General features: G+C 38.3%; 6 protein-coding genes, 1 long non-coding RNA gene and 1 other non-coding gene across 12 annotated transcripts; 5 read left to right on the forward strand and 3 right to left on the reverse strand.

Annotated features, from left to right (window-relative positions):
• The first annotated feature begins 3,742 nt into the window (after positions 1 to 3,742).
• LOC124628223 (small Cajal body-specific RNA 2) lies at positions 3,743 to 4,145 on the forward strand. Its single transcript, XR_006982606.1, has one exon. It is a non-coding gene; the product is annotated as a small Cajal body-specific RNA 2 (non-coding RNA).
• A 128-nt stretch (positions 4,146 to 4,273) lies between these two features.
• Positions 4,274 to 6,519, reverse strand: cfap276 (cilia and flagella associated protein 276). Its single transcript, XM_017467062.3, has 5 exons — positions 6,406 to 6,519; positions 6,197 to 6,310; positions 5,984 to 6,099; positions 5,788 to 5,891; positions 4,274 to 4,481 (listed from the first exon to the last, which is right to left on the reverse strand). The coding sequence occupies exons 1-5, from the start codon at positions 6,481 to 6,483 to the stop codon at positions 4,411 to 4,413; spliced, it is 483 nt and encodes a 160-aa protein (XP_017322551.1). The 5' UTR covers positions 6,484 to 6,519; the 3' UTR covers positions 4,274 to 4,410.
• A 14,768-nt stretch (positions 6,520 to 21,287) lies between these two features.
• On the forward strand, positions 21,288 to 39,576 carry elapor1 (endosome-lysosome associated apoptosis and autophagy regulator 1). Its single transcript, XM_017468359.3, has 22 exons — positions 21,288 to 21,540; positions 25,427 to 25,547; positions 27,116 to 27,296; positions 28,407 to 28,554; positions 29,451 to 29,531; positions 29,662 to 29,770; positions 30,087 to 30,236; positions 30,559 to 30,647; positions 31,459 to 31,636; positions 31,769 to 31,897; positions 32,274 to 32,364; positions 32,533 to 32,638; positions 32,873 to 33,010; positions 34,507 to 34,770; positions 34,984 to 35,157; positions 35,797 to 35,947; positions 36,048 to 36,141; positions 36,245 to 36,346; positions 36,589 to 36,715; positions 37,435 to 37,613; positions 38,574 to 38,736; positions 38,941 to 39,576. The coding sequence occupies exons 1-22, from the start codon at positions 21,418 to 21,420 to the stop codon at positions 39,007 to 39,009; spliced, it is 2,967 nt and encodes a 988-aa protein (XP_017323848.2). The 5' UTR covers positions 21,288 to 21,417; the 3' UTR covers positions 39,010 to 39,576.
• Positions 39,577 to 40,777: 1,201 nt separating this feature from the next.
• mapk14a (mitogen-activated protein kinase 14a) lies at positions 40,778 to 62,464 on the forward strand. Of its 2 annotated transcripts, none has more exons than XM_017468362.3 (12): positions 40,778 to 41,202; positions 43,851 to 43,980; positions 46,591 to 46,649; positions 51,385 to 51,496; positions 51,645 to 51,674; positions 52,340 to 52,387; positions 52,633 to 52,747; positions 55,542 to 55,613; positions 57,571 to 57,650; positions 58,575 to 58,653; positions 59,024 to 59,197; positions 61,078 to 62,464. In XM_017468362.3, exons 1-12 carry the CDS (start codon positions 41,084 to 41,086, stop codon positions 61,143 to 61,145), a joined length of 1,086 nt encoding a protein of 361 aa, XP_017323851.1. In that variant the 5' UTR covers positions 40,778 to 41,083; the 3' UTR covers positions 61,146 to 62,464. The 2 variants fall into 2 exon arrangements, with proteins under 2 accessions (XP_017323851.1, XP_017323850.1); XM_017468361.3 differs by lacking the exon at positions 57,571 to 57,650 and adding an exon at positions 56,800 to 56,879 and having other exon boundaries at positions 40,779 to 41,202.
• Positions 62,465 to 65,042: 2,578 nt separating this feature from the next.
• On the forward strand, positions 65,043 to 87,400 carry srpk1a (SRSF protein kinase 1a). Of its 4 annotated transcripts, none has more exons than XM_053680324.1 (16): positions 65,043 to 65,160; positions 65,992 to 66,046; positions 70,434 to 70,567; positions 70,739 to 70,847; positions 71,025 to 71,112; positions 71,203 to 71,290; positions 71,653 to 71,759; positions 72,017 to 72,182; positions 73,237 to 73,262; positions 73,475 to 73,691; positions 74,524 to 74,847; positions 75,007 to 75,107; positions 79,603 to 79,710; positions 80,022 to 80,091; positions 83,561 to 83,654; positions 84,608 to 86,347. In XM_053680324.1, exons 1-16 carry the CDS (start codon positions 65,148 to 65,150, stop codon positions 84,732 to 84,734), a joined length of 1,827 nt encoding a protein of 608 aa, XP_053536299.1. In that variant the 5' UTR covers positions 65,043 to 65,147; the 3' UTR covers positions 84,735 to 86,347. The 4 variants fall into 4 exon arrangements, with proteins under 4 accessions (XP_053536299.1, XP_053536300.1, XP_053536298.1 ...); XM_053680323.1 differs by lacking the exon at positions 84,608 to 86,347 and adding an exon at positions 86,358 to 87,400 and having other exon boundaries at positions 65,044 to 65,160; positions 83,561 to 83,653; XM_053680325.1 differs by lacking the exons at positions 83,561 to 83,654; positions 84,608 to 86,347 and adding an exon at positions 80,882 to 83,381.
• Positions 87,401 to 87,443: 43 nt separating this feature from the next.
• lhfpl5b (LHFPL tetraspan subfamily member 5b) lies at positions 87,444 to 91,619 on the reverse strand. The gene is made up of 3 exons (XM_017468426.3): positions 90,956 to 91,619; positions 87,965 to 88,201; positions 87,444 to 87,669 (listed from the first exon to the last, which is right to left on the reverse strand). The coding sequence occupies exons 1-3, from the start codon at positions 91,365 to 91,367 to the stop codon at positions 87,659 to 87,661; spliced, it is 660 nt and encodes a 219-aa protein (XP_017323915.1). The 5' UTR covers positions 91,368 to 91,619; the 3' UTR covers positions 87,444 to 87,658.
• Positions 91,620 to 93,217: 1,598 nt separating this feature from the next.
• Positions 93,218 to 96,071, forward strand: LOC108265761 (colipase). Its single transcript, XM_017468427.2, has 3 exons — positions 93,218 to 93,404; positions 93,621 to 93,743; positions 95,504 to 96,071. Exons 1-3 carry the CDS (start codon positions 93,240 to 93,242, stop codon positions 95,624 to 95,626), a joined length of 411 nt encoding a protein of 136 aa, XP_017323916.1. The 5' UTR covers positions 93,218 to 93,239; the 3' UTR covers positions 95,627 to 96,071.
• A 13,068-nt stretch (positions 96,072 to 109,139) lies between these two features.
• On the reverse strand, positions 109,140 to 110,469 carry LOC128632855 (uncharacterized). The gene is made up of 3 exons (XR_008396465.1): positions 110,366 to 110,469; positions 109,504 to 110,244; positions 109,140 to 109,214 (listed from the first exon to the last, which is right to left on the reverse strand). It is a non-coding gene; the product is annotated as an uncharacterized LOC128632855 (long non-coding RNA).
• Between the last annotated feature and the right edge of the window lie 33,710 nt (positions 110,470 to 144,179).

Here is a 144,179-nt window from a genome sequence, read left to right on the forward strand (position 1 = left end):
TGGTTTCAGTTTAATATGTTGCAGGCTCATTTATTGAGTCTGTTTACATTGAGGCTGTAACAGGCTATAACAAAATTGAGCTTGTTTTGAAGCTGTTGCTTATTTGTCTTGTGAGAGTTGGCAACACTGCCAAAGACGTGTTGTAGGCTGATTGGCAATTCCAAATTGTCTGTAGTGTGTGACTGTGTCTATGATTATACCCTGCGATGGTTGGCACCCGATCCATGGTGTCCCCCACCTCGTGACCCGAGCACCCAGGGTTAGGCTCCACACACCCCTGCGACCCTGTGTAGGATAAGTGGTATGGAAAATGGATGAATGGATGGATAAATACAACTTTATATATTTCTCCCAGAGGACAACCAAAGAACCTTTAAGGTTTCAAGATTTAACAATTTTTTAAAAGTGTAATTGATCAATGTTTTGTGCTCTGTTAGATGAAGAAACCACTACAATATGCAACACAGAAGAAAGATTGGCTAAATGATTATGTACTTATATATAACCTCATATAACCTCTATTTATATTATCTTATCTGTCTAATGCTGTAATATAATACAATAACTATAATACAAATGAACATAAAACCATAATTAAACAAACAGAAAATGTAACTGCAATTCTTAGTGCTGGGATTCGTATTAATAAGTTTGCTGAAATTGAAAATGTAATGGGGAAAGTTACACAGAGATCATCTGAAGTTTGAATATGTTTTTCATGGTAAAGTAAAAAAAAAAAAAAAAAAAAAAAAACCTAAAACATTGAGGTACTTTCTATAATTTTACAATTCTACAATTACATTCAATGAACAAAAAATACTTTAACTTTATTTAGTATTACAGCCACATGGATTGGTGTGTCACATGTCTGTAATTACATTCAAGGCACATATGTTATATGGCCAAAAGTATGTGGACACCTGACCACAAGGTTACCACAAAGTTGGAAACACACAACTGGTCTACATGTTTTTGTGTGCTATAACATTAAGATTTCCTTTCACTGGAACTAAGGAGTCTAAACATGTTCCAGCAGGACAATGCCCCATCCACAAAGTGAGGTCTATGAAGGCATGATTTACCAAAGCTGGAGTGGAAGAATTCGAGTGACCTACACAAAGCCCTTACCTCAACCACACTGAACACTTTTAGGATGAACTGGAACACTGACAGCACACCAGGCCTTCTTGCTGGACATTAGTGCCCAACGTCTTGTGTTCTTGTAGTTGATTGAGCACAAATTCCCACAGCCACGGTCCAAAATCAATAGTGGAAAGCCTTCCCAGAAGAGTGGGGGCCGTTACAGCGGCAAAGTAGTTTACCAATGTTCAGTGGTCAGGTGTCCACATACTTTTGACCATATTGTTTTGTCTGTGTAAATATGTGAGCTACACAATATATATACATATGTTGTTTTTTGTTTTGTTTTGTTTTATAGAAATTTTGCAAACCAAGCAGCTTTATTCTTTAAGTTTAACACAGTAGTTCTTACATTTCTAGTGGAAATGGAAGCCATACATTGTCCTATTATTTTGTCCTGATACTTGTATACATATATCCAAGTCTTTCCTTGACCAGCACAAACTAACAGATATTCCTTACATGTTCTACTGCTGCTCAGGTCTAACAAGTGTGTACATTATCATTGCTACTGTGCAATGGAGTTTTTGGTTTCCTCTACTGTAGTGTCTAATGGTTACCATATTGTCTACTGTATAGTGTAGTCTATTGTCTTTATCCAATTTTGCACTGTCTGGCATTGTGTTAACGTCTGATGTCTTATTATGTTGCCCTGTGTTTATTGTAGCACTGTGATTCTGAGAACTATATTTCATTCCAAACGTTACATCTGTATGTGATGAGAGAAACGACGATAAATGCCTACATGACCTGACATCTGACCCTCTCGCTGTTTCATCTCTAACATGTCATACTGTCATAATAAGATTGGTGGGGAATTGTGGAATGGGGAGGGGGAAAATTATTAAGTAGACATATAACTTTTATATTATAATATTTATTTAATTTGATATATTTATAATATTTATAAGTATTTATTATGATACTTGTATTTTTTTTAATGTTAAAACCCTGAAACCAACTTAAGCTTGTACAAATGTTAAAAATGACCATAACCACTTCTTTTGAACAAGTGTAGTCTATGTAAAATTTATACAAGTAAAATCAAATTTGTGAAAGTTTTATTTATTTCAGGGTTTTAACATCTGAAAATATTCAACCACTTATAATTGAATATCAAACTGTGTAATTTTATGGAAGGTTTCTAACTATTATACAGAAATTCCATATCTAAGTACTGCTCCGAAATTCTCAAAGTTTAATGCAAGAGCAACAGTGAAAAGTAAAAAAATAAATAGAAATCCAAAAAACCTGCATGTACAATATATGAAATATATCGTGTCTCATGACAAGCCACATTGTCCCATATATGTTTTCAAAATATCACTGACTAAAATATCACTGCCATGACCGTCTCTGTTCCTACAGCACACACATCATCAAGCAGATTGTAGTTCCCATTTCAGCACATTTTCCAACAGAAACCTACTAAATACCACTCACTCAACACATGCCATTGTTTGTTTCATTGTACCTGATGGTGAAGCCACAGGGTTTCACAGATGATGTTTCTTCAATGTGGCTATTAACATGGGTTGCAGTCATTGCTTGCAATCCCAATACACCACCCAAGATTAACCTGGAATGAAATCCCAGATTAACTGCTCCCTGTCAACAGTTAGGTGTAGTCATACAACAAACAAAATAGATTCCTGAACTCCTGATTCTGCTTGGAAAATATAGAGATGTAAAAATAGCAAAGACAACTGTATAGGATACAGTCTATCGCTAAAAATCTTGTAGGGCCTTGACATTTGTCAAAATTCATGGCAGGAGGGCTGTGTTGAGAAGCATACAGTATCTGCTCATTTAAGTGGAGTCATGATGAATATTGAACTACAATTGGGGCACTTCTATGGTTTTATCAAATTATTAAATATGGCACTTTAGTTATTTTGTCAGGTATTATGTATTTTGTTGTAATGATTTCCAATGATTTCCTTTCCCTGTTACCATTTCCATCCTAGTTCTGAATTAACATTATGAAGATAATGAAATTAAAAAATAAAGATGTTTATTGTTATTATTTAATTATTTTTTTCATTTATTTATGAAATTTCATCTATCACATATGCTCACTGAAATTTTGGTCATGCCATATGATTTTTATTTATTTATATTTTGGCCGGATAGTTTGTGTAAAGGTTTTGTGAATAGGGCAAAATGGTGGATTGCATTTTCATTTTCATTTATTGTCTTAACTACAATATAAAAGTTTGGCTGGGTTTCCACGCTCATAGAATGAGGAGCATGAATGTGAATTTCTCTTCCTTGTAGGACCTTGGACACTAACATTTTAGGCTGCAGTGAAAAGTTAAATTCAAAAGGTTTATATGTCGACAAAAACAACAACCCTGAACTTATCATTAAAGATCAACCGATTCAATTTTTTTGTGAAAGACATTTATTTCCTATCAAAGATCAAAGCTAGTCAGCATTTAAAGCAACAAGATTTCAGAATAGAATAGTTTGTTTTAAACAACCAATTGGAATCAGTATTAGTCTAGATATTGTTCTGTTGTTATAATTTCGTCCTTTAGACCCCACACTGATCACAAGGGGGCACTGTTGATTTTTTTTTTTGCTAGTTCAACCGAGTGCTATAAAATGCCGCTGACCCGGAAACGAACTCCTATTGCGTGAGTGTTGATGGGTGAGTGTGTCGTGTTTGAGTGATGAGTGTTTGTTATGTTTGAATGTGTTTGTGTATGTGTGTGAATGCTTAAGTAGTTGTATCTTTAAAAATCTACACCATGATCTTATTTGATCTGGTCCGTGTTGCTGCTTTGCTCGGATTCAGAAATGATGAGAAGATACTCGTTAGCCCGCTGTGGCGATGAGCGTTTGGAATTTTTTTTAGCCGGATAGCAGCTTCAGGGCACCACAATGGAGATTGTGGTTAGAAATGATGAATTGATCAGATATACTAGTGCCGGGGAGATTCTGGAGGTTTTCCTCCAGCATTTCGTCTCCGGTCTATGAGTATAGAGGCGATTCTGATCTTCACCATAACTCTTTCCAGCAGCTGTGTGTCCGGAGCTAGCTTGGGCTAAATTGTCTTGCACTAGCTAGCTAGAATATATTATACACCTATTACTTTAGGTTCAAAATAAATAAAAAAATAACTAGTGGAAATTTTATTTTTCGTTTATTTCTTTGGATTACGGCAGTGTGTGCATGTATATGTATTTATTTATTTCTTCATTTTATATCCCAGAAGTTGCTAGTTTACTGCAAACGAGTCCGAATGGAAATGATGTAGCTTGGGCGTTAAATTGAATAAAAGCCGCCGTCCTGCTTCCTGGAGTAGCCTCGGTTTGTAGAAGCGTCATGGTGAGACACTAAAAAGAAAACAAACGGAAACCGATCAATTCACTACTAAAAATCAGCGACACGTGCACTACGAGGCAATGAAACGACCGTGTAAGCGTTTCATACAGCTGTAGAAATGTTTGGCTGCTCCTGTCGGATTTCTACTTAAATAAATCCAACCAAAGATGTAGGAAAGAGTAGATGTAACTGGTACATAGTCAGTTCTAAGTGACAAAGTCTGTTGTAAAATTTTATTCTATGTTCTAAACGAAACCGGTTCAGACTGGGACCTTAACTCTAAGATGGCGGTCTCAGCTATTACTTGTTCAATAAGCTACATTTTCACACCCGTGATTCTATGGAAGTCCGTCTCCCCACGGAGGAAGAGGTCCAATAAAGCGTAACTACAGCCCCCCCCCCCCCAACATTCAGCCTTTTTTTTTTTTTTTTTTTTTTTTTTTCTCCCCCCCTTCTCACAATTTAGACATCCGCTTGATGCAGTACCTTAAATGTGACTAAGAATCTGGTACATTTTTATTTTTACACGTACACTAGCGTGTGCGCACAGTCGTACGCATAGCCTTTCAAACTGTACTCCATTTGACCTATATGCGTAAGCAGGCGGTCGACGCATGCGCATTACGACAACTTGCACTACCCCTCCTGGCCTACAAGTCAGTACAGAGCAGTAAAGCAGGGCTTCTGGCGTGAAGGACGAAGAAGAATCACGACACCACGAAGAGCAATGCTTGGACAATCTCTCGCCACGATCAGCACCTATATACAAATCCTTGTACTCTTTAAGGCTAGAATTATAGAGATGCGGGTAATTTCTAACCTGCACTCGTTTCCGTCTCTTCCGTTTAGTCTTAAACTACGTTGAGAATCAACGGTCCTGGGTTGCCACCTTGTGGAACAACTAAATGGTGCAAAAAAAAATTAAATGCGCCTGCGCGACCTGCGTATACAAAGTAGAAAAATCTGGCGACGCATGTACTCTGCTGATGACGAAATTTGCGTCACGCGCACTTTACGCAGTTCCTAGCGCGTAAAAAGTGAAGCATAATTTCTGCGCGCGCTAGGGTTCGGCTTGTCTTGATTAACTGATGACTTCAGACTGTTTATAGATTATTTATAGAGATGATTTAAGACTTTGTCAGTTCATAATTTTTGGGGGGCAACTCGCTAAATGTTAAGTGGATGATAAATTGCGAGGAGGGAAAAGTCAGAATTACGAGATTTTAATTTAAAATTGCAGGAGTTAGTTTTTTTTCTTCTTCCTTGGACGAAACGGACTTCCACATAGTCCCATAATGAATTGGAGATGTTTCTTACCGATCGCTCCTTCAGTGTTATAAATGGAAGCTTTCTGGGGGTTTACCCACACTCTTATGTTCATATTGTTATCATCATATTTTGGAGCATCATCATTGGTACCCCTGGAATTAAATTAAAGAAAATTTCATGCTAAAACAATGCCTGGTATTTCTTTTATTATTAATAATAAGTTTGTAATGCTTGGGATCCTCACCCCCAGTCTTTCATCAGAGTCTCTCTCTGTAACACGGTTTCATTCTTATTCAGGAGGAAATCCAGGTGGTTATCATAGGCAGCACTGAGATGGAAGTCCAGGCTGTCTTTTGGGGCCTTAAATGCAAAATACACGTCATGCCCGTGTAAATCACGTGAGTGATCTTTGTATAAAAATCAGAATAGTGTTCAACATGGATTAAGATCAGCTCACCTCTTTATGATACAGAGCACTTCTCCTCATGCTGGATACAGTGGGGTTGTCGTTTAAGCGGCTCCAAGGCTCCTCATTCTGAGCGATATGTGTGGGCTTTGTAAAGGCCTGTTTCTGTACATTATCAACAAAAAGCTTCAGTTGCATTTATTACGGAAGAAAATAAAACGCAGTTTAGTTTTTATTAAAGGAGGGCGTAAAAAGTTTACCTGGCATGGTTTACGTCTGGTAAAAGTGTGGTCATTTTCGTTTTTGGGAAAAGGGAAAGGGTCTCGAGCTCGCGGCATTACTGCAGTTGTTCTGAAAAACTTAACAGTTTTGCGTTGTCATGCCAACCGTTGCTGTGAGAAACAACAAACCTCAACAGTGCCGCTCTGCGGTTGAGTGCTTCACTATCCACTTTATTATTATTATTATTATTATTATTATTATTATTATTTTTAAAGGATAAATCCTCTATCCTGCTGGTACTAAAGGTTACAAAACCAGACATAAAAAAAGTTATAGACTTTAAGACAGTAGTCTAGATGCCCCTACTGGAAAAAAAATAGAAACCGTCACAGAAATTCTAAGTGATTCCACTACTACCATTACAAACCATCAGCTAACCATTAAAACCATCACTAAATGGTTTACATTATGCAGTAGGGGATATTAAGGTCCGTAACAGTATCCATTAGACGTAACATGCCACCAACAGAAGGCAAGAAGTTACCAGTAGAGACCCACAAGGACCATTACAGTTTCCATTAAAACTGATAGAATTTCCATTATAATCATTAACATTCGGCAGTTAATTTTTGTTCACAGGCCTTGCACATGTATAGAAATACTAAGGATATTGCACATATACATATAAAAACAGAACTTGAGCATATGTACATACACACAGATCTGTTTTATTGTTTCTTTTGTATTTATGGAAATGATTTTCTTTATTTCTTTGATGTTACTCATCCTACTTGTGCTGTTGTGTGAATTGGAATTTCCCCTATGGGAATTATGTTTTATTGTTACTGTATATGTTTAATCTGTACTTGGGTAATACAGTCCAAAATTGCAATAATCTGCTTAGTGTCACACTAAAATTCTTCCTACTTGTTAAATTTGGCTAACATGACTGGGATGAAACGACCTAGTTATATATAGTCAAGTTGAATTTGGTTTAAAAATACACTTGCATCACTTTTAGTTGGTTCCAAGAGTGACAGTCCTGAAACATTTATTTATAGCGGCTGAAAAATGAACATCAGGCTGCTTAGCATGGTGAAGAGTTATAAGTCAGGAAAATAATTTCTTTACTGGTTGTGATCATTTGAGTTGCTATAGATCTGAAAATAACAATGTTTTGACCACCAAAATGGTGATTATCTTTAAAGTCAGAAGACTACTGTTGTAGCTAGTAATAATCAGCTAGCAACTTAACGTTGGTTTGCCTAATGCTCTTAGTCTACCTAAGGGGTGTCTGATCTTGTCCACAAAGGTCCAGTGTGGGTGTACGTTTTCATTCCAATCAAGCAGAAGCCAAAAAGATTGGATACCCCTGGTCTAGATACTAGCCATATTTTGCAGACAATATTCAAAAGCAATTGCACTTCCTATTTGTGGACGCCTAAATTGACTCGTCGGTGCGTCGGTGCGTGACGTATTTGTGGTGAAATCTCAGTATGTTCGATTACTTCTGCCGATCATAGAGTGCTATGCTACTACAGGAACGCTAGTCACCAAAATCAGCCAAAACAACTACAGCTAACTTTAATGATGCTGCCAGCCGGACGCAGACGTCAGAAGAACGGAGCTGTTCCGCTGCTTTTTCATTGGAACAACTTCACTCTTCCAGCACCATGGACCGGAGTTTGAGGAGATAACCCTCAACAGCAGTTCTGTTTGGAGAGGTTTGCTGCCTCATATTAGGACATTACGTTTTACACAGGGTAAACTGACAACATCAACAGTGTTTGTCAGATTAATATAAAATTACTAGGGCTGCCAACAACTAGCAGCGCACCGTGCTTTCAAGAATAGATGGAAATGAAAGTAAATAAACTTCAAAATGTTTGACTGTCTAGATGATGGAGTTGTGAGTTGATGTGTGGTCCAGTTTCTGTTCTTGTTAAATTACTTATTCTGTAAAAGCTGACATTAGACTTTTTATTCTGTTTCTAATAATTTTTTTAATTTACTTGTGTATTTTTATTCGGAAACTTGTTTGCATATCGTTGATTGCAACTTTGGGCAAATCCAGCAAAGAACGAATAAACTTCGATGACTTTGCCATGATCCCGTTTTCCTCCGCTTTAAATCTCCCATACTGGAAACTGAAGAACGGCCTTGTGTCAAACGCTGAAGTTATGCCTATTCAAATGAAACTGCAAATGGTGTATTAGTGTTTGCATTTGCATTTTCATTTACACGAACATACAGTGTCTGTCAAATTTCCAGTGGAAATGCAAAGTCCATTTGCAACTGCGTTTCTCACATGGGGGGCAGTAGTGACTTGGTGGTTAAGGCTCTGGGTTACTGATCGGAAAGTCGGGGGTTCAAGTCCCAGCACTGCCAAGCTGCCACTGTTGGGCCCTAGAGCAAGGCCCTTAACCCCCTCTGCTCCAGGGGTGCTGTATCATGGCTGACCCTGTGCTCTGACCCCCGCTCTAACATGCTGGGGTATGTGAAGAAAAGAATTTCACTGTGCATATGTATATGTGATCGATAAAGACTCGTTGTCATTATGTGTTATGTGTTATGAGCCTGTCATATTGAAATAACAATAGCAATACTCCATTTGCTATTTCATTTCCTCAGTGTGGCATAACGGAGCCTGACAATATTCAAACAGAGTCGCAAATCCCTTTGCATGTGCATTTCCCACGCCTTGCACAGAAACCCACCAATCAGTGTTGGGGGTGGGAGTATACTACAGGGCATGTTTGTATTTAGAAGTGATGTCACTCACAGTCAGCTGCATTTTAGACTGGCTCACTGTCACCGGAGATTCACTGCACATTCGAGATTCTCTCTTCTATTTCTCAAACAATAAACACACAAAGTGTGGAACAAGAACTAAGTACAACAGAATACATTTGTAACTTTTCTCCCGTTAAATCCCCCTGAAGTTAATCTCTCAGAACCGCAGCTCAACAGCGCTTTATAGTAATGGAGTCAGTAATGGACCATCTAAAAATTGCATGACCTGGGCAACTGTGTAAGGACATTAAACTTTTAAAAAATCTATCACTAGGTATTATTTAAATAATAAAAGTATGCAATTTTATTGGTTTAAACCAAAAACCATGCAATGTCCATAACAGTGGGTTAAAACAAAAATCTTCACTTTGTCCACAGGCTTTACTCACCCCAAAATGGCCTCCCCGAATGTGCTTGCTTGAACGTGGTGTCCCTGAGGCTCTTAAAAATGATGTTAGGTTACAAAATTCCAGATTAATGTTGAATTCACTCAAAATTATTTATTGACTCTGAGTACAGTTAAAACTCAATATTATATCTATTATAAATATAGCTTCGAATTAAGTCAACTTTTTCAGCAAAATGTTTACTTTAATGAGCCATTAAATGTATTTATTTATTTATTTTTAATCAAAGAAATCATTGCTAGCTAGCTAACTAGCATCAGGTATTAAAGCGCTCTCTTTTTTATCCTCCACACAAACATCCTTATCTTCCCTTCACAAATCCTGTTCCTACAGAAGACATTCTGTGCCTGCGTAAACATTCAAATGTATGTAAAGGATTATTGTTATTATTCTGAGGTGTAAATCACAGTTTAATCATGTTTAGCTGGTTAGCATTCCCACAAGGAAGCTGACGTTAAAAAAAAAAAAATCTGGTGAAAATCTAGTTTAGAGAATAATGTTTTAGTCATTTAGTTGTCCTCTTTTCTGCTAGTTTTCAAGTCTTGAGTTTAGTTACGAGTCTTGGCTTAGGATAGAGTAAAACTGGCTCATAGTTAGTTTTCTTGTGTGTGTGTGTGTGTGTGTGTGTGTGTGTGTGTGATTGCACTGCTTTTGCTTACCTGGAAGCATGAAAATGGTTTAGCAAACTAGTACTGTTGCCTAAATTCAGCACTCACATGGGCTCAGCATCATTAGATGCGTTTTGTCCAGCAATAATAATTCTCTTGCATCATCACTGAGATTTCCCATTTTCAAATTACATGTAAGTTTCTTCCAAGTATTGAAGCTATTCAAGTTAATATTAGTCTCTTGCTAGGGCTGGTTCTGTTTCATCATTTTTGGGATTATCACCATATCCACAGTATTTCAAAATCCATGTTGTGGCACTGCATCATACCGGTATTCACTATACCTTTCAGTCCTATTATAAACCTTGAAAGATTTGTGGAGCCATCATCATCATCATCATCATCACCATGAACTTCATTAGCAAGGTTAGTGTTAGTGCAATCACTAAAGCTCCCACTCCGCACCAACGTTGCATCAAACATGAATAAACAGAATGAAATGTCTCTGTTAGTGAGGCATGTGTACTGTACTCACCTTGAGTGTCTGTCCATCTTATAATTAAAAAACAGAGGATAGTAACACAAATGTCACTTAAGGCAACAAAACACTTGAAACACAAGCATAGTATCAAAGGAGTGAGTCACAAAAAGTTCATTTAGGTGATCAGAACACTTAATGCAAGCATATGTCAATTATGGAAAAGTTTTATAAAAGTCCATCACCTATAATCGGTAAGAAAGAACAGAGGCAGTGTGATTGTCACCTTCTTTCTGTTTATTTTTTATTTATGTTTTATTGTAGCTTATGATGTACAGTGGGGGAAATAAGTATTGGATTAGCAACACTTTTTTTCAGTAAATATATTTCCAATGAGGCTATTCACATGAAATGTTCACCAGACATCAGTATTAACTCAAGAACTCTGTAAATTTAAAGAATTCACAACATTAAAGTCCATAAATAAAGTGGAATGACACAGATGTTCCTTCTTGATGGCCTTTTTATAGACCATCAACTAACCCAGCTAATATTAATTTGCACAGATGGGGGTATAATTACTTATGGATTTCAGCTGGTTCCTAGCCTTACCTTGCCTTGGAGAACTGCTTCTCCTTAGCGTGTTGAATAAATTTTTCTTTATTACAAATAACTTTATTTATGGACTTTAATGTTGTGAATTCTTTATATTTCCAGAATTCCTGAGTTAATGTGAATAGCCTCATTGGAAATATATTTACTGAAAAAATGTTGACACATCCAATACTTATCCCCTTATACTTATGGACTTATCCCCACTGTATCAGGGTCTTCATTTGATTACTCAGGTTGTAGTTCTCTGCCTCCACCTCTGAAACCGAATCCACAGCCCTCTGGTGTTGCTCCTCAGTTTCTGCCAGGGAGTCTTAAAGTACAACAGTTAAGCCTTGTATATTTCTGTAAAAGGACAAAATGTCCCCAAAAAATTAGTAAGCACACACACACACACACACACACACACACACACACACACACACACACACACACACACACACACACACACACAGTTCACAATAGCAGTCATGGTTTCATGAAAAGGAAGTTTACCTTCAATAATTCCTCTTTTTCCATCAGAGTCTGCTTCATCTCATTGTTCTTCATCTCAAGCTCCTAAATACAGACAATAAAATTAAAAAATGTCCCTAAAATGTGAGTAAACAAGCACACACCCACATACACACAGAGTTCATAATAGAAGTCATGGCTTCATGAAAAGGAAGTCTACCTTCAGAGTCTTCATCATCTCATCGTTCACCACCTCAAGGATGCTGTTAGCCTCCTGCACTCGCTCATACTCCTAAAACACACACATCAGGCAAAATACGATTAAATGCGAGTGCTTAATGCTTAAACATAAATAAAATCCTCATGTTAGTACTATAGGAGCTGCTTAATGCAAGGACTTTTCTCACGTTCGTTAGTGTTTCACACTCCCTGTGAGTCTCAGTGAGTATGTTCCCTATGTTCTGCACTGTTCTGTGCAGTGTTTCCACCTGGTCTTTCAGGTCAGACTTCTCCACCTCCAGCTGAGCAATGATCTCCACAGCCTTCTGGTGTTTCTTCTCAGCTTTCTCTATGGAGCTCTGAAAGTACAACAATTAAGGCTTATTGGATTTATTTACTTCTACACACACATTCAGACACTTTTAGAAACAGTGGGAAAAATGACAAAACGTCACCAAAATATGAGTAAACAAGCACACACACACACACACACACACACACACACACACACACACACACACACACACACACACACACACACACACACACAGTTCACAATAGCAGTCGCAGTTTCATGAGAAGGAAAGTTTACCTTCAGTAACTTTGTTATGTGCATCAGACTGTTCTTCATCTTATCGTTTTTCATCTGATACTCCTAAAACACACACATGGGGCAAAAGATTTTCACACCTGCAATGGGCCACTTCTATTAATTGTTCAAATCTAGCAAACATGAAAATTCTATTTAAATTTTAATTCAATGAAACTCATCATGCAGCAGAAACATGAAAAGTCCTCATATTATTTCTAAAGGACACTTTTTTTTTACGTTTTCTCACGTACATTCATTAGATCAGTAGACACCCTGCGAGTCTCAGTGAGCAGGTTCCCATTGTCCTGCACTGTCTCTTGCAGTGTCTTGACCTGCTTGGTCAGGTTCGCCTTATTCACCTCCAGCTGAGCAATGGATGCCTCAGCCTTCTGGTGTTTCTCTTCAGCTTCAGCCAATGAGACCTAAAAATGTACAACGATTAAGGCTTATTTCCTTTATTTACTTCTTACAAAGTTTACAATAGCAGTCATGCTTTCATGAAAAGGAAAGTTTACCTTTAGTAACGCCTTGTGCATCAGAGTCTCCTTCATCTTATTGTTCTCCTTCTGGAGGATGATGTGACCTCCCGCAGTTACCCATACTCCTAAAACACACACATGGGGCAAAAGACGGTTAAATTTGAGTGCTTAATGCTTAAACATAAATAAAATCCTCATGTTATTACTATAGGAGCTGATTAATGCAAGATTTTACTTGCTTACATCTGTTAGCTCATCACACTCCCTGTGAATCTCAGTGAGCATGTTCCCCATGTTCTGCACTTTTTCTTGCAGTTTGGTCCTGGTTGGTCAGGTTCGCCTTCTCCACCTCCATCTGAGCAATGGACTCCTCAGCCTTCTGGTGTTTCTCCTCAAGTTTCGACATGTAACTCTAAAAGTACAACAATCAAGGCTTATTTACTTCTACACACATTCAGACACTTTTATGGTTTGTAAAAATAAAAAATTATCCGGACAGTAAATACTAAAGTTGTGTCCTAAATGACGTACTATACACTTACACTATGCATATGTACTACCATCTAGTTCAGTGTTTCCGTGGACCCCCTAGTGGTCACTTTGGCTGAGCTGACAATCGTTCATTGACAAATTTTTTTTAAATTTGTGCAGCCCTAGATTACACACACACACACACACACACACACACACACACACACACACACACACACACACACACACACACACACACACACACACACCGTCCCTCAATGGTCGGAGGATGCTATTGCATGCCTTCAAGGCTGCTTTGCGTGTACAGACTGGGAAGTCTTTGAGGGAGAGCTTGATGAGCAGACTACAGTTATCACTGATTACATTAAATTCTGTATTGATTCTTTCATACCAGTAAAGACTTCCAGAAAATACCCAAATTCAAAACCATGGACTCAACTCATCAATAAAATCTCTTTTCAACAAAAGAAAACTTGTCTTTAAGCAGAAGGACTTTGCTGGTTTCAAAATCCAACACCAGGACATCAAATCTGAAATATTTAAGGCTAAAAAGAAGTATAAAAACAAATTGGAGCAGGACTTTGCAAATATGAACACCAAACAGGCTTTTCAGCAAGTCAGGGCTCTTACTGGACAAGCCGTTAAACAGACTGTTTCTGTAACAGATCCCACCACCTTTGCTGCTGATCTTAATAATTTCTATGCCCGTTTTGATACTTCTGATTTTTCAGCAGAGTGTGATAGCCTTTTGGATTCTTTGCCTTTTCAAGAGTTGGATTATGAGTCCCTTCTAACTAAGCAGGATGACTACTTCCAGCTTATTAGGTGCAAACTGAATAAGGCTCCCGGGCCAGATGGAATTCCAGGTCGGGCCTTGAAAAACTGTGCTCTGGAATTAACCTCCATTCTTCATACTTTTTTTCTTTGATCACTTTGTACTTCAACAATACCAGTCACATGGAAAACATCAGTTGTTATTCCTGTTCCCAAACAATCTCATCCAACAGAGTTAAATCACTACGGGCCAGTATCATTAACTTCGATCATAATGAAATTCTTTGAGAAAATGGTTCAAAACATTATGCTTCCATATGTTTCACCCTCTTGCACTGTATTCCTGGAAATTATGCCAGACTTCTTTTCATTGACTTTAGTTCCGCTTTTAACTCAATTCAGTGTCATCAGGTAATCAGTAAACTACAGTGTCTGCATGTTCCATCACCACTAGTACACTGGATTTATAAATTCCTTTCTAAAAGACCACAAGTGGTAAAGGTGGACAATACATTATCGCCCATTATTGTTCTCAACACTGGCACCCCCTCAGGGTGTGCAGTTAGTCCATTTCTTTATATTCTCTATACAAATGACTATCAGAATCCAGTTACCACCACTCATTACTTTAGATATGCAGACGATACTGCCATTCTTGCATTGCTTAATAAGGACAATGATTCTTATTTGGACTATTAACGCTCCATAGTACATATTTGATAATTTTCTCCAGCTTAATATCGCAAAGACTAAGGAACTGATTTTTAGCTCTTCCACAACACTGACGCATCCTTCCAGAATTATCATTAACGGAGAGATGGTTGAAAGGGTGGAGCATTTCAAATATCTGGGCATTACATTGGTTAAACATCTCAACTTCAATCAGCACACTCTAGGTATTTACAAGTGCTATCAACAGAGACTTACAGTTATTCATAAACTTAAATATCTGTCTGTTCAGCCTAGTCTGCTTCTTCTTCTGTATCGAAGTATTATTGAGCAGGTTTTTATGTATGCTGCCATTTGTTTTTTCCATATGCTAACAGCTACCAATAGAACAAACTCTAGAAGATAACTGATTTAGTGAGAAAAATTATTGGTATTCCCACGCCTAATTTATCAGACTGTGTTATTTCATATATGCTCCAGAAGGTACATAAAATTTTAAATGATCCAGACCACCGACTTTATCAATATTTCAACTGCCTTCTGTCTGGCCGCAGGTATAGACTACCCATGTGCAGAAAGACCAGCTATGGTAGGAGTTTTATTCCTATGGCTATACGAGCGTTAAACACATAGGTAATCAGCCATTGTGATGACATCTTATGCTCTGGCATTTGTTGTATGATCCTGATGTTTTTCTTTTTTCTTTCCTCTATGCTTGTGATTGTTTATGATGGTTTATATGTATGGTGTTGTTGTGTTTATGTTTTTCTACGCACCCACGGTGGAAACTAATTTCCTCTTTGAGGACAAATAAATCATCCATCCATCCATCCATCCTCCCTCACAGGCCTAAAACACAGCCATGGGGCAAAAGAGGTTAAAAATCGAGAACTTAATGTTCACTGCAAGTTGGTCCAACATCATTCTTATTATGCCATGATGATAACAATAATAATATACATTACATAACTATTATCCCTAAGAGGTTCATGGTATGGAATGGTAACTGTTTAAGTCTGTTATCGTGTTTGCGTGACAGTTGATTCATTTAATATTATTTTCTCTGTTTTTAAAAAAAAAAAATGTATTTAAATTCTCGTATTTTGTCTAATTTTACAATAAGTTTCACCATTTGTTTGATGTGATCTTGATTAAATAAATGTATTAATTAATATATATAAGGTATCATTTATTTATTTATTGATTTGCACTGTTCTTAAGGCAAGACACAACAAGTGAATAGTTGTTTTTTTTTTTTAAACAATCTTAATTAATCTTGTACAGTTGACTACTGATATAGGGAATGATGTAGTGTGTAGCTAAACAGGGGACACCACGTGGGTTGAAGGTGGGTTATTGTGGAACAGCAGCAGGGTGTTATGGAGGCTCCTGCACGGGCTGGACACGGGCAGTTACAATGTGTTAAAACTATTTTAGGACACACTTTATCCACAGATTCAAAACTCTTAATAAACAAACAAACATATGGTACAGTCACACATTATAGTAAAGTTGAGGCTTATTGTTAATTGTTACACAGTAATTTTAACTGAAGCTTTTTTCTCCTTATGCGTTGATGTTTTTCTCACCACCAATAACAGTGTCTTTGTAGATCTTATGATGAAAGGATAATAATAAAAATATATTTTTTTTCCATTTAATTTTAACAGGGTACCTGCAGGTATCAGCACCTCAAATTCAAAACTTTTTAATACAATATTCAAGACATTTTCAGAAAATGTAAGATCTGCATGTCACTTCAGTCATGTTACACAATACATCAGCTATAATGGATTGTGTTCATGCATATACATCCATTTCTGGATGTAAGTAAACTATAGCAGGGTAAACTTCTCTAGAGGTAGATGGGAAACCATCGCAAATATAATTTTTGCATTACCATTTACTCCAACAGTGAAAGAAAAAAAAATCCAGTATTTCCTTCGCATGACTTTCCAGGAGAGGAATAAAAACCTTTGCTATTTTGTAATATTACTGTTGCATTGAATAACACTCAATAATAATGATAATAAATTTTTAATTGATGTACAAATAGTAATGCAACAATAGTAATATATTTCTGACTTAATTCACTTTTATGCGTTAGACCTTGTGGCTTTTATTTTGGTGGAAAACTGCAGGAAGTCCTCCTTTTAGTTGGCAACAGTTTGTTAAAATTCCCTTCTCATTACCGATCAGGTGAAATGCTATAAAACTCTGCTCACAAAAATGTCTGAGATTACGCTAACATAAAACCAAAGTGAATCTGGCGCTTGTCGTGTCTAAATGCACGTTAGAAGTGACTCAAACTCCCAGCACAGACAGAGAGGACATTGGTGTGGAGCGGGGTTCACTGTAGATCGAGCCGCTCTAAAACACTGAGGAGCCGCATACACACTCAGAGTGTAACACAATCACACAGGTTTACCATCTCATACAGCAACGGGCCAAAATAACATCCAGATCTGCTTTATGGTGTCGGTTCAGTCGCATTTATAAAACCTTTGAAATGTGAATTTAGGACATTTTAATGCTAATTAAGGCCTTTGTTTTAAATTAAGGAATTTAAGACATTTTAAGGGCCCGTGGAAACCCTGATTTAATGTAAAGTTAATTAGAAGCAATGGAACAGTACCTAGATTTTGAAATTGTTAGCACTTAAAAGTATTGATCTAAATGAGCTTAAAATGCATAGTGGGGCACAAAAAAAACCACACAGTATTTCAAGTAAAAACTTTGCTGAGGAAAATAATAAATCTGGATATTTACAACTATTGTATTTTAGATCATATTGCTTAAACTTGCACTATATTTGTAAGTAAATCCAGCACATAATTTTTTACATTATTATGCTGTAAGTTTTTGTTCTGTAATATGTTCTTTGTCATGATGTTATAATTTAATATTATAAAAGGGACGGCTGTGGATCAGGTGGTAGAGCGGGTTGTCCACTAATCGTAGGGTTGGCCGTTCGATTCCCGGCTAGCATGACTCCACATGCCGAAGTGTCCTTGGGCAAGACACTGAACCCCAAGTTGCTCCGGATGGCAAGTTAGCGCCTTGCATGGCAGCTCTGCTACCATTGGTGTGTGAATGGGTGAATGAGACACAGTGTAAAGCGCTTTGGATAAAAGCGCTATATAAGTGCGCCATTTACCATTTACCATTTAATATAAAATTTACATTTGCTTTCTACCTAACAATTCATTTGTAATCTTATTTCATGATTAATACGTTTTCAATTTTAAAAAAAACATACCATCTCATTTTAGAATAAAATCAAGTGCTGCTGAGTATAAAAAGAGATAATAAACATAAGGAAATATTTCAGTTAAAACTATATTTGGGTCCAGAGATTGATGGATACAACCAGTGAGCATGTTTCTTATGATTTTCCTGTGTTTTTGTTTTATTTTTGTGAGGATTACAAATGCACTTTTCACAAAGGCAGGGAACCCATGACTAATTTAAACATCTAATGAATGATTTGGTTTTATCTTTTGCAATCTACGCGTACAGTACTACTTTGTTCTTATCTTTCTAAACGTTTTGAGTCTTCAGCAGAGTAACAGTTTAAATAGTTCTAAACCTCAACAGCAAGGAACACTTTCTTTTGTTGATAGGGTCTGACGGTGTTTCTGTATTCAGTCTGTGGTCAGCAAGGATTCCTTGAATAAACAAAGTCAAGAAGAACTCTTTGCCCTGCTCCAATCTTATTTAGTCCCACATTTCTTTGTTGATTACAACAGGTCTTAAACGATATGTTTAAAATGGGAATTGCAGTCTATGGAAGTTAGTTAGCCACCATCTTTTTCCAGTTCAATTACATCAATAAGTGGAAGAAAGTGGACAAATGGACTAAATGAATTTAATTAGCATTAGTTTCTTACCTGTATTTTTGGTCCATATCTCCTATTCTGCTTTTTTCTTTTTATGTTTTTCTACTCCAGATAGATATGAATCCTTCATGATTGCTGTATTGTCATGGTCTTCTGATGTTAGTTATGCTACACTGTAAAAATTTTTTTTTGCTCACTCAACTTAACTTAATTGAGTTTTCTTTTTGTTTGACTCAGTTGTATTTATGTAAAATAAGTAATTTCAACTTAAAAATTTTTGTTGACATAATTAAATAATCGACCCAACTACTCGTTTCAAGTAATGCAGACTTCCCAAGTTCAATTGAAATACTGTTATAAAAGTAAGGTGAACTTAACTTTTTCAAGTTGTTTGTACTAAAATTCGAGTTCATTTAACTTAATGTGGCTTATTTTCTTAACTTACATTAGCAAGTTCAACCAAATAAATAACCCATTTTCCATATGAAAGACTATCAATTGTTTCCCTTATAATTTTAAAATGTAAACATAACAAGTCAAACAGGTTCAAATATCCAGAGCCAGTATTTCTTTTAACAATTCAAGCAAAAAGTTAAAAATGTAATATTGTGGAAATATCAATTTGAGTAAACAAAAATCTATCACAATTCTCAAAATAAACAGAAAAAGCAAGAAGAAATCTGTTTTTGCATAACAAAACTTAACATGATAAGTTGACTGAAAAACAAACAAAAAAACCAAACAAAAAAACAATTTGTTGTGTCAACTTAAAAATTTACTTGGGAAGAACTAAAACCAAAATTTTTTTTTTTTTACAGTGAACTAATTTTGTCACATACATTGCAGTTTCTATTCTTTCCACACCACAACTGGGACCAGTACAACTACCTCATGTATGAACACCAAATGGCAGTAAGGTGTGCTTTTTTGGCCTAAGTAACTGTATTGCTTATAGCAAGCAACAGCCTTACAGAAGGGCTACAACACTATCAGGTTCCACACCTGTCAGCCAAGAAGTGGAATCTGAGGCTACAGTAGACACAGGTTCATCAAAACGGGACAGTTGAAAACTAGAAAAGTAGAAGTGGCTAGTGCCCATAGATTTTGGCACAGCAGGATGACATTAATAAAAATGTAGCCTTAAGCAAAATTAAGTTGAGAGACTATCACACTTAACAGGACATTAGTGAATTTTTAGTGTGACCCCATAATAGGTAGTTGAAAGTTGACATCAGTCATCTGGCAGAGACCTAGCAGTTCATTTTGAACAGTTTAAGACATACATGTGCTTATACAGTCCATGTGTTTCTTGTGTGCAAGCCAAACACAGTAGAGCTAATATTAGGCAGGTTTCTTCAAAATGCCCAGCCCAACTAATCGCGACAGCCACACGAAAGACTTGGGGGAAAAAACTAGCCCAAACAATTCAGTATTGGCAAAGGGTGATATGTTTCTTCTTTTTTCACAATCTTTGCGTGGAAAACATGGCCACAGTGGCGCGCACGTGTTTCTGATGAAAATACATTATCCACTTATCCTATATATATATATATATATATATATATATATATATATATATATATATATATATATATATATATATATAAATGGTTCTGTACATCATAAACATACAGTCTGCATTTCATTAGATTACTTATGTGTATTTGCTATAAAACAGGATCTGAGTGGCTACAGAGCATTTGTAAACTTGCCCAGTCTGGCAACTCATTTACCTGTTCTGTCTGATGCTCCTCCCCCTAGCATGGGGCAGCATGCTTTTTACCCCAGTGGGCCTCTATTAGCACTTGTTGACCATTAGGTGTAATAATAACTCTATGGAGCTAAATGGGGCACTGAGCACTCTGTCCTATGATTACACATCTGGAACGATGAGCAAATCGGTGCAACATCGGCTTATAACTGACAAATAGCACCATTTTGCAAATCATTGGTCACTCAAAGGATAATTAGCATTTCAGCAGAATTTAAAACAGAAGGCGCTGTGAATGAGGACTTTATGAAGATTAATATTTTAATCTTTTGATGTCAGATGTGAACCTGTATCTGTATGATCTTATGCTCTGAGGTGCTGCATGATTGGCTGATTGGATAATTGCATGAATGAGCAGGGGTCCATGGGTTCCTATTAAAGTGTTCAGTGAGTGTATATCCATATAATGATGTTTTGTAGCCCGTTGTATTCCTCATGAAAAAGACTTTTTTCACGACTTCCCAGAGAGTGTATGTTCAGTTTAAACAGTTCATTAACTGCATGAAAACAGGAATGAGAGATGTATTTGGCAAGAAAATATAAAAAACAAAAACTGTGAAAATCTATGTCTATGTTTTGAAAGGATTCCCGTAAAATCCTATACCTTTCCAGTCTTTTCAGGTCTGCACATGAAGTCTCTCTCTCTCTCTCTCTCTCTCTCTCTCTGTAGTGTGTGTGTGTGTGTGTGTGTGTGTGTGTGTTTTGGGGGTTTAGGCTGTGAAGCAGTATGTCACAGCGGGCGAGGCGCTAATAAAGCGCGCGCGCGGCAGCTCCAGAGTCAAAGCAACAGCTGTCACTCTGACAGGACGCTCTTTTCTTTCTCACTCACCAGAATTTCTGTTCTTTTTCTATTTCTATGCAACGATGTTACTGAAACGTTTACATTTTACAGTTATGTCACAGTGCAGCTTGTCTGCTCCGAGACTATTTTTAATACTCCTGTTATTAGATGCGCTGGAAGCGAGGGAGCTGCCCAGCTGCAAAGAGGTAAGAGCTCTACATGACAACTAAAAGTGCAACAGTGAAGTTTTTAATGTTTAATGTGTAACTATTTCTCTGAGTTATTCTCAGGTGCAAACTTAGATACAGGCATATAGGACCATATGTTTGGTGATGGATTGCTGTCAAGCCTGGAATCTAGTTCAGAAACCGAAGTATCGCGATACATCCTTTAAACCGCAACATCTCGGTGTATGTCTCCTTCTTCTGGCCGTTTCCTCTTTAAATATAAGACTGATATTATAATAATGATGCGAATAAGCGCCTAGGTATGATATTAATTGTTTAATTTTATATGTTACAGATGTTATAGCCTACAGAAACAAAAGGTTTTAACTTCTTGATCAAGTTCTCCCCTGTTCACTTTCCCAATCCGTATATTTTATAAACAAAAAAGGTAAAGGGAAAAACTATTATTACTGTTTCCTTGATGGGCTGAGACTGCTCTTTCACTCTGTCTCTATCTCTCTCACTCTGTCCATCTGTAATGTTACCCTATTGTCAATACACTTACACCCTGCTGAAAACAAACAAACAATAGAAACCATCACAGAAATTCTAACGGTTTCCACTAAAACACCATTACAAACCATCAGCTAACCATTAAAAGCATTACCATTATTGGTCCTTAATGGTATCCACTAGAGATAACATGCCATCAATAGAAGGCAACAAATTACCAGTAGAGACCCAAATGAACTATTAGAGTTTCCTTTAAAACCAATGCAGTTCACATTATAACCATTAAAACCATTACAAATTTGAGGAGGATTTCTATTTTTTTTTTTGGGGGGGGGGGGGGGGGGGGGATTTCAGCAGGGCTATGATCTAAGATATGTATTGCTTTGGTGCTAAGGATCATGTCCTGACACAACTTGTGTATATGTATGTTCAGAAAAATCCAAGTTGGAATATCAGGACACTCTAGGTATTTACAAGTGCTGTCAACATAGACTGACAGTTATTAGTAAACTTAAACATCAGTCTGTTCAGCCTAATCATTGAGCCAGTTCTTATATATGGTGCCATTTGTTTCTTTCATTTGCTAACAGTTACCAATGAGAACAAACTCATAATTATAACTAATTTAGCAAGAAAAATTATTGGTATTCCTACCCCTAATTTATCAGACTGTGTCATTATATATATGGATATATGAAGGTACATAACATTTTAAATGATCCAGACCATCCACTTTATTAGAATTTCATCCCCCTTTCTTCTGGCAGCAGGTATAGACTACCCATGTGCAGAAAGGCCAGCTATGGTAGGAGTTTTGTTCCTATGGCCATACGAGCGTTAAACACATAGGTAATCAGCCATTGTGATGCCATCTTATGCTCTGGCACTCGTTGTATGATCCTGTTTTTTTTTTCCTTCTCCCCACAATGTCTGTGATTGTTTTGATGGTTAATATGTATGGTGTTGTTGTGTTTATGTTTTCTATGCACCCATGGTGGAAAAAAATTCCTCTTGGAGGACAAAAAACTATCTATCTATCTATCTATCTATCTATCTATCTATCTATCTATCTATCTATCTATCTGTCTAATATTCCAACTTTTGCAGGTCTTTTTGTTGTAAGTATGTACAATGTAGCTCATGAAAGTACAAACTCATGTCTAATTTACATGCTTATGGGAAAAGGGTTAAATATAGACCCTTAGAGGTACTTAATTGTACCTTCAGGTAAACCTTTAAAGGTAGAACCCTACAACTGAGTATCAGCAACGTGATCCAAGTAGAAGTTCTTTGACGTAAGAACACATCACTACTCTAAGAACACGTAACAGTATCTTTCATTAAAAATGCAAAACTAAAAATCCTAAGAATGACAAAGGTATAGCAGATTGGCTGCATGTAGAATTTTTCAGTAGTGTCATGAAAACTTGAAAACATATGAACTTAAAATTATCCCACACAGTGTCACATTTGTGCTGTGCATCCTATTAAAGTATTGTTTTGGTGCTAAGGATCTTATCCTGACACAACTTGTGTATATGTATGTTCAAAAAGTCCTCTGGTCTTCTGAAACAGCTGCAACTGTACTGGATATTCAACATGCTGTTTTCTTGTTTCCTAATTACTTGCATAATTGATAGGTGGTTGTTCTAGCAGAAGTCATGAATATGCAAAGAAAAGCACAAAAAGAGTTGACGTTGACTCACATCTGTTTCTAGAATAACACTGATGTGAGTTTAGCTCACGGTTCCCTACATTTAAAATACTGTATAAACTGGATATAATGTCTGTTTGAAAACATGATATATAAATTATGTGGCAACATGGGAATTGGACCATACCAGTTATTTTTCTTCAGCTGTCATGTTCACATGCTGCAGTTACTTCAACTATTGTTTACTTAGACAGTAAAACTGTTGTTTACTTAGTGAGTTGATCATATGCAAGGAGAGGGCAAATATCATAAAGGCTGGGAAGGATTATAAAGAATAAGTTTTAAAGGGTTGTGGGATAATGTCAATGTAATGTGAATGAACAAAAATTGATACAGCAATTTTTATGTTTGGATCAATGAAGCATCCATGTCCATGCATCAATGAGCAAATGCTGAAATTGAACTAATTTTACATTTAGGACGAATTTATAAGCAGCCATAACTGTGTTAAACTGAGTTAAGTGAGTAGTGTGTATGAGTAGTGTGAAAACTGGCAGCCTGAGGATCTTATCAGAAGATGATAAGAATACAGGTTTCATTTCAACCTGTGTGAAATTGACATCTGGTGAAACAGTTACATTGTGATTTGACACTATTTCCTGTAAGCCCTGTTAAACCAACATATTGTATCTTTATACTTTTTGACTGGCCCTATATGACGAGAATAGCACAGTGCAGTACACAGCATTTGTTATGTTATTCACCCTATACTCTCATGAAGGTTAAAAGGCCTTGCATTTGGCCGAGGAGAGAAGACAATGTAGGCAGATACACCATAGAAACATGGGTCACTCTGTCCTGTTGCCTTGGATTTATCATAATAATTTGAATGCCTGGATTAGTGCTAGCGAGTAGATTACCATTAAGCCTGACTGATACAATTAAATACTTACTTATTTTCTCCTCTATGCTCTTTATTTTTTCCTCTTTTATATGTGTGTTTAGAGTTTTTGACTTCTGTGTCATTATGCACAGAACTAATGTAGCTTCACTAATAGAAAACAGTGTCCAGGGAGAACCGTTCACCCCCCCAAACCGGGCCCTTCTATTTTGTTAACTATTAATCTAGTTCTGCTTCACATAGGGTGTTTGAGTGTTCTTTGTTTAGTTCTTATGGTCTAATCTTACTCCAGGTGCCATTCTGTCAGGTTTAGATAGGTGCTTGTTGATTCGTTCCTACTGTTACTCAAAGCCTTGTGTAAATGTTCTGAGGAGTGGGCTACATACAACATCTAAAGAACCATTCTAATAAAATTTAAGAAGATTTTTAAGTAAGTAGTTAATAGTGTTTGCTAATGTTTGTATTTAAATGGAATAGAATAGCATGTTTGGTTAGGAATGTGCTTTATCAGTGTCTCCCTCAGCATCATGGTAAGTAAATAATTCCTGTTAAGGTGCTTGTGAGGACTGGGAATTAAACATCCTAGTTGAAGGTAGTTGTCAAAGGGTGCGGCGGATGCCTGTGTAAATATTGATCTGATCCTGTATTTAAAAAGGGGGTTGAATAATTAAACATGCAGGGATGTAACAGAGTTCCACAGACAATGGTTCACCAGTTATCAACTGTACATCATCAAATATAGATTTTCACATCTAAGTTACTATCTTTTCTTCTCAACCACATGTATTTTTTTCTCAACATCTTCTAATGAAACGATTGTGTGTGTGTGTGTGTGTGTGTTTGTGTTGTTATCTCAGTCAGATTACCACTATGAGTACACAGACTGCGACGTTCTGGGGTCCAGATGGAGAGTGGCGATACCCAACAAGCCTGACACATGCACAGGCCTCCCTGACCCAGTTAAAGGAACACACTGCAGTGAGTAACAAGACTTTGCAGTGCTTTGTTCCAGCATTCATTAGCCAGATGATAATGTTTACAGTACAATCTAGAACCCTTAAGGCTTAAAGGTTCTAGGTAGAACCCTACAACTGAATGTTTCCGTATTAGAAAGGGTTCCAAGTACAACCCCAATTCCAAAAAAGTTGGGATGCTGTATAAAATGTAAATAAATGTAAATATGAACAGAATGCAATCATTTGCAATTTTCATAAACCCATATGTTATTCACAATAGAACATAGAAAACATATCAAATGTTTAAACTGAGGAAATGTACCATTTTAAGAAAAAAAGAAGGTAATTTTGAATTTGATGGCTGTGACATGTCTGAAAAAATTTGGTACGGCCGCAACAAAAGGCTGGAAAAGTAAGTGTTACTAAAAAGAAACAGCTGGAGGAACATTTTGGAACTAATTAGGTTAATTGGCAACAGCTCAGTAATATCGTTGGGTATAATAAGAGTATCTTAGAGAGGCTTTTTAACTGAGCGCTGATAAAAAGCCGGATAGTCCCTCTCCTCTTTAGTTTAGAGGATGCGGCATCCATGGTTTCCAAAAAGAATTTCAAATTTCGATTTGTGTGATTACAGAACAGTTTTCCACTTTGCCTCAGTCCATTTTAAATGAGCTTTAGCCCAGAGAAGACGGCAGCGTTTCTGGATCGAGTTCACATATGGTTTCTTCTTTGCATGATAGAGATTTAACCAGCATTTGATGATGCCACAGAGAACTGTGTTCACAGACAATGAGTTCTGGAGGTGTTTTTGAGCTCATGTAGTATTTCTTATTAAAGAATCATGCTTGTTTTTAATGCAGTGCCGCCTGAAGCCCCGGAGATCACGGGCATGCAATATTGATTTTCGCCTTGTCCCTTGCGCACAGAGATTTCTCCAGATTCTCAGAATCTTTTGATGATATTATGCGCTATAGATGATGAGATCATAGTCTTCAAAATTGTACATTGAGGAATATTATTCTGAAATTGTTCCACAAATTGTAGACACAGTTTTTAGCAGATTTGTGAACCTCTGCCCATGTTTACTTCTAAAAGACTCTACTGCTCTAAGATAGCCTTTTTATAGCCAATCTTTTTTGGAATTGGGGTTGTAAATCCCTTTTAGGAAGCTATAAAGCCTGAATAATATTTGAAAGTCTTTTTGTTGTAAGAGTGCCCTATGATGCTCATGAAAGTACAAAAGCATGTCTTATTTGCAGGTTAAATATAGACACTTAGAGGTACTTTAGTTGTCCCTCCAACCCTACAACTGAGTGTTTCCATATCAGGAAGAGTCCCAAGCAGAACTAAGGACCCATTACTATTCTAAAAACCCTTAATGGTTTCTTTCTTTCACTATGTGAAGCTAAAAATTCTAAGAATGACAAATGGTTTAAGACATTTTAGACTGTTTAGCTGTCCATTTTAGGTGTTAATAATTTGATTCATGCCAGCATATAGGCTGCATGTAGAATTTGTTTTGTAGAGTGTCATGAAAACCTGGAAACATTTGAACTTTAAACCACACTAACTATTATTACCCATTGACAGCATTTTCTTGTAAGGAAGGTGAATACCTGGACATGAAGACACAGGAGTGTCAGAAGTGTGCAGCAGGGACCTACTCCCTGGGTACAGGAGTGGCCTTCGATGAATGGGACAATCTACCTGCTGGTTTTATCAGCCATGGCATCAATATGGACATAGGAAACAGCTACTCTAACTGTTCCAAGTGAGTAGCTGGAATGGGGATTTTGTTAAATTGTGGCTCTTATTGGTTAATAATTATTTTGCTCTGTTTTTTGCATAACATTTTAGTTGTTATGGCTGTCTGTTCGATAATATGGTGTTTCCTATTGGACTGTATGTGGGTGCATGTGTGATTATGATCATTGCTATAATATATATTTTTTGGTAATATGTCATCAAACATGGATTGATACCTGAAAAGAAGGTATCTGGCAAAAAAAAAAAAAAAAAGGCTACTGCCAGTTTTAGATCCAAAGCTCATACAATCAGTCAGTTCCCAGCATTACTTCCACACATGAAAGCAAATAAGTAAAGAATAAAACACAGTGGTGTGTGCTGTTATAGGAAAATAATCCACAGTATTGTGGATATAACAGTATGTCCTGAAGTGTATAATTCCTCTTGTACTACAGCAATTTCCCAAAAATTTTAATTTTTCATTTATTAAATGAAAGATACATTGTGCTTTTTAACCATTTACAGTTACATTTAATGTTGTGGAATGTCAGTGACAAGTTAGTTCCTTTTGTCCCTTATATTAACAGCTGTTCCCTCACCAGCCTTTCTTTTTTTCCTCAAAAAAAAAAAAAAACGACAAAAAAAAAAAAAAAAACCAAACAAACTCAGCTTGTCACGTTACCAAGGAACTCTCTACACTACCAAGGACTCTGCAGTGGCCAATAGCTTACTGACCTTTAGAAAGCACGGACACCCGAGACATTAACGTTAAATAAGCATTTCCTTACAGAATGCTTTGATTACATGTCTTTCTGTGTTAAATAACAACACGCTGTCTTAATTTGTTATGAAATTTGATATGAAGTGTCTACCATCCAAGTACTCATGAGTTTGTAATTATTGTGGAAATAATAACTTATTAGAATGAGTGCATTAATATAAACCTATCATTTGAATTACAGACAGAGCTGCGATGTTATTTATAAATGAATCCACAATCATGCTGTGGTATTAATGCAAATAAATAGTATTTAATTACATGAAATTATTGTAATGTTAAATCCGAAAGACTTTCAGTAATACTTAATACTTTCAATAATGTGTGTGTGTGTGTGTTTGTCTTGATGGGGTCCAGTTCAACTTGGACTCCCAAGGGGGACTACATATCCTCTAACACAGACGAATGCAGCTCCACATTGTTGTATGCTGTGAATTTGAAACAGCCTGGCTCTGTCACTTTCCAGTACTTCTATCCTGATAACAGCATCTTCTTTGAATTCTATGTGAGTATTATAATGTCAAACGTGTGGAGCTGTCATCAGCTGCATTGCATTCTGGTCCTTTAAGGCCAACTTTTTTTTATCTTAAGTACTTTGGTGGTGCATTTCTCATTAATATGACATTGAACATTGCTGAAACATTTGGAGTATTTTTAAGACCTAACAGTGTAACATGACCCTTATACCTTATGTTTGCGATTGCTAAAATCTTTCTGCTTTTAAATAATAAGCAGGAATAATGAAAGCACCAATCTTCAAATTAGCATCAAAATATGATTCAGGCTGGAGTTTGTCTTTCAATAGACTGAAGAATTGTTTCTAAAATATGAAAAACATTCATGTGGTAACTACACTATATGGCCAAATGTATGTGGACACCCGACCATCACATCCATATGTGGTTCTTCCTCAAACTGTTGCCACAAAGTTGGAAGCACACAATTGTTTAGAACATCTTTGTATGCTGTATCATTAAGATTTCCCTTCACTGGGACCCAAACCTGTTCCAACATGACATTGCCACTGTGCACAAAGCAAGGTTTTCTAAGGTTGGTGTGGATGAACTTGAGTAGCCTGACCTCAACCCCACTGAACACCTTTGAGATGAACTGGAACACCAACTGCATGTCCAACATCAGTGCCTGACCTCACTATTGCTCTTGTGACTGAATGGGCACATATCCCCAAAGACATTATCGAAAATCTAGTGGAAATCATTCCCAGAAAAAGTGTAGGCTGTAATAGCAGAAAGAGGGGACCGATTCCATATTAATGCCTATGGTTTTGGAAAGGGATATTCAGTAATCACATAGGAGTATGATGGTCAGGTGTCCACATACTTTTGGTCATTTAGTGTATAATGCTCTGTTTATCCATGTCCTATGTGTGTGGGTTGTCAGGTTCAGAATGATCAGTGCCAGTCTACTGATTCTCAGAGTCGCTGGATGAAGATTTCTGAGAATGACTGGGAGTATCACTATGTAAGTGTGTTTGCGGGCACATTTGTGTGTTTGTGTTGATGTGTTTTGTGAATGCTCTAGTAGCAGTGAATGTTTTAGAAGCCTTTCACTTTGAGGCTGATCCTGATTTTGTCCTGTGTTTCCTAACCAGGTGCAACTGAATAGTGGGAACAATGTTCTATACTGGAGAACCACTGGGTTCTCTCTGTCTTACAGCGGTGCTGTTAAACCGGTTCTGCTGAAGAACATCGCTATCTCAGGTTTGTGTTCAATCCATCATTATCATCATTATCATCATCATCATCATCATCATCATCATCATCACACTTGCCCAAAAATTTGTACAATCTGACACTGATTAATAACGAGCTACACTGTAGATAATGTTTAATCAAAGTTATTTTTTTGCTTATCAAAAAAAAGTACTTGAGTATAACCTTAAACCTACCCACTTAAAAGGTTTAATGCGTCATCATGATCATCAATTAATTAATTTATCACAATAAAATTTTGCCATCTTCAGTTTTAGAAAAAGAGAGAATAACATCTTTCCAACACTTGGTCCACTCTCCTCAGGGGTTGCGTACACATCTGAATGTTTTCACTGTAAGCCTGGTACCTACAGTGCTGAACCTGGAGCTGCCCACTGCACCCCCTGTCAAGCCAACACCTACTCCAATAAGGGAGCTACTGAATGCCAGCAGTGTGAAGAAGAGAAATATTCAGGTATGTGTTTGTTCATATGTTTAACTTAGTCATATACAAGTAATATTCCAACGATTAGACATGTTTAGCCCAGAATGCAAATGCTTTTGTTACTTTCTTTTGTGTGATCATATTGTGGAGAAACAGATGAAAATTCCTTTGAGTTACTATAGCTCTTATGACAATTATAAAGATTGAACATGTGCAAGTACTCACCCCTGTGTAATGGGTATGAAAATGAGTTGCATACTGTAGGAAAGCAGCTGTAGGATTTGCCTACTTAGCTGCTGATGTGTGTGTTCTATCACTAGATCTAAATGTGTGCTCGTTCCTATGTGTTTAGGGATTGGGTCAGGAACATGTCAACAAAGGCCACCCTGCACAACCAGCGACTATTTTTACACTCACACTCCTTGTGATTCCAGAGGACAGGTATTGTTGTAAGCCATAATAATATGAGAAACTCTTCCTATAACAAATAAATATTCAAGTATTTCCTACTAGTATCTACACTGCTAATATAGAAACCACATTCCATCAAGTGCCAAAGTTTCCATCACCATGTTTTTATTAAATAAAAAAAAAAGAAAAGTAAACGCATCCTGTAATCCAAACCATGAGGCACAATCAACTGATAAATAGATTACAATGTAGGAAAAGCAAAAAGTTTAAGTTTTGCCATGACACCATTGACTGATTCTCAAGGCCTGATTTGACAAAGGCAATGTATGACATTCTTAACAGACATGTCAAAAAGGATGGACAAAGATAAATAAATAAATAAATAATTGGAGGCTTTTATAGTTTCGGTTACATTGTTTATAAATAACAATCCAAAAGGGGAATACAAGCATTCGGAATTCGGCGAGCATGGTGGCTTAGTGGTTAGCACATTTGCCTTGCACCTCCGGGGTTCGAATACTTCCTCTGCTGTGTGTGCATGAAACTTGCATGTGCTCCCATGATTCAGGGGTTTCCTTCAAGTACTCTGGTTTCCTCCCCCATTCCAAAGGCATGCATTGCTGACTGTCATTATCAAATTGTCCATAGTGTATGAATAGGTTTGATGGATTGGCACCCTGTCCAGGGAGTATCCCGCCTTATGCTCCAGGTTCCCTGCGACCCTGAAGAATAAGCGGTACAGAAGATGGATGGATGGATTATATAGAGGAGATACTCTGTAGCATGTAGTCTTATTCTATTTTCTTTTTTCATGTACATTTTCCTCCTTGTCTTTTCATAGACACAATTAATGTATAAATGGATTGAACCAAAGATCTGCAATGAGAATGCAGAGGGAGCAGTGAATCTTCCAGCATCAGGGGAAATGCAAACCTGTCCCCCATGTAATCCTGGATTCTTCACTAGCAATTCTTCAGCTTGCCAACCCTGTCCACAAGGCTTCTACTCCAACGGAACAGGTGTAATACACAAACAGCACACCACATGCCTCTATTATAAGTTACAATTTCAAGTTGAAGTTAAACTGATAGACTAGAAAGAAAGAACTCACCAGAAAGCAATCAGACTTAGATGTTCTGTTGTGTTTACAGCATGTACAGAGTGTCCTGCTGGAACAGAGCCAGTGATGGGTTTCGAGTATAAATGGTGGAACAGGATGCCCAGCAACATGAATAGCTCAGTCTACAGACGAGAGTATAGTGGCACTCAGAGGAGCACAGGTAAACAAAGCGTTACCAAACACACGTTATTTGCAAATTCATTGACCCTCACTATCTGTGAAGTAGACACTATACAGATTTATTAACAAAGCCTTGTAGTGGTAGTCAGGCAGAGATTAAACACTGAAGTGACAAAAGAATCATTCATTCAGAATAAGGCAGACAGATGGGTTTATGAATAGATGTAGAACAAATTTAGTTGTGAAGAAGTTAAATCAGCTCACTGATCCTAGACTACTAGTTACTAATTCAGAATAATATAACTCGAAAGATTAAAAATGATGTGCTCAATCCACATTTGGGGATGCAGAGACTGGTCTTTTATATTTCACCAGTTGTTCAGATTTGTAATTAAAACTATGCTTTGTTGCAACAGGATGGGAGGTAGCTGGAGAGTATGTCTACACCACACCTGGAGATTTGGACTCAGACTACATGATGCTAACACTTTCTGTACCTGGTTATAGGTAAGAAATGGCAGATATAAACAACCCCTAATATTCTACACGAACGAAACAAACATGTAGGATCTATGGATATTACGTAAGTAGTATTAACTCCCTATGTTTGACGTTTTCTTCTTTGAAGGTGAAACTTTCTTATCTTCATGTTTTTCATATCTCTATCTTGTTCAGCTTGCCCTACTCTTTGGATAAAGATAATGAGAGGGGAGAACTTTCTAGAATCACATTTGTCTTTGAGACCAAGTGCACATCTGACTGCGCACTTCATTTTATGACAGTAAGCATTTAAGTTTTTATACAAGTCATACAAGGTGATTATAAGCATAATGATTTTCATGATTTTCTTATCTACTTATATTTGTATAACCAATAACTTATATTTTATGTCCAATATAAATAAGAAATTCAGTAACTATTCCAGATTTGCAATCACTTTTGTTGTTGGGCAATGCAAATAGAAATGTGCTGGTCTCATGCACTTTAAATGCTGTGTGTGTGTGTGTGGTCACAGGGCTTGAATGAGAGGAACAATCGTGTGGTGGAGACCTGGAGAGGCACTATCGGGAAGCAGTCCTATTCTTACCTTATTAAGAGCAATCTTACTGTGAGCTTTACCTGGGGCTTTCAGCGCACTGATACCTACAGTATGGTGAGAACAGGAGAAGAGCTTCCAGATGATTCTTATTAAAATATGTGTATTTACATATATATCTCATTATATATGATATTGAAGAGAGGGCTCAATATGCAAAAATATACCTCTATCTATCAGTTCTTTATAAAAGATGATGTGCAGGCTGAAGTTTATAATTTTCCTATAATAGCAAGTCCTGATGTGTTTTATTCCTCTTATAGCACAGCAATTTACCAAAGATGATCATTTTTTATTTTTTATATTATTATTTTTTTTTTTACAGTTTTATAGTGGGGCACTGTGGCTTAGTGATTGGACCTTTGCACATTCCTGCCTCCGCCCTGTGTATGCAAAGTTTGCATGTTCTCCCCATGCTTTGAAGATTTCCTGTGGGCACTCCGGTTTCCTCCCCCAGTCCAAAATCATGTGTTATTCGCTGATTGGCATTTCCAAATTGTCTGTTGTGTGTGCACTTGTGCTCTGCAATGGGTTGGTACCCCATCCAGAGTGTCCCCTCTCTTGTGCCCTGAGTTCCCTAGGATAGGCTCCAGGCTCCCATTGTGACCCTTGTGTAGGATAAGCAGTATGGAATATGAATGGATGAACAATTTTATAGTTACGGCTAATGTCGTGTTGGGGAATGTCCATGAGAAAAGATACCTCCTGTTATCACTTATGTTGTAGTAGCTATAAACAATCATTCCTTGACTAAACTCTTTTTTTCTCTCTCTTGACATTAATAAGAACACAGCTTCCTATGTTACAGAGAAACCTCAAAGCCCTCCACACTGAAGACTTTTCCATAGCTGAAAACTTCTTGACTTTTACAGAGCACTGCCCACCCATTCCATAAATGTTAAATTAACTTATTTGTGTTATTGTTAAACAAACAAACAAACAAAAACAGGGACCAGGGTGGCTTAATAGTTAGCATGTTTGCATCGCACCTCTGGGGTTGGGGGTTTGAATCCCATCTCTACCCTGTGTACGCAGTGTTTGCATGTTGCATGGGGTTTCCTCTGGGTACTCCGGTTTCCTCCCGTAGTCCAAAGACATGTGCTGTAGGCTGATTGGCATCTCTAAATTGTCCGTAGTGTGTGTGTGTGTGTGTGTGTGTGTGTGTGTGTGTGTGTGATTGTGCCCTGCGATGGGTTGGCACCCTGCCTTGTTCCTCGAGTCCCCTGGGATAGGCTTCACAGATAAGCGGTACAGAAAATGGATGGATTGATAAAAAACAATTAATTAATAGATAAGTAGATTGTGAGATATACAAGTCACTGTTAATGAGTTATTACTACATAATGATAACATTTTGGAACAAGTGCTTTAATATAAACCTGTGGATTCACCTTGCACCAATCAGATTCAAGAATTCAATAGCACTGTGGTATAAGGTGTCATATAATGCTGAAGCTCATGGTTTGGTAATGTTAACTAATATTGCCAGTTAAGGGAACCTTAATGTCAAGTATTACCTTTTAATAATAAACATTTGTCTCCTTTGTTTGCAGGAGAGGCAGTACAGCTCAGACTTCGCAAAGATCTACTCTATTCAAATTAGTAATGTGATTGGAGGAGTGGCCTCTCAATGTCGACAGTGTGCACTAGACTCCTCTCAGGCAGACTCAGCCTGCGTCTCCTGTCCTCCTGGACACTACATGCTACATGGCACTGGAATATGCAGGAGCTGTCCACCAAACACCTTCATAAGGCCTGAGCAGCCTGTGGGAGAGGAAGCCTGCATCCCATGTGGACCTAATACTAAGAGCAACCAAGTAAGCACTGCTAAATATTTTTCTATCACTTCATTTATTGCATCACAGGAGGTGTTGGTACTAATTTGTACTATATGTGGTCAAAACAACAGACATGTAAAATGCATAACACATTAATGATATTTCTATTGTAGTACATTTATCATACACACTATTCATGAAAGTACTGAGACTTTGACATTATCTCTTCCTATTGTCTCATTATATTTTCAGGCCCACTCAGCCTGCGTGAGTGACTGCACTCTGGCTATGCAGCATAAAAGAGAAACTCTGCAGTATGATTTCTCTCACCTGGCCAGTGTTACTCATTTTCACAGCAGTCCTCGCTTCACCAACAGAGGCCTTCGTTATGTGCATCAGTTTAGTGTGGGGCTGTGTGGCACAGAGGTAAATTCAGTAGTTTAGATGAGCTGTAACAAGCTTTAACAAGTTGATTATGATCCTGATCGTATCATTTTAAAATAGTCTATCTTTAGTATTAACCTATAGTATCAAATTGTTTCATGTGTTTCTAATGCTCAAGGTCTTACTAAAACTGGCCTAGAATCATTTTTTTTTTACACTTTTACCCTCATTAAAAATGCCAGGATGTGTATACAATATGGTAATAGGGTAAGTTTTCAGTATCATAGTCTTGACTTCATTCATATTCTCTGCTCTTTATTTAACACTAACCAAATCTGTTAATCTATACAATAACAATAAATAAAACTACTTTGTTCATCACTAGTATTAGCTATATTTCTTATTGTGTTATTTCTGTGGGTAAATGTTTCTGGGTACCACTTCCATTTTCTAATCATTTGCATATGTGACGTGATTGGATCACAAACACAGCCTATTTTGTTTTATTACAAACTGAGCTTGTACATAGCAGGCCTTGGTTCTTTTTTGTGGAGGTGCTAAGATTGTTTAAAATAGACTAATGTGACCTTTGCAAATCTGCCAAAAACACCAATGTATGTAATCAGAATGAGCCATCTGAGCGGAATTGACCATTTTTAACCACCAGCTGTGTACTCTTAGGACCGTGTTCTGGCTTCCTGTGTTGATAATGTAACGGAGAGCAGGAAGGAGGTCAATGGTTATGTCTGCCAGTCAATCATAGTGCCTACTGATGTCAGAGGTCAAAGTGTGGTGTCCTCACAACCCTTTATTATTGGAAGCACATTGATTGGTGAGTTTTAAGTGAAATTACAACCAAACTGAACAGCTTTACAAAGTGACCTGCTGTTTTAATTTTCTGGAGGTTTTTTGTGTGTGTTTTTTAACCATAGGTGTAACCACTGACTCCACACTTGATCACATCTCATCTTCTGGGAGTACCTTCCCTTCACAATCTGAACTGCCTGATGTCATATTTTACTACCGGTAAGATCAGAGACAAACTGTACATAAGAACCAATTAAATTTAAATAACTGTGCTGAAGAATTGTCGTTAATCTTGGGTCTTTCGTTCTTTTTGTGTCTTTAGGGCAAGTGAAACAACACAGGCATGTAAAAATGGCAGATCATCCTCTATCAGACTCAGATGTGATCCCACAGTGATGGCAATGGATCAAATTTCCTTACCAAGGTGCACTTCAGAGTTAGAAAATGAAGGCAGTGAGAGTCAACAGACCAACTGCCATAAGCATAGGAGCTAAAAAAAAAAAAGAGGAATCCCATTGTGTGTAATCTCCTGTAATCCACAAATGTGGTGTAATCGCTGCTGATTCAGCTAAATTGTTTTGTGCATAGCAACATCTTCAGGTCAAAGCAAGGAACTGTGAGTGTTAAGGCTACTTACTTATTCTCATAAGCTCCCTCTCTTTACAGTAAATGTACAGAGGGAACATGTGATGGCTGCTCCTTCCACTTCCTGTGGCGTTCTCAGTATGCCTGTCCTCTCTGTTCTGAGAGGAACTATAAAGAGATAGTGAGTGCCTGTATAAATGGAATTCAGGTAGGTTTAATTTCATAAAATCCTAAATAACAAAAGACATAGCAATAATATTTGACCTCTAATGCCATGGCTCTCTGTGTGAGGTCCAGGAACTTCCAGGGGTCTGTGAAATGTCATGATTTTAGTATTGTAAGGCTCTCTCTGGGTGAGGAATCATTTTGAGATATAAGTTTTGACATATCAGATAGCAAAATTCAAAAGTAGTGTAATTTACATTTACAGCTCAACAAGGCCTATACTTTAAAGTTACTTCAAATTTACATTAATGAAATTCTGAGACAATTACAAAGTTAGTTTTTGAACACTAGGCGAATACAGATCGAACCTTATTATTCTGTAAGCTCAAATCCTGTTTGGTCAATCTGACCATTTCTTATTATGCAGTCTCTGTATCTCATTAAACAACTAATAAATGGTAATAAACTCAGCAGAGAAAGACATTTTGAGCCTATTAAGTTGAAAATACAAAATCAATTTTTAAAATCTGAAGATGTCCCTAAACATTTTCACCTTGAATTTTCATTATATTTCATAATATTAAAATACATTATAAAATACAATAAATTAATCATAAGGAAGTCCTTGAACCTTATTGTTACACTAAAAGCCATCCATGAGTAAAAAACTGTTTGAAAGCCATGCTCTGTGTGTGTGTGTGTGTGTGTGTGTGTGTGTGTGTGTGTGTGTGTGTGTGTGTGTGTGTGTGTGCGTGCGTTCAGAGGACTACCTATGTGTGGCAGCAGCCTTTGCAATGTACAGGTGGAGTGCCTCTGCCAGATCCACAGGTTAGTGCTTGTGTCACTTTGGACTTCTGGCTCAAATTTGGTGTTTCTGTTGGATCTGTGGCAGCGATACTGCTCATCACCATCAGCTGCTACTTCTGGAAACGGACACGCAAGTGAGTTCTCACATCAGATCATGCTTTGATGTTGAAGTTTCTTCCCATGTTGCATCTGTTTTCCACTCACTGTAGGTCTGTCTATAGCTCTGGAATGATTACAGAAAAGCTACACTGTTTGTTTTAATGTGCTTCAGGCATGTTTGGAAGAGTTTGCTTAGTGCTCAATTCTGTGTAAGCAATTATATGGCCAAGGGTTTGTGCACACTTGACCATCACAACCCATATGTGGGTGTTCCCTAAACCGTTGAAACAACGTTATAAGCACACAATTGTCTAGAATGTCTTTGTAGCCTGTAGCATTAATATTTCCCTTCACTGGAACTAAAGACACAGTTTGTCAAGGTTGATGTAGAAGAACTTGAGTGGCCTGCACAGAGCCCTGACCTCAACCCCACTGAAGACCTTCGGGAATGCCGACTGCCTGACTTCACTAATGCTCTTGTGACTGAATAGGCAAAAATCCCACAGCCACTCTCCAAAATCTAGTAGAAAGCCTTCCCAGAAGACTGGAGGCTCTTATAACAGCGGCGGGAAGGGGGCGGGCACAGGCATAGTCGTTAACTCCTTGTTAATGCCTATGGTTTTGCAATTGACACATTTGTTTGTGATAGTCAGATGTCCACATACATATAGTATATCTTTAATAGGCATGAGTCTGTTTTGCTAAAATTTGAATTTTAGAAGAAACATGCACTTCTGAAGTGTTCAAGCTTATAAAAAATGTTTGCTTTAATCCCAACAGTTCCTAAAAAGCAATAAAACAATAATAAAAAAAGGCAAGAGTGTTCAAAACACTTTTGTTTGTGCATGCAACCAGTTTTAGAACATCAAAATACTATATGATTTTACTGAATGTTAAATCTAAGTAGAATTTCACTTACTGCATGGTGCATATAGTGCTAATGTAAATGTGGTGTGTGAACGTGTGTAAATATACTGTACATATACACTCCACAGGCTGGAGTATAAGTACTCAAAGCTGATGAGTGCAGAGTCGAAAGAGTGTGAGCTTCCTGCTGCCGACAGTTGTGCCATTATGGAGGGAGAGGATGCAGAAGATGATCTCATCTATCTCACCAAAAAATCATTTTTCACCAAAATTAAATCTTTCACCAGAGAGGTAAAGTGAACTTCTAGAGCCATTGTGGTACAGACTGAATAATAATGATTTGACGTTTGAGAGAAATTTACAGTGAGTGAGCAAGTTATGATTGAGGTTATAGACTCAGAACCATGATTATCCTCATTTTAATTTTAAAATGTAAAAGTAGTATACTGTAGATTATAGTGTTAGAGTAATTTAGATGGCCTTGTTCCTTTGCAGAGAACATCAGATGGCTTTGACTCTGTCCCTTTGAAGTCATCCTCAGGCATGGAGATGGAGATGACCTAGACCTTTAAGCTGGTAATAGACAATGGGAGCTGCTCTATGAAATCCTCACACTCTGAACATCATTGCTTCTTATGATGGTTTCTTCATAAATATAAGAAAGAACCACCTGGAGTGATTGGAGAGATCCATATTTCACAGGGATATTTTTGAGTTTTCATTTTAAAGTTTTTTTTTTTTTTAATTGAGCACGGCAATTTGTTTGACCTTCTTTCATTTATGATTTGTGTGTCAATATAAATAAAGACAAGAAGCATGAGAGTTCTGTAAATTCTTGATCACAGACAGTCTTTGAGGAAAACCTATTTGTCCAGTAGTGCAGTTTACATCATGTCAGGTTAGTTAGTGTTAGTTAATGTTCCCTTAAGGTTAGCAGATATGAGGACTTTCGTGAGAAATGTTTACTTCTGCATTTGTTCTCTTTCTAGCACTGTATGCAGAGCAGGATTGCCTTCTATAACATCACTGTAACCCTAATAACTACTGTTTCTAATGTAAAGCCATTTCACTTGATTGTCTTGATTGTTGTCTGTACAGAATGTGAGTTATATAAAAACATATTTGCTCCAATTATGCTTTTTTGGTTATTATAAAAAGTGTGGGTGCACACATATAGGAGCTTTTTGACTGGTATGCAATTATGATCTGTTGTCTTGCACATTTGTGCATCCCTCTTTCATCTATCAATGGATAGGGACCAGCCTAGGACCTCTGCTTATTTGGGTGGTGACCCATGTGACATTTGTGCAAATCATCCTCTAGTTCTTAATCACTGCCCAGACAACGGTATTGCTAATGGCTAGATATTTTTTTGTTTGTTGGTTGACTATTTTCAATTCAACAGTGACACTGAAGGGCTTATAAAAATCCCAGGAATTCTTCTCTACCCGATGGACAGTGTAGAAGTGGGCTGACAAATTAGCAGCACAATTATTATACTATAGTCAGACAAGTAAGTGCATGGCAGCTGCAGGTAAGTGTGGCAGGCATGGCAGGTAAGTATTGCATGGTAAAAAAAAAAAAAAAAAGAAAAAGAAAAGAAAAGAAAAAAGAAGTGTAACTTTAAGGTAGATGTAGCTAGCAAAGTGGACATGGAATGTATGCATACATGTGTGATAAATACTCTAGTCCACCTTGATGAAAATTTTAGCTTGGTCTGATCAACCTAAAGCACACAGATAGTGTAGACCATCTATGCCACCTGGAAAGTTGTTTTACAGCTTCCTGATTACTTGATGAGTTGATTTTTTTATTGATTAAAAAATGTTTGAAATTTTGCAATCGGCTTAATGGTGTGTTCCATCCACCCATTTTCCATACTACTTATCCTACCTACACCTAAGCCTCCAGCCTATTGCAGAGAACACCCTGAACCAACCCACCACAGGACAAATAACTGTGTTATTTTCTTTAAATGAATTGTCTACATTGTACTTGAAATTGGGCAGTAGCAGTAACCCAGAAATGACTTCCTTTCTACCAGCACTTACCAGCTGGAAAAGATGGCCTATAAACGGTGAGACTTTTCATCAAGGCTGGGGGTGACAAATAATGGGCCCGAAAGGGAAACAGAGAGTTTAAGACACCGAATTTTGCCCATGGATGTAATTAACTGAGGTGCAGAAACATTATCAAATGAAGAAAAAAAATGCTGTGTTACGGTACTCGAGAACAGGTGATCTTCGTGGCGCATCTGCATGAATAATGTAGCTCCATTTTTGTATTCTCGCGAGATTTCAGAGTTTCTGGCGGGGTTAGCGCGCGAAGGAAGGAAGGAAGGAAGGGAGGGAGGGAGCAGCAGGGAAGTGATTAGTGCCAGGACAGGCACACTGGAGAGTCCTAAAGTTACTCGAAACAGGATACGAAGTCCTGAAGGACTGCTAAATTCCAGGACGTTTTTTGGTGCTGTTAGTGTGAATTAACCTTGTAGGAGGTGAAAGGGTGCTGCAACACGTCGTGTTTCGGCTGACTGTGCACTTGTTTTTCACACTCGCTACATTTCGGCTGCACGAGACTGAGGCGGCTGCGGAGTTAAAGCAGAAGTTTGCGCGTGCCCGCGGGCTTTAGCTCTGCAGGAATGTCGCAGAAAGAAAGAGCCACGTTTTACCGACAGGAGGTGAATAAGACGGTTTGGGAGGTCCCGGTGCGCTATCAGAACCTCTCTCCAGTCGGCTCTGGTGCATACGGATCTGTCTGGTAAATGATTTATTTTGGCTTTTCCTCAAGGGCAGGAAAGAAGAGTGCTCCATTCATTCCTGCAGGCCTTCGCATGTAGCTTGGCTAGCTAACTTGGCTAGCAATCGGACAGACAAGTATGTTTTAGTGCTGGCAGATGCTAGAGTTCAGTTTCTGTGAACAGATGAAATGTCTGAGATTGTTGTTTCAGAAGGCTACTTTGTTGATTACATGTTTTGCACTATTACTGACTTAAGTAATAATCCATTGCACGCTGTGATCAGTTACATGACATATAGTATCGTGTAGTCACCAAATTCTGTTATAATCCCACTTCCTTGTCTCATCTGGCTGTGATCACCTGATCTTTTTGAGTTGTGTCACCCTGTTGATTGCTGTGATGATTCATACCTGTTGTTTTCACTCGGCTTTACTTGAGTTTGGGCAAATATTCAGCACTGACTGCGAGTAGAGTACATGGCTACACCTTGATCTAAATTTAGATGCCTGTATGATTTAACTATCGAGACAGGCACTGAAAAAACTCCATTCTTGATCTCAAATGCCTTTTGCTTTGGAAAAAGTTTCTAAGTTCTCATGGTATCATTTAAATATCATACACATACTCTGATACCAGGTTTGCCTCCGGTTATCAAGCTGATCAAACAGCTAGTTGATTAATTTTTTTTTCTAATAAAGTTGTGCAACATTATTGCGTATTGACAGTGTCCTCACTCTTATGTTTACTGATAAGTGTCTTTTAATGAAAACAGGCATGCCCTAATTGTTTGAACACCACAACCCATTTGCTAGATAACTCTGTTCCCCAGGTAGACAGCGTGTGCTTATGTGTGCCAAAGAAGAATGTTAGGTGCTTGTTGCTAGGCAACGGTGTCACCTGGGTTATATTTCATGGACCTTTACATCACCCACCATTAACCTTATGTAACTGGATCTCTGAAGAACAGATAGGGTTGGGTCAGAGTAGCTTGCCTTTATTATTATTATTATTATTTATTTTTTTAAATCTCTACAGTCCATGAGATATAAAGTCTTAACTCTGTGGTGATGCAAAATGTTAATGTCAAATCTGCTGCTACCTGTTTGTAATTTATTATTATTCAAATCTAAAAATTTATAAAACAAATCACGATGTCTGCAATATCTCAGAGAAGTGTGTTGTCCATATACCCACTGATCACTTGAAAAGTAGGAACACCTGTACCCCTGCTCATTCATGCGGTTTTTCAGTTAACCAATCACATCCCTGGTCATCTTACAATCCACAACTTCCCAGACAGTATGTTTACAACAATAATCTGATATTTACCCGATTAAGACAGTACTCTGATTAAGAAACTACCATGTGAACAGTCAGTATGTTTACATGGACAGCAGTAATCTAATTATTGACCTTATTCTGAATAAGACAATATTGTGGTTAAGATGTTTACATGAGATGATTTTAGAATATTCCTTTCATGTTCCCATTTTACATGTTATAGAACATAGATTGATTAACGGTGCATGCCATTACGTTCCCACACCACGCTGTCTGACGTTCCCTCCAGAACCTATTTCACATATCAACATACAGTTCGTCTTAGTTATGGTACCGTATACAGTTTTGGGTGTTTCGTTTTTAATTTTACAACAGCTTTAAGTGAAGTTAATTATTTGTCATGCTATACATGCAAATAGACGACTGCTTGAAGCCATGGGCTGCGTCTGAAACCACATACTTACCTATTATATAGTAGCTGAAATGCGTGTATTTAACTTACTATATAGGAGGTAATTACATGGTTTAGGACACAGCCGTTCTTTCTTGTTTGCCGTCAAACGGTTGAGCACTGCCGTGTGTGTACGTGTTCTGTCACAAAATGCGGTGATAACTCTCACAAGACGTTAATAGTGTGATTAAGACGTTTATATGTCTGTATTGCACTTCAGTAATGTGACTAAAATAGGAATACTCCACATGCCTTAAGTTGATTTGATTTTAGTTTGAGTGTGACTTTAGCCGGATTAAGGTGCTCAGAAATCGCTGTTTAATGGTAGTTTCTTAATCAGAGTATCATCTTAATTGGGTTAACTTCGGAATATTGTTGTCCATGTAAACATACTGACTTTCAGTGAGCCCGCACCTACTGTAGCCTCAGATTCCTGCAGCTGGCTAACAGGTGTGAAACTCTGTGGTCTTCTGCTGTCATAGCCTCAAGGTTTGATATGTCATGTGTTCTGAGATGCTTTTCTGCTCACTACGGTTGTAAAAAGTGGTTATTTGAGTTATCATTGCCTTCCTGTCAGCACAACCCAGTATGACCATTCTCGTCTGATCTCTCATCAACAAGCCATTTTCCTGAGCAGGTGGACCGGTGTTCCTATTAAACATTACATCAGACTTTTACCACATTTTTGACAGGAAAGGTTTGAGTAATACTTCCAACCTGTCGCTGTTCATACCCCTAATGTCTGTAATCACTAGCTCCAGGCTCAATGTTACAATAAGAGTGACTACTTAGAATTTATGCTAGTTCTTGCTTCCAACTCAGTGGAACAGGATTATTATGAAATTCGTATCAACATCACTGATGTGTTACAGTAAATGTATTAAAAGGAAGACAATTTTTTTTATTACTTCAATGTCATGGCTTTGTCTTTTCCAGCTCAGCGGTTGATGAGAAGACAGGTTTGAAGATTGCTGTGAAAAAACTCTCAAGGCCATTCCAGTCCATTATCCATGCCAAAAGAACCTACAGAGAATTGCGGCTTCTCAAGCACATGAAACATGAGAACGTAAGTGTGGATGTTGCATCAGTGGCTCTCAGCTTGTTAAACCTCAGAACTCGTGTCCGTTATCATTCGAATCTTAGTGTCCTTTATCATTTAAATATAAAATCGAAATAAAATTTACCTACATTATTGTAATCTATCTCACAATACAAAGTCCATACAGGATCTCAAAGGGGTTTTTTTTTTTTTTTGGTGATTGTTGTGGCCAAAAATGCTCCATTTTGCTGCGGCTTTTTTCAAAATTTGTGATGCAATTTGCAGCGATTTTTGTGCGTTTTTTGTTATTTATTATTATTATTTTTATTTATTTATTTATTTTATATACAGGATACTACTTGAATTGGTGAATTTGCAATTGCATGAAATTGTTTTACACGGTCTTTCACAGCCATGTATGTTGGTAAATGCGACCTTTTTAGCTGTTTGACGCGCATGAATCGCAGAGGACTTTGGCTGAATGTGCATCATGATGACGTCTCGTCTTTTCCAAATCTGCTGGATAATCTGCTGTAATTTTGAAACATTGCGAGCTCCTGCGAATATCGTGGAGTTTCCTTGATTTTTTTTTCTTTCATTTCTGCTATCGCAAAATCCTGGAGGGACTGAATATAAATCTAAAAGACTATGAAAGTGCTGTAACAAACTGCTGGGTGCCTTGAGTGTATTTTATTAAGCTGAATTTATTTAGCGGCCTTCTTTTAACATTAGACTACCAGTGAAAAGTAATCTGGAGTTTGGAGTTCTCTTCTATTGCAAATGAAAACTGCACAGTTCTGTGAAGTTCTGTAAACTTGTAAAACTACAGCTAATATTTTTTGACAGGACCCAGTGGTAATATGTGTGCGTGCATTTACTTTCTTTTTTTTTTTTTCTTTTATTTTGGTGAGACCCTCCAGTTGCGAACCATTGTGCTAGATTTACCAAACCAAAGTCCTGTATTCACAGTTCCTCTGAACACTTTGTGCTAGTCCGTCACTTTACTTCTTGTTCCCTTTTCCCTTTTCCTTCTTCTTTATCATGCTTGTATGTTGTGAAAGTTTGTTTTGAGAAGCAAATGTGTTTGTGGCCTTACTTGGAACAATAATGACCAAAAGCCATTTAATATCGCATTTTTAATATTTAAAAAGATCAGAGTACAATCAAATTCTCCTGCGCCTGTGTCTCTTTTACAAATGCTACACTGGTGCCATGTATTTTGATCAAAACAGTTTTAAGATCAGCTGGCAAGCAAACCTTTTGTTGCTTCCTGTTTTGCTTTGAGATTGTGGTGTTCATGCCAACAGCATACGAGTTGACCCCGTTTTTTAATTGTTCTGTTTCTGTCTTTCAGTCGCAGTCATTGTTTCAGGTGCATTGTAGGCAGGGCAGCGATGCTCGATGAGCTGTCCAGACTCTTATCGAGCTGCATTCCTGACAGAAACGTCAGAAGTTATGCTCGGCTGTCTTTCAGCGTGAGCAGTTTGACTTGTTTCCTCAAAGTCATGAACTGATTTTGTGGGTCTGTGCATGTCAGTAATAATAACATTAACAGAAGAGAAGATGATATGTGCACAGACCGCATGGACCCCACATTGGGTGAGCTCCGACAGCAACATACAGTACTGTGTGAAGATTGTAGACACCTTATTTAATTTTTTAAGACATCTCATGTCTCACAGAAAAGCAGTTGTATGTTGTTAAAGAAAACAAAATATTAAGTAATGGACCAACTTTCAAACAACTTTCACAGCCAAGATTTGCAAAAGAACTGCATTTGAAAATCCTACCAACTGATTTCCTTGTAAAACTGTGCTTAAAAGAACTGGGCTAAATATCGATTTGATCAAGTTTGTTGCTGTTTCCTGCTTTGTAGAATCATCTTATATAAGTAGAAACTTTTCATTTCACTACTTTTCAAGGCATCTTTGCACAGCACTGTATGTGTTTGTTTGACATATTTCATCATCCTAATATGATGGGAAGAAAATGTTGGCCGAAGCGTGTTTTTACAACCTAAGCCGAGTTTGAGTAACGCTATCTTATCCACAAAGCGTAAAGGGAAGAAAGACTTCTTAACTCTTTTCACCCATGAACATGAACATGGTGACCATGCATGTCACTGTGTGTAAATCAAACAATGTGAGCAGATAATGTGCACAACAGGCATTTTCAGTGTGTAGTGTTTGTATAACATTTGAAATCTTGTATAGTGTGTGTCTTGCTTTAATGGATACACAAAAAACTGGACAAGAAACAGCCCCTCCAATATTTTAGTGATTGCAGAAATGAACACAAATTCAAAGAAACACTGCAGTATTCGCAGGAGCTTGCAATTTTTCGAAATCACCACAGGTTTGGGCTAAGACGAGTTGTGACATCACAATGCACATTCAGCTAAAGCCCTCTTTGATTCATGTGCGCCGAGCATGAGCACAGCTAAAAGGTTTTGTGCAACTGCAGGTTTGCCAATTCAGGTAGTTTTCCACAAAAATAAAGCATAAAAATCTCTGCAAATAGCAAATAAAAAAGACGCAACAAAATTAAGCATTGTAGTCTGCAACAATCACAAACAAACTACACAAAATCCTGTACAGACTGAATAAAGAATCTTAATAATGCTTCTTGTTTTTCCAGGTAATAGGCCTGCTGGATGTTTTCACACCTTCCACCAGTCTGGAGGAGTTCAACGACGTGTAAGTGATGCTCAGATACTGTCTTCTTTCTTTAGCAATAAGTAATGATTGACATTACACACATTTTGTGGACACTGATGTTCGTATATCAATTAACTTATATTTATAGATCATTTCTCACACCTGTACAGTTTTACTATGAGATGCAATGCTATGTTCTTCAATTATTATCAAGAAATATTTCATGAAATGACCTCATATGTTATTAAGTGGGGTACAGTTTATTTTTGAGACATCTCCCAATATAATCAATATTTTCCTGTTTGGTTCCCTGATGGACTAGTGGCTAGCACGTGGTGCTCTCAGCGCTGAGGCCTGGGTTCGATTCCTGTTCAGGGAGCCAACCCGAGCCACTGGAGATTTACATGAGCTAGTGAACTCTCAGTGCTGGTCCCAAGCTCAGAAAATGAGGAGGGTTGGATCAGGAAGGGCATCCAGCATAAAATTTGTGCCAGAATTAAAAAATGCTGATGAATATCCGATGTGGCGCAGCCGAAGCGGGAAAGGAAATCAGAATTTTCTTTTTCCAGTATTTTTTTTTTTTTTAATTGAGGGGAGAAAAGCTATGTGAACTAAATCTGATGCCACAGTAGTAAAAACTTCCGTTGCTGTTTTAAATGTCTTTGTGTCTTTGTTAAATTTGTGTGCTGTTCTTGATAAATCTTGACATTTTTTAATAATGTTTTTCTTATGTGCAGATCGCAATCACAAGCAAAGTTATCATAGTTTAAAATTTGGTTGCCTCAATAAAATGTAGAAAATTTAATTTAAAGATTATAGTTCACCGAAAGACACCAAACAAATTTAAGATGTAGTAGTAATAATAATACAAATAAATGACAATGAAATGCTTTATTTTTGTTTTTGCAGCCTTTTTTTTTTTGTTAAACTTGTTCCTTATCTACCTAACAGGGTCTCCACAGTAAGCCTGTTTTAATATTTATACTAATATTAGTAATACTGTTTAAATTTGTACATTGTTATGGGGGTGTATATATGTATGTGTGTGCGTGTGTGAGATATATATATATATATATATATATATATATATATATATATATATATATATATATATATATATATATATATATATATATATATATGTATATATATATATATAATATATAATATATATATATATATATATATATATATAATATTATATTATTATTATTTTAATTGTTTTTATAATAGGAGTGTCAAAGTATGTGATGGGCTGAAAGTCAGTTTTGGTTGTTGCTTAGTGACTTTGATTTTTATAGCTACATCATTAATGCAGATTAATTTTCCCCTCACATTAGATGTTACTACTGCTTGTGACCCCTAAAGTTCTTGGTGTCTCAAAGGGCAGGGGCTCATGCTTTCACCCTTTAATCCTGGTTGATGATGGGCATCTTGACCATGACAGGCTCCAGACAGGCCTGAGAAAAGTGATGCTGTGCAGTTTTTTTTTTGTTTGTTGTTAAAAAAAAAATAAAATAAATAAATAAATATATATATATATATATATATATATATATATATATATATATATATATATATATATATATATATATATATATATACTTCAATATTAGGAACCCTATTATGATAGTTGTTTATATTATATTTATAAACTCATATAACCACATGTACTACAGGGCAAAAGTTTATGGACAAATGTGCTTGTTGAACATGCCATTCCAGATTTAGTAATTAAAATTTATTTATATAGCACGTTTCACAGAGCGAAGCTGACCAAAGTGCTGAACGGAGTACGGAAAGTAAAATAGAAAATGGAATAAAACCAAGTAAAGATAGACAATAGTAAAAATTTGATTAAAACGACTGGGAGAAGAGATATGTTTTAAGTCTGTTTTAAAAAGTGGTAATTGAAGGTTCAATGCCAGTGGCAATTGATGCCATAAATGAGGGGCAGCAAAATCGAGGGACATGCAAATTAAACCTATCAGAAGATTTTGGAAGTCTGTTAGATAAATGAGGTGTAAGAAGATCTTTGAGATAGGAATGAGCTTGATCATTAAGTGTTTTAAAGACAAACAACAGAATCTTAAACTGAATCCTAAAATGGACCTGGAGCCAATGGAGCGATACTAAAATTGGGTAGGCATGATCATATTTCTTTGCCCTGGTCAGCAGCCTTGCAGCTGCATTCTGAACCATCTGGAGACGAGCAAGAGATGACTGAGGAAGACCAAGTACAATGAATTACAATAATCTAAGCGCGATGTGATAAAAGCATGCATAACCTTCTCCAAATCTTGGAAAGACAAAAATGTTTTAATTTTAGAAATAATCCGTAGTTGATAAAAACTACTCTTAACAACCGAATTTATTTGCTTGGTTCAGCATAATTCTGAGTCCAGGATGATACCAAGGTTCCTAACCTGGGAAGAAATTGAGGGGAAATGGTTACGAAGCTCACCTGTGAGACCACCTCTCAATCTCAAGGGACCAAAAACAGTTATTTCGGTTTTGTCTTCATTAACTTGGAGGAAATTATTTGTTAACCATTTTTTAATGTCGTCCAGACAGTCCAACAATGGCTGAATGGAGTCACCAGCTTTCAACGGTATGTAGAACTGGGTATCATCAGCATATAAATGAAAAGAGACATAGTGTGTTCTAATAATATTCCCCAATGGACGCATATATAAGTTAAAAAGAAATGGGCCCAGAATGGAGCCTTGAGGTACACCACTAATAATAGGAGCGAAAGATGAGGAGAAATTACCCAACGCTACCGAAAAAGACATGTCCTTAAGCTATGAGCTGAACCATTGTAGGGATGTTGGGTAAGGAGGCCTGGGGTGCAGTCGGCGTTCCGGTTCATCCCAAAGGGTTTCAGTGATGTTGAGGCCGGGGTTTAATGGGGTTGAGGCCAGGGCTCTGTGCCAGTCCAGTTCTTCCACTCCAACCTTGGCCAACCACTCCAACCACGGAGGTCGCTTTGTGCACAGCGGCATTGTCATGCTGGAATGGGTTCGAGGCGTTGTAGTTCCAATGAAATTGTAATGCTACAGCACATGGATATCTTATACAATTGTGTCCTTGTGACAACAGTTTGGAGAAGACCCCCATACGGGTATGATAGTCAGGTGTCCACAAACTTTTGGCCGTATGGTGTATCTTTAGCATATCTTAGCATATTTTAAGCTTGTCTTAATAAATGTCTTGCCAGGCATTCACATTTTTTTCAGGCTTTCTCACATTTTAGAGGAAATTACTTAAGCATTTCAATTAATGTTATTATAGTTAAGAGCAGGTGTGAACACACTACCTGAGCCAGTCGGCACCATGCAAAGTGGCTTGACCTGAACTTTGCAATGTAAAATTTGGCTGAATTCTTATCTACTCATTATCCGTGTGTCAGTTTTCATGAACAGCACACTATAGTCTTTGCCACATCCTTGGTGTTTGATATTCTTGATGTCAAAGCCAAGTATAGAGAAAACTATTCAAGGCTCAGAAGGTTTACATTTTAAAATGTAAAAACTGAAACGCTGCTATAGAGTTTTGGTCCAGATGGTTCTTTTTGTGACAATCATTCAAAATTAGCACGTGATGATGTAAGGGGCATATGGAAACAACTAGCTAGACATGCCGTGAGTGTTGCTGGGGATGGCAGTTCAAGAAAGGGCTTGACTTGCAATGGTGTCTGCTGCTGCCAAAAATATGCATGCTTGGATTCACCTCACTGAGTGAAGGCACACACATGTACCACTTGTCCCTTTTACACTGATTTATCTGTACTGGTGGGAAAAAATTTGATTTACAGTAGGGGGGTGGGACGACGACAATGACTCTTCTCATTAATACCACTGAACCTGACCAATGAACTGAGTGAGCTGTAGCGTGAGTGTGTGCGTTTGTGTCTGTGTGCACATTATGTGTAAGCTGATTATATAAGATGAGATTCTTTGTGTGTGGATGTATGTGTTTGTTGGTGGAGTGTGCATTTTTATCTCTGAGGCTTTGTGTGTGTGTTGGTGTATCACAGAGAGGGCAGCATTATTACTTTTTTGTTTGTTTGTTTATTGTTTTAGATACCATTTGTGCAGAGGGTGTGGAAAATCTCTCTGTTGGCTTAAGCAGAATTTATTTTAAGCCTTTCTATGTAGTGCCAGGAAGGTTCTGTTTCATATAATGCCACGGACTACACGTGTCATCTGTTTGGGGGTGAATTATCTGTTGAACAGTGTATCATCTGTTAGGGGATTGTGGTTAGCATTAACTCTGTGAACAACGGAAACTGAGTTGAGTTACTGGGAGGTAATTACTAAAGCAAGCATTGGACTCTCCACTGCACCGTAATTAAGTCTGCATAGGCAGTGTTGAGTTCAGTGTGGCGCCTCCATGTGTGGGAGTTAATGGCAGTAGCCACGATAATACCAGCTGCTGACTCATGCTTCTGCAGCAGTTTCACATGTGTTTTTTTGGGGTTTTTTTTTTTTCTTCTTTTTTCCCCTCAGATATTTGTACTGGCACTGTTGATTTCAAAGTGTTATTTGATGCATCTTGTCTCACGCGTAATCACAAATACACCTGGTGACTGATCTTTGTCTTGTTTAATCCTCTGTGCATTATCAATGATCAGAAAATTTCCATGTTCCTCGCCAAAGTTCTATCGCACGTCTTTAAAAGCTAGATGTTATCTTATGTCTGGGAGATTTTATTATGTTGGTCACTTGGATGAAGTCCAGAGTATGACCACATATTCTTCTGTGATTGACAGGTACCTGGTGACTCACCTGATGGGTGCAGACCTAAATAATATAGTGAAATGTCAGAAGCTGACTGATGACCATGTGCAGTTCCTTATCTACCAGATCCTTCGAGGGCTTAAGGTGAAGCAATGTGCACAAGATAGGTTGTGAGAGTAAATAAATTCATGTTTAGAAATTTTCTGATGTATTTTTATTGTGTAGAATCACTTTTCTTTTGGGGGGGGAGAATATTGCTATATGTGTGTTTCTTTTGTCTTCTGTGTTGCAGTACATCCATTCAGCAGACATCATTCACAGAGTAAGTAATTTTATATTTCTAGATTTACAGGGAAAGGACATTAAGTATTTCTTTAAGCCTCGAACAGACTACAACCCCAGGCAACAAAAATTATGGAATCACCTCAATTAGAGGATGTTCACTTGGATTTTTTTATTTATTGTTTACTTTGTAGCAAATCAGATATGATACAAAACAATTTTTGTTTAATAGCTGAACATTCTGGCTTTGTGAAACATACCTCAAGTTAAATTAAATTATTTAAATTAATGGCATATTTGTTTTCTAGATCAGATAGAGGGGAAAAAATATATAGAATCACTCAATATTGAGGAAAAATGATGGAATCATCTTGTAATATGCATTTCTAAAACAAATACCAGCACAAGTCTAAAAATGCCAATAAGTCTGCAGTGAAAAGAGAGTGCAGAGAGTACAGACCTTAAACAATGCTTACAGACCTACTCTGGTCACGATAACTACTTTTCGTCTGGCGGTATATATATCGTCCAAGGAAATAATTGCGATAAACAATATTATTGTCATTATAAGACCATTTTATGCTCCTGATTATATAATGATAATATAATACCCTTTCAAAGAACAAAGAACTTTTCATTCTTAAGAATATTTAGACATTAGAATTTTTCAATAATACTTTTGAAATTATTCTCTCTATTCCTAAGGACCTGAAGCCCAGTAATTTGGCTGTGAATGAAGATTGTGAGCTTAAGGTATGTCCGCTGTTTTCATAATATTCCCAGGCATGAACCAGAATGGACTTTGAGGTGAAGTTGTTCTAGCACTTTGCTTGGTATATTTCCAGCTATAGCTAGTCATGAAATAAGGAAATCTTTCCTGTCTCAAATTGGTGTTTCCTCTGTAATACTGAAATGTAACTCTGAATTCCTCTGGTCTTTCTCTCTCTCTCTCTCTCTCTCTCTCTCTCTCTCTCTCTCTCTCTCTCTCTCTCTTGCAGATCCTTGATTTTGGCCTGGCACGGCATACGGATGATGAAATGACAGGATATGTGGCCACCAGGTGGTACCGTGCTCCTGAAATCATGCTTAACTGGATGCACTACAACATGACAGGTAGTGAAGGATTATCTTGCACGCGTAGTACAATTTCTCAGGGCATTTAAATATGATGAAATTATTGTACTGAGGGGGGAAAAATTTACACGATTGTTTTAGAACTTTTAAAAGCACAAACTACTTTTAATACCTATCGCTGTAACATTAGAACATTTCGTCCACTGCATGTTTCAAACTGCACCATTTGATTAAATATTGATTTTCTTCATTTAAGAAATACATGTCTATTTCCCTCCTTTCGTCATTCTTATGCCAGCTGTCCCCTCACAGTTGAAATGACAATTGGCTTTTGAGGCTGGTTTATACTTCTGTGTTGAAGTGTATTTGAGTTGCAAGGCAGAGAGATTTCTGAGTAAGTGCAGTGCAGTCCTTCAAAACCTTTTAGACGAAATTAGTTGAGGCAGGGAGGTGTGTCCAGTTGTGTACCAGATTGTGTGACAGATGTTTTGATGTAATACTGCCAATAAATTTTTACTCTGGCTGCAGATTAAAGCCTTAATCTGAGTGGTTGAACTTTGGCTTTAAACCCTGGCACAAAATGCTTGCTCCCAAGTTTTATTGTCGTCTTTTTGGGTTGTTCATTCGTCCATGCATACATCTGAGATTCTCTTTAGTGCCGTATCTCAAGAACGAGCTGTTGAATGTCTGTAGGATTTACATGGACTTATGACTGTAACCAGCAGATGAACTGATTAGATTTTGGAATTGATCCAAACAGGGTCAAGGTCACAACAAGGTCAAATGTCTGAAATAATATTTTTTCTTCAATAGATTCCTTCCTGTTTGAAGTGTAGTTTGAGGGTATTTAAGGAATACAAACTGAACGAATAGATGAGGATTGAGGATTGTCGAGTTCTACTGTGTGTCTGTGTGTCTGTGTCTGTGTGTGTGTGTGTGTGTGTGTGTGTGTGTGTGTGTGTGTGTGTGTATTGTGCAAATGTCTTAGGTACATGCAAAGAAATACTGTAGAGCAAAAATGCATTAAAAAAAAATTCAATTTAAAAACCCAGCAGTCAGGGGCATAGGAGCGATTTTGAACCTGTGGGGGAACACTGACATGTTAAAAAAAAAAACACTTAAAAGCTCATTTATAATGACTTTTGGGTACAGAATGTACTAATTAGTGTGGTTGTAAGAGGGTACTTGCAGTGACAGAAGATGAGACTGGGGAGGGGAGATTATAAAGACTCAGGAGCACAGTCCGAGATACGGACTGTCATATAATTAGAACAAAAACTACTACATACCATAAACTGCATAATATACTTTATTTGATAAAGGACATTTTCCAGAATCACGACAGAAAATGAAAACACAGTGTCTCCAACTCGTAGATCCTCACACGATGGCCCCTCCGTCCCAAACATCCAACACAGTGTGGACTTACAAGCTCGTCCTCCTCAGTCTTTTCTACTCCTATGACCTGCTGTTCATCCTCCTTTGTCCTCTTCCTCTTAAAATATTGTAGGATGCGCATCTCTGTGAACATTTTGACAAAAGTTACCATTAAATCGTTTATAGCAATGGTACATACATGCAATTTTGGTGTGCTAGCTAGTTTGCAAAGTTGTGCATATTTGACTGTTTCATAGGCAAAATAATTATTTCGACAACAAAATTGTCGATCAAAACCAGCAAACAATCAGCAATTTCAGGTGCTACCTCAATACAAAGTGGTAAATCATCTATACATTAGTGTGCTCAAGAGTGTCTGAATGCTGTGTCGTAACCGCCCTCACATTTTTTTTCCACGGATGGTCACGGAATGTTCGAGTCATCTCCAAATGAATCCTTTCCTAGACCTAGATTTTGAAATGTATAATGGCTTTATTATGTTTTTTTCACCTGAAAAGTGTCTCTTACGTAATATGCTGCTTTCTTTACTGGCATACAAACATTTTTCTGTAACATTTCATTTTGTGCTGGAAAGTTAATGTTTGGAAATCTAAAATGTTTTTGTACTGACTCGATAATGTAGGAGTCATAAAATTAGAATGTATAAGAAAGTTTGTACAAAAAAAAAGGTGCGTAAGTCTTTTGAACGGTACTGTGTGTGTGTGTGTGTGTGTGTGTGTGTGTGTGTGTGTGTAAATTGCATGGTATTGATGATTTTGGGGGGGGCTTAGTGGTTAGCACATTTGCCTCGTACTTCTGGAGTTGGGGGTTTGAATCCTACCCCCACTCTGTATGCACATGTTCTCCCTGTGCTTCATGGTTTCCTCCAGGTACTCTGGTTTTCTCCCCAATCCAAATACATGCACTGTAGGCTGTTTGGCATTTCCAAATTGTCCATAGTGTGTGTGCGCGCACGCGATTGTGGCCTGCAATGGGTTGCCACTCCATCCAGGGTGTCCCCCGCTTTGTGCCCCTGAGTCCCTTGTGTAAGATAAGTGGTATGGAAAATGGATGGATGGTATTGATGATTTAGTTAGTAGTATTATTGCATCCATTACTTTGCTCCTTCTCCATTCATATAGTGAAACAAAAGTTTAATTTAGTTAATTTGTGGTTTTAGTAATTTAAGTTATTTTTCTGTCACTACTGGACACATTCATGTTCCATGTAAATATGAAGGCAGACACCTGTGCACATTGCCCTGATGTGTTCACAAATATGCAAACACAGAAGTATAAGCCATGCAGGCAGATTTTTGATGCAAAATCTGTTCTTTATTGTCAACTTAAGTTTCAGATCCATCGTTCATGTCAAAGAGCTTTAAGATCTGATTAGAGTAGTGGAACATAAGCTTAATGTTCTGCTGATGTGTTCTTGCCTGGCTTTATTTTTCCAGTGGATATTTGGTCTGTTGGCTGCATTATGGCTGAGCTGCTGACAGGGAGAACGCTGTTCCCTGGCACCGACCGTATCCTTCAACCTTCTATACACATGCAGCTAAACTCTGGAGCATTTGACTTATGCTTGTTTGAACTTGCTGGCTTATATGTGTATAAATATGAATATTTCTTAGTTTTAAGTCTTTCCCTAGGCTATTGTGCGGTCGGTATGTTGCAGTACAGGAGTGAATGTCTTCATATACTGTTTTAGCCTCACCCTGTGGCTCTTCACTGCAAGGAGTGCTAATAAGGAAATGTGATCCATACTTCGGAGAAAGCAATGAGCAGCCTTGCAAGGAATGCCATGGCTCTCCTGGTCCTTCTACCCCACATTCTCTTCCTTTCTCTGGTGTCAGTGTAATGATTAATGCTCTTGATTTACCATTACCCTACCACATTTTTGTCCCACACATGTCTTGACTACTTCTTAATACCACTAATGACTGAACCTCTTTCTTCAGTTAGCTCTGTGGTAGGCTGAACACACCTGGGCTTGTTCTTTTTGCTCTGGGCAAGCCTTTGCTATTTTTACTGATTAGATCATGCAGTGCTATCTACAAATATGGCTGTGCTTAAAATATACATTTTGTAGTATAGTAAAACGAAACCCGTAGCTGTTCACATGGAAAAACCGTAATGGTTGGAACATTTTGTTTTTGTTTGTTTGTTTATTTCTTTATTTTTGTCTAGCCGTTTTTTTTTTTGTTTGTTTTTTTTTCTTCTTTGGTCATGGCATATTATTATTTTTGGTTTAGTATTTTAAACTAAAACGCCTATTTTACATGTGTTTACTAGTTTTATAATTCTTTGACCTGCCCATTGTATGTTCACTAATATGAAATTACTGTTTTCATTTTTCACAGTACCAGCAATTTTTTTTTATAAAATTTTTTAAAAAAATTATTATTATTATTATTATTATTATTATTTTTTAGGAAAATTCCTGAATTCCTGGGAACCCTTCTCCTGGGTTTTTGCTTGCGTTTCTTAAATGCCCCAAAGTTAATGTTTAGTACAAATGGAGACAGAGGGTTTTTTTTTTGTTTTGTTTTTTTCTCCCCCCCTCTTCTTTTTTTCCTAGCAGCTACATTTTGCAGCTTGTCAAATCCTGTCCATGGAAATGCCAGTGATGACAGCTGCATGGTCATGGCCATGAGGCTGTGTGGCAGCAGTGTCTCTGCTTTGCCTCTGTTTTTCCTTTATGTTCCAATGTAGACATTGACCAGCTGAAACTTATCATGCTGCTCGTTGGAACTCCAGGACCTGAGCTGTTGACGAAAATGTCATCAGAATCTGTGAGTGTAATGTTTGGAGGATGCTACACTGTATGCTTTGCCACACAAAGCTAATTTGGTGCGTTTCTAAACTGTACACTGATTTTATTACTTTTTTGGATTTCACCAACAAAGAGGCCTTTTCCTGCAGCATGCTTTCACATTCTTGCATAATCTGTTGTACAGCTTCCATACATAGCCTTCCATGTTTTCCTGCTTAGATCTACCTGATGGTATGCAATACGTTTTTCACAGATATGAAATCTATATATGTATGAATTGATTATCGTGCAAAACTTTGTAGTGGCTATTTTAATGTCTCTTAATTGGGAAAATAGTGAAGGCTATGTACAGAGCATAATGTATACCAGTAGTATTGTACTACATGCTTTACTAATTTTTTCAAGATGTAAACTTTGGTGATTTTTAAACGGGATAATTGGCTTGATTGTGATTTGTAATGAATTAATGAACAAAATGTTGATCTTAGCTTTGCTGGTGCCGGCTGTGTTTTCTCTGGGAATGACCATAATGCACAATTTCAAGTCGAGAGAGTTGTTCTTTGCAGCATTGTGTGTCCCATATGTGCATGTCAAACCTCTGTGTTGCTTTCTGTCTCTTCTTTCCATTCTTCTCTCCTAAATAGGAGACAAACAAAAGCAGGTAATTTGTAAAACGTGTCTGCTATAAGCCCTTGACCTGGCTGTCATAGATATAAACCAGCTACAGCAGATAATGCGGCTGACAGGAACTCCCCCTGCCTCTCTAATAAGCAGGATGCCTAGCCATGAGGTGAGCTTTCTGTGGCCCCTGCCCCCAAGCACAATATCATGTTTACAATTCATGTTTTTTTTTGTTTGTTTTGTATTTTTTGGGTGCATAGGCCTGCTCATGCTCATAAGGCTGTATTGCTTATACTTCTTGGGGTCACTACATTGGTAGTGGTTGTAGAGAGGAAAAAACATTTTCATTTCAAGTGCAATCATTCACTGTGATGGTGAAAGTGCACTAGAAAGAGCGACGGCATAGAATATCATTATTAGTTTACTCCATATTGAGGTAATCCTTGATGTTGCCCCAAAACCATCCCTTAACATGAAAATCCACTGATTCTGAAACATAGCATGTGTTGTGGAGGGTTTGTGCTTTTTCACACTTTCTTGTTGTGACTGGTCTTATTCTGAATCTAAGCTCTTTGCTCTGTATTAACTGGTGTGTGTTGAAAATGGAAGCCGTGTATGTGCCATCCCAAAGCCTGCTGTATTCTAAGGAGAATCTTGCATTAATTATGCAGTGCTGCATACTAATAAACAATTTCCTGAGACACAGTATTCATTGAAATGTTCTTGTTTTGTTTTTTTTGGGGGGGGTCTCGTACGAGCATCCAATCATACATCTTAAGTGTATGGAGATTGAGATGAAAACTCTACCACTTTATAAAATGCATTTAAATTAATTTGTCTGAGATCATAAAATTCAACAATTGTTTGGAAGCAAGTTGGCCCTGAAATGATTCGTCTTAGTCTTTTTCCTTGCTTTTTTTCCACCTCTGTTTGCAGATTCTCTCGCGTTTAATACAGCTTTTTGCACCCTAATCTGGTCCGTTTAGAAAGTCTGACTGCAAGTATAAATAGCTTAGACAGAATCATCTTTGCGTAAATCTTACGATTTCCCTAATGCTTACCCTTAAATAATCAACCCTTTTCTTTTATACAGGCCAGGAATTACATTCATTCTCTGCCACAAATGCCTAAAAGGAATTTTGCTGATGTATTTATTGGGGCCAATCCACAGGGTAAGAGAAAAACTTACCAGTATGCATCAGTGACTATGGAGTTTCCTGTCATATTAATTTAAATATGTATCACTATTTATTCAGTGGTATTCAAAATCTACAACAATATTTAAGCATCATTATGAAATTATTCTTTTAATATCAGAATCGGTGATATTAAAACATGTATATGGCATACTGATGCGTCCTACTAGATCAGTGCATCCTTTGCATGTATATTTATCAGGATTTTTTTTTTAATGGCATGTATGAACAGATTTATTACTCTGTATACCTCACAACACAAGCGATTTATATTATGTGCTACTTAAAGCAAATTTTCATCATTGCTATACACTGGTTGTTGATTGGGGTTTCTGTACTGTCACAGCTGTGGACCTCCTCGAGAAGATGCTGGTTTTGGATACGGACAAGAGGATAACTGCAGCTGATGCTCTGGCTCATCCATACTTTGCCCAGTATCATGACCCAGATGATGAACCAGAAGCAGAGCCTTATGACCAGAGCTTTGAGAGTCGGGAACTAGAGATTGAGGAGTGGAAACGTGAGTCATGACTGCAGGTTGAAGTGATTTACTTGAAGGTGTGGGGTTTTGTAACATTTAAGGTTTGAAACAGCATCTGCTTCTAAATGTGTGTGCAAATTTGTAGCAATTCTTTGAACTTGGCCCTCGTTGATTAACAGTGTGTATGCATGAATCTGTGTTGAAAAGTTTGTATACATGCCAGGTTACACAAAATGAGCATAGATTTATGCGTATATTTTTGCAAAGCGCCTAGCAGAGAAAAACAAAGCTGCAGTGAACTTGACATTAAATTACACTGAATGGAAGTAATTGTCATATACAAACAATGGCATTAAAGGCTAGCAGTCAGTGTGTTAATGTTTATTTGGAGGATCCCAATTAGATAGTGTGGTTTCAGGGACCAGACAGGTTATTTTTTAAATTATTTATTTATTTTATTTTTTGGGTTGAAAGCTTAGAGTGGCTTATAGCGTACACCAGTTCCCAAACTGATAGATTTGTGTCAGCTTGAGACCTAAATTCTGGAGGGAAATGAGGTGTACAGGTACCTGTGCATGTCCACGACCTTTCAGTCATATGATGTTTTGGCTACATACACATTTCTGAGAGAAATTGAGCATATATTGTAGAGGTCGGGAACCTTTTCAGCTGGCAGAGCCATAAAAGCAAAAAAGAAAAATTATGATTATTTTTCTTTGAAGATCCAGAGAAAAAATTTTTTTGGGTCATTTTTCATGTCTTCTTATTATAGTTATTATCTTTACTATTATTGCATAATTAGAAAAAGTGGCAATGTAATAAAGGCCATTTAACTTTTTGCATGTTCTTGACCTAACAGCCTGCACTTCAGCTAATAGGCCGGTAGGTGGCACTTGGACTTCATTTAACCAACTATGATAATTTCATCAAATGGCAAATCAATACAAGATGCAGTACATAAGTAAGAGTAAAGTGAACATTACTTATCATTAATGCGACTCCCCCCCCCCCCCCCCCCACACACACCTTTTGTTAAAATATTGAAGACAGACTGCCTATGTAGTTTTCAGCCAATTTATGAATTAGACCTGGAAATTAATGCTCTGCTCCACATTGTCCAATGAAATTTGAGCTTGTTGTGCTACAGGTTGGTGTCAGACGGGCATTGGTTATGAGTTATGTAATATTTTAGAATATGTAGGGTTTTAATTGAATTTAACCATTAGCCTTTGTGACCCCCCGCCCGCCCGCCATTGAGCCATAGGCAATCACTGAAAGAGCCATATGTTCCTGACCCCTGATATATTTGGTATTTCATAACCATCATAGAGTACGATTATGCATGCAACGTTGGAGTTTGATTTCTAATATGCCCAGATTTAACCACTTCCCTTATTGCAAATGTGAAACAGGACTTCCACGAAATCACTTGCTTTCCTTATGCCAATGGCTTTACTATTTCATGAACATGATGCACATTTGTTAAAGTTCATAGAATTTTAATTAAAAAATAAGAAACACACAAAAAAATTAAACAGTACACAAAGTCTTTGCCTTTTTTGGCACAAGTGCTTTTCTTAGAAACCTTTGAAAGTGACGCCTACATTCCAGATATGGTTAATTGTGGGTGTGTCTACAGTTTGAGTACATTTCAGTGCTCAGTTAAATATAAACAGTGATCAGCTGGTGTGTATTGAGCTTCACTGCTTACACTTGTGCAGATGATATCCCAGTTTTATTGCAAATACAAGACTTTTCAGTGTTACATGTAAGACACAATTTAGATCTGTTTCTACACAATGTTGGTGAACGTAGGCACAGGATTACTTAATATTGCTTTATATGTGTAACTGGGTCTGGACAATGCTTCTGCAGCTTAGGCCGTAACACTTCATTCTTCATCCCTCATCCCTGTACAGGTTTGACATATGAGGAAGTCATCAGTTTCGAGCCACCTGCCTTTGATGTGGATGAAATGGAATCGTGAGAATCATACAGGACGGGAACTTCAGCAGTCTTTCAACTTTGTTTGTTAGCACTGTAATGTTTTGCAGTTCTCCAACCAGACCGACAGTATGATTTTTTTTTTTTAAGTGCCTGCCACTTTATTTTCTTTGTTCTAGTCTTTTAAAAAATGTTTTGTATATTTAAAAAAATGGCATCTACTGAAATAGGGAGCAAAACACATTACGGCAGAAAAAGGGATAGATTTCATGAGCGTTATACATAAGTGGGGTCTCCAGTAGAATTGAGTAGCATTTGAGCTAACCCCCTGCCATGTTTCCGTTCATTTGTCAGGCAAATGAACAGACATGTTAACATTTTCAAGCTCACACACACTTGCATAAAAACATCTGACCTGGCAACAAAGCTTTATGCTCATTACGTTATGTCCCAACCCGGCAACTTTACAATTCAGGGGATTGAGCATTACAAAAACTATTAACACTGGAAATGTCATGGTTCTTATTTGTAAATCTGAATTTCATCCAAAGGCAACACAACTTTATCAGTGATATGACCAAAAAAATTTTTTTTCAATAAAATAGTGTTTCTATTGCTATTTATAGTGTTATAATCTACATAGAAAAAAAATACTCCTGCCACCAATGTCTTATCTGACATTTCCTCAATAACATTTTCTGAGAATTAAACTAGCTGGCTAGACCCCTGACTGATAGGTTTTAAATAAGGTTTCATTTTTAGATATAAAATATTTCCATTTTATTCTCTGGTAGTAGAATTATATTTTAGAACAAGGTACTGAGATCTGTGACACATGTAACTAAACTCATGTTTTGTTGAACAGTATGTGCATTAACTTACAGTTAGAAACTTTGCTAGAGACATTTGGCAATCCTGGGGAGTCCCCTGTATAATTCCCTGAAATATTTGTTGAAAAAATATTTTGATGTGTGCCATTTAGTTTAACTTTGAGAAACTAGAGTGACTCTGCCATTATTTGGAAGACTATTGGCACCAGTGACAAGGTTATTCTTGTAATCTTTTTCATCATCTGTATATTTTATGGTGTGTTCACCATTCTGAGCTGTCAGTGAGAGAGAAGTGGAGAGATTGTGACTGCATGATGTGAATGGGGTTTTTCCTCTTTTGTTTTTGAGCTGTCATTTGAGAAGTTATGAAATGAATGTCAATATTGTACCAGTGTGAGATATTTATATACTGCAGAGGTAATATTTACTGGAGTGGCTGCTTCTGTCTGCTTTTTTCCCTATATTAGACTGTAGAGATTATAATCAAATAAGCAAAGTTTATTAAAGAAAATAAAGGCAGATATTTTTCAGAGATATGGGGTTTCATTTGTCAAGTGTGACCAAAACATTTAATGTATAGTGGAGCAAGATGGTATTGGTTAATATTTGTTTTTATTTGGTTTATATGTACAGGTATGATGCGTTAATTTGATGGTTATATCAGATGTTAGATAATACAAATCAAAGCTATAATGAAAGTAGTTTTTAGTTGTTATTGAAAACAATTAGTTTTGATTGTTACACAAATTACACAATTATAGTTTATGGGGGAGTACAGAGAACATGTTAACATAATCAACATGTCATGTTAACATTTCAAACAAATTATGCACAATAAACAGCACGATTCCATAAAAAGGGCAGATACATGGATCAGCCATAACATTAAAAATATCTGCCTAATATTGTGTAGGTCCCCTTTGTGCTACCAAAATAGCTCTGACCCTTCATGGCATGGACTCCTGAAGACCTCTGAAGGTGTGCTGTTGTATCTGTCACCAAAATGTTAGCAGCAGATCCTCCAAGTCCTGTAAGTTGTGAAGTGGGGCCTCTATGGATCGGACTTGTTTGTCCAGCACATCCACAGATGCTTGATTGGGTGAGATCTGGGGAATTCTGAGACCAAGTCAACACCTTGAACTCATGTTGCCATGTTCCTCAAACCATTCCTGAACAATTTTTGCAGTGTGGCAGTACGCATTATCCAGCTGAAAGAGGTCACTGTCATTAGGGAATACTGTTGCCATGAAGGGGTGTACTTGGTCTGCAACAATGCTTAGGAAGGTGGTACGTATCAAAGTAACATCCACATTAATGCCAGGACCATTACCCAGATTATCACACTTCCTCCACCGTCTTGTCTTCTTCCCACAGTGCATCCAAGTGCCATTTCTTCCGCAGGTAAGTGATGCGCGCACACACCCGGCCATCCAAATGATGTAAAAGAAAACATGATTCATCAGACCAGGCCACCTTCTTTCATTGCTCCTTGGTCCAGTTCTGACGCTCACATGACCATTGTAAGTGCTTTTGGTGGTGGACAGGGGTCAGCATGGACCCAAGACCTGTTGTTTTGGAGATGCTCTGGCCATCACAATTTGGCCCTTGTCAGTGTTGCTCAGATCCTTATGCTTGCCCATTTTTCCTGCTTCCAACATATCAACTTCTAGAAGTGACTGTTCACTTGCTGCCCAATATATCCCACCCCTTGACAGGTGCCATTGTAATGAGATAATCAATGTTATTCACTTCACCTGTCATTGTTTTTAAATATTATAGGTACATCTCAGAAAATTAGAATATGGTGGAAAAGTTCATTTTTTTCTGTAATATAATTCAAAAAGTGGAACTTTGATATATCCTATAATATTTCAAGCTTTTTTTGTTTTAATCTTGATGATTACAGTTTTCAGCTCATGGAAATAAATAATCCAATATCTCAAAACATTAGAATAAAGAATTTATAATATGGAAATTCTGACCTGAGAACAGCTCTAATCAGCTAATTAACTCAAAACACCTGTAAAGGTTTCCTGAGCCTTTAATCTCTCTCTCCGGTTCAGTACACAACCACAATCATGGGGAAGATGAAAGTAAATTTTGCATTTCATTTGGAAATCAAGGTCCCAGAGTCTGGAGGAAGAGTGGAGAGGCACAGAATTCAAGTTGCTTAAAGTCCACTGTGAAGTTTCCACAGTCAGTGATGATTTGGGCTGCATTTCATCTGCTGGTGTTGCTCCAATGTGTTTTCTCAAGTTGAGAGTCAATGCAGCGTCTACCAGGAGATTTTAAAGCACTTAATACTTAGATCTGTTGAGAAGCTTTATGGAGATGCTGATTTCCTTTTCCAGCAGGACTTGACACCTGCCCACAGTGCCAAAACTACTAGTAACTGGTTTGCTGACCATTTTATTACAGTATTACTGTGCTTGCTTGGCCAGCCAACTCGCCTAACCTGGTATTGTCAAGAGGTAAATGAGACACCAGACCCAACAATACAGATGAGCTGAAGGCCGCTATCAAAGCAACCTGGCCTTCCATAACCCCATAAATTAACATACTTTCAAGAAGGTTGACATGACATTTCGGTATTATAAATTCTTTATTCTAATATTTTGAGATACTGGATTTTTTATTTCCATGATCTGTGTGCCATAATCATCAAGATTAAAACAAAAAAAGCTTGAAATATTTAACTTTATGTGTAACGACTTTTCCATCCGGATGGATGGATGGACTTTTCCATGATATTCTATTTTTTTTTTGATTCAGCTGTACACACACACACACACACACACACACACACGTGTGTCTAGATAGATAGATGGATAGATTTATCAATCTTAGACATCTCTCTCTCTCTCTCTCTCTCTCTCTCTCTCTCTATATATATATATATATATATATATATATATATATACACACACACACACACACACATGTGTGTGCGTATATGTCTTGTTCATATATTCCCTTGTTTCTACATTATCATTGTGGATTTTTTTTTTTTTTTTTTTTTTAAACAGACACAACCCACAAGCGTACTTAGTACCACGTCAGAATAGGACGCTCACACCATTCGCATACTGTTTCTCCATACTTTTAGTACGGGTAGTATGCGCTTTCGGATCCAGGCTCGCGCATAAGCACACAGCTGCGTGCAAGAGGAGCTGCGCAGGCGCGTGGAGCTTCGAGCCACCAGCTACCGGGCCAACATGGAGAGAAAAGGTAATCTCTTTTAACATTACCCACTCATGTTTTGAACTTTTCGGCTTGATATCACTATTGGCGTTAGTATACTAAACGACGTGCGATTGAATTTTAGCATGCTATTTTGATATTTAAGTAGAAATATCTCGTTTCGTTCACGGACATGTCGATATGTGCGACAGGACGCTAATGTCACACAGTGGTTAGCTTTAGCTTTAGCCTTAGCCTTAGCCAGGCACCTAACGTTAACGTAGGGAGCCGATGCACCAGGCAGGCGGTTGGCTTAGTCAGGCTAGGCGCTATTCATCACAGCTCGCTCGTTAATCGCATTTGTAGTCGTGTTTGCCATGTGGTAAATATGTGACGGTAGTTTAGAGGCACAGTGTTTGTACAGTGTAGCAGAGGAGTCTTTGTGTAAGGATAAATGACCTCATACAGTCTTGTCCGTGATGGAAACTTCAGGAATCTTCTCGTTTAGCCCCTGGCCTTCTACCAGAGCCACATCCACACGAGTTATTCTGCATCCCTGTTCATTTTGGTAAAATGGATATTTCTAGAAGCTAGTGCATTTTTGGGAAGGTTTTCTCACTACAGCTTGCTAACTGGCTAATAACAATGCCTGATAAAACAGTTTTACGTTTTCAGCTAGTTATCCATTTTCTAAAATGAAACGCCAGTTCATCATTCAGTCGCAGAATATTAACCCAGTGTAAATAATCTTTGTCTGATGCGTACTGTGGTTTTCCAGTGGCAGTCCTTCGTTTACAGAAGTGTTACTGGTGGGTGTGTTTGAGTTAACTATAGCTGTTGTGTTCTAAATTGGGGTTTCCCCTTTTATCTCCCTACCAGTTCTCGCCCTCCAGGCCAGGAAGAAAAGGGGCAAAGCCAAGAAGGCAACCAAAAAGTAAGTTTGCTTCTTATTTACATGTTTCTGCGCAGTCTGTAGCGCAACGGGAAAATACTGGTTTGTTTTGGTTTGGGTACATCATGCATACAAAGATGGCAGCATGATGTCTACAATGCTGATTAATTTCACTTGTAGTACAGTGTGTTGCTTTAGGGTTAAGTCTCATTTATTTGTTGAAACTCTGAAGTGGTTTGTGTCTGGACACTAAAAATGGAGGGCTCTTTATGGCCCTTACTGGCAAATGCATTCCATGCAGGTCCTCTTCACTGCCATAAATACACATGCAAATCTATGGATAATTTTGTGGTCCACTAGCGTGCCATGTGCGCTTTGCAAAGCAGATTCCTGCAAAGGGACAAATAAAGTGTAGCTTGCCATGTCGTGGATCTAAACTGTTTTGATTTAACAAGATATTTTATTCTAGAAATTCTATAGCCAGAAATGTTCTGATCAGTGATTGGATTTAGCTAGTATGTCAGTGCTAAACTGTGTTATTGAAGTACCTGTAGATAAACAGGGTTCCCACGGGTCATGGAATTTCTGGAATGTCATGGAAATTTAATGAAGTCTATTCCAGTCAGGGAATTTGATCGTTTTAGGGTTGAAGTCAGGGAATATCAGGGAATTTTGTTTGTAAATTTTTCAAATGTATTAGCTAAAATGTGAGAGAGAGATGGAGAGAGAGATGTGTGTGTGTGTGTGTGTATGTATGTGTGTATGTATGTATGTATGTATGTATGTATGTATGTATATATACAGTGGCAAGAAAAAGTATGTGAACCTTTTGGAATTTCATTGTTTATGAATAAATTTGTCAAAATTTGATCTGATCTTCATCTAAGTCAAGGGTATTGACAAATATAATGTGTCTAAAATAATAACACAAAAATTCTGATCTTTCATGTCTTTATTGAGAACAAACAAAAAAAAACTCATAGTTCTTGTGGAAAAAGTATGTGAACCCTTGAGTTAATGACCTCAAAAAAGCTAATTGGAGTCAGGTTTTAGCACACCTGGAGTCTCGTTAAGAAAATGAGTTTGGAGGTGTGGACTACAACTACTGACTGATAAAAAACAACTCAAATTTTTGGAGTTTGTGCTGCACAAGAAGCACATGCTTATGTGAGCCATGCCTCACCAAAAAGAGCTTTCAGAGGATCTACGATCAAGAATTGTTGATTTACATAAAACTGGCTAGGGTTACAAAGTGATTTCAAAGACTTTAAAAATTCACCAGTCTACAGTTAGGCAAACATTGTACAAATGGAGACACTTTGGTACTGTTGCTACTCTACAAAGAAGTGGGCGCCCAGTCAAAATGACACCAAGAGCACATCGAAGTCTCATCATTGAGGTAAAGAAACAACATTGAATGACAGCCAAAGATTTGAAGGTATCATTGGAACTGGCTAACATCTCTGTTCATGAGCATACAATATGTAAACCATTGAACAAGCAGGATATCTATGGCAGGACACCACGAAGGAAGCCACTGCTTACAAAAAAGAACATTGCTGCATGCCTGAAGTTTGCAAAAGAGCACATTGACACTCCACAGTGGTATTGGCAAAATGTTTTGTGGACTGATGAAACGAAGATTGAACTATTTGGAAAAACCACACAGTACTACATCTGGCATTGAAAGGGCACGGCATATCATTATGAAACATCATCCCAACCGAACAGTATGGTGGAGTAAATATCATGATTTGGGTCTGCTTTGCTGAATCAGGGCCTGGCCAGCTTGCAATCATTGAGCGGAAGATGAATTCCCAAGTATATCAGACAATTCTTCAGTATAATGTAAGAATGTCTGTACGTCAGCTGAAACTGTGTAGAAGTTGGGTGATGCAACAGGACAACGACCCAAAACACCGGAGCAAATCCACAACAGGATGGCTTCAGAAAAACAAAATTCGCCTTTTGGAGGGGTCAAGTCAGAGCCCAGACCTCAACTCCATAGAGATGCTATGGAATGACTTGGAGAGCCATACACATGAGCTGTCCAAAGAATATGTCAGAGCTAATGCAGTTCTGCCAGGAAGAATGGGCTAAAGTTGCTCCTGAATGATGTGTAGGTCTGATCCACTGATACTGGAAGTGCCTGGCTGAGGTTATTGCTGCCAAGGGGGGTCAACCAGTTATTAATTCTAAGGGTTCACTTACTTACAATTGTGTGGAGTGTGTTCAACAAAGACATGAGGGATCAATTTATTTTGTGTTATTATTTTAGACACATTATATTTGTCAATACCCTTGACTTAGATGATCAGATCACATTTTATGACACATTTATTCAGAAAACCATGAAATTCCAAAAGGTTCACATACTTTTTCTTGTGTGTGTATATGTATATGTGTGTATATGTGTGTATATGTGTGTATATATATATATATATATATATGTGTGTATATATATATATATATATATATATATATGTATATGTGTGTGTGTATGTTCTGGGTTAAAAATGTACTTTAAATGGCTTATGGTACCTTGTAAATTAATTGACTTTATTTCCATTAAAGAAATATATTTTGTTCGAGGTGTAAAGACTAGTCATGAGAAGTATGTTTTTTTTTTAAGTAATGAAAACTAAGTTTTGCACTGAAATTGTCTGTTCACCGGGAAATCAAGCTTACAGATTTAATGGGTTAAAATAGTTATTTTTTTTCTGCCCAGTACCCAGGCAATACATTGTACCATTGTTCGTATAGTAGGTCATGAAAATTCAAGATTTTGATCAGGGAAAAGTCATGGAATTTTTTACATTTGACTTGGAGTGGAGTGGGAACCCTGGATAAATCATGTGGTATACATTTTCTATGTACATGATTTTATCGTTTTACCACCAGGAAGTATAATACTCCATGGTGACATTGGCCTCACAATTAAATTGTACATGCAGAAGTTCATTCATTTCAAAAAACTTACGTGAAGGAGATTTACCTTTTAACCCTCTTACACCTAAGTTCCCACAGTATTATGTCCCATAACCCTATATTCCCCAGAGAAACAGCACACCAACCCTGAGTTCCTGGGCTAAATCAACATTTTAATTTTAATATTTTTAGGCCTTGAAACAACTTATAATAATGAATTTGTGTAATATTACTTTGAAAATGAAGCAGTTCAGTGTTTTTACTAAACTTAGAGCACAATTCTTAACTAGAGAAATTACGAAAAAATGCTCGCTAAAATCCTTCTACTCATTTAGAAGTACCATACGAGCATCAGTGTGGTCAATGCCTTTGAATAAATTCAAGTAAATAATAAATAAATAAATGCATTTTAGTGACAAAAGTCAAGTTTCTGGTGATAATCAGACCAGCAGGTAGTGTTTTCACGAATGCACAGAAATGGTCCTGTTATGACTCCAGACCCCTGCAGTGTCAGTCACACTGGTTGATGCTGAAGATGAAGACGGATCAGGGTCTGAATCAGGAGAGTTTGCGTCTCTCAGTTTCGGGTTCAACATTGCCTGAACTTTTCCCCCCCGTTTTAGATGTACCTGTGTTCACTGTAGGTGTAACTTTAGCTGGAACACGGTTAGCTTTTCGCCTTGGCATTTTTAGTTCACTTCTACTAGTACACCAATATTCACGCTTGGATCAGCTTCATCGTAATGCCGGCGTAATGTCATAATCATGTCCTGACGTCCTCAACCTTCCGGGTTAAAAAAAAAAATTAAATAAGTAAGGAATCATAGCAGAGTAATGCCGGTACACCGGCCTTACGGGGATAACGTTTAGACCGTAAATCTTCTATATTGGCCTTACGGGGATTTGGCATAGACGACCAAGCCGATATATCGTATTTACGGGAATAGATCAAAGACAGGCAAGCCGGTTTTTCGACCATACGGGGTAAGAGGGTTAAGTTTGAACGTGAGGTTTTTTTTTGGGACTGTCGCATGTAAAGCACAGGCTCATGAAGTTGCTGACACATTTCCCCCAGCCCTTTAATAACAGCCTCTATGTTCTACTTTTTTGACTTAATTGCACTGCTTGCCTAAACGTTAAAGAGAGGAGTAGTGTTAGACTTTCTTAGATGATTTCCATGAAAAGACAGGGTGTCCTTTCAGATTGTCAGCTGCTTAAGTGAGATTTGTTGAGTGTATATACTGGGAAATACCCCAGTGATGGATGAAATGATATTGAGGCTGAACTCTGGCTGTATTCAACATAACTAGGTCATTGGATGCAATAAAATGTAGACTTTAGTGCTTTGTGCTTATCTTGCAAAACACAATGCAGTTATCTGTATTGTATAAAATAATGCCTTAATAAATGTCCTGATGTTGGGTTTTTTTTTGGTTATGATATTTCCATCAGTCCTGGGGCATTGTACTAACATTATTCTAAATTGATCGTGTTCTTCCAGGCCAGTTCATCAACCGAGAGGAGTGTCGCAGCAGCAGCAGCTCCTCCCTACAGAACCTCAGCAGCAGGAGCCTGATGAGGAGATTCTGGGATCCGATGATGAAGAGCAGGAAGATCCTAACGACTACTGCAAAGGTAACTTGCTTGATATTGTATGTTTATAATGTGTGTTGTGCTCCTTTAAACACATCTCCTGTTCTCTGTCTGATGTTGCCACTTCCTTATAAGAGGGTAGTAATTCTTGCATCAGTGAGATAAAACAAGGAAGAAAATGAGTTTGTTTATCTGGTGCTTCTGTTTGTCTAGGTGGCTACCACCATGTGAAAATAGGTGACCTGTACAATGGGAAGTACCATGTGATTCGTAAGCTGGGCTGGGGCCATTTTTCCACTGTGTGGCTTGCCTGGGACATTCAGTAAGTTCTGTTTTCATTACACAGGAACAATCAGAAGCTACATAAACGCATGTACACACACCCACATATACACACCCTTTCCTTGTTGTTTTCTTTGTTCCCTGTCTTATTTATTTTTATAATTCAATGATGTCTTCTCTCAGTTCCCTTGTTTGCACATTGTTTCTGTCTATTCAGAGGGAAGCGATTTGTGGCAATGAAAGTGGTGAAGAGTGCAGAGCACTATACAGAGACAGCCCTGGATGAGATAAAGCTGCTGAGATCTGTGAGTACTGTCTCTGTGACATGCACTTGAATTTTACACCAGGTCTGTGTACAGTGCACTAAGTCTTTGCTGTTTCTGTTTTGTGTTCAGGTAAGGAACACTGACCCTGATGATCCAAACCGAGAGATGGTGGTTCAGCTGTTGGATGACTTCAAAATCTCTGGGGTCAATGGAACTCGTATCCTTCCCATAAAGGACCCTATGTATGTGTGCATCCTGGTGTGTCTGTGTGTTGTTTAAAATGTGTTCAAGAATGCTGATGCACAATACTGGTGCTACAGACCGGACTGAGATCAGCATTTTTGTTGATCATCACCTCATGACTGGAGCAACCACACAGTCTTAAGAGCTCAAGAAATGTATTTTTTTGGATAGTCTGTTCCGGTAGCACTTGAAGTAAAATTGATTGTGTGTTCACAGGCGAGTTAATGGCACTGTATTACTGAAGAGTTTTAATTTGATTGTATTGACGGTAATATTATTTTCATGTGAAGGTGTCCTCATTAGTTTGAATAGTTACTTCTTAACTTCGTGTCTTAGATGTGTGCATGGTATTTGAAGTGTTGGGACACCATTTACTCAAGTGGATTATCAAGTCTAACTATCAAGGTTTACCCCTCCCTTGTGTCAAAAGCATCATTCAACAGGTAACCCCACCCATACGTTTGAAGTACACGTGGTAAATAATGGACAGTAAAATGTCAACACTGCAATAGCAGGCAAACCTTTATTTACTGCACATTCTCAGCACTTTGTTTTTTGTAAAATGAAATAAGACTATAAGAACTAATGTGTTTGGCTCTTGTCCAAGTAAGTGTACTGATTCATTTACTGTGAAATACCATAATAGTGACTAATGCTGTTTAGTAGGAATAAATTGTAATTTTGTTTCATACTGTTATAGGTTTTGCAGGGCCTTGACTACTTACACACAAAGTGTAAGATTATCCACACAGATATAAAGCCAGAGAACATTCTGATGAGTGTGGATGAGTCATATGTGAGAAGACTGGCAGCTGAAGCCACAGAGTGGCAGAGAGCTGGCGCCCCCCCTCCCTCTGGATCAGCAGGTCTCTAGCTGACTTTCACTCTTTCCGTCTTTTTTTCTGCTGATCACTTACTTACTTTCACATGCACACACTGCTAGGCTTATGCTCAGTGTGTTCATTTATTTCCACGGTGTATCAATCTGTCTTTGAGCTGTTTTCATGATGCGTTTCAGACATGAATGGACTTGCCTGTGAACTCTGTTTATTCTTATTTTCAGTATACAGGTTGATGTAGACATGGGGCCTGTACCATGAAGGTAGTTGAACAAACTCAGGGTTATGTGATTAGTTTCGAGTTGATAAAACCAAACCAATCCAATCAGGATCTTTTGGTACCATGACGCCGGTTATCAACATACTGTGAACTCAGGCTTTGATCCTTAAGCTACGATTAGTCATAAACGTGTGACGCTGGCACCGAACTGCCAATAGCATTTAGCATGGGGAAAAAAGCAGGTGTGTATACTTCCGGTTGAAAAGCAAGAAATTATTTTGTGGAAATATGAGGAATTTAAACCTACACTAACCGCAAAAAGCAGCACCGTTGCGGCTGCCAAAGCTCGGCAACATTGCTGATTGTGTAAATTCATAAGTTTATTTTTATAGGCTCACAGTGGGAATAAATGAATTGAAAACTTATAACCCCAACGTATTTCATGTAATTTCATTTAATATAAATTGTAAAGTGTTTTAATTAAATGTTTCTCTGCAAAGTGCTGCCTTACAGTTTGCACTGGGGAGTTGAATTAGTTGAATTCTCTTACCCAGAACATAACCTGCCCCGGAACAGGTTAGCCATGGAGCGTAAGTTACTATGGCGATGAACACCAGTAAAATCTGAGCCGTTTTCATGGTACGTAAAACCCCGGGTTGGCACAAACTAAACTGAAACTTGGGTGGCTAGCCACCTAAACCAGCTTCATGGTACAGACCCCTGGTCCCCTGAGCTCTCTAGCACAGTCAGTCTGATCACTTTCTTTAGTCCTGCAGCATTGCTGCTGAGTAACTGTGAAATTTGTGATGATTAACAATCACAGCTGTTTGTTGTGCTGAATTTTATCCATTTCTGTTTCAGTGAGTACAGCACCAGTACCTAAACAAGTAAGCATGCCTTAGCTTTCATAAATGGTTATAAACTGCCCCAAACATGGCTTGTTCTAGCATTTGTTTCTTAACTATAAAGAATCCGAGTATAAACAGGAGTAAAATCCCTTGATGAGTTAATCCCACCCTAGTTCTTCTTCTGTTACTTATTTTAGCCTACTGAGCATTAGTAAAGTTTGTCTGTATCACTTTTTTTTTCTTCTCCCCAGGCATCCAAAATGTCGAAGAACAAAAAGAAGAAGCTGAAGAAAAAGCAGAAGCGACAGGCAGAGCTGCTGGAGAAATGCATTCAGGACCTGGAAGAAATGGAGAATGGGCTTGAGGGTGCAGAAGAGGAGGAGGATGACCCACAATCTCCTAAGTCACCTATTTGTGCACCTCTTAGACATGCCTCTATGCAGGACATTGGTGAAGAGGAAGTAATAGGTCAGTTTTTTTTTTTTCCATTTTTTAAATTTATTTATTTATTTTTTATTTATTTATTTTTAGGTAAAGCTGGTTTTATACTGTTTTCAGTATGTTTTGCACTTGTCATTTAGATGGACACAATTTTGTAGAAATGAACGATGCAGTTTAGGTGCACAAGTGGCCAGGGAGCAACTTAGTTCAAGCTATCAGACAAGCATGCCTCCTGCTCTGCTCCTGGCTGCATAGAAATGTGCTTGCAGCTTGTCTTGAAACATTTACAGTTTACATTTATTCATTTAGCAGTTGCTTTTATCAAAAGCGACTTACTCTCCCTGGTACTTGATGTAGCTTCAATCTAATGGTAGTGGCCTAGACTGCCAGATATAACTAACTAGCTAAAATACAGTTGAATTAACAAATGATCACATCACGTTCATGATTTCTTCTGTTGTGTTTTTATGTATTTTGGTTCTCACTTATCAGATGTGTAATTTGTGCTCCACATTAACAGAATTCTTTTGTATAGCCTGTCAAAAACCTTTCAACTGTTGGCATATTAACAAGCTTGGGGAAAAAAAAATCGGAGACCAAAAACACACAGTTTCTATAACATTTTTAATAATTCGACTTTTTCAAAATTAATGCTTGGATGAAAATTAATACTTTAAGTGCTTGGTTTTACATTTCACAATTTATCATTTGCTTGAAATAATAATAATAATGATAATAACAAAAAAGATCTCTGATCATCGTTCAGAATAAATATTTTGGATTAGAATGTGCTCATAATGTGATGGGCTTTTTATACTCCTCCATTTGGACTGGATTTTTGTTACTCTCTCTCCTCTAGACCCAGGTAACCCTAGAGAGCGTCTGACCTCGGTTGCCTCAGATGAGCTCAACTGTAATGGCTTCCTGCCTGGCAGCAAAGCACCACCTGACGAAGAACTAGATCAAGTCAAGGAACTGCAGCTGAAGCAGGAGGACCAGCACAATGCTAATGCAGGACCTTCAAGGGACCTGTCCCAGAGCCCTTATGAGTACTGTAACGGGCTGTACTCTGATGAACCTGGTCAGAGCCATAGCAATGGAGATGTGAGGGAGGAGGGAGAAGACGACAAACTTCAAGGAAGGCCAGTGCCTGCCAGAGACAAGCAGTCCTCACCACAGAATGGTCAGCCAGCTGCACACTTAATAAATGCTTCTTCTTAGTCTTGTTTTAATCTAATCACAAACTTGTGAATACATGTTTGTTTATATCCCTTCTTCCTGCTTGCATTGGGTAATTCTTTTCCTGTCATCATTTTCTTTTTCTTTTTTTATCCTCTCTCAGCCAAGCAGGCAGCAGGGAACCTTCTAGTCAATCCCTTGGAACCGCTAAATTCAGACAAGATCAAGGTCAAGATTGCTGACTTGGGCAATGCATGCTGGGTGGTAAGAGGTCTCATCTTTCCGTTGACCTTTTATGGATTGTCAGCATATCCGATATCCAGTTGAAGATGTTTTTATGCTTGTGGAATTATGATTTTAACCAGCAGATAAACTAACTAGATTTTGGAATTGATGAAAATAGGTTAAATACCTGGAAGAAACATGCCTGAACAAAGTTCCTTCCTGTTTGTCATGCGAAGATGTTACTTACATGTTCAAGTTCAGGAACTCCGTACCCCTTTTTCATTTAATTTTGGGCATAATTCTTGGGCTTTGCAGGGCAATGTTTTGTTCTTTAGCCGTTTTCAGGTGGAAATCGCTCCTGATAAATGCACTCATTGCATGCACCATCTCGCTCAAAACTTGCCAATCATCGCTTGTTTGCGCCGTTCACCCTTTTAAACAAATGAGGCATCGTTTAAGGAATTGGAAGGAATTTTTTGCTTATTCAGTGAATAATATTTGTTTGACACATTTGTTCCTTCTTTGTTTCAAGTGGGTCTTTTTTAAAATTCGCAGTGTCATTTTCCAATGTTGTTTCTCTCGTTTTTTTTCTTCAATAGCCTGTACTTCTCAAACCTTAGGTGCATGTGTGAGGTCATGTGGTACAACATTTATAGTTATAAGTCTCAGTGAATAAGGGGCATTATTGGCACTTTGTTTTTTTTATGGCTGCATGAGTGCAAATTGTGTAGAAAAGATATGCAATGTGGTTAATACACTGAACATTCCAGTGTATCCAGGGACTGGCTAGCAGACTTGACAGATATAGTATCTCACAAAAGTGAGTACATCCCTCACAGTTTTGTAAATATTTCTATCCATCCATCCATCTTCTATACCACTTATCCTCTCGTCAGGGTCACGGGGAAACCTGGAGCCTATCCCCAGAAGCATCGGGCACAAGGTGGGGTACACCCTGGACAGGGTGCCAATCCATCGCAGGGCACACTCACATATACACTCACACACCCATTCATACACTAAGGACACTTTGGACATGCCAATCAGCCTACCATGCATGGTTTTTGGACTGTGGGAGGAAACCGGCGTGCCCGGGGGAAACCCCTACAGCACGGGGAGACCATGTAAACACAGGGCCACGGTGGGCCACACATACAGGCTGCACACACAGGGCTCACACACAGGATTCGAACCCCCGACCCTGGAGATGAGGCGAACGTGCTAACCACTAAGCCACCGTGCGCCCCTTTTGTGAATATTTTATTCTACCTTTTCGTGTGACAACACTGAAGACACTTTGCTACAATGTAAAGTAGTGAGTGTACAGCTTGTATAACAGTGTAAATTTGCTGTCCCCTCAAAATAATTCGGCACACAGCCATTAATGTCTAAACTGCTGACAAAAAAAGTGAGTACACCCCTAAGTGAAAATGTCCAAATTGGGCCCAATTAGCCATTTTTCCTCCCCGGTGTCATATGACTTGTTAGTGTTACAAGGTCTCAGGTGTGAATGGGGAGCAAGTGTGTTAAATTTGGTGTCATCGCTCTCACACTCCCTCATACTGGTCACTGGAAGTTCAACATGACACCTCATGGCAAAGAACTCTCTGAGGATCTGAAAAAAAGAATTGTTGCTCTACATAAAGATGGCTAGGCTAAAAGAAGATTGCCAAGACACTGAGCTGTAGCATGGTGGCCAAGACCATACAGCGGTTTAACAGGACAGGTTCCACTCAGAACAGGCCTCACCATGGTCGACCAAAGAAGTTGAGTGCACGTGCTCAGCGTCATATCCAGTGGTTGACTTTGGGGAAATAGATGTATGAGAGTATGCCAGCATTGCTGCAGATATTAAAGGGGTGGGGGGTCCGCCTGTCAGTGCTCAGACCATACGCCGCACACTGCATCAAATCGGTCTGCATGGCTGTCGTCCCAGAAGGAAGCCCCATCTAAAGATGATGCACAAAAAAAGCCCGCAAACAGTTTACTGAAGACAAGCAGACTAAGGACATGGATTACTGGAACCATGTCCTGTGGTCTGATGAGACCAAGATAAACTTATTTGGTTCAGATGGTGTTAAGCGTGTGTGGCGGCAACCAGGTGAGGAGTACAAAGACAAGTGTGTCTTGCCTACAGTCAAGCATGGTGGTGGGAGTGTTATGGTCTGTGGCTGCATGAGTGCTGCCGGCACTGGGGAGCTACTGTTCATTGAGGGAACCATGAATGCCAACATGCACTGTGACATACTGAAGCAGAGCATGATCCCCTCCATTCAGAGACTGGGCCACAGGGCAGTATTCCAGCATGATGACGACCACTGCCTTGTTAAAGAAGCTGAGGGTGAAGGTGATGGACTGACCAAGCATGTCTCCAGACCTAAACCCTATTGAGCATCTGTGGGGCATCCTCAAACGGAAGGTGGAGGAGCGCAAGGTCTCGAACATCCACCAGCTCCGTGGTGTCGTCATGGAGGACTGGAAGAGGACTCCAGTGGCAACCTGTGAAGCTCTGCTGAACTCCATGCCCAAGAGGGTTAAGGCAGTGCTGGAAAATAATGGTGGCCACACAAAATATTGACACGTGGGGCCCAATTTGGACATTTTCACTTAGGGGTGTACACACTTTTGTTGCCAGCAGTTTAGACATTAATGGCTGTGTGTTCAGTTATTTTGAGGGGACAGCAAATTTACACTGTTATATAAGCTGTACACTCACTACATTGTAGCAAAGTGTCATTTCTTCAGTGTTGTCACATGAAAAGATATAATCAAATATTTACAAAAATGTGAGGGGTGAACTCACTTCTGTGAGATACTGTATATTAATTGGATGTTCCAATTCATTTTAATATTATTAAATACTTTCCAATTGATTTTGAAGGTAAACTTGTTTAGGAAACCTTAAACTGAAGAAAATATTGCTGCAGTGTAGTCGTGTGAAACATTTTCGAGCAGCAAAATATTGGTAATTTGAATTAACATGTGACAGTATTAGATCACTTTCAGCTGCCTCACACCACTTATAACAACTGCCTTCTATTGAAGAACCACATGCAATTTGCTGTCCTCTGTATTAGAGTTGAAAACATAGATACAAAATGGCAAAACATCACTACCTTTGTTTATTATGCAAATATATTTTTTAAAGGTCTATCAGCAAATTTTACTCTTACACATTTGTGGTTAGTACACTAAATAAAGTGGTGCAGGAATGAGCCCTAAAACCTGGTAATGGGTTACCGTTTTCACACTTCCGGTTCCTTCATCCCAAATTCAATGGGGTTTTTGAATGGGTTTTTGGTTAAATGCCTGAAAATAAGGTCTGCAGTTAACACAAGCTCAGGATATTTGCATGGTTTATTCCACTACATAAAATACATCAGTAATACCCCACTCATGATTTTAAAAAAAAAAAAAAAAAAGCCTTTACATGTCTTGAAAAAGGTGGTTGCTGATAAGTGGACAATGGAACTACAGAGGTTGTCTGGGACATTAAACACCATCACGCTGAACAGGAAAACTCCTCCACTACAGCCTCGTTGTTTTTATACTCGCACTCTTTCCAACTATTCCAAGTCAAATTTTCCAATTTGTAGATTTATCAATTTATAGTATTTTCCAAATGTAGTGGTTTTAAAAAAAAAAAATAAAAAAAAAAAATTAAAAAAAAAAAAGATTGAAAGAGTTGTCAGAAGTTTAGTGGTGGTAACTCTGAACTCATGCGCCCATGGTGTAGTTTGTTCAAAGCCTAACTTTAGCTTTTTACTTCTAGTGATTGTATTTAGGCTTCAAAATTCATAATAATTCTTCATTTGTGAAGATCATCTTCACTTTAAAAGTGTAAAGAATCATAAACTTTTTTTGGTCACAGAGCTTATTTTCTGCTGTAATCCCAAAGCCAGTGGAAAAATCCTATTAGATTATTGTCGAGAGAACCAGGGTGATGCTAACTTCTGGCCTGGCCAACAAAAATGTCATCCCTGCAGAATGCTATTAAACTTTTCTTTAAAAAAAAAGTATATATTATTAGAGGAAGTACTTCTTTATTGAGAGAGATCTTTGATTACATTAGTCTGGATCAGTCTTGTGCCCAGGAATTGTAGAGTGTCTGAAGTTTAATGAATATCATTGACCATGATTTAAACAGAAATTCATCACAAAAAGCTACACATATGTTTTGATCAGGATGCAAGTGTAGAAGTAGTAAGTCCAATAAGTTTAACATCGAGATTAGTTTTATGTTAAATTGCAATTGGAAGCAACAATGCAAATAAAAGGAAAACATTTTAAGTAGTATTGGCAGATGTAGGGTTTTGACAGGTGAGTTAGAAAGAATTGAGAGGTTTGGGTTACAGGGGGGGAGTAACCTAGTATATTTTAACATAAAGTGACACCCAAGTATATTTCAAACCTGTAGGTAACACTGCTAGTTATTGGATTATTTATCAGCTTTTTCCCCTGGTGCATGATATTCAGTGCACACTTACCATATGGTTAGGCTGAACCCATGAATGAAAATGTTGTTTTCCTGTAGCACAAACACTTCACTGAGGACATACAGACGAGGCAGTATCGCTCCCTGGAGGTACTGATTGGTGCAGGTTACAGTACACCAGCTGATATATGGAGCACAGCTTGTATGGTGAGAGATATACAATACAGTACTCACATCAACACTGAGCAAGTGTGTACTTTTAACAGTGCCGATAACTACAAATAACTTATTCGCATTTACTTAACGTTTCTGTCCAGTGCAGTTATTTCACAATAGACATTAGTTGGTTTGTAAAAAAAAATTGAGCTATCCACTTCTTAACCTAGATATATTTTTAATGAGTACTTGACTATCCTTAAACATTGAAGTAAACTTGCAGCAGCTTTGTGATTCTTTCCTGAGATTTCTTTGTCAAAATAGAATCTCTCTTCCTATGTATCTCCATCCTCTCATTGCAGGCATTTGAACTGGCCACTGGGGACTACTTGTTTGAACCCCACTCTGGTGAAGATTACTCCAGAGATGAAGGTAAAGCAGATTCTTCTTGTCTCTAATTTGTTTGCTTTTGACTTACTTTTCCAAACAAACCATGATGCTTAGTCCTCTGTGCTGATGCTAGACATTTTTAGCTATTGACGTGCAAAGAAGTGCAGATATATTGACGTAGCGAGCTGTCCTATGGTTGGCTAGTTTAAGGCTAAGCAAAATCTCATTAAATTTCCGCTGCATATATAGATGCATCTCAAAAAATTAGAACATCATGAAAAAGTTCATTTTCCCTGTAATTTAATTCAAAAAGTGGAACTTTTCATATATTCTAGATTCATTACACAAAGTGAAATGTCAAGCCTTTTTTGTTTTAATCTTGATTATGGCTTACAGCTCATGGAAATCAAAAATTCTGTATCTCAAAATATAAGAATAAAGAATTTATAATACAGAAATGTTGACCTTCTGAAAAGTCTGTTAATTTATGCACTCAATACTTGGTCGGGGCTCCTTTTTCATGAATTACTGCATCAGTGGGGCGTGGCATGGAGGCAATCAGTCTGTGGCACTGCTGAGGTGTTATGGAAGCCCAGGTTGCTTTGATATCAGTCTTCAGCTCGTCTGTAGTGTTGGGTCTGGTGTCTCCCATAGATTCTCTATGGAGTTCAGGTCAGGCAAGTTGGCTGAACAATCAAGCTCGGTAATACCATGGACAGCAAGCCAGTTACTAGTAGTTTTGGCACTGTGGACAGGTGCCAAAAGGAAATCAGCATTTCCATGAAGCTTGTCAAGAGATTGAAGCATTAAGTTCTCTAAAATCTCCTGGTAGATGCTGCATTGACTCTCGACTTGAGAAAACGCAGTGGACCAACACCAGCAGATGACATGGCACCCCAAATCATCACTGACTCTAGAAACTTCACATTGGACTTCAAGCAAATTGGATTTTGTGCCTGTCCAATCTTCCTCCAGACTCTGGGACCTTGATTTCCAAATGAAATGCAAAATTTACTTTCATCTTCCCCACGACTGTGGTTGTGTACTGAACCAGACTGAGAGATTGGAGGCTCAGGAAACCTTTGCAGGTGTTTTGAGTTAATTACCTGATTAGAGCTTTTCTCAGGTCAACATTTCTGTCTTGTAACCAATATTTTGAGATACTGTATTTTTGGTTTCCATGAGATGTAAGCTGTAATCATCAAGATTAAAACAAGAAAAGTCTTGAAATATTTCACTTTATGTTTAATGATTATATATTATAAAGTTCCACTTTTTGAATTAAATTACAGAAAAAATGAATTTTCACTTTTTTTTTTTTTAGATGCACCTGTATGCCTACTGTAAGTTCTTCAATTCAGCAGTACCTCTCCTGATATGACTAATCAATGAAGATTAAGAATAATTAATAACTTGCTTAATAATATCTTGCAATATGCAGTATACTAATGAATTGTGATCACATCACATACTGTGATCCAAGCTACATATATTGAGTATTTGACTCTGTTTTTTTTGGTTCCAGCACAACACTGAGACTTATCATTACAAAATATAATGCTGCTGTCTGTATTCCTGTGTCTCTTTCCCTTCTAACAGAGCTACAATAAAATCTGAACGAATGTCTTCACTTTCTCTACTTGTGTTTCCCTTCTCACTCGATTTTCTCCTCCTTTTGTCATCCCCTAGATTTTGGTTGGACTAATACCTGCTGCCTTTTTAAATTACATGCTATAATAGCATTCAGAAGATGTTCTAATTCGAGCCTTATTTCCAGAGATGTTTTAAAAATGCTCCAAATTTATGGGTCCTCCCCATGCTTTTGTGATGCTTATAGCATTCCACATCATGCTGTTTCTGCATGTGTCCAGGGAGATCCAAAGTACAAAAGATGCTTTTGTTCCTTCACAAATGCTACTGCAGTTTTATTGCCATGTCAGTAGTAAAAGCACCTGTGCTTTTTGTTTTTACCCACAAATAGTGAATCCATGATTCTGGAATATAAACGTCATCTGTTTAAACGTACTTGGGAATAACTTTCTAGAAGACAGGAAATTCTATTGGAAATTGCCTGGATGTTTTGTGTATGTGCTAAATGTTAGAGTGCAGACGTTTTATTTGTCACAGTAATAATAGTCTTCCTAAACATTTGTCTCTCATCTGTCTGCTTGATATTTTACAGCATTTATACTAGAACAATGCCGGTTTCGTCTGGTGTACGAGTGCTTGTGATTTTTTTTTTTTTTTCTTCTTTTTTTTTTTTTTTCTTCAGTATAAAAAGTGTAAACTTCCTCTGCCCCTTGAATTGAAGTTATTCTGAAATAAGTCATTTGCTTGTTGTTAATGAACTTCTATAGTTCATATATGATGACTATTGGCACAGTACATTCTTAATACCCAACAAAGTGACCATGCTCCCAACCCCAAAAAACACGCTTTGATATTTTGTGATGGATGGAGAAAGCGTGCAGTTATCAAGTCCCAGATCATTGCATAGTGTAGTTTTTACCCTGCTGTCTGATTGGAACCAGATTCAGTGCTTTGAATTGTGTTCTGGTATCCCTGATCTAGACTCAATGTTCTGCATACATTCTTGCTTAATCCTTCCTAATCCTAGACAGCATTTACTTTCCATCTAAAGTAACATTTGTCTTGATATGCACGTAACATACTTTTTGTCAGCCATCATTAATATGTGATTGGCTTGTAACCTTTATACCACTTTAAACTCTCATAGGTCATGCCTATTACCGTTCATCTTGCTTTTGTCCTTGCTACTGTCATTCTCTCTCTCTCTCTCTCTCTCTCTCTCTCTCTCTCTCTCTCTCTCTCTCTCTCTCTCTCTCTCTCTGTCTGTCTCTCTCTCTGTCTGTCTCTCTCTCTGTCTCTCTCTCTGTCTCTCTCTCTCTGTCTGTCCTGCCCTACTCTTGACTTTCCTCCAGACCACCTTGCTCTGATCATTGAACTGTTGGGTAGAATTCCCAGACACTATGCTCTGTGTGGGAAAGTCTCACAGGAATACTTCAGCTGGAGAGGTACGCGTGAAGAATTCAACTAAAAGTATTCTGAGTGATGCTTCCAGGAAAAAAAAAAAAGAAAAACCACCGGTAGTTAATTCATATAACTCATTATGGCATTAATGTAGCTAATATAATCATATAGCTCACCGGCATTAATGGCCAGTGAATGCTTTCTAAATGAATGTGGACATTCAGGGCTCTTATTAACAGCCATCACAGAAACTGTACTTAAATTATCTTTCTGGCTGATCTTGAGCTTCAGAGCTAGATAGAAAATGCAATAATGCAACCAGTCAGACTGCTGACTTTTATCTCTGTGCTGTCAGATTTGAGCTGTATGCTTCCTCTCTGCACCACCCTCCTCCCAGAGTGGATAAATGACAATTAACCATGTTTGATCAATATGTGGTTTGTTTTGTCTCCTCCAACCCCCGCACCCCCACCCCACCCTTCACAACAACCCTCTTTTTTGTTGCCATGCAAAATGGCAGACCACATTGCTTTGATCATTGAGCTACTGGGGATGGTCCCACGCAAACTCATAATTGCGGGAAAGTACTCCAAGGACTTTTTCACCAAGAAAGGTAATACTGTTTTGTGAATTATTTTATATGACCTATTTCAAGTAGAAAGAAAGCTTGAAAAATCCTAATGATTTCACATACAGACTGTATACTATATGGATGGTGGTGATAAGTTCTGTGAATATTTCTGTGAATAGCACTTAAATGTCTGTAAGGGTTAGCTTGTCTTTGTACAGTAAGTGGTTGTAGTTCTTTTGAGCTCCATAGCATGATGACCGAACATTATATAAAGTGGAATATGAAATGGGTGAAGAGGGGGAGGAGGATAAAAGCATTACACTGAATAATGGCTGCTCATTAAGGCTGATTTTATACTGAAAGCATGGTGTTGTATACAATGATTTGTACATGTGTTCACATGGCTTCAAAACATCCCTGGTTGTTTTGTATTGACTTGTAAATAATGATTTTACAGCAGCTGTTGTAGCACTATTAGGGGCTGTTTACATGACAACGTTCTCAACTAAAAATGGAAAGCTTTTTATGCGTTTTGGCTGTTCGTTTACATGACAGTGGCATTTTGGGGCATGAAAATGCAAAATTTCTGAAAACGGGTTTCAAAGTGCAAGTTTTTGAAAATGATGCCGTTATCATCTGCGTGTAAACGTACAAAAGCGATTATCTGTGAAAATGATGTGTGCATGCGTATTACGTGTTCAGTCTATAGGCATGCGAGCGAGATGTTCAAAACTACAGATTTTGAGTTTGATACTTCTCCAGCAAAGTGTAGATTTACTGCATCATTACTACGGCCAGCGGAGACGCATTTGTTTCATACACCAAATTATTAACCGACTTCTACACAGACGAAGGGATTTTAAAATCTTATTCTTTGTAGTTGTCTGTTTAGGAGGATATCAGTATCCTTTTATTGTAAGAAATATTAGAAAGCAGACTGAGTGGCAGTGTCTCCATTTCTATTTTTTGTTTTTTGTTAATGAACTTTAACAATTCTGACCTGAAGCAGATGGGATTGAAGACAGAAAAATCCATTTCCACCATGAAAAAACCTTTTATGCACATTTCATGTACATTATATTACATTAGGGACCTCTCAGCATTTATTAACCAAGAAAAATAAGGCAAATCTATGCTTGACCAGTGGGAGTTTCACAATTCCTTATGACATCATTTTCCAAGTCTAACTATCAAGATTCTAAGTAACTGGGGGGGACAGAACTTTTTTTGTACTTTTTGTCATGAACCATTGAAGTCATCTGAGAAATGTAAACGTTATTGTGCTTTTTATCCAGAAAAAACACAGCTCCCTTGTTTACATGTATTTATTTATTGGGCAGTCTTGCCTGGATCAACATAGCGGACCCGTTAACGTGAGTGCTTATGTGCGCATATGTGTAGTGTTTCTTTACAAAGTGCCATCACCAACTACTGGCCTCGCATGCATAATACAGCATTTTTTTGTTAATTTTGTGAATCCGTGTGAACGGGGATCGTTTTGACAACGTTGTCATCTGTATGTGAATCTTTTCAAAAACGCAAAGGGAAAACCTTTTCTGTCTTTAGTACATCGTTGTCATGTAAATGCACCCGTAGTTTCCCTCAAATGGCTGTCATACAAAGGCATATTTAAATATATTTAGTGTGTACCGATCTAGCAGAGTAATACATAGACCTACTTTTAGGTTTGGTCAATTCAAACACTAATAATTTAGTAAGAAAATCACGTTAACTTCCATGTGATGTAAAGACTTTTTCAAATAGTCTAGATAGTACATGTGTATGTGATTGGAGACACACCTACAGTTACCAGTTTTCTGCTACTGCTGTCACGTCACCTTGTGTTTGCATTGATATTACGTCTTGCGAAGGGTTAGTTTGAATTGTGCGCGCACACACACACGAGCAATGTGTGGAACAACCACAGGATACATGGAGAGCCATATAGCAGATGCATTCATTTAGTTCAAATGAAGGAAATTATTGCCTAACAGCTTAGAACAAGTGGTTCTTGTTGCTATTGCTATGATTATTTAATTTGAATGAATGATTTAATAAAAGAAAACCAGCAGCGGAATACAAATCATATTAAGACTCTCTTGTGGGGCATCACCCCATTACATCTAAATAAAGAACTTAAAATGTGTACATGTTCAAACAATGAACTTGTTTACAGCATAAAACTGAATAAATTACCTTCGGCAAATGTGAAATGAGGCAGACAAAAATGCTTGAGATGAGATAGCAAAAATGTCATAGATGCTTATCAAATGGTGAATGTTTTTCACTGCCTTATCAAAGAATATTTCTAACTTGCACCCTTTTGCTGTGACAACCTTGCATGTAAATGATCGAATGATAAATGGTTAAAAAGTAGTTCAATCAGTTGGGTAAATTTGTGGAAGTTAAAGGCTTATTTGGAAAAGTGTAGATAATCTGAATCATTTCACAAATTCATTTAACAAATTTGTTGAGTTCATCAAATATTTGTTGTAGCGCTAAGCATGTTTCATGCAGTTTAACAATTATAGCAAATTTGTATTTGGTATTTAGTAAAAATATTAGCCACTTATTTATTTATTTATTTATTTATAATCATTTATCATTTTTGTCGAAACCATAGAGCCCCTTATCATGAATGCATGCTTTACCGGTTAACCCACATGCTTTACGGTTAACCCATATTGTGTGCTGGTGAATGTGTAGAGAGGGTATTATGGAGGTTCTAAATGTGTGCACTGTGCAGGTGACCTGAAGCACATCACAAAGTTGAAGCCGTGGGGTCTGTTGGAGGTTCTGTTGGATAAGTATGAGTGGTCCCGTGAGGACGCCGAGACCTTTGCAGACTTCTTGCTCCCCATGCTTGAACTCATCCCTGAGAAACGAGCCACGGCAGCTGAATGCCTGCGCCACCCCTGGCTCGCCCTCTAGTGGCTCTCATAAACCACTGCAGCCCTATTTTCCTCCACTTCCACCTGAGAGATTGCAACATATCACGTTCCAGTTTGAGTGCTTACCTGAATAGTACTTGTACTTATTTGTTTGTGTGTGGTTTTTTTTTTGTATGTTTCACCTGAGAAATACTGTGTTTTCCTGGTGGTTTTATGTCTTGAGACTTATTTCCTGAGGCGGCGTTTGTCCTCAAACTCTACTTTTCCTTCTAAATTTGCACAACAGTTTTTGGGAACAGGTCTTGTATTATTCAAGCTGTGCGTTACATGCTAAAAGGTCAGATTTCTGTATTTTGCTAGGATTTAACTGAACATGGGGTTGATGTAAGGGCACATATTGTGGGTCACTTTGTTACATGTTTCCTAGTTTAGGGAGTACGCACACCAGAGAGAGAAAATTAACCATTAGGTTTATGTCATGACTGTAGAAAATGCATTTAAGTGATTTGTAGTTTATTTTAGCAAATGCCATACCACTGTGTAATTTTGTCTCAAAAAGTGTCAGTAACATTTTTTGTACGCATCATTTTTTATCAAATCTGAGTACACTTGGAGGGTTGCTTTCTCTGCTTCCAGAAAATCAGTAGCTGTTAAACACCACCCAGAAGATAGTTGTGAAAAGTAAGTGTGTGTGTGTGTGTGTGTGTGTGTGTGTGTGTGTGTGTGTGTGTGTGTGTGTGCGCGCGCATCTTGTCAGTGTATATATGTGTACCAAAGAGTTTGCCTTGATCTGTATATTACAGCTATGTACAGTTTTTAAAGAAATCGCACTATTGACAACTAAGATTATTTAGCTGGACAGTAATGTTTTAATAAAATATTTGGAAGATGGGTGAAATTTGATTTCTTTATTTGTAAGTAGGTTCAGTTTTGTGTAGTCTACAGTGTTTGTCCTAATGGCAAAATTTATTTAAAATTGGTGAAACCCACATATACTGCAAAGTGTCTCAAAGACTGAATAAAATTAAAGCTTGTAATGTCTTTATTTGGATTTTTACCAGTTTTAGTATTCACCAGTCTGCCTCAGTGGTTATATACTCGGTGGCTTTAGGATGCCTATTGTGATTCTTTGCAGTTGTCAGAACAGCTTCTGAATTCAGCTTTTTCCTGTAGTGACAAAGCATTATGTTGTCATTATTTATTTGAAGCCAAAACTATAAAACTAAACTGATCTATAGGTTTTATATATATTGTGACGTTTCTTTGAACTATTATACCTAGCTTCATCAAATTATTGCATTTAAATACTGAATTTAAGCAGTGCTTATTATATAATCCAAACACTTAAACTGGAAACCTCTAGCTTTATGAATTTTATAGTCTAGGCTGAATTTAGCAGTGAGAGACACTTTAAATCAAGTGTCCAAGCTCACCAGTAGTTTTTCGAAATAATTGTTCTTACCTCCTGTCTCCAGTTCAAATTCATCAGGCAGCAGTTTGTCCTGTCGGTTTCCCAGTGTGAAGGCCACAAGTGCGAGCATGAGTGCATCCAGGATGCAGATGAGCGCCAAAATGTAGGCCCAGCGCACTGTGCAGTTCCCCAGTGCGTACTTGCTCGTCCGCTCGCCACACATCCGCTTTACCTCAGGAGAGTCCCATCCATCAGGGTAAATCATACAGCCCATCACCAACAGCACAGCTACAGGATGGAGAACACATTGAGCAAAACATGCATTCACCAAGTATGGAAACATTATTTTTTGTGAATTCCTTGGTTATTTTTAATGGTATCTTGGCCAGTACACATTTCATCTGTTGGTAGGAATAGAACACTGAGCTTTTATTCACAGTGGATCCAGAACCCATCCTGGGAACACTGGGCATGAGGCAGTAACACCCTGGAATGGAACGCCAGTCCATTGCAGGGCACCAAGCATGCATGCATTCACGTCTAGGGGAAATTTATCTTAGCCAATCCACTTATTGGCATGTTTGTGGTAGGTGGAGGAAACCAGAGGACCTGAAGGAAACCCATGTGGACACTGGAGGGAACACGCACACAAATTCCACAACGATGGTCACCCGAGATTAAGATTGAACCTGGGGCCCTGGAGCTTACTTAAATGAATACTTAGTTGAGGATTGTTCTGTTTTGGTAGAGTTGGAAATGAAGTTAGGAAGCAAACACTGCTATTGCTTGGGGCCCTAGGCATCTCAGGATCTCTGACTTAACTTATGCTATATCTTAGCCTATAGAGTTGTTATTATTATTATTATTATTATTATTATTATTATTATTATTCTTTTTAGAGTAACCCTGTATTAGGCAGTTGAGTCAATAGCATGCAATCATTCAGCATCCAGTTTAGCAGCTTATTATGAGTGGGTTTAGACTTGCCTCCAGTGGCAAGTAGTATTTGAACTAATATTATTAACCAGGGTTGACCTGTTTCAGCAAAATTTCCAGCTCATCTACACCTCAAAAAACCACACAAAATACCTGAAACAAGCCCAAACATTTGGACCTTGGAAAATGGAGAATTTCTTCTTTTTCTCAGCCTTGGAGTCCAAACAAGTTTTTCACACATTTCTGAGATAATGATATTCCATAATCCCCCTTTCCCTTTCCCGGTATTTGTAATATGTCTGTACATCCTAGATGCACTGTCTGCACTTACACAACAAGATATTGAGGAATACAGAGTATTTAATCCAATCTGGCAACCCTGTCACTAACCATGTCCTGTCCTCTTCCTCCACTGTAAATATTCACGGAGCATGGGAAGAAAAATAAATGGCTATATGGATGTCTACTAGCCTTAGCTATTCCTAGAAATGTGATTAAATCAACAGAAGAACAGTTTATATCTCAAGTGACAAGCTGGAGACTTAAAACAGGTCATTAGTATTTTAGTGGAATTTAAAATGTATAGACTTTATGAGGACTGATACTGTTGAATGGCTGGTCTGACTTTATGCGGACTAATATTTGTTGAATGGCTGATCAAAATGGGGTTTTCCTACACCTGCTCCTATGGAAGAGCTGCCACAAAGTTTCACCCTTACTGCTTGGCCTCCAATGAGAACATAAAAAGATCAGAAAATAAAATACTTCTGAAGCTGTGTGTGTGAGTGTGAGAGAGATTCACATTCTCTCAAATGCAAACACTGACTCTCCACATGAAAAGATGATCAAAGGGGTTTTAAAAGCTGCTTGTGGAGGTAGTTTCTATCTCTAGTAGGTTCTGTCTGTCCTCATACAGTGCTACATGTATGGAGTGGCATGAGCAAACATCAAATTTTTTTTTTTTTATTTTTTATTTTTTTTTATTTTTTTTTTTTTTAAAACATCCACAAATGGCTTAATTGTATACTGACCTTTGTATGCCGAAGGAAAAAAAAGTTACATATGTCACAATTTGTATAGAGGCAAGGTGGCAATAAAGGGGTAAAACTATTTTAGGGTGAACTCTAATGATATTGGACAACACAGGTGCTGCGTTTATACTCTTTTCAGACTACTATCTCGTTCTCTTACTTTGACAGTGGTTTCAGTACCTGAAACCACCCTAGATAGCTAGTTTAATGTGTGTGTTTTTTTTTTTTTTTTTAAATAAAATGAAGTTCAACATCCTGTGATAACTTTTAAACATAAGAAGGATGACTTTTATAGACAAAATATTGTAAAATAGGAATAAAACTGTGTAGGGATAGTGTGGTAATGGAATTGTGATTTGCCAGTAGATGGAGAAGAGGGTATGTAGAGGGTGTTTGGTGGGGGTCATAAAAGTTCACTTATTATTTTTTAAAATAAACACCACTGGATAGATTAACTAAGAAAATTTCCTGTACTGCTGTTGAACACTCATACTACGCTAAGCCAACAAGGGCCCGTTTACACCGTGTCTTAATGTACATTCTGTATACATTCACTGTATGCATTGTGGTGAAATATTCCTCCATGTAGATTGTAGCAGCTCAACATGGCTATATGGCAGGATTAGAATAGCCAGATACTATTTCATACAACAGTGCGGTTGAATTCTTGAGTCTAATTGGTAAGATGTTTATATGCTGTCTTCTATAACAGCAAAACTGTTATGTTTTGCAAGGTTATTATGGATGCAAACACTGTAGAGATTGGCTTATCACTTTTTGTTAAGTGCACTGGGCAGCATTTAATATTTACACTTTATGATCAATGCAGTTTGACAAAAACTGTCACTTTGACGTTAGTGATCTGGATGCAAAAATGTGACACTACTTTGAGAGAAATTCAACTATTTAGAACTGATTCCTTTAAGATTGTTCACAAACCAGGAATGCTTAGTATTCACTATTAGCTTAAAAAATAAAAATGAGCCTGCTTTATTGGAGAAATCACAAGTTACTGCATTTAACTTTCAAACAAGAGAACCAAACTTCAACTTTGAATCACACTATTAAGTTTTACCTGAAGAGGTCTGCACCCATGCACAAATCTTATACACACTCGCTGCACTGCAGAAGAAGAAAAGACAGAATGAGACCATGGTGGCCACATTAAGCAGCATTGAGGTTCCCACGAAGAACATGGCAGTCTTAAATGCCCCGGACGGAATGGAGTTAAAGTCGAGCACACTGCCCTTGCAGACAAGTTCTGAGGTGATGGGGTTGCCTATGCAGTAGTAGAAGAGCCCGAAGTAGCCAGACTGTGGAGTGTTGACACTGTCACCGATCCAGTAGGGCTGAATGAACACCACCACTGTGATGATGGCAAAGCAGATGGTGAAAATTGCCCACAAGACACCAATAGCTCTGGCATTTCTCACATAGTTTGTCTGGTAGATTTTGACCGCCTCTGTGGCAGGAAGCATTTTCTCCATGCTGATAATGATTTAGACTTGTCCAATAAAATGTGAACACCAGAAAACCTGTAACTAGCTAACAAAACTTCAGCAAAACCCTTATCTTGCCAAAGCTACTCTTCGAAAACCCACTACCACAGATACCAGGTTGATTCTTTTGTCGTTTACTTTCTTAATGCCTACTGTTGCACTCTTAGGAGACCTATGCATTCTCTGTAATTGGTAAAGTTCACCGGTACAGAGCGGTATCTTCAAAAAGTGACCGATGTGACATCAACACTTGTTCTTTTGTGTCCTAGCCAACAGAGCTGTCATGGGGTATAAATTTTAAATGGTAATATGAGCAGAATAAGGTGATTAAACTGTTGACCAGAGTAATCAGATACAGAACAAGCCTTGGTGTAAGTGTACAGCTACTTCCTGAATGTCATAAAGAGGACTGAGTCAGCGTTGGGTGCTTTGTTTGAAACTGGTTTTAACGTCAGTTTCTATATTTTGTATTTTGCAAGTACTCTGCTTTGTGTGTGTGACTTTGAGAAGATCGGAGATATGTTGGTGTCTGTGATAGATAGTAGTACCATAACTGAACATTTACACGGTTTGAAATGTTTCTGTAAATCCAGACTAATAATTAATTCAATACCTTCACAATCCAGCGTAATTTTATACATACTTGAACATTTTTTTATACATACTTGAAATAAATGGTGTTTGATGGTACGAGTTGCTAGCTAGTAACTTTAAGTTGTGTATAAAAGCCATATTAGATCTAACACAAACACCTTCTAAACCTCCCCAACCCGAGCACAAACATTCTCCACCATCTCTGCATCATACCTGGAGGAAACACTGCACATAAATAGATCTGAATTCATTCAAAGCAAGTGTGGACCGTGAACCAGCAGATGCAGCTGTGTAGAAATAAAGGTTTGTGTGTGTGTTTATGTGTGTGATCAATGAAAACCTCTTCTTTTTCAGAGAGTGGTGGGATACCAGAGATATCAAGTGAGGGTTTATCAGAGATTTCAGTGTTGAGTGAGCTATTTTTATTTTTGCTCAAACACGGCTGAAAAACAAACAGTGCTTGGAAAAAAGAATAAAGTATTCAGTGCCTCTCTCTCTCTCTCTCTCTCTCTCTCTCTCTCTCTCTCTCTCTCTCTCTCTCTCTCTCTCTCTCTCTCTCTCTTAATGAAGGCTTTACCAAACCCTAGGTCTTTGGTATGTTTTGCTATTAGATGCCCCAAGTGCTTGATTTGTTTTGCTGTTAGGTGTCCTAGGTGTGTGGTGTGTTTTGCTTTTAATCTCATCAGGCTTACTTTACAAGGTCAAAATTTCTGAACACTAATACATTGTTAGTAAAATTCATATAAATACTCTTTTACAACATAAACCAATACTCAACACGTTTATAATTTGAATTCCTTAATTTTAAGTAGCCGCTTTATCCTGGTCAGGGTCGTGATAGATCCGGAACCTAACCCTTTAACCAGTTCATACAGGATTTCACTGAGTTTTTGTTGTGATTGTTGTGGCCAAAAATGCTTGATTTTGCGAATTTTTCAAAATTTGGTTTTGGTTTCAAATTTAGTTTACGTGCTTTTTTTTTGTAGGAAACTACTTGAATTGGTGAAATTGCTTTCTACGGTCTTTCACAGTGATGTTTGATGGTAATTTTTTAAAGCTGTACTCATGTTTGATTCTTGTGAAATATCGCCAACATAATACACTACTCATTACAGAGTTTTCTGGGAATAAACCTTCTGTCGTTAACATGGACTAATGGGAAAATATCTGTGTTTGTACAGTTGTCTAGAACCAAGAGCTTGGTCACAGATGTACTTTAGCTTTATTTGAGAAAGATGACCTTTATTAACACTGGCATGGTGCAGGATGGGAGGTCTGATATATAGGAAAAAATGCAGAATCTGTGTAAGCTTCTGTGGATCTAGACACAACACGATGAGGGCTGTGGTAGTGTTTGCAATATGCCTGATGGCCATGGCTATGGCCACTACTCCTGAAACTTTTGATGAAAGGGGCATTATCATCAACCTGGTAAGAGCACTGAAACCTGAGCGCAAGCAGCTGAACTGAATTATTAAAATTGCCAGAGTACATGTTTTTGTTTGGATGTGCCACGGAACGCTAAAATATAAACTGTCCATATTTCCTTCCTTCCTTGGGGTCTAGGATGACTGATCTTGCATTTTACAATGAATGTATGTATCTGTTTGCCAATTAACATTTCTTGTTGAAATGTCTGCGCTGTAGAATAACGGCGAGCTGTGTGCCATCAGTCTGCAGTGTAAGAGCTCCTGTTGCCATCGTAGATCTGCTCTTGACCTGGCTCGCTGTGCCCCACGTGCTGCAGAGAACGAAGCATGCTCTAAAAAGGTAAAGGCCATGCCGGAGACATTTTTAAAACAACTTAAGCAGCATAATTACTGCCTACACTCACCATCCACTTTAATTGGAATACCTGTACACCTGCTCATTTATTCAGTTATGTGGCAGCAGTGCAATGCATAAAATCAAGCAGATACAGGTCAATAACTTCAAGTTCATATCAAACATAAGAATGGGAAAAAGTGTGATCTCTGTGACTTTAACTGTGGCATAGTTGTTGGTGCCAGATGGTCTGATTTGAGTATTTCATAAACTACTGATCTCCTGGGATTTTCACACCACAGTTTACACAGAATGGTACGAAAAACAAAAACATCATGTGAGCAGAGGGTCTGTAGGATGAAACACGTTGCTGATGAGAGATCAGAGGAGAATGACCAGACTGGTTTCAGCTGACAGGAAGTCTATAGTAACTCAAATAATTACTCTACAACCATGGTACAACATCTCAGAACGCACAACACGTACACCTTGAGGTGGATGAGCTACAACATCAGAAGACCATATCAGGTTCCACCCCTGTCAGACAAGAACAAGAATCTGAGGCTATCATGTGCACAGACTCACCCAAACTGGGCAGTTCAAGACTGGAAAAAAAACCCTAATCTTTAACTGTCCAGTTTCTGTGAGTCTGTGCCCATGATAGTCTCAGCCAGAACAGGAATCTGTCTCTTGATTTTTTGTGTTGCACTGCTGCCACATGAATGGCTGATTAGATTACTGCATGAATGTACAGGTGTTCTTAATAAAGTGGATGGTAAGTGTTCATTTCAGGTCAACTTAAAGTACATGATCAATTTCTTCACGTATTTAAAATAACTGAATTTTTAATAGCCGCATTTTCAAAGGGGGAAAAAACAAACAAACAACCATTGAATTTTCGCACTGTTGCTGAACTTGTACTTGCCTATTGACACAAAGAAAGGAGAGTTAAGCATAAAACTCTAACAATGCTGTAAAAGCAAAGGACAAAACACTTCCTCCATGGGTAATGCCGTCGGCTCAACGAAGATGGACTCTTGCAGTACCCACCTGCTCTACAAATAGTTTATTAAACCTTAATTGACATTTAATTGTTAATTTAATTTTGTCAGTTTAACAAATGAGGGAAAAGTAATTGCACAGAAAATGTAAACATTTAGTCCTTTTAAATGCTTTCATTAATTTTATTAAATGTAAGATATCCTTGACTAATTAGGACTGATTGAAAAAAGCAGTTCAGAATTTGGTCCTGCCAAAACATGAAACCTTACTATATCACTTATCATATTTGCTGCACATTTTCCATTCTATCTATCAGTAAACAGTTGCATTCTTGCATAAATGCTTAACTGGGGTTTTAATGCAGAGTGTTTCTCCTGTTCACTGCCCTCACAGTGACAATGATGGAAGCACTTTGTAAAAGCACATGTATGTAGAGCCTACAGCTGGGTTTGAGAAGGTTCAGGTGTTCCAGTCGATGCATAGCATGACCTGAAGTTTGACGATGATGAAGGAGGGCCTGCTGGCCTTTTCCATAACTTTATATTAGCTGACTATTTGCAGCTGACTATCCTCACATTAGAGAAAAGAAAAGCACATATTGTGTTACTCTTCTTAAGATTCCTAAAAATGATTGACTGTCTAGTTACTGTATCTGTCTTTTTTTATTATAGTGGTCTGTTAGTGTGCAGTTTACTATAAGTTGGATATTGCAGAAGTTACACAGAAGTTTTGATACTTAATTAATTGTTTTCTCTACAACATAGAGCCTGTATGGTACATATTACTATTGCACTTGTGAGGACGGACTTAAATGTGAAGGTGACTGGTCCATCGGAGGCTCCATCGTCAACACCAACTTTGGAACCTGCGTGGATCCTCACAACTAATACTCTCTACACAGCACAGAATGGAAAAACCTTAAAACCCAAATTTCAGATAGGCAATGCATTAAATATACAAGGAAATATTCAAATGCAAAGATATGAGAAATTATTAATTACTTTAAGGCCAAGTCAAAAAGAGTAAATGCCACACTACATCAGTCAATATATCAGTGAAAAGCTTAGATTTTTTTGTGGAATTTCGGGAAAAAAGATTATAGTACACTTTAGTCACATCTCAATTTATAACACAACATAACAACATATTCAAAGTACATTATGTCTAATGCCCCGTTGTATCAAAAATAGAAAGGTCAAGGTAAACACTGATGTCATTCAGAATCTCAGACTGAAAGGGGACATTTTTGCACATGCTAGCATAAACTGATCCATGATGCCATTCTGTCATAGAATTTGAAACCCTACAATCAATAAACATATATCACAAAAATCTCAAGAGTCAAATTACTGTGTCCCAGCTAAACATATCCATTTTTGTATGTAGTCTGTATCAGGGTACCAAGCTGTCAATATCTGAACATGTAGATGGTCATTCGCTCGTACATCAGAGTGGTGCATGAAAGATGGAATACCAATACAAGTTTAAAAAAAAAAAAAAAAGGAAAACAGCAACTAGTGCAATGATGCAATGGCTTCCTCCATGTAAGATTGATCAAACACTTCAGAGTAGCAGCATGTATTTTGAGGTTTGAGATTTGATGTCCTAAGGGTATACAAACCTTTGCACAAAACTGGTCTGGAAACCTGTCCAAAATCAATGTTCCTGGACCAGGTTTGAATGAGATCGGGGAATGTGATCAAAGCAAGGAGATCTGCTTCTATATCTACAGGTCTATCCACATTTTTACATTAAAATGAAGTAGAAATCATACATGTAGAGTTTATTGTCTAAGAATAGTGTCAATACATACTTGTAAGGTTGCCCATATACAGCTCAAGCAGCCCAAATTTAATGATGCCTTCACTTTCAATAAAACCCAAGGCTGCTGCCAGGCTGTACTCGAATACGTTGATTTACTCGCCAAGATCAAGTTGGAGTTATAGCATTTTATCCTGAGTAGTCCATCAGAGACAAAACATTTGCCCTTATCTGATAGCCATACACACTGCTTCTGAGAGACAGCCAGGTAAAAATCATGCAATTTGGTAGCATTTAAAAATTAATGTGAAGATCTACATAAGACAACCCAAGCACACAAGATTTATTGATAAGCTTGGTACAGTAATCCAGAATAATTGCTTCATTGTTTGCCTCAAATTTTCTAGTAACCATGATCAGCTTATTCATCTTCTGGCACCTATGCTATTTAATTTTAGACTGCTATGATGTGTTTTATGTTATGTTATGTTATGTTACTGTACAGCATACTGCTTAGCAAAACAGCACCTGTTATTGTGTAAGACACCTTTGTGCAAGAATCTCTTTGAATCTTTAGTACTTCATGTTTCACTTGGTAAAACATTAATTTTCAGAGTTTAAGAAACAATTCAAGCAGGAATCCAGTTCATTTGAGAATGCTCAGATACTGTGTAGTCTGGAATGGCAGTGACACAGGGCTAATACCATTGTGGTAGCTAGAAAGACTGATTTAGCTACTAATTATATTTTCCAAATGAACACAATGATTTGTGTAAAATGTTTTTCTGTAAAATAAGATACTTTTGGTATGATTAACTTGGTGTTATTCAGTAGCGATTACAGTAGTATACATGCTTCACATTTATTGTCCTAGTTAGCATATAAACTTTCTCAGCAGGTGTTCATAGTTATTCAGCTATAGCTGTTGAAATATTACAGTAGATTTTTAGTAGATGTTTTAGTTTTTGTTTAGGTTTTATTTTTGTGGCCAGGCAATTAACTCTGACTCTTTTTCTCAAAATAAAATCCTTGAAGTTAGTTAGGTTGCAGGAAAGTTATAGAGATTATTTTTTTTAGGATATATTAATTTATGTGCACAATTGAGTATAATGTGGCCATGAGAGAAAAAAAAAATTGTTGAAAAGAAATTGTTTATGCTTACGTTATGCTCTCCATTCACTTTTTTGAGTTCTCAAATTAAAACAATTGTTGCCACCTTTTGGTTCATTTGTGCTTTCCTCTAAAGAGCTTCGACTGAGTATCATGTTGGTCACGTTAAACTTAACTCTATGAACAATTTTATACATCTGACGCACAAACTAAAGATTATTTTTGTGGCCTCTCAGGCTCTGCTAAAAGGGAAAGCTTTCCAAGTGTTTTTATTGCAATTGCAGTTTGTCTGGCAGGCAACAGGGACCACTGCAAATCTAGACTATGTATACCTTGGAGAGTTTTGGGACACAGTGTAGAGTGAACTGTATGATATGTTTCTTTAGGAATGTGTTGACATTGAATGTTAATGATAACTGACTAAACTTACATCACAGTTTACAATAAAATTACACTGTATTTAAAAGTTATCCTCACATGTTTTTTTTGGAACCTGTTATGGTTAGGAATCAAAAAGAAGATGGCCTGTATTGCATTCAAGTCGCACTTCAGTGTGTTGCTCAGTAGTTTCTAATCTTAAGTAAAAACACAGTCAAACAGGTATAACTAACAGTAATTAGCAGAAAGTATGAAATTGAAAGTTCAAAGTATGAACCAGGCATTTTGGAATAATGTGCTCTGGACAGATGAAGCAAAGAGAGAGTTGTCTGGCCACAGTAACAGCAGACATGTTTGGTGCAGACCAAAGACAGCTTTTCAGGAAAAGCACTTCATACCAACAGTGAAGCACAGTGGTGGAAATATTATGGTTTCGGGTTTCTTCGCTGCCTCAGGGTCTGGACACTAATTAATTCTGCATCATATCAAAGAGTGCTTGAAGATAATGTGAGGCCATCTGTCCAGAAGTTGGAGTTGAACCGAAAGTGGACCTTTCAACAGGCTAATGATCCTAAGCACACTAGCAAATCCACAGAGGAATGGCTCAAAAAGAAGAAATGGAGGGTTATAGAATGGCCTAGTCAAAGCCTGGATTTGAATCCCACTGAAATGTTGTGGGGGTATTTGAAACAGGCAGTACATACAAGAAAACCCTCAAACATCTTGCAACTGAAAGAATATTGCATGGAAGAGTGGTCAAAAATCACAGCAAGCCTAGTGGACAACTATGCAAAAAATTATACAAGAAGTTATTTCTGCTAAAGGGGGCAATATTGGCTTCTGAGGCCATGGGTGTACTTACTGTTTCCACAGAACAATATCACATCTATTGATAAATTGACTGAATAAGCTAATTTTTCTCGTGGCTTTGTTCAAGTATATCAACTTTATTAATAGGCACTGTTTCAAAGATGATCAAATATTTGCTTGTCCAAATATGTCAAAAAAGCCAACAATTTCCATGGGGTGTACTTATTTTTTCACATGACTGTATATTAATTTTCCATCTATTTGTTTTGAAAATACTGGGCTATGCACCAGACTGTGCGCTATGCACCCCTCAAGCTAACCTTAAACAGATGCATTATCATGTCTAATGTTTCAAAACAACAGAGCTAACTTGAAAACCCTGGAGCCATTTTGAAAACACTGGTAATTGCGTTCATGAACAGATTTGATCTTAACTGCACCTTTATTTCATTTGACACTAATGACTTTAGAGTATGCACAGAAATGAGAAATTTCTTTTGGACCATTGTTGACAGTTACATCTGACACATCGTAAACATTGTTACTGTCACTAAATACTGGATTGCTTCTGACTGTTCACAAAAAAATCTGCTCTTTTTGTAATACATTTGAATTGTATATATTTTAATATTTTGTGTGAGATTAAGAGTCACTCACCTCTGTCAACAATAATTATCTCTGACTTGAAATACTGCATTTCACTTTACAAAAGAATCTCTACTATTTTGAGTTGTTCTTTATTTATTGTACAGGAAGTAATCTGGATTGATCAAGTTCATGGAAAGTATTTGGAAAACGTACTGAAATGCTCAGCTTATGGCACATCTCAGCATTTTCTTCCAGGTTCCTAGGGACCCCCAGACAGTCAACTTTTTTTTCTCTTCCAGCTTCCAAAACCCCTAAACTACATAGTCTATTTATGTGTGTAGTATTTTTCATATTCTTGAGGATAATTAGCAATACTGCTGTGTATTGCAGATTCAAGTTCCTGCTGTGTTCAGTTGTGTGTGTGCAGACTTTTTTCTCAGATCAATGGGCTGTTCTTGCTTGTGCTTTTGACCTCCATACAGGTTTCTGCAGTCTAATTACAGCATTGCGGCTTCGATAACGGCCTGGGACCAATTTTCTTTCACCTCTTGGGTATGTTTGATGGTACTCGCTGCCGTTCAGTGGATTTCTGAGTCTCTCAGCCTCAAGATTCATTTCAGTTTTCTCTTTGATCTGAGGTCTGAGGAGAATAATTTAAGGTAATGATAAAAATAATTTATTCAGTGTAATGAATTGTGATTCTGGATGGAAATCATTAATAAGCTGAGAATAGGAGAGAATCAGAAATAAAAGAAAAGTTCATGCCATTTTAGTGTGAAGAAAATGAGGCCTGACCCTAGTTAGGTGAATAAGTACTCTGCCAGTCATGCGAGACATAAGAGGCCACTGTTTAATTTTGTAGGGAAAAAGGAGATGAGAGAAAACTCTGATGATGTTCATTGACGTACCACAATATTGGCACAGTCAACAGTATAAGTAGCAACTCAACATCTAGTATTACTGGAGAGCCATGATATAATAGCTGTCCTTTAATCTGGTAATGGCTCACGTCTGTCTGTGCTGTGTGAAGATGGATAGGCTGGGCGCAATACCCAAACTCTTCATGTGGTCATCGGTTACATCTAATGACAGCAAAATCTCAGCCAGTGATTTTGTTTATGGGTGGCTGCTAACAGTGACTGGATAACAATTTTATATGATTGAAGTGCAGGGAAACATTGTTGTTATTCACACTCTCAAGCTGCCTTGCAGCCTACTATTTAGCAAACATCCACAGAAGCCTAGAGAGGAGAATTTAATGCTACCATTACATTTTACTCTTGTCTGGATACTTGCTGTTTCAATGTCATTGAAGGCACAATGGTTAATATTATCAGGAACGAAGACAGAACAGTATTTACTATCATGCTGTTGAATAACAATATGTAAGAAATGAAACACGATGGTGTATGCGCTTATAGGAAAATAATCGACAAAGAGGTGATGTGTAGCTCAACTTGAAGTGGAAGGCTAAAATTATTCCACAGCAAATTGCTATAAAATATTTTCGGCACATGCAGAGAAATGCGGTACAGCAAAGATGCCTTCAAATGAATTTAATTAACTGTTTCTACATTTAAAAAATGTAAAGAGCAGCAAACAGTAGTAGATTAAACAATAAGACTTTTCTAAATATTAAAAAGTCAATATTAGGTGTGACAAAAAAAGTAACCTCAGGTACAATTTGTGCAATTTCATAAGGGAATTAGTTGTCAGTTTTATTGAGCATCTTGCAGAACCAACCATGGTTCTTCTGGAGACTTGCCTGACTGTCACATTTGCTTCTTATTTTTGCAGCAAAACCCAGCAGCCTTCATTATGTTTTTGTCTGAAAAGTGATCTCTTACATTATATGCTGCTTTCTTTATTGACATACAAAGATTTTTTCCGCAACATTTCATTTTGTGCTAGAAAACTAATGTTTGGGAATCCAAAATGTTTTTTTTTTTACTGACTTAATAATGTAAAAAAAAAAATCTATAATAATGCTTATACTGAAAAAATAGGGTGCCTAAAACTTTTGCACAGTACTGTATATATTCTAACTTGTTATGACTTACATTATAGCACATATATTAAACAGTTATTCCCTCACCAGCTTCTCTTTTTTCTCTATCTCTCGAAGTTAATAGGGCAAAAAAAAATGCATCTTATTTCTGAGAAACCCAAATCACAAAGTCGTCTATCCTGAAGATTCTCCCATGGCAGAAAATTTTAAGAAATAGATATACCTTTGACTGTTACAAAGCTCTAACACCAGAGACACCATCCAAAAATATTAAATTTATGTCTCCTTACAAAAAACTTTACAATATTACAGCAGTGGCTCATGACCATAGAATCTGGTGGGGCAGGCCGACATTAATAACCTCAACCTAAAGCATAAGCCTAAAACTAATAACTAGTGAAATTTTACAGTAACCATATAATAGGCAGGTGAGAGTTGATGGCATACAATCATCCAGCATTCATCAGATAAAGGTAAAAATGAGAAATCTAAAATGTAACTTCTTCTATGTTTGAGCTAGTTTCAGCAAAATAAAAAAAAAATCTAAATCATAAAAACTACAAAAAAAAAACAAACAAACAAAAAAAACAGTTAATGTAACAGTTACTGTTAGCTGAGATGAAATAATCATCATGTGTAGAAAATTCCACATGGAAGGCTCATTAATGTTTTGTTCTTTCACTGCAGTGCTACAGTTGATTGGTCCTGGTAGTGAGCAATATCTATAAAAGAATCAATTTAGTTGAGGATGGAGACAATAAAAAAATCATATTTCTTGTGATTTAAAAAACCTTTACTGTTGGTTCCTTTCCAGATTCATCTATCAGGCTGAATAGATTCATGCCATGTGCTGAAAAGACCTGGGTTTGTTATTTTCCCATTGTACCAGTGATCACGAATCAACACTGCTTCAGGGAGCCAACCGCTCAACCTTGCCCAACAAATTTCTATGTCTATAATGAAGAGGTACTCATGGCAAAACACTTCTGTTTTTCCTCATATAATGAAATATTGTGTGGATTATTGTGTTCTGAGTCTCTGATGTTGTATATATAATCTGCGCTGCCTGGAGGCACACATGCAGTTGCTTAGACTTTAGAATATGCCCACTTCATCCATACTGTCTGGCTAGGTTTTGACAACACCTGCAGGGACTGTTGTATTCATGAGCAGATGGTTTGCTAGTGGGTTCAATGATAATACCATGTGATTATCTGGGTTAAAGTTAGTTGTTTGTCTGTGTGTATATGTGTATTACTCTGCGAATTTATATGTATACATAAAAAACAGAGGCCAAATTTATTCATCTTTCTCACTTTATTGGTTGAATTATAGGGCCTGAATGGGGTACCCAATGTGTGTATAATGTAGCCAGTAGATGAGGACAGCATGGAAGCACTTGAATCTGGCTTTGAAATGAACTACAGTCCTCTCCAAAAGTATTGGAACAGCAAAGACCATTTTATTGTTTTGCTTGACATTGGGTTTGATGTCTGTTATACATACATACATACATACATACATACATATGCAAACACACACATATATATGTATATATGATAGCACGTTTGCCTCACACCTCCAGGGTCGGGGGTTCAGTTCCCACCGTGGCCATGTGTGTGTGGAGTTTGCATGTTCTTCCCGTGCTGCGGGGGTTTCCTCCGGGTACTCCGGTTTCCTCCCCCAGTCCAAAGACATGCATGATAGACTGATTGGCATGTCCAAAGTGTCCGTAGTGTATGAATGGGTGTGTGAATGTGTATGTGATTGTGCCCTGCGATGGATTGGCACCCTGTCCAGGGTGTACCCTGCTTCGTGCCCGATGCTCCCTGGGATAGGCTCCAGGCTTCCCCGTGACCCTGAAGGAAGGATAAGTGGTATAGAGGATGGATGGATGGATGGATGGATGGATGGATGGATGGATATATATATATATATATATATATATATATATATATATATATATATATATATATATATATATATATGTATATATATGTATATATATATATATATATATATATATGTATGTATGTATGTATGTGTATGTATGTATGTATGTGTATATATATATATATATATATATATATATATATATATATATATATATATATACACAGTGAGGGAAAAAAGTATTTGATCCCCTGCTGATTTTGTACGTTTGCCCACTGACAAAGAAATGATCAGTCTATAATTTTAATGGTAGTTGTATTTGAACAGTGAGAGAAAGAATAACAACAAAAAAATCCAGAAAAACGCATGTCAAAAATGTTATAAATTGATTTGCATTTTAATGAGGGAAATAAGTATTTGACCTCCTCTGCAAAACATGACTTAGTACTTGGTTTAAAAACCCTTGTTGGCAATCACAGAGGTCAGACGTTTCTTGTAGTTGGCCACCAGGTTTGCACACATCTCAGGAGGGATTTTGTCCCACTCCTCTTTGCAGATCTTCTCCAAATCATTAAGGTTTCGAGGCTGACGTTTGGCAACTCGAACCTTCAGCTCTCTCCACAGATTTTCTATGGGATTTAGGTCTGGAGACTGCCTAGGTCACTCCAGGACCTTAATGTGCTTCTTCTCGAGCCACTCCTTTGTTGCCTTGGCCGTGTGTTTTGGGTCATTGTCATGCTGGAATACCCATCCACGACCCATTTTCAATGCCCTGTCTGAGGGAAGGAGGTTTTCACCCAAGATTTGACAGTACATGGCCCCGTCCATCGTCCCTTTGATGCGGTGAAGTTGTCCTGTCCCCTTAGCAGAAATAAAACCCCAAAGAATAATGTTTCCGCCTCCATGTTTGACGGTGAGGATGGTGTTCCAGGGGTCATAGGCAGCATTCCTCCTCCTCCAAACACGGCGAGTTGAGTTGATGCCAAAGAGCTCCATTTTGGTCTCATCTGACCTCAACACTTTCACCCAGTTGTCCTCTGAACCATGCAGATGTTCATTGGCGAACTTCAGACGGGCATGTATATGTGCTTTCTTGAGCAGCGGACCTTGCGCGCGCTGCAGGATTTCAGTCCTTCACGGCGTAGTGTGTTACCAATAGTTTTCTTGATGACTATGGTCCCAGCTGCCTTGAGATCATTGACAAGATCCTCCCGTGTAGTTCTGGGCTGATTCCTCACTGTTCTCATGATCACTGCAACTCCACGAGGTGAGATCTTGCATGGAGCCCCAGGCCGAGGGAGATTGACAGTTCTTTTGTGCTTCTTCCATTTGCGAATAATCGCACCAACTGTTGTCCCCTTCTCACCAAGCTGCTTGGCAATGGTCTTGTAGCCCATTCCAGACTTGTGTAGGTCTACAATATTGTCCCTGACATCCTTGGAGAGCTCTTTGGTCTTGGCCATGGTGGAGAGTTTGGAATCTGATTGATTGATTGCTTCTGTGGACAGGTGTCTTTTATACAGGTAACAAACTGATATTAGGAGCACTCCCTTTAACAGTGTGCTCCTAATCTCAGCTCGTTACCTGTATAAAAGGCACCTGGGAGCCAAAAATCTTTCTGATTGAGAGGGGGTCAAATACTTTTTTCCCTCATTAAAATGCAAATTAATTTATAAAATTTTTGACATGCGTTTTTCTGGATTTTTTTGTTGTTATTCTGTCTCTCACTGTTCAAATACAACTACCATTAAAATTATAGACTGATCATTTCTTTGTCAGTGGGCAAACGTACAAAATCAGCAGGGGATCAAATACTTTTTTCCCTCACTGTATATATATATATATATATATATATATATATATATGTGTGTGTGTGTGTGTGTGTGTGTGTGTGTGTGTTTATGTATTACATATTCATATATGTAATACATCTTTTGAGAACAAAAGATTGAGACATTAGATAAGAATTTCAGTTTTCATTCCCTCATATTTATTCCTCATATTTATTTCCTCATCTAGATATGTTAAACAATTTAAATCTCAGGGATGAGAGTAGAAGCTTTTTTCTTGAAAACCTTCCAAACAACTTGTAGTGATGTAGGTCAGGGGTTCCCAAACTTTTCCAGGGCAAGGCCCCCCAAATGGCATTAACATTTGACCGAGGCCCTCCTTTTGCAAGATGTCTTTAAAACACATTAAAAATACAGACTTCTGAATATATATCCCTTTTTTAAAATTAATAATTACATCTTACATCTTTACATTACATTAGGAATTGATTGCGTGTGTGGTTATCTGAGAGTGAGAAAGAGAAAACATACTAGTGGGAGGGATGGGCACACCAAATTGTTGAGGCCCCCCGGGTGCCCCCTGGCGGCCCCCACTTTGAAAACCACTGATGTAGGTGACTTTGGATTGTAGTTTTGGAGACTTTCTGACCCCAAGATGCAACTAACTTCTGTAATTCTCCAGCTGTGATCCTTGGATGTTTGTGATTTTTTTCGCCACTCAAACCATCCTCTTCACAGTGTGTTGAGACAATATATACACATGTACCTTTCCAGGTTGCTTCATAACATTTCCAGTTGACTGGAACTTCTTAATTTCACCATGATGGTGGAAATGGGCATTTTCAATGCTTGTGCTATTTTTTTTATAGAAACTTCCCATTTTGTGAAGCACATCAAAGTTTTGCCACACATCACTGCTATATTCGTTAGTCTTACCCATTGTTATGAATGACTAAGGGAATTTGGCCTATTTGTTACCTTATATTTATTCCCCTGTGAAACAGGAAGTCATGGTTGAACAATTTCCTGTTCTTAGTCACCCAGGTGTACAAAGAAAATTTAAAATATCAATGGGAATATACTTCAAATATATTTTTTTTATATGAATTCATAGGGGTGCCAATAATTGTTGCATGATAATTTTTTTTTGATAAACCTGTCTTGTGTTTGCAGTTGTTTTGATACCATGGGAGCATTTTTGTGAACTTTTTTTTAGCAAAAGATCAAAAGGTTAAAAAATAAAGGCAATTTTTCAAAGCCTTTTTTGCTCATATTTACCAAGGGTGCCAATATTAGTGGAGGGCACTGTATATATTATTATATTGTGTTATTGTCTGCAAATGCGCACCATGCTTTTGAAAAATCTATCTTTCTTTCTGTTCACCTCTAATGAAATTGATTCCTCACTTACAGCCTGCAGCACACCGTGTTCTTGCGTGATCATCTCATGGGATTGTGGCATCTTTCTCAGTCTAGTCTCTTTCTTACAATATTTTTTCAGGTCTAGTACTATTTACTTGGGATAATGCGGTTTTCCTCGACTTTTTGGACTTTTTAGTTGAAGCTTATCAATTCCCAATTGGATAAAGTAGATTATTGCTGGATGTTTTCAATACCTTCTCCTCAGAACTTTTTCATGAATAATTTATCACGTATATTTATATAAACCAACACAAATGTGGTCTTTTTTCATTCTTCAGACAAATTCTTTTAATTTAATCTGTGAAGAGAAGCCTCTCCTGTATACACTCCAAACCTTATTAGCATTGGTCAGCATACAGCGGTAACAGGATTAGAATCCAGTAATCTATCCAGTTTCATACTTACTCCTTTGTCACAGTGGAATGTTAACAGTGGATATTACACCATTGCGAATTAACTGTTTTTTTTTGTTTTTTGTTTTTTGTTGTTTTTTTTTGTGTGTGAATATTTTAATGTATTTTGTCATATGGAATAACTTGGTATTTTATCACAAACGCAAGTACAACATATATATATATATATATTATATATATATATATATATATATATATATATATATATATATATATATATATATATATATATATATAATATAATATAATGTCATGGTGTTGTACTTGCGTTTGTGATAAAATACCAAGTTATTCCATATAAATAGGCTGCTGATTAAAAGGGTACTTATAATATTTGTGACAGTTTCAGTAAAAAAAACTTTCATTAAACTGTTTTGTATTTCATGCTTGACTTGCTTTTAAGGCACAAGTCCACACCTGATATGTCTGACATTAGATATCTGACATCAGCTCTTGGATTATATTATTTTATTACTACCGTTTTGGCCGAATTCTGTTTGTGAAATGCATGAACACATGCAGTGACTCGGGTTTATGGTGGCCCATACGTGCAAAACATATTAACAAACCACAAAACACAACAGCAAATCAGAAAACACAATAACAAAACCAAAAAACACAACAGAAAATTCAGAAACACATCAGTATTAATTCACAACAGAAAGGTAGGGTAGGGTTTTGAACATCACATGCTCATTGCTGATTGGCATATGGCATACACCAGTCTGAGAGTCTTAAGAAAACAGACAGCTGGTGGATGTTTACAGTAAGGAAATATGAGCCCAAATGAATCTGATGATGTTTTTATTCATGATTTTTTTTTTTATCAGGGTCATTCATATGATGTTATTATAGATATGCTGTCAACATTGCATTAATATGAGTAGGAGAACACTAAACACTTGCCTAAAGGAAGCTGGACTATTCAGAAAATATAATTACCTCCTCAAATTTAGCACAAGTAATTTTGCATAAGTAAACTAGATATCAGACTGAAACAATACAATTTTCATAGTCAGAGTCAAGCAACAAGTCTAATCAGCTGCGATGCCCAATAAGGACTTAAGTTTTCGGTTTACAATTAATGCTGTTGTGTTTCTGAATTGGTTTTCGTGGTTTGGGTTTTGCTGCTGTGTGTTGGGTTTGGTAATTTGTTTTGCACTTCTGGGCCATCATACATTTTATCTACTTAAAATATACTTATTCAATAATATCCATTTTCCATTTTATGGAACTTTGATCCTTATTTGTTCCACAAAGCACAAACATACTAGAGCAGTTCACATGTTCTCTAAAATGTGATATTAATTAACCTTGCCAAATGCAATAGTTAATGAAGCAGCAGGACAGCACGCAGCAGGACAGCACACAGCACACCAGGTTTCTTGACTAATTAAAAATGTTTTGAAATGGTTCTTCACTCATTTTAATTAATGATTTGTTCAAAAATGCATAAGTATGCATTTGTGCTTAAAATTTGTTAAATATGAAAATATTCACCGCCACTAAAAGAAAGAGCAGACTTAATTCACATAAGTAAGTCATTTTGGTGTCTGTCTTCGGCTAGAATAAAAAATTGTCATCTGTTTTTCGTTTTAAAATATGAATGACATAATAGGAATACATTCGATTCTAATGCAAATGAATGTATTCTAATATATTCGAAATCATTAGCACCCTTAATAAGAATCAGGGCCAGACTGGGACATCATTTCAGGCCGGGAGTCTCACACTCATCCAGGCCACCCCATACACCCAGAACAAATTTTAAAACCACTGACAACCTATTTTTTCTTTCCTAAATTCAATTTATTACACACATTATGGTCATCTCATGAAAACATAAACAAGCAACCAGAGGTAGTGAAGCAGTCCTAATTTCTATCAGCTTGCCTGGGTCTACCAAGCATTTAACAAACAACAGAAGTGCAAAGCTGCCAGCAACTCTCTTCTTTACACTCACAAAAGTACATTAAATGCAGAATAGAGGTGGACAAAAGACACTTTATTTTTTTGCCATTTTTCATGTATCTGTCACTTCTTTACCAGGTCTACTGCTATGAACAGAACTGTCTCCATATTGTTGGAAAGCAACAACTTTTTTACCTAATTTGTGTGCATTAGGGTGTTTTTTTAGACTTAAAAATACTTGAAATACCTGAAATTTAACCATACTATATTTCATACAAATATATTAAAAAAAATATATATTTAATTTCTCTTATTTCTCTTACCTGTCATCTCAGGTTGACCCTCAAGTGTGACCACTGCACCAGAGCTAGTGCCAGGCTGACTCTCTCCACTGTATTGTGACAAATAGGAAAAAAAAGTTTTTTTTCAACCTCACATAAGGGCAGACAAAATTTTCTAAATTGCCTAAATATCTGTTAGTACAATACTAACTACATCATGACAATATCTATTTAGAAAAATCCTAATATTGCTCGGAAAAGTGTTTGTTGTTGTTGTTGTTGTTTACCCTGGCTGTATTTGTAATTTCAACATCAAATGCTAAAGATTCCTAGTAGTGAAACTATGGTCAGTACTTGATTAGCGAACACAGAGCTACAGTATTTATAGATGAGACTGACCTGCACTTGAAGAACTGAACAGGTCAGTATTTTTGCTACATTTCGCTGCTTATGTTTAGGGGGCTTTCCTCTTGCCTGGCCTTTCCCTCTCTGCTTCACCAGGCCACTTCCTCTCCATCCTCTGTGCAGTGATGGCTCAGTAATGTTCCAAACCGGAGCCAGAGCTGGGGAGAATGGTAGCATTGCAAGTCAAGATTAACAGATTCCCGATTTATTATTAATTTATTATCGAATGCAGAATTCAGAAAGGATCACTTGAGTACAGTGGACATGCAATAATATAAAATTATAACAATTAAGTAAGTAAGTATGTAAGTAAATAAATAAACAAAAACAGCAGGGCAGCGGGGAAAATCAGTCGTCAGGCCAACAGGAATTCTCCTGGTGCTCCCGATGGTCAGTCTGGGCCTGATAAGAATGAGCAATAAAAAATGTCATTCATTGATTCATTTATCTTCAGTAACAACTTCACACTGGTTAGGGTCATGATGGAGGCCACTCTTAGAGAGAAAAACAGCATTGAGTGACTTTTTGTAATGGTTAACAAGATTGGAGAGACTTGCAGGTGAATGGGGTGTCTTTGTTGTTAATGAAGACCATCTCTCTGTAGATGTATTGAACATGTCCACTACCTAATGGCTGAATTCCCACTGATCCTTAAATTTGCTGTCTAGATAAAGAAATGGATGAAGAAATCTGTTGCCTTTAACCTCTTCTGGGCCGAGGACTGGGGTTGGTAATCTGAAAAAGAAAACATCAATTGCTAACAGGGGTTCCCTGTTAATGTTGTTCTTATGTGTTAAATCTGAATCTGTGTGAATTGTGTTGTCTTTCCTAAGGCACTAAATGAGACTAAACTTACATATTTCTTGCTTCTATAGATCCTAGAAGGGAAAGTGCTTAGTTAGTCACTGCATGCCTGTTAATCAGTCACTGCATGTACACATACTGTTTGTACACCCTGGATATTTTCGAAAATTGTTGTGGTCCATGTGGTGCAACTCTGAATTTACATGGTATCATTGAGGAATGCACCGTTAACATGGAATAAAGTCAGCAGTTCATTCCTTGATATACAGTAAAATAAATGGCCAAAAGTATACCTGAGCATGACACCAAAATGCTACCCTCCCCAACAGTGGAACACTGGAAATTGTAATGTTACAGCACACTATTTTCTAGGATGTCTTTGTACGCTGTAGCATTACAATTTCCCTTCACTAGAATTAAGAGGCCCAAAGCTGTTCCAGTATGACAATGCCCCTGTACATAAACAAGCTCCATAAAGACATTGTTTGCCAAGGTTGGAGTAGAAGACCTCAAATTTGGCCTGCACAGAACCCTGACCTCAACCCCACTGAACACCTTTGGGATGAATTGGAATTCTGACTGCACCCCAGGCCTCCTAGCCCAATATCAGCCTGACCTCAACATTGTTTTTTTGAATGGACAAATTCCCACAGCCACGCTACAAAATATAATGGAATACCTTCCTAGAAGAGCGAAGGGGGCTAAGTCTGCAATGGGATGTTCAAATAGCTCATATGGGTGTGATGGTCAGGTGTCCACAAACTTTTAGCCATATAACACAATAACCAAGTTCTTTTGCATTTTTTCATAGATGCTTCATAAAGGCATTGTGAAATACTTCACCAGATTACCTAGTGGAAGGTTATTCCTATACTTTTCCTGAATATGCTATGTGTAACAGATACTATGTGTGGTTTATACCTTTGCTGTATAGATTCGATTTAGTGCTACCTGGTCCATTTCTTCTATCTCTCTTAGAAGCTGTGCTTCTCAGGCCCCTAATGTCACAGACTAACTAGCCTAACTGGGCTGGAAAGTCAGTCATTGATTTAGTGGGATGCACAATAATCACATTTCTCAAAGCCTGGGAAAAGAGCAGAATTAAAAAAATCTCTATAATTTCTACCTCTTGACAGATTTTAGTACTGTCTTTGTTAATTTGAAGAAACTCTGGCCCTATTACACAGCTTTCAAAGACCTTTCCCACCATGTATTGCTTTGTAATTTATGCCATCACCTTCAGGTCACCTATAGACTTTAAATAAAATAGAATTGAATCGGCACAGTATGGAAGGAGACACCACTGCTGTTCCATGAATAATTCCTTGCCAATCAGCTTTTTTCAGTTTCATAAGTGAATCCCCCGTGCTTTCAAGCATTTATCACAATATCACTGTCACTAAAAATGAGAAATGAGACTACGTCCATTCCTTGGATATTGAGCTTCCCCCTGCTGAATTTCTAAGCAGTGTTGAAGCTAAACTGCTCTTTGATTAATCAAAACAAATGGCCTCCAATAACATTTTGGCTGGTAGTTCCATCTATATTCCTTTTAAAGGAGATAAAAATCCAGAAAACAATTTAAATGATATTCAGTTGCATTATGAATAATGATTCCATGTTGTTCTAATGCTATCTTGCTTTCCAATCCACAAAAGCCATGTTAATGAAGCTTAGGAGTAATAGTGAGAGGTTACATGGTTGCAGTACGTCTTTCGCATTGTCTGTCAGAACCAACTGGTAAACAATGTCTCATTCCTTCCGTCTTTTAAAGCATTTGTTCCCTAGTTTGAGGATGGCCTCAAATACTATGCGCAATCAACTGATGGCCATTTAAATGATGAGATTTTGCATGCAGCTTAATTACATTAAAAATGATTAAGTGTAGATGACAGGAAGTGACCTAGTAGATATTTTGTACTGGATATCATGGCCATCATACAGATGTTCATTAATTTTCAGCAACTGCTTTATCTTCTTCAGGGTTTGGTGTCTATTGGTAACATTGGGTGTGAGATAGGAATACACCCTAGAAGGAATGTCCATCAAGCACATGCACATTCACATACTAATTCACACCTAGGGTAGTTTTAGAGTAGACAGTTCACCTAGTGTCATGTTTTTAGACAGTGAGAGGAAACTGGAGAATACATAGGAAATCATGCAAAATTCCAAATAGACCCGAGTTCATGGTCGAACCAGGGTTGCAGTGTGTTGCAATGTCTCTTAGCCCCCCCTTTACCTTTCCTCCATTGTATTTTTATTTTAGTGGGTGTTACAGAGTGTATCTGTGCTGCTGGGATTTTTAAACACCTACCACTGCTAAACAACTGCCACTGCTGGGTTGATAAATAGCACACCAACCAAAACACCAGAAACTCACAGTGACAAAAGGCTCGAGAATAATTAACACTGAAGTATGCCTATAAATGACCTATATTCTGTAACTGTACACCTACAAGATGGATGGATACCTGGTCAGTGGTCCATTTTCAGTGATGAATGGGTTAGAAGAGTGCTGACAAATTGACCATAGTAACAGATGGGAAATAATATTGTTGGATTACTATGTATCTAATGATAACGAGAGGAAGTGATAATGGGGATAATGACTGTAATTTTGACTTTGCCATCAAGTATAATGCATAAAAGCTCCTGAGTATGTACATGCCACAATAGCATGAAGATTAGACATAGCTACCTAAACAGAAATAACCAGGTAGCTATCGCAACACCACCAAACACTATATGTCTTTATGCGTTATTCCATGGATGACAGAAATTAATATAGTATAAGTCATCACTATGTTCAGGTTCCTGTGGCTGTAGCTAAAGTTTTAATTAATTACATTTTTCACAACACGATAGATGGCCTGTAAGAAATGATCATTTTGACAAGATATTGAATAAATGAAAATACAAATATTGTAAAAGTAGATGGCTTCAGTTTTTAAAGGTGTGACTTATTATAAAAACTCCTTATCCCAGAGCGGTTTCTCAGTCACAAAGTGATATGATGGAAGGTTGAATCTGGTATGAAATAATGACTTGTACACGCTATGTACTACACTGTGTGTCCAATAGGCAGTTGTAGCATATATTAAACATGTACTATATAGATGACGTGTAGACCAGATTTCAGAAGACTAAAGGGTTTAGAGTGAGTGAAATTAAAAGTGTACAATACATATATAATACCCTAGGGTGCACCCACTAAGTTAAGCCTAAGATTATATATATATATATATATATATATGTATGTATATATATATATGTATATATATATATATATATATATATATATATATATATATATATATATATATATATATATATACACAGAATATAACAAAACTTAAATAAAATAAAATCACATCCAGAATTAAAATGTTTTTTTCAATGTCTCTGCCATTTCTTTTACTCTGAATGAAGGCACTCCTCTAGACTATTTTCAGTTGTAGTCCTTTGCAGAAAAACCAAAATAATATAAAATAAAAATACCGTCCTTCAAGACACAGTGGTTCTGGTTGGGTGGCTCGCCATCAAACTGTTGAAAAAAATTGTTGTAAACTTCTTCACATGGAATCAAAAAACTTGACCAAGTTTCACGTTGGATAAAATTGCAAACCGAAGGTCCTCAGCACTCCAACTGGCAGAAATACTGTTTTGACCTTTGTTTTCATGCTTTCAATAAGGACTCACTTTAATGTGACATGTCTTGGTTTGGGACATTTCAAATTCGCTTCAGTCCCCATCTGTCCCACAACGGGAACTGGTTCTAGTTTAAAGCTGCAGATGAGTGTGTATTTTGGGTTTCCCACAGGCGTTGTTTATCTTTTAACTGCTTGCGCTTGGTGGCAACGAGTACAGAGTTTGGTTCATTATCACAAGTGGATGCAATGTGACCATCCTCACCGCAAGTGAAACAATACCAAGGCTTAGGTTTGCCTGTTTGTGTTTGATTACATCGGCTGTTGGTGGCAGGAGGCTATCAAATATCCTTCTAGATCTGTGTAGGTCGGACACTGCTGGGTCTTTTAGAATCAGTTCAACGTTAGACTGCCATGTGTCATAGTCTGCTTCACTATTGGGTCGAGGACATTTTCCTGAAAATGCTCTGAGCCTCATAGCTGCACTTAACTGAGGAGTTTCTCCACTTCTCACTATATGTTCTACTACCACCTTTTGGACTTCAGGCGGGGTAAGTACATGTGTGGTGAGTACAGTGGTTTCGTTCACATTTGAAGATGTTTGTGGTAGTTGGGTTTCAACATAAGATGTTCTAGGAGCTGATGCAGGTGTCATGGATGTAACCACTGATGATGGCCCCGACAACACCACAGGTAAACCAGCATCATCTTCGGACTCAGTAGGAGTGACAGCCTCACTCATCTGAGTGAGCATCTCCTTGAACACTACTTCAAAGTCTTTACCACTAAGTTTTGCAACTTCCTTCAATTCGGCAATGTAACTCTGGGTGGCGCTGCGTCCTACCTGCTTTAAGTAGATGCTTGACAGTGATTTTACATGATAAGTTACATTAGGATCACTTGACAAGTGATGAATGTAAGGTAATTCGGGATCAAGAGATTTTAGGGCTGATCCACTTTGAAACTCGAGTGTTTCTTCTCAGTGAAATGGTGAACTGGGTTTACTAATAATAATTTGTCTAGCAATGGAACCATATTTTTTCAAAACATCAATTTGTTCTTCATCTACCTCTGTTCTAGTTAATCCACTGATTATCACTGAGTTTGAAATTTTAATTCCCTGCTCTTCAATTACTTCCATGTTATTAATGGTATAATAGCTTTCACAGTGGTATGTATGTTCAAGATTAACTGTTATTAGTTCAATAGCACCACCTCCTGGCTGGCTCACCTAAATTGTAGCACATTTTAAATATGTATTATATAGATGATGTGTAGACCAGATTTCAGAAGACTAAAGGGTATGTCGGAGGTAGGGGATTGAAAGAATAACAGTGACAGCACAACTGATAAGGTAAATAAATATAGAATGATTTATATACAATTTAGAGTGAGTGAAATTAAACATGTACAATACATATATAATACCCTAGGATAAAATATATAAATACACGGAATATAACAAAACTTAAATTAAAGAATTAAAATGAATTAAAATTACATTATCCAGAATGAAAATGTCTTTTTCAATGTCTCTGCAATTTCTTTTACTCTGAATGAAGGCACTCCTCTAGAGTATTTTCAGTTGTAGTCCTTTGCAGAAAAACCAAAATAATATAAAATAAAAATACTGTCCTTCAAGACACAGTGGTTCTGGTTGGGTGGCTCACCATCAAACTGTTGAAAAATTGTTGTAAACTTCTTCCCATGGAATCAAAAACCTGACCAAGTTTCATGGATAAAATTGCAAACCGAAGTTCCGTAGCACTCCAACTGGCAGTAGTACTGTTTTGACCTTTGTTTTCATTCTTTCAAACAGTTAATTATAATATATAATTATAATTTAGGCTTTTTCTATTTTTTTCTGTCTCCTTTTCTCTCCTCGCTTTGGCTGTGTGTGCCGTCTGCGCAGTAAAAAAAATAACTCTCCCGCTGTCACCTGTCAATCAAGGCAAAAGCTACATGTAGAATGGTGTTAATTAGTCAAAATTATCTACATGAATCATTTTAATTGGTTCAAATAACAAATTTGAAAGTATAGTGGTTTACATTCTGCTTTATTTTTAATGAATCTATATTGTTTTAAATATTTATTTATATACATTTTCTAGTGGGCTACACAGTCATTTGGGATGCAGCCTATTCGTCACTCACCTTGGCATGCTTGATAGGGCCATGTTATTTTCCAGCCAGGCACCCTCAATTTCTGTCCTTTTGTACAGAGTGTTGGGTAATCCAAGCGTTACGGATTGAGAGGGCAGAGAAAATGGATGGTTCCCTCCTCTTTAATGGGCTGCTGCGCTGTGATTGAGCTCTGTTTGGAGTACCGATGTCGACCAACTGCTCCCAGGTTGCAATATATCCAGAAATTTAACCGTTCTATGTTTAATGTAGGATGTACACAATGCAGCAATTATTCATATACGTAGTTTACATTAGTTATTAGAACCTTACTATTTGCAAGTGATTTGCATGAAACAGATTTAACTCCAGGAATGACTGTTCAAAGACAGAGGTACTTTTGAGTGGGGCTACAGAGTATCTCCTAAATCCCTGTGGAATTTGATTCAAACTGTTCCCCCTCAGCCCCCACAACCCATTTTATATCAGTCCTGGTCTCTCTCTGCTTTCAGTTCAAGAGGCACAGAAATGGGTGCAATCAAATAGCTGTGATAGATAGCTCACATTCGCAACGATCCTGATATTCAAGAAGGAGCTACATAGAGAACATAATCACACTGATTCCCCTCCCCCCACTTTTGTGCCCCCCCCCCCCCCCCCCCCCCCGGATAACAAAACAAAACAAAACATAGGGAACATCCAAATGTCACTGACATTGAGCTGCAGCACGGTGGCCAAGACCATACAGCGGTTTAACAAGACAGGTTCCACTCAGAACAGGCTTCGCCATGGTCGACCAACGAAGTTGAGTGCATGTGCTCAGCGTCATATCCAGAGGTTGTCTTTGGGAAAAAGACGTATGAATGCTGCCAGCATTGCTGCAGAGGTTGAAGGGGTGGGGGGTCAGCCTGTCAGTGCTCAGACCATACGCTGCACACTGCATCAAATTGGTCTGCATGGCTGTCGTCCCAGAAGGAAGCCTCTTCTAAAGATGATGCACAAGAAAGCCTGCACGCAGTTTGCTGAAGGCAAGCAGTTTAAGGACATGGATTACTGGAACCATGTCCTGTGGTCTGATGAGACCAAGATAAACTTATTTGGCTCAGATGGTGTCAAGCGTGTGAGTTGGCATCCAGGTGAGGAGTACAAAGACAAGTGAGTCTTGCCTGCAGTCAAGCATGGTGGTGGGAGTGTCATGGTCTGGGGCTGCATGAGTGCTGTTGGTACTGGGGAGCTACAGTTCATTGAGGGAACCATGAATGCCAACATGTACTGTGACATACTGAAGCAGAGCATGATCAGTATGCAGTATTCCAGCATGATAACGACCACAAACACATCTCCAAGACAACCACTGCCTTGCTAAAGAAGCTGAGGGTGAAGGTGATGGACTGGCGAAGCATGTCTCCAGACCTAAACCCTATTGAGCATCTGTGGGGCATCCTCACATGGAAGGTGGAGGAGCATAAGGTCTCTAATATCCACCAGCTCTGTGATGTTGTCATGGAGGAGTGGAAGAGAACTCCAGTGGCAACCTGTGAAGCTCTGGTGAACTCCATGCCCATGAGGGTTAAGGCAGTGCTGGAAAATAATGGTGGCCACACAAAATATTGACACTTTGGGCCCAATTTGGACATTTTCACTTAGGGGTGTACTCACTTTTGTTGCCAGCGGTTTAGACATTAATGGCTGTGTGTTGAGTTATTTTGAGGGGACAGCAAATTTACACTGTTACACAAGCTGTACACTCACTACTTTACATTGTATCAAAGTGTCATTTCTTCAATGTTGTCACATTAAAAGATATAATCAAATATTAACAAAATTGTGAGGGGTGTACTCACTTTTGTGAGATACTGTATATAATAGGACCAGTACTAGATTCAGAAGGAGGTGTATTGATAAATAACCAAATGGACTGAGACCATGAACTATTATGAACTATTGATTAAAATAAAATACAGAGTCACAATAAAATGGAACTGAATTAAATGAAATAAATGGATTTACAGTTTTCTGGTTTTCTTACAAAAGGGTTCTTTCTGTTTCAAATAATACCCACAAGTTGTATGAGTCCTGCCGCATAGGCGGATATCCTGAGGGAGATGTTCAAATCTTCTGCATGCAATTGTTTGGGTGGCTCACCATTCCCTCAGGGAAATCTTGATCAAGTGATTCAAGGAAGAGGGGTTCCAGGAGCTCTGCTGGTGTTTCTTCTGTCTGGTGTCAATCCTCTGCAGTAGACTGTTCATCCACACAAAAAACCTGGCCTGTTCACTTATTAAAAGAAACAGGACATTGCTTACATTCTATTAATCTGAGCACTATACTGGTCATTACACTGTTCTTAAAGAACTAAAAACATCATCAGCATAGGATTATTCACAAAGAAATAGATTATTAATCATTAAGCCTAATCATGCTGTAAAGACTATATTTCTAAATGTTGTACTACTGTTTAGTCCGCATTTCAATTTCACAAATACATTTACCCATAATCTGAGTAATAACCACGAAGTATAAAGAACTGCAATGGGGATTAATTGCATTATGCTGAACAAACATAAAATACCATACAATTCTTAGTATGATGTATTGCAAACATCCTTCACAATAAAGTAGAAAAATAAAATGTCGCATATCTCTGTGTTCTTTCTAAACACATGCGCGCCGCCATTCCAAGATTCAGTTAACTAAAATGCCACGAGGCAGCCAGCCACTTTGACTGAATTGTGACTTAACAAAACATGTCTCTCTTCAAATATGAATTAAAGTACATCCAATACAAAAGTAATTTCTGTGCTATCAACATTTCTAGGACAGGTAAACATCAATCAATTATCTGCAACAGCAATGCTATCCAGAAACTACGCTAGCTAGCTGAACTTACTACGTTACAAGTTAAAAAAAACTCAAAATAGATAATTAACCAAAATCCGTTCTTGCTACACAAAATAAAAAGATTATGCAGCAGTATATACTGGGAAGCTTCAATGCAAAGTTTTAGTTTGATATATAAGAAATTTATAGTTTTCCAACGTTGCGACAGCTACGTGGCTCAATTGAAAAAGAAAAAGAAAAAAAAAAGCAGGCATCTGCCGAAAGAAATATTACACGGAGGCGGGACTTCCGTTCCCCTTTGCCTTCCTACTGGCTCAAATCTCAATCAACAGCATCAAGACCATAATAATGAAAAAATACAAATAAACCAAAATACAATAAGAAAGAATAATAATAAAGTAATAATAATAATTGCCCTACATGTCAAATTAAATCATTTCCAGAATAATTCTATAATTGTATAACCTTGGCTGGGTTACAATAGGATAAATGTCCTGTTAAGATAAACCTCAGCCCCACTTTGAAATCTCTTTCAGAATAGAAAAGGTCTAAGGTCTTCTAGCTATTGTGCCCTGTATTTGGTTCCATCCATCTTGTCGTCAATGCTGATCAGATACCCAGTTTCTGCTGATTAAAAGCAGGGACCGGGAAAACTTACTTGGCTCTATTTCCTAAAATATAAGCAAATTGGTAATATAAACTCCAGTGACTCCATAATAAAGCATTGGCCATAATAAAGCATTTACTGAAGATGAATGAATGAATGTGATCTGCATGCAAGCAACCCAATGCATCCAGTAGGCTCCCATTTGAATGAACATGGCCTTTCTATGTCCCAAACATTTTATATCTTACTGCCTGCTCTTCCTTGCATGACAACAAAAAATGCCCACTCTTCTGACTTTTTTTTTGTTGGGTACTGGGGCCTCTACATTGCACTGATAATTTTACTCTCCTCTCCAGTCCAAGTCTGCCAAATTTGCAGTGAACAACAATTTTTCACTTGACAACCGACTGCTTTTTCTTAATATTTTTCTTGAAATTGTTTCCCTTGACATAGACTTGCTTACACATATTTACTGATATGAGTGATAGAATAACTGATGAAGTCTGAAGCACAGTGATTTGGAAGAAGACTAAAGAGGGGATGGTCCTGTGGGAAAAAAAATGAAAGCAGCAGAGCCATTATATGAGATTAAAAAATAATTTAAAAAATCTCTAAACAGTAGATAAATATTATTGCTGATGAGTTTATTTAAGTGTGTCTGCAGTACAAGCTAAACAAGTTTGGCAAACTACCCAACAAGCTAGCCAAACCAACTAGCAATTGGTTCACCAAAAATGAATTTATTGTGCATTAGACAGTGTTAGTGAACTAATTAATTAATTAACCAATTGTATGTATATGAGGGGTTGGGGGCATAATGGCTTAAGACCTTTGCCTTAAACCTCCGGGCATGGAGTATGCATGTTCTGTGGGTTCTTGCATGTTGTCCAGGTGCTCTGGTTTCCTCCCCAAGTCGAAAGACATGTGCTGTAGGCTGATTGGCATTTCCAAATTGTTTGTAGTGTGTGAATGAGTATGTGAGTGTGTGCGATTGTACTCTGCAATAGATAGGCACCCCATCCAGGGTGTCCGCCACCTCAGTTCCCTGGGATAGGCTTCAAGCTCCCATGCAACCTGTGTAGGATAAGTGGTACTATAAATGGATGGATGGCTGTTATGCATGTGTAAGCTCCAAGGTTTAGCTATCAATGATCTAAATGAGCAACACCCAATACTAAAACATTTTTGCCATTTCTGTGGTATTTCTTTAACAAGTGTAATGAGTTTTCCTATTTTACCTTGTTGTTTTCTGGCGGGAACACACACACACACACACACACACACACACACACACACACACACACACACACACACACACACACACACATATTATGTTAGGCAGTTCATCTTAGTCATCAGAAGCTGCAGCAAATTCCTCTCTTCTTCCAGGGTCCTCACTGTAGGCAATTTACTCTGTACTGCAGTAGGGTGTTGTTCTTCTCAGATGAGCTGCTGAACTGATCTGTTCACAATTAGCTCTTTCTGTTTTCACTTTGCTACATACTGAACATAGTTTGAGGGGAAAACAAGCTATTTACCTCATTCACAGGATCAGTGATCGTGTAAATCTATTCACAATAAAGGGAAAAATAAAGGGATTGAAAACAATCTAAACATAAGCCTCGAACTAGAACTTCTTTTCTCTCGGGACCTAACAGGCAGTAACTTGCCAGCTGTTTGTGAGCAGCTTTTACACTGCTGTTTGTCCAGAGAGCTGATAGGGAGCTATCCAAACCTGTGGTGCTGAAAATAGACTAAGCTGCAGACTGTCGGAGAACACAACGGGATATTCATCAGCAACCAAAACCGTATATCCCTTTAGACCTACTTTAAGTTGATGTTTAGTTGTTATGTTGCAGTCATATGTTTAGATGTTCCATGCATTTTTAGAGATCGTTCTTCTTTTAACTAAACAAGGTGTCATATTTTTAGTAGGCTACTGAGTAAGGCATAGCCCTGCTTTTAAAATAAATTGGCAGATTCCTTAAGATTTAATTTGCATTTTTGTGCACTATAAGGAAAAGTTCGGCTATACAATGTGTGGTGATTTCTAAGCATTTAGTGCGCAGTGTTAATACTCGTGAGACCAGTGGGTTTAGCAGTAACAATCCCGTAGCCGCGCATGGATAATGCGATGCTGAGCATGTGGGAAAACGCGAAGGGGGTGGAGTTCGTCTTCTCCACTTTACCAGTGTTCCAGTGTTGCTCACAGAGCTCTCACTGCATGCGCGCACTTTCGCAATCCTCTGCGCTCTGTAGCAGCCCCACTTTCCATCAGTCCGCCTCTAATTGTAGAGCGCATCGCGCATCATTTCTGCTCGCTGTGTTACTGCGCTATAGCCTTCGTTTGGAAAGTGAAGCTGCGGGAGGCAGCCAGCTTCCCCGCGCCCATGGAGGGAGACGGGATGGACAAGCTGGAGCGCATGGCCTCCGTGTGCGAGCTCCACCCAGTCACAGGCAACATCCCCGCCACCAAAGTGGAAATCAGTGTCTCATGCAGGTACGTCAAACCATAACCCTCCTGCTGCACTTACCTCAAGAGGATGATTCACAATTGATTTAAGGAAAGCCTCCACAGTAAAATCCCTAGTGCTGAATTAACAGTTAATGTCTAATTATCTCTAGAGTTCGTATGAACACTGTAGGTGTTAATTTAGTACTATTGACTCCTAATGAGTATCTGTATGCGCAATTAGTTCCTCATGGTTTTATCATCAGTGTTACACGGGCGATAAAACATCTACCTTGATGTGAAGGGAAAACAAAATTCCCTGCTGAATTAACATTTAGTGTCTAATTAACACTAGAGTCCAGTGTGCATTCAGCTGTACTATAAACACGGTAGGTGTAATTTCAGTGCTATGTATTTTGTTGTTTTCTGTCTTTGGTAAATGGAGATGTAGTTAAAGTAAAAGACATCAATGAACTATATGCGCTTTGATGTAGTCCTCTGACTTTAACCTGATTAAAGCCTAGCTTTATTCACTTTTATTCTTTTATTCACTTTAGAGCATATAAATTAGCCTATTCTATAACTACAGTGAAACTAATCTGTACAAAATATCTGTTCATTCTTTCTTAGTAACGGCAAAGGCATAATCTTTATGAAAAGAGTGTGTAAAGAAAGCTCTTAAACTTTTCTGTGGCCTAGGAAGCAAATAATTCATATAATTAATATTTATTTTTAGCTATAACCCCTTCTTATTTGATCCTTAAATTCTGATCCTGTGTGGATAAATGGCTTTGATATTTATGAGTCTGATAACAACACATTTCCCACAAAGCTCATTGGGCTCATTGAATATAAACAGAATCCAGGCCAGAGGGGAAATAGAATATTTTCTCATGTCCTATATTTGCACTGTTTATTAGATCTGCATACACTGGATGAAACCAGATAATTGCAGATCAAACTATTTTTCTGTACGGCACTTGTGTCTATGTGCAGCATTGAATTTGCCTAGATATTTATTTATCTCACCCCATGTTGCAGCCTTAATAGCCATAATAGGTTACAGGTTATAATACACCAATTAAAAGTCTTGATAAATGTCAGATATGGGGGTAGATAAGAAATTCAATCTCATTCATGCTGCTTTGCCATCAAGATCTCAGTCAGACAAATTGCTCAGCGTAATATGGTGGGCTGGTGGTGTGTACTTTTCAGTCATCTTGGGGCATCATCAGCTGACAGATTTAGGCTTTGTCCAAACAAACACTTACAGTAAATTATGTATTCCAGTCCATGTTGGTTGTACTGGTAATTATTGAACCACACAACAAGAGTACAACAATAAAAATGCAAATTAATAGTAGGTGCTAATAAACTGACCATCAGCTCAGCTTAATGTACACTGAGCAATTGGGATGCTACTGATAGAGCGCTGCTTGATGTAATTTGATGTAAATTAAAAAATTATAAACCAAATATGCCAAGCCAAATAGAGAGATTGTTATTTAGAAATATATTTGAGCTTCACATCGAAAGTGAAAATTGATTGAATATCAAAAACAGCAACAACAAAATCATATCCTTTATATATCATATCAATTGTAGTTTTCATACTTAACTAAATAACAAAATGCCATTGCACAGTAACACCACCCTCTCTGGAAACCTGCATTTTTTGCCAGTTGGGTCCAGGATTCCATGCATTTGTTTTCTGTAACTGATTTAGTGCAGGGGAAGATCCTGGCGATGAGCCCACATGGAATAAAATTGCTCACTATAACCCCTCCAGAATTTCTCAAAAGGTCATTTTGTTATGTAGTGATACCAGGCATTTTCTGGCAGTAATTATACTCTGGGTTCAAGGAGGTTCAAATTCTCACAGAATGACAAGCTTAAGACAGTGACTATGCTTACATGCACATCAAATTCCGTTCAAGGTCTATATTCGGATTGCAGCCATATTCCAAATAAGAGGTTTATATGCATACAGACATCAGAATATTCCTGTATAGGGAAATCAGAATTTGGGGAATCAGTGTATTGTCTTAATTTGAATCAGATATCAGCGTTTACATGACTCCATACTAATTAGAATATTGCCAAATTCCAATTAATATCGAAATATTGATGTGCATGAAAATTTAGTCTCTGACTAGGTTTGGAGTTCTTAGCTTGCCAAACATATGCACATTCCAAAATATTTTAAAGTTATCTTTATATGTGAGCTTTGTAAACCTCTTTTTAGACAGTGATAAGTACATGAATCTGCTCAGAAAATGCTGAATCTGGTGGATAGGGCACTCATGTAGAACTAGCTGTCCTGTTTGCTGCTGTGAATGAATAAACAGTGAGTAAATAATTCATGTGGTTCTTTTCTGAATGTAAAATGTGATATATTGATGAACCCTGGGTATGTGTGCTTTCTGTGGACTTGCTGGATTGTTACACTGTCCCATGCTTGTAGTAAAAAAAGTTTTAATCTAGCACCATTTGGAAAAACCCTTAATGCTCTTTGAAGAGCTGTTTTCAGGAAAATTAAAAAGTAGAACCCTTTTCTAAAAATAAAAAAAACTAGACATATCAGCTTTCCAATGGACCCATAAAAATCCCAGTAGGAGTGCATGACTTGAACATCAACTAAAATGCTAATCTGAGAGATTTAGAAACGTAAGATAACCCCCCCAAACTGCTTTAAACCCAGTGCCATCATAGCAGCAATCATAGCAGAAAAATTGCCCCATTCCTTAGTGCTATAATTGGAATTTGACACATGAATACTTCAAACCTATCTGCTAAGTAGAATCCCACCAGTGACTAAGCTCCACCTCCATGTGCATGCAAGTTCATGCAGTATAGATCTCAGTTAAAGGAATGCCATGACAAAAACAAATTTTTAAATGCTATTTTTACATTCAGTATATTGCCAGCTATGTTTTTATTCTGATTTGCTTGAGTTGAAATGTTTGATTATCAAATGAAAATGTCATGTATTGGCCCAGATCATTCAACTACTCAGTAATATTTCCACCTCTGTCTAATTTTAGGACATACTCATACTCATACTCATACTTAGGAAATACTCAGCAGTGACAACTGAAAATACATTCCTTAAGGTGTGTGGCTGGTGTTACTTCACTACAGTATTTCATCAAATTGTGTGCCATAGATTCCCTATTTTGCAGAGTCTGATAGCATTATGTGCAAAAGGGATATAACTGAATATGAATGCATTTTTCAGATTGAACAGATGTGTTCTAAACTGATACAAATATAATAGCTATATGTGCACTATATAAGGTATGATTTTTTTAATAGAAAGCATTGGGACTCAATTGTGCTTAAATGCTGGTATGTGGTCACATATGAAACTTGCAGGACAAAAATGGACCATGTTTATTAACACAGATATAGGGAAATTGAACCACAAATGTGATTTAAAGTATCACAGGCAGGTACAAACATAAATAATAACTGTGCAAACAGAATTAACAAAACAGTCTGGCATACATCATTAATTGAGACTTAATAAGAACTAAAAAGATGTAGCTGATGTTGAGGAACTCAACATTATTTACCTCTGGGTTTATCCCCATTGTCTTGTAGTGTTTACACAGGCATAGTGGTTCAGGCCACACCCATTTCAGGATTAAATCCAAATACAGATACATATACATAGATTTGGAGCAGTACATCCTTATCCTGTAATGTCACTGCATTACAGATCTGAAGTCTGATTGCTAGCTACCTATTAGCAGTGAATCAGTATGAAAATGATGTTCAAAGGTCATGAGATGAAAATATAATGGAATGAAATGTCTGATGTTAAAAGCATAGGTGTGTAATCCAGACTGATGATGGGACTCATGGACTACTACAATGGTGCAATTATTTAAAAAAAAAAAAAAAAAAAAGCACATTAAATTATAATAGTCTTCAGAGTCAAAGTTCTTATTACAGGTAAAATAATACTGTGTAAAAGAGACTACAGGCACCATACTGACACTATTTACTTGTTATTCTCACAGCGAAGTTTGAACAATGCACCTAAGGGATTTCATTATATCTTCTTGCAGATTCTTGTGTCTGCTGGTATGCCTCAGTTACACTGCAGGCTCTTGGTTGCCTCTGCCTTGACCTTGCAGGTGTGAAGAATCAGGGAGCTTGCCTCCTCTTCCTGCTTTACTTTGTTTACTGTTCCTGCAGTGCTGTGCTGTACCTCTATCCAAATGTCTTCTCTGCCTTACTACCTGAGTCACATTATAAGTAGTTTTTTACTCCTCACTTCTATCTGTGTAATGAATATGAATTTGATGTGACAGCTGAGAAAGTACATGCCCTGTTTGACAGATTGCTATGGCTCTATTTGTTTGTGAGCTTGATGCAGTGAAAGTGCTAATTATCCTCTGGTGTAATTACATACAACAGCACTATGCAAAATTAATAAATAAAATGTCATTAGTCGTTTCCCATATATGACTGACAGCAATTGTCTTTCCTCAGGGGCTAATTTTTTAATAAAATTGTCACTGAACATTGGCTTTGGTTTAAAGTATCCTTGGGGCTTGGGAAAATGTAAGTTGTTTGTGCCCCCAGTACTTTCTAAAGACATGGTAGTGAAGGGAGTTTGTTCTTTGATGCAATGCTGAATTTCACTCGGATTGGTTGACATGTTCAGCACTTGTCTTTGATCTTTAACTCTTGTTTTCTTTCACATTCTTTCCACACATTGTTGTTCATAGTAACAGTCTTTCATCTGCTTCTTACCAAGATAAGAATAAACTAAATATCACTTCCAATTTTAGGAATATTCAAGCTAGGTTTACATTGTAAGCCTTCAGATTTTTTGTTCATATCTGATCTTCAGTGGTCTGATCGATGTCACATGCATCTTCCACACACATCCTGATCAATAAAAATATTTTTCAATACATCATTGCAGTGCTAAAATTAATAAATTAGAAAAACATTATTTGATTTGGAGATTAATTAACAACCTGTAATATTTAGAACAAGCAGAAAAAAAAAATAGATGAGTATTTTGTGTGTCTGCAAAAATCAGATCTGGAGCTTGTAATGTGAACATAGTCTTAGAGTACAGAGTCATAGGAGTAGTGTTTAAATCGGCAATGGAGGAAGTGATTATAAAAGCATCTAGGGATTCATGAGAAAGGAACAGTGGCAGACTGACAGACTTTCCTATTTCAAATTTCAGTGGTGATGTTTTCAGTAGGGACAGCAGTTTGCTGCATAGGTGCTAATATGCTGCTTCAACTATGATATTTTTACACTGTCCCACCTTTTCTGTTAACCAATCATACATATTGATCAATAGTGTAGAGGACATACAGTGGTGCTTGAAAGTTTTTGAACCCTTTAGAATTTTTTATATGTCTGCATAAATATGACCTAAAACATCATCAGACGTCCTAAAAGTAGACAAAGGGAACTCAATTAAACAAATGAGACAAAAATATTATGCCTGGCCATTTATTTATAGAGGTATTTTACATATCTGTGAATGGCAAAAGTATATGAACCATACTTTTGCCATATTCAATAATTAAGGAGTTCCAGTTGATTGGAAATGTTATGAATCAACCTGGAAGAGGACATATGTCTGTACTGTCTCAACACATTGTGAACAGGATGGTTTGAGTGGGCAATAAATCTCCAAGGAAAAAAAGTACCTACTCTGATCCAAATGGTCAGTTATGGTCAGATGAAACCAAAATAGAGCTTTTTGGCAATAAACACCAGAGGTGGTTTTGGCGCACAGAAAGGTAGCGATTAAATATGGTGGTGGCTCTTTAATGTTTTGGGGCTATTTTTCAGTCAGAGGGCCTTGATATTTTGTTAGGATACATGGCATTGTGGACTATCAAATATCAAATATCTATCAACGATCAAATATCAACAGATATTAAATGAAAACCTGACTGCCTCTGCCAGAAAGCTTGAAATGGACCATGGTTGGATCATCCAGCAGGACAATGATCAAAAACATACATCAAAATCAACACAAAAATGGTTTACTGACTACAAAATCAAGGTCCTGCCATGGCTATCCCAGTCCCCTGACTTGAACCTCATAGGTAACCTGTGTGGTGAACTGAAGAGAAATTCAAAGTTCGGCTGTCCCGAATGCAGTGGGGAGAGCGGGTAATGGAATGAAACGTACGGACCTGGAGAACCGGTCCACTGTGACTAGAACTGTGGTATTTCCTTGGGATCTAGGCAGGTCTGTTATGAAGTCTACGGATATGTGTGACCATGGGCGTTCGGGTATAGGTAAGGGCTTGAGCCTCCCAGCTGGGAGGGTCCGAGGTACCTTATTCTGTGCGCAAGATGAACAGGACGTCACCACCTTGTGTATATCTCCCTCCATTTTGGGCCACCAGTACTTCTCTTCTAGGAGATGGTGTGTGCGTTGTGTCCCTGGATGCCCTGTGCCGAGTACCGTGTGTGCCCAAATGATGAGTTCTTGGCAGTACTCTTCGGATACAAATAGTTTGTTCGGAGGACACTTTACGGGTACTTGTGACTGGGGAATCTGCTCTAGCTCATGGTCCAGATCCCACCCTAGTGCATTGATAACACCTGAAGGATGAATGATGTACTCTTCATGTTCGTTGACATGTTCTGTGTGGTCGATACGAGACAGAGCATCAGCTTTTGTGTTCTTGGACCCGGGTCTGTAGGATAACGTGAAATGAAACCTGGTGAAGAATAGGGCCCATCGGGCCTGGCGGGGTGTGAGTCGCTTTGCAGTGCGAAGGTACTCCAGGTTCTTATGGTCTGTGAAAATGACAAATGGATGTGTACCCCCTCTAACCAGTTTCTCCACTCCTCCAGCGCTAACTTAATTGCCAAGAGTTCACGATTTCCCACATCGTAGTTTCTCTCAGCGGGGGAAAGCTTTCGCGAGAAGAATGCCACCGGATGGAGCTTTGGCTTCTCTCCAAATCGTTGGGATAGAATGGCTCCTACCCCGGTCTCTGACGCATCCACCTCCACTATAAATGGTCTGGATGGGTCCGGATGTTTGATGATGGGTGCAGTAGTGAAGGCTTTCTTGAGCTTGTCGAAGGCGGATTGGGCAGTTGAAGTCCATGACAGACGTTTGGGTTCCCCCTTTAGCAGGGACGTGAGGGGGTTGGCGATGGCACTGAAATTTCTGATAAACCTTCTGTAGAAGTTCGCAAACCCCAGAAACCTCTGTAGTTCCTTGATCGTCGTGGGTGTGGGCCAGCCTACTACTGCCTGGACCTTTTCTTGGTCCATGGAGATCCCCTCCGGGCTGATGACGTATCCCAGAAATGCAATGGTGGTTCTATGGAATTCGCATTTCTCAGCTTTAACATATAACTGGTGACGGAGCAGTCGTTGTAGAACTTGGCGGACGTGGTGAACATGTTCCTCCCGGGAGTCAGAATAAATCAGAATGTCATCGATGTAGGCGATCACATGGCGTCCCAGCATGTCACGTAACACGTCGTTAATTAGACATTGGAAGACCGAGGGAGCGTTAGAAAGCCCATACGGCATGACCTGATACTCATAGTGGCCTGAAGTCGTGCTGAACCCAGTCTTCCATTCATATCCTTCTTGAATCCGGACCAAGTTGTATGCACTGCGTAAGTCCAGTTTCGTGAAGATGGTGGCAGTGCGTAATTGTTCCAGAGCGGCTGGTACTAGAGGTAGTGGGTAACGGTACTTGACGCAACACTGGTTTAGTCCTCGTTAGTCGATGCGTGGTCGTAAAACTCCTCCCTTCTTCTCCACGAAGAAAAACCCCGCGGATGCTGGAGAAGTAGATGGTCGTATATAATCTTGGTGCAACGCCTCCTGAATGTACTCTTCCATGGCCCTTTGCTCAGTGACCGTTAACGGATAGACTCTCCCTCGTGGTGGTGTAGTGCCTGGGAGCAAATCGATTGCGCAGTCGTAATCACGATGAGGAGGTAGTCCGCTAGCCTTCTTCTTACTGAATACTTCCATGAGGTCGTGGTAAACACTGGGGATCAGAACGTTATCTGCCTTGTCCGGGGTCTCAATGGATGTGGATGCTAAGGAGATCACAGGGACTTGAAGACAGTGATTGATGCAGTGAGCTGACCAGCGAGTGATCTCCCTTTGATTCCATGAAATTTGTGGATTGTGATGTTCGAGCCAAGGAAGACCGAGAACCACTGGATGCCGGGCCGTCACAGTGACATGGAACGTAATCTTCTCCTGATGAAGAGCGCTGGTGCGGAGGTTAATAGGTTCAGTACAGTGGGTGATTAAGCCATCTCCAATGGGGGCCCCATCAATGGCTTGGACACGGCGGGGGGTGCTGAGAGGACGAACGGGGATGTTATATTGGAGTATGGTCTCTTGTTCAATGAATTTCCCCGCCGCTCCAGAGTCGATCAGCGCCTCTAAAATACAGGAAACACTTGCGTAACCCAATATAACGGGTAATACGAATGCAGACTGAACTGAGTACTGGGCAATGGGTTCTAAACTCACCCCTGGCTGAGGTTGTCTGGCAGTTTTGGTTTCCCCTCGGGTAGAGCACTGTTTGAGAGGGCATTGTTGCACGAAGTGGCCCCTCTCGCCACAGTAGAAACAACAATGTTCATGGCGCCGTCGTTCTCTCTCCTGCATGCTCACCCGGGTCTGCCCCAGCTGCATGGGTTCACTAGGGCTCTCAGATGCCGGTGCTTCCGCCTCGCTGCGTAAGGAGCGGAGGCTCTGTAGTAGACGATCCAGGCGGATAGCTACGTTGATGAGTGAGTCGAGGGTCAGCTGATCATCGCGGCATGCCAGCTCCGTTACGATGTCGGCATTTAATCCCCGGTGAAACATAACTTTTAGAGCGGGTTGATTCCATCCGCTCCTAGCGGCCACAGTATGAAATTCCAGAGCATAATCCGCCACACAACGTGATCCCTGCACCAAGGACAATAAGTGCTCCCCAGTCTCCCAGTCATTCTACCAAAGAATGGTTAAAGAAGAATAAAGTTAATGTTTTGGAATGGACCAGTCAAAGTCCCGACCTTAACCCAATAGAAATGTTGTGGAAGGACCTGAAGCAAGCAGGTCATGTGAGGAAACCCACCAACATCCCAGAGTTGAAGCTGTTCTGTACTGAGGAATGGGCTACAATTCCTCCAAGACGATGCGCAGGACTGATCAACAGTTACCAGAAACATTTAGATGCACTTATTGCTGCACAAAGGGGTCACACCAGATACTGAAAGAAAAGGTTCAAATACTTTTGCCAATTACACATTATTAAGAAATATTGGATCATTTTCCTCCATAAGTAAATAACCAAGTACTTAATATTTGTCTACTTTTAGGACTTGTGTGAAAATCTGATGATGTTTTAGGTTATATTTATGCAGATATATATAGACATTCTAAAGGGTTCACAAACTTTCAAACACCACTGTATATTTTCTGTAGTCAATGTTAAAAGTTTTCATCTAGCACCCTATAGTATAATGCACCCTAAAGTGTTTGTTTCAGTAGGGTTTTATGTAGAACTCTACAGAGGGTACACACTTTTCCGTGTGTGTGTCGCTTACCTGGGAAACACTATGGGAAAAACGCAACTTGGCAGAGGCAATGTTTGCTCAATGGTACTTTAACACATAACACCAGAGTGTCACAAACCTCGAAACGGCATGGAAGCAGGAGCGGGCGGCGGGTGTAGAGCGTAGAATCGGGAAGTTCAAGAAACGTAGTCGTAGGGTAGGCAAGGGTCAAGCGATCGGGCGAACAATACAAACGGGGATAGGCAGAGAGCGTAGTCGAGACTGAAAACAAGGGTTGAGGATCACGAGAAATAAATAAACTAGAACGGCTTGGTAACGCAGAGAAACGAGCTACTGAGCGTATACTTCGCGTATAAACTGGGTGAATGACTTCCCTAAATACTAGTGGTGAGTGTGTGTGATTGGTGCCAGGTGTGACTGATCAGAACTCCGGGGATGGTGAGCGCATGCGTGCATGAGAAGTGAGTGTTGCATCTTGGGAATTTGAGTTCTGATCGGACCGAGCTGTGACACAGAGAACTCAGAGGAAAATGGCCAGATTGGTTCGAGTCTGGGTTTGAGCTAACAGGAAGTGAACTCTAGAGACTGTTGTTTGTGTGAAAATCTCAGGAGATCAACAGTTTATGAAATACTCAAACCAACCCTTATGGCACCAACAACCATGCCACAATTAAAGTCACTAAGATCACACTTTTCCCCCAATTATGATGTTTGATGTGAACATTAACTGAAGCTCTTGATCTGTATCTGCATGACATGATGCATTCTGCTGCTGCCAAATTATTGGCTGATTGGATAAATGCATAAATGTGCATGTGTACAGGTGTTCCAATCAAACTGGATGTTGAGTGTATACTTTATATGTTATAGTCATTGTTAAAAGGTTGCATCTAGCACTCTATAATGCAACCTAAATTGTTCTCTGGTTTGTTTCTCCGGGGATTTATGTAGAACTCTACAGAGGGCACAGCCTTTTCCATTTCAGAAAAGGTCTCAAGTAGTATCCCTTTAAAATGCTAGAACAATATTAAAGAAACCTTTAGTCTTGAGAAGCACCCAATATGTACATAACATGAAGGCATGTCAGTAAGCGTAACGTTATTTAACATTATGGGAGTTCTCTCCTCACACTGCACAGGGCATGAAACAGGTCCCAGAATGACAAAGCTGCTTTATTTAAAGGAAATTACATCTAGATATTGACTTCTGGCACTTAGTAAGCTGTGGATCTGTCTGATTCCCTTATGAGTGTCACTCATCTAGGTTATGGTGAGTAAACAACCAGATGGTAGGAAGAAGCATCTGTTGGAAGAAAAGATGGGCAGGGTGAGGCTGGGGTAGTCGTTAATAGAGCTGACAGAGTGTATGTGTGTGTTCATTTGTGAACACACTGAATGCAAATGAGAGTTTGTGCATCCATGGGTTTAGATCCAACAGTGTGTTGCTTCAGATAAATTTAAGTAATGATGGTTCTTTGTACCAATAACATGTGAAGTCTTCTAAATGGTGCACATCCTGACAGGACCAACAGTAGATTTGGGAGAATTCAAATGAATATCTGATCTACGGTCCTGTTTTTGGTTGAAGCTCCACTGTTTTCTCATTTTGACTCATGTCAGAGTAGTCTGCTTATTTAGAGACAAATATTAAAAATTGAAAACATCAGGGATGGTGGTGAAACTACTCACTCATCTGTGTCTTCAGATAATTTATGGTTCTTCTAAGCTTATACATTAAACTATAGTCATTAGCTCTTTCTCACTCTCATGATAATCTTTTAACTGTTTATTTATATATTTTACCTCTAAGCCATTAAGACCACAAGTCTTACTCTTAACCCCTGTACTGCACACTCATCAGATAAATCATGACAGTAGCCTAATTGTTTATAATAAGAATATTTATTAATATCGCTCTAAGAATAATTCATCACCATATTTCATACCATTTACATTCACGAGCATGCACAGTTATAAAACATGGTAATTGCTAATGGACAATGGACATTTTAACCTTCTGAGTAAATATGAACTAAGCTACTGTTTATTGGTGATTACATTTTAATTGCACTGTGTATACAGTACCTTTGTTGTTGTTGATTAGTTGATGAAATACTGATGGTGTTGTTTCTCTGTAGTACTGAAAATAAGGCAACACACTGCTTGTTCATATAAGTTAATGAAACGTTATAATGGGAATTCCCCTTCTGCCAGAGTGGAAAAGGAACTGCCATCCCATTAAAATATCTTAATAACATTCTGACAAAATGATATCACTCGGCTCAAAATTGTGCTGGGCTGTTCATCCTCTGTGTTCCCCCTGGGGAAACACTCTATTTGTCTTTCTCAGCCTTTTTTATTGTGTAAAGTGCCTTGAGCAGCTGCTTTAAGGTGCTACAGTATATTAAATAAAGTTTATTATTATTATTATTATTATTATTATTATTATTATTATTATTATTATTATAGCATTTAATTCCAGACAAGAAACAGAATCTCTCTCGCTCTGACACCTTAACCTTTGACTTTCTGCTGTAGTTGATTCTAGAAGTTCCCTGTCAGTTGGTTAGGCTTTGAGCAGTTATCCCTAACTGGTCAACTCTCAAATAATGCCTTATGTGTCTTCAAATCAATGAGAGATCAACAGCATGCTGAGAAGGTTGGAGTCTGTTTTGATATCTGGCTGAAATAGCTTCTCCAGTGTGAGGGTACCAACTACAGTGCCACTGGGTTGTTGGAGAGTGTGGATGAGAGGGGAATTGGATAGCAGGTCCAGTGGTGTGAAACTGCAGGCTGTTAAGTGAAAAAGAACTGCTTTGCAAAAAAACAAACAAAAACAAACAAACAAACAAAAACAAACAAACAAACAAAAAAACATCACCTTTAACATCCAAAATATGTTATAATATGCTTGGCATCAGTAATTTATATGGTCAAAAGAAGATACAAACATCAGAGAACAAATTTGTGCCAATTGTATTGTTGATTATAAGTTTAAGTTTCTTACCTTGAGTTGTACTGTTTAGTTTTTTTTTTTTATTGATTTTTGTTCTATTGCTATGCTTATTATTTAATTCTAAATAAAAATCCACTCTGCACAACATGCATGTTAATCTTTAATTAACATGCAATCTTCAATGGTGTCCAAGATTTATTTTGTAATGAAATGAAAAGGAAGGTGACTATATTATCTGTTAGACATGTAATGTTGACTGCTCATTAAAAAAAAAAAACTTCATTGTTAATTCCTGTACCTGTTAATTTACGCATTGCTCCTGAAGGCACTCATCATTTATGGATTAATAATGTCTGATTGGTATCTCAGAAATCTCTTGGTTTAGGCTTAATGAGCGAGCATTATGAATAAAGGCAAATTCAAACTGATTCATAGAGTGTGACTATTATCACAATTGTTAATGAATTACTATTGAAAAATGTTACAAAATGTACACTTATTGTGTTTATGTATTGACGTATGTTTATACAAGTTATTTAATGGTCTGCGACACTTCAGTCAGTCAAAATATTCACTTAGCATTCTTTGCAATTCAAATCTGAAATACTACAGTGTTTTCTGTTTCTCATTAAAATGTCAGTTAGTTCCATCTGAAGATGAATTTGCTGCACTGGCTGGGTGTAACCATGAGTGAAATATGGAAGAATTAAGAAAGTATTGAAAGTATTTAAAATGCTTTAAGGGAGAAGTGACAGGGTATGTCACTCATACAGATGTAATGGTAAATGGAAAAATATTATTGCATTATATAGCCAATGGTTTGTGGGTACATGAAAATCACACCCATAGATTTAGTTCTTCTTTGCTGTTATAGCATTAGTGAGGTCACGCACTGCTGTCAGGTGAGCAGGATTGGGGCATAATTGGCATTCCAGTTCATCCCAAAGGTGTTCAGTGGGGTTGAGGTCAGGGCTCTGTGCATGCCACACAAATTCTTCCACTATAACCTTGGTAAACCACATCTTCATGGACTTCATATTGTGCAAAGGGGCAGTGTCATACTGGAACATGTTTGGGCCTCTTAATTCCATTGAAGTTAAATTGTAATGCTACAGGATACAAAGAAATTCTATATAATTGTCTGTTTATAACTTTCAGGCAACAGTTTGGAGAATACCCATATATGGGTGTAATGGTCAAGTGTCCACATGCTTTTGGTGATATAGTGATGTACACACAGTACCTATGAGCTTATAGTAAGTATGGGTACAATTGTTCAAAAATGCTCTTCTTATGGGTCCATAAGTGCTGAAGGTTTGCTGCTTACATTTGACCTGCTGCAGTGGATAACAAAGTTGAATTCGGATTTCTTAACTAGCTTTGACATTTTTTCATAAACAAACCCTGTGAGACCGGCTTCTGGTAGTACATTTCCAAACTTGTATTTTCTCATTGAACAATTTGAAGAATCGACTCTCCAAGAACAAAATGACTGCTCTATCTTAGTGAACCAGAGAGATTTGTGAGAGATAACCCACTGGAGTTCATTTCAGTTTTATTTCTATGTGAATTAATAATGACTAACATATTGTCTTTAATTCATTAATAATTTGAAATAATATTATTTTTCTGACCCCTGTGGTTTAGTTTTTATTTCTTTCTGCTCTAGAGCTTCAGTAGCGAGATGCAGCTGAATGTAAGTTTGATTATAAATCAAGATGTAATGTTGGTACTAAACCATACTTTGCGAGTAGCTAGTTTAGTGAGATGTAGTGTTCAAATTTTATTACACCACAGACATTTGAGCTATGTTGCAACTACTAGAGCATGAAGTGATTAAGGATCAAACTTTTTCACACCAGCCAATCAAATTCACAATCCTACATGAACAGCAAATACTACATCCATGATCAAGACACAGGGATAGTGTCCATTCTTCTCAGTGTTTGCTTTCTTCAAGCAAGGAAAAAAAGCCTTTATTTGTCACATACACATTACAGTACAGTGAAACACTTTTCTTTGCATCTCCCAGGAAGTTTCCTGTGACCACTTACATTTACGTATATGTCCTGCTACAAACAATATATTTTAGTGAGGTGGTCATGTCCTGTAATCATAGACCACAAAAATACTTTCTACATAAAGAAAAGAATGCTATTGTAGTCAGTTAAAATGCATGTTTTACTGCACATGGTGCACCTTGTACAGAGTAGTTTGATTTATAGTAGATGTATCTAGAAAGTAAGTGTAAGTCTTAAGATAACTTAAAGTTAATATTAAAATTATGCTACTTGGTGAATGTTTCCATAAACTCGAATGCAGTGGCCATGATAGGCTGAGATAGATCTTGTCTTCTACTGTTACACTTAGCTGCAGGTCCTCTTGAGTCTGCAATTTGAACACTGGAATAACTGGAATAACAGAAATAGCAGAATAGCCCTAGTATAACTAACTCACTAGTCCACTATACACAGTAATTTGGCTTGTCAGACAGCAATGTTTTGGGGGGCAAAAATGTATGTGGAGTTGTCATTTCCAAAGCTGCTAATTAAAAATAATAGCGGTATTTAGTTAAGTAAAAAGAACAACAACATCAAAGAAAAAGATGTAAAGCTGAAACTGAAAAGTGAAAATTTTGGCTGTGGGTGGACAGATCTGTGTTCTTTTCTACAGTAAATGACCATTTACAGACTTAAAGCAGTACATCTGCAAAATGGGGTGTTTTAATGTGGCATGTCTAACATGGTCTGACGATTGCAAATTTGTAAGAATTTGCACGAGTCAACTAGTGTTAAGAATTCTGTTTGCTTAAGGGGGAGGGGGGGGGGGGGGGGGGGTTAGGGGGTGTTAACTGAACAGTTTGTAGTAAAATTTTGTAATAAATATAGTGGTGTGAAATCAAAATTGTATAAGGAAAATATAATCAATGTGTCATGTCACAGCAAACCACAGCAACTACAGTTCCCAGAATACAACACAAACTACAAAAATGGCCGACGAGGACTACAGTTCCCACATGTGCACACGCGTACCATCGCCTGAGTTCTAATCAGAGACACCTGCAGCCAATCACACACACACACAGCATACAAGTGACTTTTGGAGCATTATGAATTTGCAAAGTAAATGCTCAGTTGCCTAGTTTCTGTCGTTATCCAAGCCTTGATTTACGTGATCATTATTCTGATTCTGTCCTTTGCTTTGTCCCTTGACTTCAATTCTCTGCCTTGCCTAGTTTTGCCTGTTTGCCTGATCACCTGACCTCTGCCTGTTATTTGACTATGATTTCTACCTGCCCCTTGTGTTTTTGTTATTCTTACCTGCACTTGCTTCCGCCTCAGTTACCGTTATGTGACAGAATACTTCACCGCTTCATGGAAACAGTGGGCAAGCTGGAATGGCACCAAGCCATCGATGCCCATGGAAGATTGATGAGTGAACATCACCAACTGCTAGCCTACCTAACGGAGCAAGTTACTCATCTTTCTCAGCCCGTGCCACACGCCATGCCTTCCAATGCTCAATTTCCTCCGCTGCCAATGCCGGAAAGGTATGTTGGGGAGCCGGCATGATGTAAAGGGTTCCTGCTACAGTGCACCCCATTCTTGACTAGCTACCCGGACATGCTGGAGAATCGTAAGATCACCCACTTCTTGGAGCTCTTAACCGGGCAAGCTCTATTATAGGCTACAGCGGTGTGGGAGCGGGACGGCAATTCCATCTCTTCTCTGGAGCAATTTACGACACGTTTCCAGCACGCCTTTGATTACTCTCCCGACAGATGGGAGATGGGACGGGAATGCTCAACCGTGTCGCAGGGTACACGATGTGCTGTGGATTATGCTCTCGAAGTCTGTACTGTCCCAGCAAGGAGTGGATGGAATGAACCGGCCTTCAAAACAACATTTCACCAGGGACTTAACCCGAAAATAGTGAAGGAGCTGACCTGTCAGGATGAACAACTCTCCCTCGATGCTCTTGTTGACCTCGCGATTCATCTGGATTGACTGTGGCTGACCAGCCGTCCAGTGCTGCGCGAGCCCAGTATCCTCGAGCCACTGCAGAGCCCATGCAGCTGGGGTGGGTGCGGCTCCATGAGGAGGAGAGAGACAGTCTCGCTGCTTTTACTGCGGAGAGGACAACCACCTCATCTGTCAGGTCTCTCTCAGGTCTCGGCGGCACTCCGGGTAGAGCGGCAATGACAGACCCCGCTCCCAAAGGGTGAGTCCAACTCTGTTACTCACGTATCATGTCTTTGTTTTACCTGTGAAGATTGAAAATTCAGGGGTGTCTACTAAAAACAGTGCATGAACTCAACATCCCTGTTCATCCCTTATTACAGCCACATCACATTCATGCCATTGATGGATCCCCCATAGGAGGAGGTATGATCTCCTACTGTACAGCACCCCTAGTTCTCCAGGTTAGTGCCCTCCATAGTGAAACCATTGTCCTCTAGATTACCGTCTCTGCCAGGCACCACGTCATTTTAGGTCTCCCATGGTTGGAGCTACACAATCCCGATTTCCTGGACTGACAAACAAGTCACTCACTGGTCTCCGTACTGCCATACCCATTGTCTTCGATCTCCAGTTATCCCACTGTCAGCCACGACAGTGGAAAGTCCCTGTACACCCACTCCAGTCCAAGTTCCACCTGAGTATCAGGACATCACTGAAGTATTCAGCAAGGAGAAAGCAAGCGGACTACCACCACACCGCACATATGATTGTGCGATTGAGCTCCTGCCGGGAACCAGCTCACCTCGAGGGTGAGTCTACCCACTCTCACAGACTGAACAGCAGGCCATGGAGGAGTACATTCAGGAGGTGCTCCAAGAGGGATACATCAGACCCTTCACATCCCCCACCTCAACTGGTTTCTTTTTTGTGGAGAATAGGGATGGTGGCCTCAGACCATGCATCGATTACCAGGGCCTAAACCAGTGCTCAGTCAAGTACCGTTATCCTTTGCCACTTGTACCCGCAGCCCTCGAACAACTAAGGTCAGTGACCATTTTCACTAAGTTGGACCTTTGTAGTGATTACAACCTGGTTTGCATCCAGGAGGGGGACAAGTGGAAAATGGCCTTCAGTACCACCTCTGGCCACTATGAATAATTGGTAATATTTTATGGACTCTCTAGAGCCCCCTCAGTGGTCCAATGCCTTATCAATGCCATCCTAAGAGACCTGCTGGGGAGGAGTGTCATCACGTACATCGACGATATTCTAATCTACTCTGTTTCCCTTGAAGAGCATGTCGTCCACGTATGGCAGGTCTTACACCCACTCCTGCAGCAGCAGCTTTATGTCAAAGCAGAGAAGTGTGAGTTCCATCAACGCACGATCTTATTCTTGGGCTATATTATCAGCCCGGAGGGAGTCAACATGGACCAAAGCAAGGTACAGGCATTGGTGGAGTGGCCCACTCCATGAACTGTCAAGGAATGGCAACGATTTCTAGGATTTGCCAATTTTTACTGATGTTTCATCAGAGGATTTAGCTCTATAGCACACCCCTTAATGTCCCTACTACGTGGCAAGCCGAAGCGGCTAGCCTTTCCCCCAGATACCCAAGAAGCATTGAATAAACTCAAGGACACACTCACCACTGCTTCACCATCCTCAAGCATCCCGATGACTCCAAGCCCTTTGTAGTGGAGGTAGGTGCCTCAGAAACATGAGTGGGAGCCATCCACTTGCAGAGATTTGGAGACAAACCAAAGCTTCACTCCATGGCTTTCTTTTCCCGGAAATTGCCTCCAGGCAGAAAGCAACTATGATGTGGGGAACCAAGAACTCTTGGCGGTCAAATTAGCCCTGGAGGAATGGAGACATTGGCTGGAGGGAGCCAGGCACCCATTTATTATTTTCACGGATCATAAGAACCTGGAGTATCTATGTACGGCCAAGCGTCTAATGCCTCGTCAAGCCCATTGATCTCTTTTCTACTCCCGATTCCAATTCACCTTGTCCTATAGACCAGGGTCCAAGAATACCAAGGCCGTTGCCCTGTCTCGGCTTCACAGCACCGACAGTCGAGTCAACCATGAGGATTACATTCTGCCACCTTCCTGTGTAGTCAGCGACATCGATTGGACATTGGATCAGGCCCTGGCATGCATCCTGAGGTTGCAAATCCCTGCAGCATGTCCACCCATTAAGCAGAGTGTTTCAGAGCAGCTCCGGTGGGAGCTTATTTCGAGGTACACCGTACCTACCGCCTGTTAACAGAGAAATACTGGTGGCCCAACATGTCAAGGGAGGTGCAGCGGGTAGTGTCCTCGTGCTCGACGTGCGCTCAGGCTAAGGTACCTCGAACCCTGTCCACCGGCAAGCTTCAGATCCTATCCATACCGGAATGCCCATGGTCCCACCTGTCCATAGATTTCATCACTGACCTACCAAGGTCACAGGGGACACTACCATCCTAGTTATCGTCGATCGATTTTCGAAGTCCCTGCGTCTCATCCCACTGCCCACCATCCCATCAGCCTTTAGCACAGCCAAAATGCTGTTCCAGCACATTTTCAGATCCTTCGGTATCCTGGAGGAGATTGTCAGCGGTTCACGTCCAGAGTCTGGTCCAGTTTCATGAAAAAGATGGGTATCACCGTCAACCTCACCTCAGGTTACCACCCACAGGCTAATGGTCAAGTAGAACGAGACAATCAAGAAATAGGAAGGTTCCTCCAGACCTTTAGTGCCTCGAACCCAGAAGATTGGTGTCGAATTTCTGTTTTATTTTTTAAAAATTTATATTTTTATTGAAAGACATGGCACATTGGAAAAAAAACAAACAAACTTCAGTACACTGAGAACCACATTTATAAAAGGAGAAAAAAGTTACAGAAATTATTTTGTATATCTCAGTGAATCAACAAATTGGGAGCCAAACTTGTTTTTTGTACAGATTAGAACACACATTCATACGTTTGTACATAAAATTAAATAAAAAAAAATTAATTAAAAAAATTAATAAAAATAAAATTAAATGACTAAATAAAAATTTAAATATACGACAGTGTCGAATTTCTCCTGTGACCGGAATATGCTCAGAACTACAGCATCCCTACACAACTCACTCCATTCCAGCCGCCGTTATTTCCATGGAAAGGCAACCCCACCGACTCCCTGTCGGTCGACCAGTGGTTCCACAGGAGTGAGCAGGTTTGGGAAAGCACACACCAATGCCTAGTGCAAGCCACACGCACCTACAAACGAAAGGCTGATCGTCACTGGAGAGAACACCCTAAGTACCAAACAGGTGACAGTGTGTGGCTCTCCACTAAGGACTTAAAGCAGACATACCCATGCAAGAAACTCAACCACAGGTACATAGGACCCTTCAAGATTATCGAACAGAACAATGAGGTCACGTACAAGCTGGACTTACCCAAACACAGCCGTATCGCCCCATTATTTCATATCTCGTGCCTCAAAACAGTCATCCCGGCCCATTAGCCACGGCAGTGTCACTAGACTCCCCATCTGATCCGTTGGACATTGACGGCCACCCAGCCTACTGGGTTAAGAACATCCTTAACTCCAGGTGCAGGAGAAACAAGCTGGAGTACCTCATCAACTGGGAGGACTATGGACCAGAGGAACAGTGCTGAGTCCCATCTCAGGACATTCTTGACCCAGGTCTGTGTGGAGACTTTTATGCTGCTCATCCAGATAAACCAGGACCCCAGAGTAGGGGAAGATCTAGAAAGAACTCGGAGTGAGCCCTTTGGGGGGGGGGGGGGGGCTCTGTCATGTCACAGCAAACCAGCAACTACAGTTCCCAGAATACAACACAAACTACAAATATGGCCGACGAGGACTATACTTCCCACACACGCACCATCTCCTGAGTTCTAATTAGAGACACCTGCAGCCAATCTCACACACACACACACACACACACACACACACACACACACACGCACACAAACACACACACACACAGCATATAAGTGACTTTTGGAGCGTTATGAATTTGCAAAGTAAATGCTCGGTTACCTACTCTCTGTCGTTATCCAAGCCTTGATTTACGTGATCGCTATTCTGATTCTGTCCTTGGCTTTGTCCCTTGACTTTGATTCTCTGCCTTGCCTAGTTTTGCCTGTTTGCTGATCGCCTGACCTCTGCCTGTTCTTTGACTACGATTTCTGCCTGCCCCTTGTGTTTTTGTTATTCTTACCTGCACTTGCTTCAGCCTCAGTTACCGTTATGTGACACAATGAACAGTGACATTCTTTTGTCTGGTTGATGCCCATCAGTTCTATAGACCTTACATTTCAAATCATATCTTGTAGAGTACAGAGTTTTATTTTCAATCATATGCAACTACACTAGAATGAAATAGCATTCTCCAAGGCCTCCAATTCGATTATACTGTAGTATAATCGAAATTGACAATAGTATGGTGCCAGATAATAACTAGGCAACATGTAATGTAATGTAAAGCAGACAAGTACAATAAGTACAACACGATAAATATAATACAACACAACAGTTTTAACAGTGGAATTGTGTAGGATGAGTAAAGTATTTTATTTTATAGTATTCTAAATATAACATTTCTTGTATGCGTCACGATGGAGAGGCGGAGACAGATGCAAGTGCAGTTGAGTCAGTTTAATAACACAATGTCCAGCAAACAAATCCAATACAATAGGCAGAATCAAGATCAAGGCAGGCAAAAAGGGTCAGGCAATCAGCAAACAGGATATCAGGGGAGAACAGAGTACAAAAAACAGGATACGATCAAAATCAGTAAACCAAAACAGCAAGATAAACAATGGCATGGTAAGCCAGAGTGAAAACAACTGAGCATTACTTCACAATGTCTTTGTGAATGAAGTTCCTTTTTAAAGGGTAGTGTGTGTGTGTATGTGTGTGTGTGATTGTCATTGTCAACAGCTGATAGTCAGTAGTACTCTGGAAAGTGAGAGAGTGCTGGTGCATGGAGTTGGGATTTGTAGTCTGTTTCCACCATGTTTGCAGGCGGTGCATTCTGGTGATTGGAGTTGTGACATGGAGTGGACATGACAGTATGTTATGAGTGTATAACATTCCTTGAGTTTTATCAGTAAAGTGTTTAACATTCCCTAAGGGTTATGAATAAAGTGTTTAAAATTCCCAAAGTGTTATGAGTAAAGTGTTTAACATTCTGTGAGTGTTATAAGTATCGTGTTTAACATTCCATGAGTGTTATGAGTAACGTGTTTAACATTCCATGAGCGTTATGATTAACACATTTAACATTCCCTGAGTGTTATGAATGAAGTAATTAACATTCCCTGAGTGTTATCAGTAAAGTGTCTATTGTGATGTTCCTGGATGACAGGCAATATTAGTATAGGTGGTCAGTGCATGATTACATTCCTGAGTAACATACTGTATTTGATTTTTGAATATGGTATAATAACGAATGAGATATGATGTATGACTAGTGAAGGATGTGGCTAGTGCATGCTGACAGGGATTGTAACCCCCATTCATTCTGAGGGAGGTAGGTGGGAGACAGTTTGTTGTTGAGGGTCCTGACAGCTTGTGAAAAGTTCTGGAATTTGCTGTACTTAGTCTGGATACTCTAGTATCTTCAGACAGACGGCAGAGGGACAAAGAGTTAATGGGATAGGTGGGAGGGGTCAGACACTATACTGATGGTTTTATATATATATATATATATATATATATATA

The sequence above is a fragment of the Ictalurus punctatus genome, chromosome 5, assembly GCF_001660625.3.
Source record: "Ictalurus punctatus breed USDA103 chromosome 5, Coco_2.0, whole genome shotgun sequence".
Classification (NCBI taxonomy): Eukaryota; Metazoa; Chordata; class Actinopteri; order Siluriformes; family Ictaluridae; genus Ictalurus; species Ictalurus punctatus.

Bases quoted from the DNA above. Each gene is read 5' to 3' on its own strand.
- mapk14a (XM_017468362.3), top strand. From the start codon at position 41,084: ATGTCGCAGAAAGAAAGAGCCACGTTTTACCGACAGGAGGTGAATAAG. The intron at 52,748-55,541 runs GTAGTGAAGGAT...TTATTTTTCCAG, and splicing joins GATGCACTACAACATGACAG to TGGATATTTGGTCTGTTGGC. The intron at 55,614-57,570 runs GTATCCTTCAAC...TGGCTGTCATAG, and splicing joins GCTGTTCCCTGGCACCGACC to ATATAAACCAGCTACAGCAG.
- lhfpl5b (XM_017468426.3), bottom strand. From the start codon at position 91,367: ATGGAGAAAATGCTTCCTGCCACAGAGGCGGTCAAAATCTACCAGACA. The intron at 88,202-90,955 runs GTAAAACTTAAT...TCCATCCTGTAG, and splicing joins ATGGGTGCAGACCTCTTCAG to CTGTGCTGTTGGTGATGGGC.
- cfap276 (XM_017467062.3), bottom strand. From the start codon at position 6,483: ATGCCGCGAGCTCGAGACCCTTTCCCTTTTCCCAAAAACGAAAATGAC. The intron at 6,311-6,405 runs GTAAACTTTTTA...GATAATGTACAG, and splicing joins CCAGACGTAAACCATGCCAG to AAACAGGCCTTTACAAAGCC. The intron at 6,100-6,196 runs GTGAGCTGATCT...TTTGCATTTAAG, and splicing joins GTGCTCTGTATCATAAAGAG to GCCCCAAAAGACAGCCTGGA.
- elapor1 (XM_017468359.3), top strand. From the start codon at position 21,418: ATGTTACTGAAACGTTTACATTTTACAGTTATGTCACAGTGCAGCTTG. The intron at 30,237-30,558 runs GTATGTGTTTGT...CTATGTGTTTAG, and splicing joins TGAAGAAGAGAAATATTCAG to GGATTGGGTCAGGAACATGT. The intron at 32,639-32,872 runs GTAAGCATTTAA...GTGTGGTCACAG, and splicing joins GCGCACTTCATTTTATGACA to GGCTTGAATGAGAGGAACAA.
- LOC108265761 (XM_017468427.2), top strand. From the start codon at position 93,240: ATGGGAGGTCTGATATATAGGAAAAAATGCAGAATCTGTGTAAGCTTC. The intron at 93,405-93,620 runs GTAAGAGCACTG...TCTGCGCTGTAG, and splicing joins GGGGCATTATCATCAACCTG to AATAACGGCGAGCTGTGTGC. The intron at 93,744-95,503 runs GTAAAGGCCATG...TCTACAACATAG, and splicing joins ACGAAGCATGCTCTAAAAAG to AGCCTGTATGGTACATATTA.
- srpk1a (XM_053680323.1), top strand. The intron at 71,760-72,016 runs GTAACCCCACCC...ATACTGTTATAG, and splicing joins TCAAAAGCATCATTCAACAG to GTTTTGCAGGGCCTTGACTA. The intron at 80,092-83,560 runs GTAAAGCAGATT...GCAAAATGGCAG, and splicing joins AGATTACTCCAGAGATGAAG to ACCACATTGCTTTGATCATT.